General features: G+C 40.0%; 2 protein-coding genes, 1 non-coding gene and 1 pseudogene across 3 annotated transcripts in view; 2 read left to right on the top strand and 2 right to left on the bottom strand.

Moving 5' to 3' along the window:
- Positions 1-41,541: 41,541 nt before the first annotated feature.
- On the bottom strand, positions 41,542-41,613 carry trnap-cgg. Its single transcript has one exon. It is a non-coding gene; the product is annotated as a tRNA-Pro (tRNA).
- A 37,902-nt stretch (positions 41,614-79,515) lies between these two features.
- On the top strand, positions 79,516-115,182 carry LOC118232105 (snake venom 5'-nucleotidase-like). Its single transcript, XM_035426736.1, has 9 exons — positions 79,516-80,006; positions 82,793-83,015; positions 83,961-84,149; positions 87,644-87,841; positions 89,172-89,326; positions 90,827-90,935; positions 91,300-91,449; positions 91,637-91,837; positions 114,203-115,182. Exons 1-9 carry the CDS (start codon positions 79,677-79,679, stop codon positions 114,373-114,375), a joined length of 1,728 nt encoding a protein of 575 aa, XP_035282627.1. The 5' UTR covers positions 79,516-79,676; the 3' UTR covers positions 114,376-115,182.
- Positions 115,183-116,610: 1,428 nt separating this feature from the next.
- On the bottom strand, positions 116,611-135,257 carry LOC118210468 (annotated as a pseudogene).
- A 2,141-nt stretch (positions 135,258-137,398) lies between these two features.
- Positions 137,399-144,179, top strand: part of LOC118232112 — a 20,423-nt gene continuing 13,642 nt past the window's right edge. Inside the window, exon 1 of the mRNA XM_035426761.1 lies at positions 137,399-137,571. The gene's annotated coding sequence lies outside the window, so the exon portion shown is untranslated. The remainder of the gene's footprint in view (positions 137,572-144,179) is intronic.

The following is a 144,179-nucleotide window of genomic DNA, read 5'->3' as shown; positions in this document are numbered from 1 at the left end:
ATGGTGTTTTTAACAGGTTTTACCCGGTGAATCTCTCACCATTGAATGTGTCTACAGGGGAACGAGTGGCCTGTTACTGACAGGTGTCTCGTCCAGGGGATGATCTTCTCTTGCACCCTTGCCCTGACATGTTTGGATGTGGCTCGCTCACACCCTCTGTAGGATACCACAATTACTGCAAGGGAAAACTTTGGTCCCAACGGTCGCCACTTACATTCCTGGAAGGCCTTGTTCTTGATGGCTTAATACCCAAGCAATTAAGCTCCCACAGCAAGTAATGGCTATCTAAATTGCAGCATTTAAACCAGTCCTGCTACCATGAAGATTTATGCACATCGGTAGAGAGCTAGGAACCCTGCTATACAGCAGCCATTTAGGCCCACATTATAAATCCCTCTTCTGTATAAGCATTAAGCAAAAATGTGACACCATAGATGCAATATAGTTAACCTTTCTTTTGTTATTCAGCTGTTCACCAGTTTGCCAGCAGTGTCTCTACCCTTGGGGGCATCTTAGTGACCAAGGTAGTCACGTCAGACTGACTACCTACGCGCGTGCATACGTAAAAATAAGTCTATTTGGATAAAGCATAAACACACAGTGAGTGAAGAGCTGCCAGACTAATTGATTTAAAAGCTTGGTGTTAATTGTTTCAAAGGGTTGCCTTAGGAAGAGGGAATTTGGCTCCTTTGATGTGAAAACAGAAACTTGGGAATTAACTTGACAGATGTCTGTGCAAATCCTTTTGAGGGACACGAGTAAAGTTAGGTCACAACAGTGGATGAATAAACTTTTGGTAAATACGAGGATATACAGAGAAGACATATCATGCTAAGGGTTGAATTTCAGAAGGGTCGCACGGAACCCATCACACAAAACACAGTTGGAATGCCCATTGTACTGTATACGTAGGCCTGTACATCATCAGTTTTGGATGCCAGTGCAGCAAAACAATGTCGCTACAATGCTACAGAAACAAGCAGGCTCACTGCTCTAAACACCAAGCCAGCAGCCACTGAACGGAGTATCTTACACGCCATCCATTTAGACAGCTGGATATTTACTGTTGCAATTCAGTATTTTGCTCAAAGAGACAATGGCAGTGTCCTACCTGAGCACTAAACCGGAAACCTCTCAACTGCAAACCCAGTTGCTTCACCATTCTGCTGCTGCAGTCGGGTCGGATGAACAGAGATGGCAGGCGCTTGATAAACCAGATCAGCCCACTCGAATGCGATGAGATGGTGGTAATCCCGCCGACTGAAATCATTCCCTTCTGAGAGACAGTATGGTCGATTATGCACTGCCTTGCAGGCCTCCAGGCCTCAGTTAGCACTGAGCTGGGCTAAATTCAATGCCAGACTGCGAGGAGTATATGCACACTGGATCCTAGCGGCTTAGCAGGATAAACCACTCAATAGACCTGTGCATTTTATACATGTATGTAATGCTCACAGCATTGGAATAGTTTCTTTTCACTTTGGCTAATACATGCATCTGTCATCACTTATTATGAATATTTGTCTTAAGCTACTTGATCAAGAGGTAAGAAATAGGATGTGCACACCTGAAGACATATTATTCTAGTTCTTCATGTAGTGCACAGAAAGTAATAAAATGTGCTATATACTCCTTTTTTTAAATATGGATGGCACAAATGAATACCTTGCATTGCAAATCCTGATTTTCCCATGGCTGACATTTGAGAAAATTTCTTGGCCAGCAGAACCCCATTGGTCATTATTGGTTATCATGCTATTGTACCATATTCCTCCCATCTTGTGAAGTGCAACAGGTAATTAATTTAACAGCAAAACAATTTCTGAATACATATCATTATACATATTAGAACACGTAACAGTTACCATTCCTATTCATTTTGTGCTGTCCTTTAAAAATTATGTAATTTTAAGACGAGACCCTTCCCTTCTAGTGCCATAATTCAGAAGGTGTAGCAAAATCATAGGATTGACGTACTGAGAGGTTGAAAAATCTCTCTCTGTCCCTGTGGTGTAATGAAGTGATATACTGTATGGCCACAGCTATGGTTGAAAAAATGCTGCCATTGAAATTTTGGCACAGCTCTCTGATACTTGATCAATGCAACTGACCAGAGCTGGAGAAATTACTCCCCATTGCTAACTGGTACCATCACTTGTGCACCGGCCAAAGGGCATGAGTTGGCTGTTTGTGAAAGTCAAAGTATTACAACTCCTGAGGTTTTTTTTTAAAATATCATTTTTGATTATTGCATCTCTGCCTTTTGAATTGGATACTATTGGATAGTTTATCTTACACTGCTGGGGAAAAAGTGAGCTTTGATGTTCTTTTACCACATGTCCACTTTACCTTGATATGCTATTTAGAAATATTGCTTTTTGATAAAACAAGAACCTTAAAGCAATTTTGTACAGAATATGTGTTTATTAATATAGTTTCACACACAGATGACTGGAGCTCCCTGTCTCTGTTTTCAAAATATCACGATATTTAACTGTTCCACTGAGCTGCATGCTGTCTTTTCCATGTGGAAATAAGACTACTTGCAAAGTGGATTGCGGTTTTCAGTTTATATTCATTGTTCCACTGCTCCACTATGAAAAGGCTACTAAAATGTATGCTATTTGCTATCACGTAAATGTTTACTATAAAATATCCAGCTGCAGGTGTCAAATAAAATATGTGAGCATCCATTTGGGGTATTACTTTTAAAAGCTTTCTTTTTTTTTGTACATTTTAAAGACATTAAATTTTAAAGAAGTAAACCTTCAATATGTATATATTTGTTAGTCTTTTTGCTGGGGATACCTTACTGTTTTGCCACATATTTTCCTAGTTTGGGGTGTTTCTAAAGTGTTTTCAGTTTTTGTTGACGTGGCAAGAATAGTTAATCTGACTTACCAATTAGAGGTTCATGTATGCATGTACTGTAGTTAGTACTGTTTTTTTACCCTTGATGCATATCACTTGGTCTCAAAATATTAAATTATATTGAAATAGCAGTACACTCCATTCACACTAACCTGAGCTGTGCAAAAACAGAAGCAGATAGGCTGCACCTCCTGTTTTGGCTTCTGTCAGAGTTTCCTGCTAACTCCCACACCCTGAGAGGCCTCGGGCCTAAAAGAGCAAAGACAGCAGCAGCTACAGGTGTGCACAGCTGAGGCTGATTGGTAATCAGCCCAGGTTTCCCCGGTTTCCTAAATGAGGGCTGTGCCTTGGGGGACAGATACTTTTGATGGAGACATTTTGTATGTCTCTACTACAACTGTCCTTTGTGTTGAGCTGGGTTTTGTTTTAGTTATATGTATAGAGCTTGAGTTTATGTTTTGCTTTACCTTTAGAAAGGTATAATAAGGTAAAGCCTTTTTCTGCGTTCCCCTTATCGACTCACCACATGGCTCAGTGGATACGCCTAATACTGTACTGCACTGCACCAACTTTCTGTAAAACCTGTATTGCCTCTGATGGCTATGCATTCAGAGTGATATTATTCCCATCCCTACTTTTTTCACACGAGCAGCAGGTATAATTCAATTCAGGCCAACTGTTCTGTTTTCTCTACAACTAAAGTGGAGGGTGCCAACAGAGTAGTTTAGCAGTCAGGGACTGTGACTGGAAGTCTTCATGTTTAAATCCTGTGCAGAAACCCTGCTGTCTCACCCTTGAGCCAAAGGTGTGACTGTTCCTCTTCAGTGAACCCCCTGGCCATATAAATTAATAAAAATGAATTCCACTTTTTCTGCAGCCTCAGCAACAAAATGTTCTCATACTCAACCAATCACATGCACACATTGCTACAATTTCTCAAACTCAACCAATCACTTGCACACATCACTACATTTTCTCAAACTCAACCAATCACTTGCACACATCACTACAAATTCAGAAAAATTAACGAATCAAATACACACTTTACTAATGGAGCGCTTTTTCAAACCGACAGTCAGACCTCTCAGGTGCTGCTCATTGCCTGCACTGCTTTTTGCATACTACACTTGCTGCAGCTCACAGAATTGCACTCACCCTCTACCACCACAACTCTCACCTATTGTTTGGATATGCTTGTTGGTACAGAGGAAGAGGGGAGGGGGGGCTTGGTATTTCTCCCATTTTGTGGGGGGTATGTATTGTGATCTCTGTTTGATAGGTTAGTACATGCTGGTGCGAGCACAGACATACCTAAAGCAGATCTATTCAGCGCCAAACCAAAACAATTTACATATCCAATAATATATTTAATCTGAACATGTGAGCTGTCCTCACCGAAAGGTAAATGATAATAGAATTTTCTGCACGACCACCTCCAAACTTTGGTTGGACAAGGGTGTCAAATTCTTAACCCTGAATTAGAACATGGTAGGAATTTTTTAAAAGTATTCATTAAATAAATATATTCAGTACGAAAGATCATCCATTCTGTGGGCTCCCATGTTTCTCAGTTGAGAAGGGCAAGAAAGAACAATTCCCCAGAAATTATTTCAGGCTCCCCAGTGTAGTTTAACAGCTGCATAACAAAGGCAGCATTTTGACCAGGTAGGTCATTGGCAGGTGTTGGAAGGTGACCTCCCTGTTTGAAACTTTGTCTTTAGTCTGCACCAGAGAAAAGTCCACTCGGGAGTATTCAGCTGTGCATGAGAATATTCATTCTATGATTCAGCTCTTGCCTGGCCGCAGTATTGTGCATTTGCATATTACATTTTCTTTTATTGTTCAGCTGGTAAAAAGCAACCACCGCAATTGCAAGTTGAGCCATATAGCTCAGTGCCACTAGCTGGCTATGATCATGCTGGAAACGATACATCAAGGCTTCCAATGTATATGATTTTACAACTGCAGTTGCTAGAAGAGTGGATGAATCCACCCTTCTCTGTTTTGTTCTTACAAAGATAAGAAAATCAAAAATTACATGTCAACAATCTAGTAATTTCTGATCCCACGTTGTTGATAAACAGCTTGCTTTGCTTAAATGATGAGGCAAGCAACTTGTGAAAGAAATTAAACTTTATTTGTATTTGGGTTAATAAGCAGAACATTGCCTGAGCCTGAACAAAGTCACTTTTCCGCAGTGTGTTATTGTAGCCTGTTCTGCAAAATAGATGACTGTATCTTCTTCAGGAAGCTGTTACTGTAATGCTATCTACTTAAACCAGGTGCAAGCTACAGTATATATATGATGCCAGCTAAAATGATGGGCTCTCATCATTCAAAGCATCAGAATACAGAATGCTACCAAATACCTGAATTATTCATTTACTGTGAGAAATAAAATTTCCAAATTACAGTTTAATGGTAAATTATACTGTGAACAGTTGGAAAAACATTTATTCTTAACAGCTTATATAACTTGCTAATGTTTGCTTCCCTCCATTTAATTTCATTACATAAAAACAATACATACCATATGGTCCTTATATTAGAGCCAAAAGTGGGAAATTACTGCATTGTTTAATTGTTTCATCCATTTAAAATGGTGCATGAAACAATTCAATAAATAATTTTTAAACTTTAAAATTATTGCATAAAAACAGCAAAGACTGTAAAAAGGGAGAGAAAGTCCTTGCAGTTTGTGAGCTCATGAGCTCTAAAAATGAGCTCATGCAGCACAATTTTCAGGTCACACCTTTTCCTTTTTTTTTCGGGGGTGGGGGGGGTGGGAGAGAGCAGGGGGATTTTTAAATTAAACTCTCATCACGTTTAAATGTTCTTTGATTGAAGATTGAATTGCATTAAACTAGCTAAGTGCTTTTTTAAAAATTAAATCCTGGGTATTGGGAATGGAGATTTTAAGGAATTTTGAAATGTTCATAACTTTGAAAGTGATGTTAAAATACAGCAGTATTAGGAACTTTAAACCTTCCTTAATTGGAATTGTAGTCTTATTTCCAGACTACTCATTTTTTGGCTGGACTGCAACAGCGGGGCCAGCCTTACAGGCATGAATGTCTGTGGCTGAGTGACTGAGTGAGTACACCGTTGGTCGGCCGGTCCAGCCATATACTAGGTTTTGACCTGGTCTTGTTACATTTTACATTTTCTGACTACATACTTTTGTGTAGGTTAAAAGTAATAGTGTATGTAATAGTAACTGGGTTCTGATTTTGTTCTGTCCTTTTCCGTATTGTATTCTTTAGTAACAATGTCCCATTTTATTGCCATTTCTATTTTTTATGGATGGAAAATATGACTTGTTTCTGCTTAATGTTTGCCCTTTTTGCACCAGTGATAATGAGGGGCTTGATAAAGCATAATTGCATATTTTGCTTCCAGTTTCATATCCTGTTATAATTGTTCAGTCCATAATCCAGGATTCATATCTCCGAGGTGCTACTGCACTGGAAATGGACTCCCTGACAAAGTGCTCCGGTTGAATTTATGTACCATGCACACTAAGGGTCCAATTAAATTTCGCAGCATGTGAGCAACAATCAAGACTGTAGTACAGCTCAACAATTGAATTGTAATGTTGGTAACCACTGGCAGAATTCAGTCTTTTAGGCCTGGATGTAGTTCAATACAGCCTTCTATAGAAGGCTTGTGACTACAAAATCATCTCTGAATTGTAGAATTCACATACATTTTAATATTTCTTCACATACACCTGACAATTTTAATTCAAAGTCTCTTTCTTCAAAGAAATGCATTAGATGCAATTTAAACAGATATTATTTAATCTGGAAAGTGAAAGTTATTTTTTATTATTTATTAAGCACAGCTGGCTGGAACTATGAAACTACATGAATGCTATCCAAACACACATATTCCATAAAACAGTTCCTTTATGTTGCTCAAAACCATGATATCACTATAACAAAGAACTATGTTGCTCAACAAGTCTTGAAGTGGGTCCATGGATATGTCCCTGGGCACTGAATTGATGTACTTGTTTGGCAAAAATGATTACAGAATAAAAATAAAAATAGCAACTACACCGTGAACGTTGTACTGTAGATAACATTGAATATTAAAGCAACTTTCATTCATCATTTATAAATCCAGAAAAAAGTGTTCCCTTTTAGTGTGTATCTCACAATCTTATGCATATTTAAATGCATCTAAATCTATGTTTCTGTGACTTTTTAACAGCGTCTCTGCCAAAAAACCGCCCAGAGAGTTTCAGTTATCCAAGGTGATGTCGCACAGCAACTGTGGCATATTTGTCACGCAAATCAATACTTTTCATTTTGATTTATTTCTCTGAGTAAATTTATAATTTGTCTGCTTACTAAATGTTTTTTTTTACTGACAGAATCTGGAGCACTTTAAATGAGGACAGGAGACGGGAGGATGGAGAGAGCGAACACGAGGAGCTGATTGGAGATCAGGTGTTTTTCGCCCGTCTGATTGAGATAATGGGTTCCGCCGTTGTGCGGCCTGTCTGTGCTCGCAGCCTCATTTGATCGCTCTCCAGGTCTCGCTCTGATCAAGGGCATTGATTGGGCGATTATCTCAAACAAGCGCCTCTTGAGAATTTTAATTTGAAGAGCGTTCGCGGCTCCGAAGAGGCGCGCGTGGGTCAGGCTCCCGCAAATCATCAGGTGACGGCGGTTAAAAAGAAAGCGGGATGCCTCAGCAAAAGTTCTGACTCACGGCCCTGCACTGAGATCGAAGCCTCACCATCAATATGAGCATCATCCCGTGATCTAGTAAGTGTGGTCGGATTGGAATTAAACCTCAGTGAAATGATCAGCTGTGGGACACAGGAGGAAAGCATGAGATTGTTGGGCTCCTGTGACAAATGCTCAGGATGGCGAAGGTGACAGCTAAAATCTGGCACTCACACCAGACATCGATTTTTAAAAAGCTTCGAAGCCGCAAGGGACGCCCAGCCATAGTTAGCACTGACATAAACAGAATTTTATTAATGAAATATGCATCTTCTTTAAATATGTCAGAGCAAGGTGGTAAGATTTCATCTATTTTCAAGGACATTGCTGTGTAGAAAAAAGAAAAAGAGACATAATTTATTTGTTGAATGATTTATGCTCTGAACAGTCTTTTCTATGGTTTCTTAAAAAGTTCACTTTTTTAAACACATTTGATACATACTTTGCCATATTATCATTTTAATTACATGTGTTCATTTGGCAACTTTTGTCCAAAGCAATGTACTTTTATGCCACCATGGCAAATAAAAGTGAATGCAAATTGCAACTACAGTATAAGGACCAGAAGAAAGTAGACTAGAATTCTACCAATACTAAGTACAAAGCTGAGAGAGCTCAACCACTGCAGAAGTGCTTGAAATGTATTCATATTACACATACAAATAGCTGAAAAAAATGTTCAATTAGTGCATGAAATGAAAGCATATTATACATATTTTGCAGTAATTTTAATTCAGTAATTAAACTTTAACAGAAAATTAAGACATTTTGCAATAAACTGAAAAAAGTTAGTAAAGAAAGAATACTTTATACATTTGTACATGAACACTTAACAGAATGTTCTTAAAAAGAGGGTTTTCAATAAAGATGAAAATTCAATTGAGTATGTATCTTCTATTGGTGCAATATACAAATTTGAAGTCCTAGGAATGGTATACTCACAGTTAGGTTTAGATTCTTGCAGCACTCCTCATCATATGGGGGAGGGAGTTTTTTTGGGAGGGGGGATAGGGGGGACTTGGGCACTGATGCATATATTGGCCTTAAATTATATTCAGGTTGGCTGTATCCCAGTCAATTGGTGTTTCAGTTCCAATCACGCTGTAGCTAATGAAATTTATCACCCTGCTTGCAGCTTGCAAAATTGTGCTGATCCCCTCATTCCGGTAGAATTGCGAACAATGAATGTGATTAACATGATATACAAAACTAATTATGATATGATGACCCTCATATTTCCAGCCTAGGCAGGTCATTAGATGAAAGTACCCTAATGTCCCATAGACAGAGGAACACAAGGTCCCCTGTACTTTACATGCTATGTTTGAAACTTTAATTAACTCAATGAATACATCCGTGACAGACGAATGTGTCTGTATATTCATGGCTCTTATTTAAATGGGTCTGGAGGACTAATAAAACAAGACAGTGGCTCTCTAACCCTACGTTCACGCAGTGAGAGATTCAGTTGATGGGTCGCTCAAGTGTACTAGGCTGATTGAAGGGCAACAGCTTGCTGTTGTTTCCTCTTACTGGTCTTATGCAGCTACAAATTTCTGAAGAGAAATAACAGAATTATGCAGTTTATCAAAGACATATATTTGCCATATAGCCTGTCCTTTATTTTCTATAGTTATATAATCACACTGATAATGATTATTTGTTACTGCTAGTTCACTGGCTAGCTAATTATGCATAGCAATTTCTCTATATCACTCACAATTTTACTATTCATCTCTCCAGCCATCACAAAACTAGGCTAAGTAGGCAGGCTTCCACACCTTGCTTGTTTGTGCTGAAGAAATGCCTGATGTTACCTTATGATTGATTTCACAGGGTTGAAAGCTATTTTCACTTCACTGGGGTACCTGCCAAATAAACATAAAAAGTGTTGCAGTGTAGTACCCATCCAAAGAATTAAAACCTCATGTTGTCCTAGGACAAATGTAGGACTTGCACCCTTTTTATACATACTGCATTTTAATGGTACCAAAAGTAATTGAACAAATTAACAATCTTAAACAGAGTTGTCACTTTTAGTACTTGGTTGCAAATTGTTACATGTTCTGCAGTGGATGGATGACACTGAATTGATATTACGCACAGGTTTATTTATATGTTGATGGGAAAGAAGGCACAAAAAACACAAAGTATGAAACAAAACCCAAAGTTCATCAGTGCATCTCTCTCTCTCTCTCTCTCTCTCTCTCTCTCTCTTCCCTTGTGATGCTCTGCCAGGGCTACACTGCAGCCATCTTCAGTTACTGCTTGTTTCAGGAGCTAGTTCCCTTATGATTTCTTTTCAGCAAGTAAAACGCATGACCGATTGGATTCAGGTCAGGTGTTTGACTTGACCAGTCAAGACCATTCCACTTTTTGGCCCTGAAAAACTCCTTGGTTTCTTTAGTATGTATAGGGTCATTGACCTGCTGCGAGCACTGTCCAATAGGTTTTGAGGCATTTGGTTGGATCTGAGCAGATGAGGTGTTTCTTCCTTCAGAATTCATCATACTGGTGTTGTCAGCAGTGACATCATCAATAAAGACAAGTGAGCCAGTTACAGTGGCAGCCATACATGCCCAAGCCATTACATTACCTCCAGTAAGTTTCACAGATGAGATGGTATCAAAACTTAAATACAGTATATGGTTGATTTTCACTGATTATTCATCAGTGAAAAAAGTTATCAATATGGTGGCAAATGACCTTGTGACACATTTGTAGGTATGGTCACCATGTCAGGTAGTGATTGCATTGATGTAACCACGAGACAGTGGATGAATTGGCCATTTTATTCTCCTCTCTTCAGGAGATCACAAAAGAATAACCTCCAGGCATGCCACGCTGTGCATTTATGAAGGGCCTAACAAAGTCAATGGGCAAAACCTGAGCTGATTGCTGATTAGCCTTGGGTGAGCGTGCCAAACTGCTGTCCAAATCATGAAGGTTTTTCAGGCTGTGAGGGGGAAGAGGAACAACTGATAGCTTGCAGATTTGGAGGAACAGTCTTTTCTCATCCAAACCCACCCTGTCATCACAGACTTCAACGACATATTTTACCACGAGGATGAAAGAAGTTGCTCAGTATAGATATACGTATGTAATGCTGGATTCAGTGTTAAATGCAAGATTCATTACCATTATTCACTTCTATTGGTTTATTTCCTGTTCGAAGTAACTAGTTACATAAATTTGCAGGTTCTCTTTGGTCCAAATGTTGTGACTACATTCTTGTGCAAGCCCTATTTGATAAAGAAAAAAAACAATGTTTTTTGTGAATCATTACATCAATAAAGGGAATCATCTTGGCTGTGCCTTTCAAATTCAAAACACATGGGGATGTTATTGCACCGTGGTATGAATGCTACTATTACTATTATTACTGCTGCTACTAATAATGAATATTGCCATCATAAGCATAATAATCATCGTAATAATAAATCATCATCATCATCATCATCATGGGCTCACATTAGCTTGCTTGTTTGGCTAAGACACTCATGCTAAAGTGAAATCCAGAATCATATTTCCATGGTGACCGCGGGGCCTGGCAGTCTAATTAGAGCCATGGCATCGCCCAGGGAGTGAGGCATTCCAACTTGCCCACCTCCGAACTCACTAGTGAATTATCTGACTGGTGAGGTGCCGGTGGTCTGCTTGCAACAATAGTACAAGCTATGCAGTCTGCCTATGGATGCAGGGGCAGTTTGCTAATTGCAGAGAGATAATACACTGACCGTGTGATGATGGGACAGGCTTGCAATTGGACTGAGCACACGAAGATGGGATCATGAAAAATAAAAATAACTGAAAAAAGAATCATGTCTCTTTTTAGTGGGACAACAAACAATTCTTAACTTCCTGAAGGAAATATCCTCACCATTTTGTGTGCATTTCCCTGCGGAAAGGACGTTAGTTTCCCAACTTTAAACACCAGACATTGACAGATGGAGCATGCCAGAAGCTTGTGAAATGACAGCACATAGAAAATCCCCAACGCACATATTCAGATGATCTCGTGTTCCCGCAGAGACAAGAATTCAAACAAAATGCATGTTCAGCACAATGATTTAAAGGACAGGCAACCTTTTCAGGTACTAAAAATAAATGCATGTTGTATATCTGTCATGCCTGTCGCCTCAAGGAGAAGCCTGGGACAGACAAGCCTCTTTATACAGCCTCAGCTTCTGAACAGCCATCAGCAGATCGTGTCACATGAATCAAATCGTGAAATTGGATTTTACTGATTTTAGATAAGATATGGCAAAAAATCATAAAAATGTTGAACATGTTTAGATTTAAATATTTGTCCACAATGAATCCCCCACAAAGTACTGTATGTTTAAGGTTGAAAGGGGCCTGTGCGCATTTACACTCAGACAGTTTGGATTGGGGTCATTTTCAGAACTGCAATTTGAATCGTGAATTGTGTTATATATGTGTAATAGCGTTAAAGAATTTTTCCAATTAATTCATGTAATTTTAATTGAGTTCTCAAATTCACTGAATCTAAAAGAAATTCAGACCAAGGTACCTAGGTACCTAGAAAGGTACCTAGGTCAATAAATCCAAATGTCTCAAAACATGTGTGAGTTTCTTGCGTATAACAGTTAATATCCACTTTTAAAGAAACTTTTGCTGAGCACATATGCTCCTACTATGGTCCAGAGTAGGACCATATGTGCTCTATTAAAGTTGAATTAACACTGAACATTGTACTGTGTAGCTTCTCACTTTTATAGAAACCATGAAGTTTCTTAAATATTACTGTATTCAAATCAACGCTTTGACAAATTAACGCTTAGATTAACAATTATAATAAGGTTGCGTTTTATATTTAATCTATTGGTTGTTGTATCTTGTGCCTATGTTCTTGTTGTTCTAGTCTTATAAATTTTTTTTTTCTTTTTGCCATTTTTATGCTTGTTTTTGGGTTTATCTCCTCTTTTGGTTAGTGCAGGTGTGCAGGCACCTCTAAAATAGTGTATTTTCAACCAACCAGGACTTCTTGCCTCTTTGAACAAACTTGGCCACAGCTGCTGGAGATATTATTGACTTTAAACCCGACTATGTGGGGCATAACACAGCCTCTGGATGTGCTTCTAGAATTATTCCACAGTTTGTTGACACCTTCTCTCATCTGTCAGATCCTCTTCACAAATGGACCCTCTCCCTACCTACCCCGCAGGAGAGTTGTAGGTGTGGAATGTGAAGCTACAACAGGGGCCATGTTCTGCATTCCACATAGGAGCACAAAAGTTTGTGGCTTATCCTGTCAAATTATTTTGGCCATCTTTATCAATGTGGTGTTAGTTTTGTGCATGCAGCTGTCAGACTGTCACTCCTGTACTGCTGTGTTCTGCACATGGACACTCCTCATGTCTCACTCATGAAAGCGGACTTTCACTATCCTTGCCCATATTTATATGAACACTGCATTTTCCACATGTAGCCTTTACCGGCAGTGTTCAGACATGCCCCTTTGTTCAATTTTGGAGAATATCTAGTGTTTTTTATTAATGGATTTTTTTTCCGAACTTGCCTTTCTCATCAGTAATAAAGGAAGCGGTTCTATTATGAACATTTTTATAAAGTGCAGTTATGCATGACAGATCTGGTATCAGTCATTCCATATTTCTGAGATTCCACTGTAGCCATTTCCTGTCGTGTTTCCCCCACATTTGTGAAATGTGGCTTTCCCTACAGGGAGAAAGCTGAAAACTTTCCTTTGCCAGGCTGAGGGTACTCAGGTTCGGGCAGCGGTGTAGTATAATGGGTAAGGAGTTGGTCTTCCAGTCACCTCAAGGACACTGGCATTGTACCTATGAGCAAGGTACTTAACCTGCGTTGCTTCAGTATATATCCAGCTGTATAAATGGATGCCATGTAAAAGTTGTTTAAGTCGCTGTGGATAAGGCTAAATGCCTGTAATACACTCAAATATTCAGGAAGCACCATTGTATTTTAGCTGCACTGTACGCATTGTGACTAGTTTGGTGTGTGCTAGTTTGCCATTGTGAAGTACTGAATTGACAACAAGCTTATGATCTTTAATGCATTGATAGGTATGGGCATATATGTGGACTTTTGAACAGGATGTACCTGCATTAGAGTAAAGCTTGAACACATAGACATAGTTTTGGGGGCTTGGGACCAAAATGCACTAAAATATTATTTTTGCTCACTCAACCCATGGCAGTGTAGTAACTTCAGGGAGGCACCGATGTGCAGAGAAAGCAGAGAGTAACTGCAGAGAGCCTGAAGTGTGGTCATACAGCTATGAGCAGCGTATTGTTCTACAGGGAGCTGATTTCCATTTCAAATGCATGCGCCGGCTAGGGATTGCACAATACCTTACATTCTTTCATTTTACTGCTTTTAATGTGCAACCCGGTGGGTTATAGGCTCAGATCCCACAGGGGTCCTTAATTTTTTCATTCAATATGTCTGAAGTGCTTTCAGATTAAATAAACATTGCAGTGCAATGTATATTTGCACTGTATTTGTGAAAAAGGCACACTTGCATACTTTATTGCATTTATATTATTAAATCTAAATTAAGGACTGATAATTTAATATGGCTCCATGTTTAAGTCACATCTGTAATCTAGGTACATCTCACATCATCTTTAACTTTAGGGATCACAAATGTTGCATTTATTGTCAGTGGCATAAACAAAAAATATTATTGAAAGTAGATAAATAAACACTCATTTAAATCTGTTACTCAGGCATTCAGAAGTAAGTGTATTAAATGTGCATGATACTTAGCCTAAATGATAAGAGACAGAAACGAAGCATAAAACTTTGAAGGGGCAGACAACAGCGGCACTCTCACTGGCTTGAAAAGGTGACAAGGTTTTTACAAAGTAAAAGGTGACAGTCAGAAATGAGAGGCCAAGAGGCATTTATTAATCTTTAAAGAAAAAAAAAACTCTTAAATTACATTTTTTGGGAAGGGAACTTCTTAAAAATAAACACATCATGCTGTCTGCTTCTTTTGTGGAGTTATAGCTGTGCACGTGGACATACTTCATTCTGTGCCTGAGAACATAGGTTGAGCTTCAGACACTCTCGACTTCATCAACCTTGGTGCAGCATTCCAGAGCGAGCCAGAATTTTGAGAAGGCCTTATTCATTTCATATGCTGCCGAGGGGCTGAATATGGAACTTGTGAAGAGGCCGAAACCCCCTATGTGTTCATCATATTCCAGTTCTAAACTTCAGATAAAAGACTTGCTGCTTCAGAAAGTACTCCAGAGAGAGACTCCCTGTTTTTTCCCCCCCCCCGTGGTTGAGAAATGTAAAAAAAAACTGTTTATTGAAAATCATTTTCCAGTGTAGTCTTTACCAGCAGTGTGCATATTTGCACTTTTTTAAAATCCTTTTTTATAAGCAAGACTTTTACAAGTCATATCCTGAGTGACTCGTGATTGTCCATGTACACAACGTTATATTTGCTTAAACCAATAAAGAAGTACTTTTTTCATGGGTGCAAGAGCACAGTCAGTTTGATGCTAAATGTTTTGCTTCTCTGACACCACGCCATGCGTCCCGTAAAAAAGGAGGCTTAGGTGCTGAGGTTTGATTGTACACGCCCCCAAACACGTGTCACTAAACCCCAGGGGGAGGAAGATAAAAGTAATTGAAATGAGAAGCAATCAGCGGCAGCATGGATGTGACAGCATCCATTGCCTGCTGGAAGATATATAGAGCCAATTTACCACAGAATAGATTTAGGGTCACTGAATATTAAACACGTTAACCGGCCGCGTTAGCGGAGAGACAAGGAGAACTCGCCCTTCCGGCGTGCGAAGGGGAGAGCTTTTAGAGTATGACAGCCACGCTGGGAGGTAAGGCACAGGGCGACGCCCGCTGAGGGAATTCCCCTGGCCGTAAAAAATGAGGCGCCGGCAACAACGCAGCGGGACGCGCGCGGAATGAGAATGACGCTCTCCATCCGGACGTGCTTCGCGCCCCTCCCCGGAGACGAGCGCCGAGCGTGCGAACAGGAAACGGTTTCCTCGCCGACTCGGGTTTCTTCAGCCTGCGGCGAAACCTCGCTTCCTGTGCGAACGTGAGGAGTTCATTTCATCTACATGGAAACGGGGAAAAGGGAGGGGGGGAACCATCAAAGCAAAAGCCAATCAGGACAATCTTAATGTAATCAAAACTGCCTTTTACTATTAATTCGGCATACCCGTGTGCAGAGCCAACTTTTCAGAATGGGTAATGTGTCATTTTCACATCAATTTGCAATGGAGAGGGAGCCTTTATTTTGTAAAGATAAAGTGCAGAAATGCAAATGGCATGACAGCAGCTAAAAGTAGCCGCAACCAAATGAAATCAATTAAGCATTAAATCCATAAAAAAGAATTTCTCTATCGATACAGCAAAAACTGAAATGTGATACAAAGCAATGCATTTAATGTAATTCCTACATGTTCTTCACAACCCATGTCCTCTTGGTCAAACATGTGTCTCAGACGAGGTGGGAGAAGGTTTGTTTATCACCCTCCCCATAACCTGTCAGCAGATGGTGACATTAAAGTGGAGATAAAATGGCACCTTTTAATGGGCAACAGTAATTCCACCCAGAAATGCATGAATCCACTCATATATGTCTTTGGATGCCTGTGCACACAGTACGGAAAATTTTTATATGTCAATATATCTACAAAAACACCACTTCTGAAGTACCATTCGAAAAAGGTGATCATGGTATGTCAGCTATAAATTGGAAAAAAAGTTGACAAGCCTAGCAGTCTCCAGACAGCATATTTTAGGTGACTTTAAGTACTTTAAGTTTTAGATGACCAATGCATATGAAATTAATTTTAAGTATAGTTTTGTAATTACAAAACTACAGTTTAAAGAAAAAGTGCAAATATTGCAGCTGAAATGTCTGTGTACTTTGCACTGAGACAACATTTTCCATCTCTGTCATTAAGTCTTACTGCTTTTTTTTTTTTTTCTTCATAAAAGTGAATACAGGTGTATAGTTGCTATGGTGCTATGGGCAATATTTAACATCAGGCACTAATTGTTTTATTTACATAATAATCCCATCAATTTGTAACTGGTGACTGTTTCTGTCAGGTTACACCCACTGTACCCCTCAACTTACACAAGGGACACTGCGGCTATGCATAATAAATTCAGGAGCTAGTGATTATTTTCCACAGTAAAGGTCACACAGTAATATAGGAGAGATACTGGTGGGTGGAGGGCAGGTGTGTCTCTAAGACATAAATTAAGAGCTTGTGGTTGCCTGGCATACATTGTTGGGATGAACTAATGCAGTGGTAACCGGAGGAAGAACGTCCAATTTACCTACCGTATAGCAGGGTAACGTGAATTGCGTCTCAACACTTCAGACTCCTGGTCAAAGTTGGGTAATGACACAGTAGAAGGCTTGAACCTGGGATGTTAAGGAACTCATGTAATTGTAAATCCAAAAATTGGAAAAATGTTAAGGAACTGGTGGAATTGGAAATCTAAGAATTGGGAAATGTCAGAGTGTGAAAATATATCCACCTTCATTCCTCAAAGGCAAATAGCCCAAATTGGATTCTACACAGCACTTCCACTCCTCCATTTTGTTTAGAAAGCATGTAGGTCTTTGTATACCCCTCTTAATCGAAAAACTCCTTCTTCTGTAATTATTGCAAAGTAAAAACAATTTTACTTTATGGCTCCCTGTAACAATTGATAATGTAATAACACTGGATAATGTAATGATTTGCCATAATGTAATCACTTTTGCATTTTATAATGCTTAAAAACCAGATCACGTAATAACTTTTTTCCTTGATAATATAATAACCTATCACATTATCCAGTGGTTTTTACAGGTGGGTAATGCATTTCAATTAATATTGTCATAACGTCAGTGAGCAATGTAATTATGTATTGACTAATTCACTTTACGTGTCCCACAGACACACACACATACACACACAAGAACATAAACGCACACACACACAAAGATCCTAGCGTTTTAGAGAGGAGCCAAGTTTATCACATACACTGCACAAAGTGTACACTCTATAAAGCTTTTACAAAAAAAACAAAAATCCCCAAAATCTGTGTACAAATTAATGATATCAGAAAGAGGCTGGTTACAAATAAACTTGCATTATATATTTCGCATAAACAATCTATATTTTTAAGCAATGCTACCAATGTTTTCTTACATTCAAATAACTTGACCCTGTGTTTCTTCATCCATCCACCACTATGTGAATGTTAGCTTAATGCGTGTGACCAGTATATAAAATCTGGTCACATACATGACATGTCAGCAAAAAGTTAAGTATGCTTATGTATGCTTAACATATGCTACAACTAATCTATTATAATGTACCAATTTCAGGTTATATTCTTTGTCAGTTTGTTTCAACGCACAAGAATCAACTCACCCTTTTGTTCTCACAAAGCATGTTTACAGGTAGTGACCAAAAAGGTAGTAAGACTTAAGGGACACAATATGTCAGAAGAAGGTACTTCCATGCATGTATTATTTCTGAGTTCATGAAACAATTACCATGCATGTGTAAAAAATGCTGGGCAGGCCTGCTGCCTGTTATGGTGAGCATGACAAGAAAAGAGACCTCAGTGACTTTGAAAGAAGGGCGATTGTTGGGAAACGTTGGGCAAGAGCAGCAGCGATGAAAACAGCTCAAATTGCCGATGTTTCCAGAGGAACAGAGTCTAAGGTGATTTTGGCATGGAACTCTGTGGGAAAGGTATCATCAGTGAAGGACAGCTGTGGTTGAAAGCAGCTCCTGCAGAAGCGGACTCCTGGATCATGCAGAGAGTGGATTTAACTCCCGGCGCAAGGCTAAACAGACAACTCTAAATCAACCAACTGAAAATTTCATTCTACGGTTCAAGGAGGCGGTTTCATCAAGCACAGTTCACTGAGAGCTCTGCAGAGCAGGGTGCAATATTCAGGTTGCAGTGTACAAATCAGTCATTCTGCCTGGCAATACATGATTGTAGGAAGATTGGTGAAAAGAACATGGACTAGCAAGCAGCGAGGAAGTGATACAGTTATAAGAATCATCCTTCACCATGTTCACAGCAAAGGGAAAAGAGACAATGTGGCCCATGCATTAAAGAAGCCTACAGGCCTGTTGGTTCCATCGGTAAAGGATTCGGGTAGTTCTGTAAACTTCTGGAGTACATTTTCCCACCGTGTTTTGGGCTCACTCAGGCAAGGTCAAATATAATCACTGCTTAGTGATTCTGAGTGATCGCCTTCATTCTATGTTGTGGAATTTCTTTCCTGTCAGGAGGAGTCTCTTCCTTGACAAAGCCCCTATCCACAGGTAATGTGCGGTCTCCCGGTGGTTTGATAAGCATGAACATAGTGTTAATCGTGTGTCATGACCTTCCCCGTTAACAGAGGTCTGAGACAGCATCTTCCACCTCCATCAAGAAGGCCTGAGGTGATTGCCTTTGTCATGGCAGGGTGGTGTCCTCTCCCTCCTGCAGAATTCCCAACGCTGGTAGATTCTATACTGTGGGGGATAAAAACCATTCCAGTTGTCCCTGGTGGCCCATTGCCCTATTAGTTATTGATGTTTTTTTTTTATCCGGGCTCAGTGGGGTACATCAACACAGAGAGCCAGAGCTTTAGCTGGCTGTCCCACCAAGGAGACCCCTGGAGACGTACGTAAGGGACGGGACTGCGGCTCTCCAGCAGCAGTGTTGCCCACCACAGGTGCACGGTACTCATTTGTATGCCTGGCTTCTCATTTCTCCTACACCTCGGGGAGAAGAAAGGCACCGCTGTGCTGTTTAACCCTAGGGGCTACCGTTTCCTTGTTTAGCATACTTCTGCTTTATGGGGGCTGCAGCTCTGTCGAAATGCAACGCGGTGACTTGTTTCACTGAAGTCATTTTGCGCTTGCAGCTCAGGAGTTTTACTGCAGGTCACAGCTCCGTCTGCGTCCCTGGAGATATGTAAATCCACAAAGAGGGACTAAGGAGGGGTGCTTTTTCATTGAAGCAGAAACAGCCTATGGGCGGAAGGAGGAATACTGATGCAAAGCAAAAGGCTGGACTGAATTGATGCTCCCCCTGGGTGTGATTTCCAAGCGTGATACGGTTCACTGGTTAGAGCACGTGGATCTGAGACTGATGGTCATGCGGTCAAATCTTGGGTGGCATATTGCAGCAGTACACCGAAGCATGGGGCTTTGAACCTGATGGGTACAGGTGTGTTAGTGCTGTTGTGCCCTTGACTGTGGTGTATTACCTCAGCTGTAACTATCCAACTGTATAAATTGCCTTTTGAATGTGTGAGGTATGAAATTGGACACATTCACACCCTTTGGATAAATAAAAAAAATTACATGAAGTGGAACTTGCCAAGACTGAGTGAAGGCATAACAATGAATGGGTAAAATACTGCAGTCCAATGTATTGTTGGACTTGCAGACTGGTTGATAGCAGAAGCACTGAGAATTGGCAGACCATTGAAATCGCAGTTGTCTATTCTCAGGGGCATGACATTCTTAATAGTATGAAAGGGAAAACTGATGTTGAATCAATCAAAAAAAAATCTAATGGCCAATCTGTAATACAATAAACTGCTCTGGAGTCTGAGCTTAAACAAAGTGAGGAAAAATATGATCCAGTGAGTCAGGGCTTAAGTGGAGCTCACAAAGCAGAATCAAAAGCAAGTAAAAAGAAAGAGCTCTACTTACAGTACAGAACAATGCCCTCTAATGTGAATCATTATAAATAAGGATGCACACAGGCTTGTGTTTTATCTTGGCCTGCATTTCACATCCTTGCAATCCTTACAGCTTATACCGTCTGCTTGGACTGGTGAAAACTCATGAAAATCGGTAGAACTGTTAAGACGTATGTTCCCTATATTGTGTATTACAATTCCACCACTTGACCACACATTGACCACTTGGTGGCGCTATAGTGATTAATCAAATATTCAATATTGAAATGGTTATAATGTTTGAACCAATTATTTTAGAAAGACTAAATTCTATTGTTATTCTTCCCTAAAATGGAATGGGTAGCAAAAACCGTAAATCATAGCGCTATGAAACTTGTCAGGTATGTTCCTATGCCCCTCATCCCTCACTACTCAGGTTATTGTAAGGAAACCTTGTGGTTGGATAGTGGCACTGTAACGCAACCATTTTATTTTTGCGCAATAACCCATGAACCATGTGGTTTAGAATAAAAAACCCTTTTCTCCGTGCCAAAAAAAACTTATTTTTGTGATATAATTTGCACTCGCCAAAATTTGCCGTCATTTCAAAGTGTTTGCAAAACTATTGTGAACTAGTCTGGCGCTATTTAGTCCATTGTCATCAAATTAGGCTAGAAAGAATCTCTGGAGACTGAGCCTCAATAATTATGAACAAAATTTTGACTTAAAAACAATACGGCCGCCACACATCAATAAAATGTTGTGGATGCGGCCATTTTCACAGCTGTAACTCATGAATGCTGAATCATCACAGCCACTTCCCCTCTCTCTCTTAACCTCTCTCTTATCCTGACCTTTTTCTGTAAGTCTTGCCATTTCTGTCTTTCTTTCCCCCCCTCTCTCACATGCTCTCTTCCTCCCTCCCTCTCGCTCTCTCTCTCTCTTTCACATTCTCTCTCTCTCTCTCTCTCTCTCTCTCTCTCTCTCAGAGTAGCAATCAGAAGGTTTTAGGAGTTTTTATGACGGTTGCCTGGCGTTTAGCATTCCTCTGAGCACGTGGTAACAGATTGAGATCTCATGTGCGTGTGGCCTGTCGTGCGTTTATTGGTTTTGCTGACATTAATCAGGTCTCCCGTAACAGTGCCTGTTGAGGGTCCGCAGGGCATGTGACTCAGCAGCATAAATATGAAAAATTCACCGCTTGGCTCCCCGAGCACTGAGGCAGAGAAATGATGGAGGGGAATCTGTTATAATATTAGTATCATGCCACAACCTGAGAGAGCTTGTGATATAGAGAAGCGAACCACTGCAAGAAATAAGTCACCGGATCCCCAGTGCAGCCAACCATTTTAGGGACTTACTGAAAGCTTATCCTGACTTAAAGTATCTTCGGGCTAAGAGTCCTCTGACTCAGAACCCTCAGGCAAAATTGGTTATCCAATGATGTCGACTTGCGACATCAGCATTTGTGATGTCATCATGAAGTCATAATGTCACCAGAGCCTATTTTTTTGGGGGCTGTATGTATAAAGCTTCACAGAGGGAAAATGTACTTATCTTTAAATAAGTATAAATTCAATTTAGCCTTAAAGACTGTGCTGTATTGCATAAAATACCCTTCTTACAATACATCAAAGGCAAGCCATCCTTTTTTGGGCACATTATAATCATTAAATTGTTTTTGCTGGTGACAGTGGATAAAACTAGTTTCTTTTATGAATTGCTGGTGTCAGTACATGTGCTACCTGACATGGGTGATTCAAAACAGGTATAAACCAGGAAGCTAACTACCAAAGCAGTACCTATGTCAGGTACAATTGCTGCATAGCCTACTAGTTGGTGTGCAGATAACCAACCAACCAACCTTTAATAGATTTGATTTGTTATACATTTGTATTTTTCTTTACTCAGGAGTAAGATGTAATTTGTGTACTTATGAAATAAGTAACAATTTCTTTATTGATGTTGTTTATTATATTTATATCACAAAGTTACTCAATGCAAGGGTGGCACTGTCGCCTCGAATCCGGGCCTGGGTCTTTCTTCTTGGAATTTGCATGTTCCCCCGCTGTCCTCGTGGGTTCCTCTGGGTACACCAGTTTCCTCCCCCAGTCCAAAGATATGCAGGTAGGCTAATTGGAGACTCTAAATTCCTGCCTCTCACCCAGGGCATGCTGGGTTAGGCTCCAGCACACCCCATGACCCTGACCAGGATAAGCGGGTATAGATAATGGATGGATGGATGGGCCTAAATGCAAGACAGCCATTAAAATGTATTCATTGAAAGGTTTTGTGGATGTTCCAGATCCTCATATCTCTTCCCTCTCAATTTAGTTTGTACTTAATTCTCCAGCACACACTGGTCTTCAGGCTATTTTCTGAGCGGCCTTACTCTTCCCTCTCACAGCCAGGCCTACGTTAGCCCTCATGATCTTTCAGAACCTTGGCAAACAGACTGCTGCCTTTAAACATTATTCCACGAAGAACAAACACAAAATTGGTCAGTATTTCAGATATTACATGCACCCAACAGAATACACACATAACAGAGATACAGATTACATTTTTTAGTATGTGGTTCAGGGAGTATTAACACAGTTGATATAATGTTTGAAGTACATGGTGAACTTTAAATGGCTGTAGCAGAACACATCATTGGTGCAATTAACCATAGGAAATTTCCCTTCCTCTCTTATTTATTCAAACCAAATAATTTACATAATTTTTACAAAATATACTTTTATTTTGAAGGGGCAAAACAACCAAAGCTTTAAACAGGAAGCGCACAAATGGCTAGTGCAAAAAAATTGAAATGACAAAATCAATGCATTTTCATCAGCAACCCGAATGTGCTGTTCTACTGCTTATCTTATGTTGTCCAAAAGCCGTTGTTGTGCTCGCTGAGAACGAATGCATCTGGGAAATCAAACAGGCTGGGCACAACAGTTTAAAGTTTGCCTCAAACTTCCTGCATTTCTAGCTCTCAAACTGCGGAGGCTCCCCTTCTTTTCACTTCTAGGCGACATCATTTGATCAGCAATCTGTTGTGTATTTTCAAATCCCCCTGCCCGCTTCGCATCTGATGGGAACATTGCTGCCTTCATTTTTTAGAGGATTCCGTTTCATGCTTTTTCTGCTCAGAGATTATGGTAATAAAAAGGCTTGTTCTTCAGTGGCTCTGCCGCTTATTGAAATACTGCCGCGCTCCACTGGTACATAAGGGACAAAAGGGGTGCACCTGCAGTGATGCAACAATGCAATTTACATCAGCTCAAAATGTATCCAGGGTTTTGGGAGGAAATGTATGTGCACAAACACTTACCCATGCTGCAGTCAGCCAAAAACATAGTTAGTTAGACATTCTGCAAAACTGCGTTGCCGCAGGTCCGCATCTGGTGCGAACTGCACTTGCTTCTGGTATAAACAACCTCATCCACTGCCATTACTCGGGGCATGGTTCCCTGATGGACGTTTGGAGCTTCCTGCAACAGATTAACCTTTACTGAGACAATGAATATACTTGCACGCACACACACAATTATTTCATTATATTTATCTTAGCCTTCCCCAGTTTTGATTAGTATGCATGCTTTGTATATTTTTATGTTTGTTAAAAAATAATCTCATTAAATGTTTGATTTGTGTTGCTTAAATCCAAGACTTCAGATTATCCAGTAAATCATTGATTACATTTTCACTACTGGATAAAAGTTGTATGTTTGATTTAATTATTATATTTGATCATTAGATTATAAAGACAACTTTAAGTAAATGTATTTTTTACCCATCCTCCCTACATAGGGAAGACCTCTCCACCAATCAAAGAGTGTGTTGGTAACAAACAAAGCCGTTGTTGTTATGCATGAAAGAATGGGCAGTGATACTCACTGGAAAATACTGGAGATACGGCTGTAGTTTTGGGTCATTCAATACACAGAGCTTTGATTTCATCAATGCATCTAAGATAACAAGCTTTGGGCCGGATTTCTGACTGGAGGAACCAGGAGGAGGAAGTGCTTTTTACACACTCCCAGCTAAATGAGACTTGTGTACATCTGAGATAAGTGAATCTTCAGTTGAGATGCTCAGTTGGTTCAGTACAAAATGGGTGGTTTGAGCTGAGCTGCGCTTAATATAATTAAATTATATCTTCAAGCCAGCAGATGGTGAATTTGCCCAGAGTTCCCATTACATGGATTTCCCTTTATTAAAATCCATTAGTCAGTGCTTACAACACATGGGTGACTTATAAAATAGTCAGCGATATATATATATATATATATATATATATATTGTGGCGCCCCGATCCCTTATCAGTGCTCCCCACGAGACCACCAGGACGGCCGAGCCCATCGACACCGTCGGCCGCTAGGAAAAGTCGTGAGTGGGCGTTACCTGCCAAACCACAGTCTAGAAACATTCAGGACCCTGGACAGCACCAGGCAGACCAACTGAGGTGACTTCGGGCAGCACCATGAACAGGGCTGCAGCAGAGGGAAGGTAGGTGGAATTTTCCACTCTGCAGCACACCTGAAGCTGCTTGATGGATTGGCTGCCGCCGCCCACCTGAAGCTGCTTGCACTGATGAGCACGCAGGCTTTTTAGACCAGCACAAACACAGGAATGGCAGAGTTGCTGGGGCTTCCTACGGAGCTACGCCGGGCGACTCTCTACACCTGAGACTGTAAGCGGCCGTGGGCCAACTCTCTGAAAGTGGATGCCTAATTGTGACAAACTGGAAACTGTAAAGTATAAAGGATAACTGTGACTCAAGTGGACCGGGTGACAGGGGGCACAGACAGGAACAGCTCAGAACTTGAGCTGGGGAAGGATTGGAGGATTGTGTCTGAATATATATATTCATTTCTTTAACTGAATCATTTGGGTGATTCACATAAAGAAATGAAACTTTCACTTATTTATATATATATGAAGTGACAGTTTCATTTCTTTATCTGAATCACCCAAATGCCCAAATGAAAGTGTAGCTTCTGAAAAAACAATAGAACTCTTTATTCCCTGTCAGCTCTCCAACTGCAAGATGACATCAGAGCGACTCAGCACCATAGACAGCCACTGCGACCTAGAGTAAAACAGCACCATGACAAGCCACTGCAACCTAGAGTGGCCCAGCACCATGGACAGCCACCACAACCCAGTGCAGCCCAGCACCATGGACAGCCACCACAACCTAGAGTAGCCCAGCACCATGAACATCCACCACAACCCAAAGCATGGAAAGCCACTGCAACCTGCATGGAAAGCCACTGCAAGGACCATTTACAGCCACCACAACCGAGACAGACCCAGCACCTTGGATAGTGCCAACATTGCCAGAATCATTCAGCTGGCAATTGCTGCCTCTGGCTGCTCGATAAGACTTCACTCTCTACTCAAACTAACCAGTCAACGTTTTTGACACAGACAGACACAGACAGGTGTAGAGGAGGCTACCCTCCTTCTCCACTGACCACCTGTTCTTCTCTATCTATCCCTATCCAGCCTCTGATCTAAGAGTCTATGTGCATAACAGTCTAATGATGCCTAACAGCCTATTTATTACCAGGTACTTTGCAGGGGAAATGTACTTGGTAATCCAATGTGAGGAGGAAGGCACATTAATTAATACAAAAAAATACTACAGAATCTACAGTCTTCATAATTTTGATATTATTATTATTATTATTATTATTATTATTATTATCAGGGCAACGATATGGCTGTTGTCAAATGGTTCTTAAAACAGTAAGTAGCCTATAGGTTTTGTAACTTATGGCACCTCACAAATTCATCTAAAAGTTGCTCTTAAAAATTAATCTGGCTCCTTGCTAAAAGTTGCTTTGAGCAGCACTATAATTTCTCTTATGTGCAACTTCATATTTTTTAGGCTTAAAAGCTCTCTTAAGGTGATTCCCAGAGGCTTTTTACATACAGCCCCTGGTATTAGCCGCATATTAAACCGGAAATAGCTCATCATTTTAAAGGGGAATTGAATACGTTTTACATTGTTTTAATATTCTGCCCTTTACCTTATTACAGTAAGAATGTATCAATATATACTATTTTTGAAGATATTAGAATATTTTTGCCAGACTCAACCAAAGATAACAAAAACTATTCAGCTGACTTACCTTTAGTTAGTATATGTAATTTATGATGTATTTATATTCAGTTTAGGTAGTGACAGATTACATGCAATCTCGATTACATAAACACATTACAAAAATAAAGCAACTGTAATCAGCAAATAAATACTCAAATATGATTACGGTTACTTTTGTAAAGTATATTTTGAATTACTTCAATGGACAATGTACATGATGCACATACATCACATGTACATGTATTCAAGCACACACAGAATATACACCACATGTACACACACAAACTCCACACACAGCATGTAATCACACACAAATACACACACACACACGTACACCTACACAGGACACGTGTACACCTACACAGGATGAGTGTATGTACTGTAGCTATACACTATTTTAAAAAAAGAAACTACAGAAATATGCAGTGTATTAATTCTAGAATTTATAATAAACTCCTCAGCCAGAGGGTGAGCCCTTGAGTTTGGGAACCCCGGCTATAAGCGGTGGAAACATGTTGGAATTATTTCAGTTTGGCTGAAATCACGTTTGGCTCCTCTGAGTTTTGTTGAGGCTCGTTACAGAGCTGCACTGCACATTGACACAAAGCAAAAGGCCTCACGACCATGGATCAATTGCAGTCTCACAGCGTGTGTATATTGGAAATCTGTGGTTAGATGAAGATGTCTCAGGCTTTGTTTCGACAGCAAGGCCTGTTAGTATTCTCAGAACTTTTGTGTCCACTAAAAAGGAGTTTGCAGTTTTCTTTTTGCGTATTTAGAAAAACATTTTTATTTAAAGCCAATCTCTTTTCCTTACAAGGCTGAATTAAATCAAAAATAAATAGCTCTTAACAAATCATGTCCTAAATAGGTAGTACACCTTAAACCCGCCTCGGAAATTTCAACCGATTCTTCACAAACGCACCCATATCGGTGAATTTGTCATGTTACAGCGATTAATTTTATGAACTCAGGAAGAGTATATTTTTATGTTCTTTTAATGTATACAGCTGGAATCTTGCAACAGAAATTCAGTCTTAGTATCTTGGTTTCACAGTCCAGCTGCCTGGTTACAAGACCAGCTTTGGAAATTCACCATATCACTCAACAGCAACAACCCGCATGAGGAAATATTATAAGAAGAGGAATATGTCTGTACCCTTTAAAGACACTGACACAGCCAATTCATTATTTATATACAGTATTTGCCAATCAAACCATCATTGCTACACCTACAAAGTGATGCCATGCGTGAAGATTATAAAGAATGCTATACAGTATAAAACCGGTCATGGTTTGGACAAAGTCCTCCTCATTTTAAAGTGAAAATTGAACATTCTATTCAGAAGTTATAGCCATTTTATCAGAAAGGCAGAAGAGGAGAAAATCTGCAGGGTGCCTGGGCTTGTAAAAAAAAAAAAAAAAGAACTAAAAAAGGAAAGGAAATAACTTGTTTCCAAGGATCCAATAAGAGGAAAACCACTCTGGCTTCTTGTCTGTTTCTGGGAAATGAGTGCTTGGTCATGCTTATTTCTTGGCTTATTTCTGTATTTCCTCTGGATCCAAACTTATCGTTTACTGTGGGGTTTCTGTGAGCTGTGAGCTTGCTGTAGTTTGAGATGTTGAGACGCTAGTTAATTGTTTGTTCTCGGTTGAATCATGAGCTCTCTTGGATTCCCTTGCCTTAGTGCGTGTGGAGTCTTAACTTGGACCCTAGCCATTTGGACCACACGATGGGACCCAGTGAATAATGGGCTTTATGAGTTTTTGTTTATAGCCTCTGTGATTTTTTTTTTTTTTAATAACATCTCGAGCTGGTAGGTTGTTTTTTTTATGATTTGTAATTATTTGTGAATTCAGAGGACGGCATATTCATCGGAAAAAATACTCGTCCTTTAATTTGTCAGCTCTGCCCCCCGTGCAGGACTTGCCACTGTCTCCTATAATCACATGTAAGCTAATTACGGATTCTTGACAACTGTGCAACTCCTTTGAACATCACTTACATTCTGATTGCAGTCCTCAGAGCTAATTTCCAAGCTCCCACCAATCACAAAATGACAGTGGCTACTTGGTAGTGATCGTTTTCTGATTTACAGGGAATTTTTTTTTTTGCTGCGTTGACATGTCGTGTCCCATCCCTACCTTTTCCGTTGTCGGTGCAATTAAACACAAGTCACGCGCCACGACTAATTGCATTCGATTATCAGGGAGATGGTGAGTGCCACAAATCTTAAATCTTAACCACAGCAAAGCAATCAATGTGACCGATCAGTTGAGTCATTGAAAATGCCAACAGATTGAAAAAATTTTAATTGCGGGAACATTGATGTTCAATAGACAATAGATAGAGATGGTTTTGTAGGGAAGTCAAACGATCAACAAAAACTTTGTCAAGCTAGTGTTCTATAAAGGGGTTTTTAAAAACTTGTGCAAAATCGACCATGTGACGTCAACTTTATTTAACTCACCGATTAATAAAATCTGGCTCATCAAATTTGGAAAATTTCAGTTGCATGGTGCTCAACAGCAAATTGAATAAAGAAATAAGAAAGAAGAAGTAACTTAGTCCTGCAAAAAAATTGATTATTGTTTTTTTTCTTTTTTTCTTGAAAAGTTCTCAAATATTAAACACTGAGTACAGATATAAACTCAACAATATTCAACTTATTCTGTGTTTACTTTTTTGAGTAATTTTGTCAGTGTCCTCCACCAACTAGATATTGTAATAGCCTCTTAGGCAAGCCCCTTCTCAAACAATTTTCCCATTTGCACCACCCATGTGGCCAAATCCTGGCTCCGTTTTTGGTGCTCACTTCCAACTCTTGTTGAGAGACTAACACCAGTGTGGTTGGCTCCTCTCCAGGTGTTTCAGCCACCCATTTCAATGTAAGTCAATGGTAACAATATGGTCAAAATAAGGTTAATATGTTTTTCCCCACAAGAAGATGTAGTCTCAATGGTAGTTTTTTCTTTATCTAATGTCTCAGATAAAGAAATGGCACAGACGATGATTGACAGTGTTGCTTATAAGCGACACTCACATGTTAAATTCAGTTCAATTACTTACTGCTGTGGACATTCTGTAGTATTTATGTGTGCATTCTAGGTTTTGTTAGAAGCAGTGGGAAATGCCCACATTAAAAATGAGAGCAGTTATATAACATTTAACTTGCATAAAAAAATGTTTAATAAAACAATTAATTCATGATTCAAATTATTAACTAACCATGGTCTTCAATCAAAACTTTTAGCAGAATCAGTAGTCTTAGTGTTGGACAAAAACAAAAACCTGCACCCACACCAGCCCTTTTAAAATAAGATTGGACACTCCTTCTTTATATTTTTTACTGCGGCAATACTTAATCATGGTCCTGGAGAAGCATATAGCCAGCTGGTTTTTTTAATTTTTATTGTGACTGATTCAGACCCAAGAAACCAGGTGACCTGAGTTAACTGTTATCAACTGCTTTAACTGATCAGTTGCTGTGCTATTCAAGTGCTGAGTGACAACAAAAGCTAGCAGACCCTGCAGCTCTCCAGGACCAGGAGTGAAGACCACAGGCTGACATGCTTTTTGTAGCATTTAAACTTCCATCCATGTTCACTTTCCTTCCTGACTCTTTCCATATTAGATCCACTAATTGTTTTTTATAAATGTCTTAATTAGAAACTCAATTTTATGATTAGCCACTTGTTGTTGGAGTGCCTATTGGGACCCCAGGAGGATAACCATTGAAAGTTTAAATCCCTGCAGGTCACATGATCGAGACAAACTGGTGGCCCTACTAATAAGAAATCACAGCTTTTGCATCTCCAAAGAATCAAGAATCTAACTTTTTCATTCTATATTTTGAGAAAAAAAAAAAAAAAACTACTTTAAAATGTTTTTATGAACTCAGGAAGAGTATATTACATATTTATTTCGAGGGAATTACATATTACAAGAAAGTTAAAGTTTCTGCTTTCTGTTAGTTTGCATCAGTCAGAAGGAAGATGCAAACTGAAATATGTTTCAAAAATGACTGAATGAAACAAACACTGTTTTCTCAAAGCCTTCACAAAGCTACTATACTGTAATGCCTTCATTAACATGAACTAACCGTTTTATGAATCATTCATAGGGAAATCCAGTGCTTTGTGTTTTGCATCGCACATTTCAGGAAAATGTTGCTCTTAAATATGGTATAATGCATAAATTCCAACACTGTTTCAATCAACAAGTCCTGCACAAATTACTCTGAAATGTGTTATGCTGCAATTATTAATAAACTATGCCTGCTTCGTGTAGGCTTAAAGAATATATGTGTCATTCAGTGTGATTGTGTGCAGAGTGATCATAAAATAAAAGTATACTGAACAGAACAACCTGCTATAATGAGAATTTATTACTTTAAAAAACATGGGTGACAGAAATAAATGGCACCGGTAGCTCAAACTGACAGTTTGCCAGTCCAATCCATCACCAGTGTTTAAATGGACAGGGAAGTGCTTTCTTTTTTTTCTGGGTCTATTGCCACTGCAATGGCAATGGTGTTAGATGATGAGTCATGATCCGGTTGTGTTTATCGCTGATATCCATCACTCTCTGCCCCCCCCCCCCCCCCCTCCCCACCCACCCATCTCGCCATTTTTTTCCTCTTCATCCTTTCTCTCATCTTTCATTTCCTGTGTGGAGAACAGGCAAAAATAAAATAAATAAATAAATAAATAAATTACTAGACATCAAATGTGTGAGGGAATGAGTTCACTGTCCTGATGTGACTCCCAAGACTCCCTTGCAGCACGTTAGCCGGAATAAATGGTGCGGGTGCAATGCCTTCAGTGACTTTTAATCAGATGAGAAGTCCCAGAGCCGTTATGGGCCGCTGTTTACATGCAAATGTTCCTCCCCACACAATTTTATAAGTCCTTTTAATGTAGCCCATGGGTGTACCAAACAATGCCTTTATGAAGTAGACTGTCTTCATAAAAAAATTTTCTGTCATTTTTGTACCCAGTTTGGATTGTGACTCTGATTTGGGCTAATCATAGCTAGCAACCGACAAGGTACCACTAGCCTAAATGTTCACAACCATCGGTATCCTTTGGCAAATTCCTCGCTGTCACTGAGCCAGACACAGCTGTGATTGATTCATATTGTTACATAATATGGTAATTGCTTTGATTGGTTCATATCTCTCAGTAATTGACAGCACCTCTGCACCTCCGGGGCTTATGAAGCTACACTTTCCTTTATTTACTACATTTTTTAAGCCCGCTACATGGCTGGCCCAGCCCACAGTTTTATCTTCCTTAACTCCTGAAAGAAAAACTGCCCTTTGATCAGTAAGCATTTTGTGGTTTGTGGTGCAGAACTCGTGGAAGACCTGCTGTGGAAGGTAAAACAAATGTCATTACCTGTTTATTGCTTGGGCTGGACTGGGGCCAGACAGTTGATTTAGGGCGGTCCAAGCAAATACCTCAGACGGCACAGATCGTCCTCCTTTGAAACCGAGAGAAGGAGGAAGGTCAAGCCTCGCTTTCAGTTCCATTGCGCCCTTAAAGTTTCCCCAAGGATATTTAATAACTTCTTGTGCCCATGATTTCATATTTAAGATTTCTTGCAGGATCTGTTCCTAAAGGAGACATCTTCTTAAAATCATTTTAGCACAGGTGCTGCCAAATCTGAAAATCCATTTTATAGCACTATCACAGATGAGTGGTATCCTTTTTAAACATTAATAATATTACATTAATTTTATATATCTTTCATATTAGAAATAATGTTTAAAAATGTAGTTTTACTTATTAATGGGACCTTACTATTATGGCACAGAATAACTCTTCCGCAGATGGACATTAGTTTCCTGTTCGGCCAAGAGGAAACACTGCCCCCTAGTGGCTCATCCACACCACCGCCAGCTGCAGCTTGGTTGTCCTGGATGGCTTAGTCCAAATCAAGTATGAATCATGCCAAGACTTACTTCAGCCTTCAGACAGGGAAAATTTGCATAGTGGTAAATCCAATGTGGATAGTGTGCACTAATGCAAGCTATTCATCTTTAAGTGAAATCCATGTGGCATATGATACTGTAACAACTGGCCTTCTCCTGACAATGCAGTCTATTTGACCTGATATTAATATGGGGAATGTCAGAGAGAAATGGTTCAGGGACGTCACAATGAAGCATTTGCTTGCAGTACATACTGCATTTCCCACAAACCCATCTTTGTTCCGTTTTAAATGACAGCCCCTGTTGGAAAAACTGATTCATGAACTCTGAAGGTTAGTCAAAGTGAGTGCACCTCACTTGACCCTCGGTACAGAGCAAGTTGCTGCCAGTAGCGACACAGTGGTTGTTCACATTTTGGTGTTCATCCATCTCCGTGTGCTCGATAAGGACTAATGAACTGAATTGAGATTTATGAGGTATCAGACTGTTACAGTCAGAGGCTGCCTCGAAGTCAGTGCATTTCCCACAGAATGCAATCACATGTTCTAGCAAGTGTGAAGAACCTGTGCTAAAAGGTCCAAAGCCTCTGGGTGTGTAGAACAAAACAAATAAACCACCTTGTTTTTGAATGCTCATGTTTGTTTCAGTGTTCTGTATTGAAGTAAATCCTTGAGATGACAAAGCATATTTTACTATAATATTTAAGTGGAAAACATTATTATCCATCCATCCAGTATCTATACCCGCTTATCCTGAGCAGGGTCACGAGGGGGGGGGGGGGGGGCTGGAGCCTATCGCAGTGTGCAAGAGGCAGGAATAAACCCTGAACAGGCCGCCAATTTATCGCAGGGCACACACACCATTCACTCACACACTCAAACTTATGAGCAATGTAGAGTCTCCAATCAGCCTACATGCATGTCTTTGGACTGTGGGAGGAAATCAGAGTACCTGGAGGAAACCTACACGGACACGGTGAGAACATGCAAACTCCACACTGAAAGGCCCCAAGCCGAGATTCGAACCGACGTCCTTCTTGCTGTGAGGTGACAGTGCTACCCACTACACCACCATGCCGCCCAAAACATTATTATTTTTATTATTATTATTATTATTATTGTGAATTATATTAATAATATTACCAATAATAATAATTAATATTACTACTGTTGTTGTTATTATTACAACTTTCATATAATTATTATTAAGTGCTTCACAGAAAGCACAAAATTATATTGTATCATCTCACCATATCCATCTCACCAGTGTCAATAAAAAAGTGATGGTTCCATGATGTTTTCATTAAATGTAAGTATATCTCAAGTGTCATGAATGTGGCATTTGAACCCTGACCTATGATTTCATGGTCAGAACTGATAATCTCATGAATTTAAAGGTGGGTTATATTTGCTGTTTGAAATAATGTCCATATCGGTGTAACTGAATTGTAATTAATGTCCAATTGAATGTCTGGTATCAGTGTCAAATTTCCTTCCCCAACCCATTCCCCCACATAGAAAACACTGTTAACAAAACTATGACACCTTGTCAAACCTTGAGAATTTTGAGTATATGGCCTTGGTCAATCTCTGTTTTTCAGTGCTGCAACATTGATGGTGTTTGTTATGAAGGCATTTTCTAGTTAGTATGTTCAAATGTGATCTTGTCTACTTATGCTGTTGAATACTGATGACTGAATAATATGGCAGAGAAAAGAGGTGAATAAAGCAGTCAGTATGGAAACAGTAATGGAGTCAGGATGACACAGCGTTGCAGTGTTGCAACGCTGAGCAAGCCCAGCAGTAATATGCTGGCGGACTGAAGGTGAAAATGTTTGACAACGGGTGGTTCATTTCTGGTGTGATTGTTAAGAGAGAGAAAAAGAAGCCTCTGTCCTATCTGTTTGATCAGTTTTTGAGGACAGTCATATTTCAGTGTTGTAAGGTCCACAGAGCAGTCTTATCAGTCCAATTCACAAGGTCCAGTTGCTTTTTGTTCCACTTAAAAAAAAAAAAGATTCCACATTCAGATCCATACAGGCAAACTATAATTTAAAGACTACCTTTAAAAGTTTCACCTTACCCGGTGTAAACTCTCATCTGAAACAAAGACAGCGTTATGCTCATCTGAAAGTGATTAGGTCTTTCATTTTTGTTTGAGAGAGGATGAAGTAAAGAACATGTTAATTATCTACAGTCAGAACATTCAAGAGAAAAAGCAGCTTTGACACTATTTAAATGACGGAGGTGGAGGGGTAGTTAAATTGACTGGAATTTTATCTACATTATGTTTTTAAAACCACATATAGCCTAATACCATTGGCTTGCAGTGTAAGTAAAAGTGTCACTGGTGCAAAAGCATCTGCCATACAGATCATCCTGAACCAGGGGATGTATTTTTGTAAATTCTGTTTTTTGTGTTATTTTTCCTCTTTTATGTGTGTTGCTTGACTACCACTGTAAATATGATCTCCACAGCCCATTTTTCTTCACTCTCATCGACATTAAACAGTCCCACCAGCACCCAGTCTTGGGTTTCATTTGCTTCTCTCTTTCGCCATACAAATTTATGTATGAGATCCAGCCTGCTGCAAATAGCATGGTTCACCACATAGGGACTGCTTGAAGTCCCTTCAAAAATGTAGCTGACTCGATGCTGAAATGGTAGAATAAAGAACAGAATGTTCAAATTGTTAAGGTACATGATGAAATTAAACTATACACGTTTACTTGTATCTCAGCCAGGTCTCTCTTAAATGAGATAAATGAGATGATTTGTAACATTTAATATTTTAATAAGTATGCTGGGGGGGTTTACTTACCATTGTTGCCTTATGACCCTTATTGAGAATTGAATAATTTCAGAGTTACTGATACCTTGCTATACATGATTACAAACTAATATATATATATATAAATATATATATATATGTAATATTTTACTTTATTTGTCTATCTTGCAATTCAGAAAATGTTTTTGTACAGTCCAGAGGTAAAAAAAAATAAATAAATAAACAATAATAAATAAAAAAAACACATTTTGATAGAAGTAAACAAATGACAAATAAAATAACTACTGCACAGATCAAAACAAATATGGATTAATACCGTTCGTTATTGTTATTTCTTTGTTAATATCCAAAGGGGGATCAGTGATTCAGCATGGTAAAGTAAATCTTATCTTATTTAGCCCCCACATGTGGGACTTGTTCCCAGTGAAATTTGAGAATAGAGCAATATTCAAGACCCAGGCTGAAAATTGCAAATTATCTGCCCACAGCTAAAAGAGGAAAAAAATCCATAGTTCATTAATCAGTGTAAATAGAACTTCTCAAAACAGATAGGACAGCACAAACAAATCTGTTGATAGAGTGCTGCTTTCAGCTACACATTCTAACATTTTTGTAATATGATTTGAGCCTGATAATGACACAGATGCTGATGCTGGTTTTTTTTAACAATAAAATTAACTTACTCATCCAATGGGACGCAGTTCTCTCGTTTTAACCAGGTCAGCAAACATTTTTGCCTCGTACAGTTCTGCAGGTTCTCCGTAGCAACAAATGGCTGCTCATCTGTGACATTTCTTCCACCTTTTGTACTTCCTTCCTGTGAGAGTGTCCAGTCGGTGTGCTAATTTTCTGGTGCTGTATTAATATATGAATATTCATTAAGAGGTATGTACCTGATATAACATCCATTGCCATCTGTTTTGCCATGATCCTTCTTGAATATTCACAAGAAGAAAATCTGCTTTAACAATAACAGACATAACCTTCAATATTAAATTATACAAAATATTAAGGTACAGGCCAAAAAGGTAAGGTAAGGTAAGGTAAGGCCACCTTTGGTTTCTTTTAAAAAAATCCTTTTCAATGTATACCTGCAATAACACATAAGTTTTACTTAAAAATAATATCTCTTCAAAATAGTCTCCTTTGGCTATAATTACAGTATAACAAATGATTGAAAGTTTATCCACACATTTAGGAAATGGGGGGAGGGAGGGAGGTGGAGGGGTAGTTAAATTGACTGAAATCTTATCTACATTATGTTTTTAAAACCACATATAGACTAATACCATTGGCTTGTAGTGTAAGTAAAATAGACCCTACGGCTGCAAGAAATATGGCAAAGTAAAAGATGTTAGGCTTAGATGGGTAAGGCCAAATAAACATATTGTGCATAAGATTTCCAGGTTCAGTGTTCAGTACACACTCGGAAGGGTCCAGCTGATCGGCAGTAATGTTAACAGGAGAGGTTCAAGAAGATCAAGAGTAAGTAGACAAATATCTTCCTGTGTCTATCAAAAGAAAGAATTGTAAATCATTGCACCACAACTTCAGGAAGAACTCAATGCAAGAGAGAAACCAGTCCCCATGACTACAGTGAAACGGCAACTATAATCTGCTGGTCTAAAACGATGTGCCTAAGACAGGTGGCCTAATACATCTGGCCTGTACAGTACATATTTTTTTATATCATTAATTCAGAAGATCAATGACTCAGTTCAGAGCACAGTAATACTTATTAGAGACCAGGCACTTCAAATTCGCTCAAAAAAGAAGTCTCAAATTCTGTCACCGAAGGGTACATGTGTTAACACATCAGATAAAATAACTGCATGTCCGCTCTTGATTTTTCACTTGATAATGATTCATTCACAGCTCTTATAATACATCTGTGTACACATCTGTGTGTTAGATATGGTCTGTTTCCCACTGCTATTTGTAAGTTGCCACAAAAATATGGCGATAGCATAATGTATTTTTTAATGGTGCACTTTTAAAATGAATAACAGCAATAGCAGTTATTCCCCTTGCAAGTTGGCGGCGTAATTGCAATTCAAAATAATGAACTGCTTGTGACAGCTATGCAGGCTCAGACATGATCATATCATTATCTTTCAGATGAAATTCTAATATTATATTTCTCTCACTTTCACTTACTCTAAAAATGTGGGGCTTAGCAATGCTTTCAAGCTCCAGGCAAAAAATATACAGGTAGGATTTATTTGTGTTTACTGTTCTATGAATTATGAATTACAGTCACAACTGATTTTCCAGTGCCTGTTTATAGTAGCTGGTATAGCTGTTTATAGCTGGTAGGCTACCAGTTAATAGTCTGCTTACAGTAATAAAAACAATAATAACAATAAAAAGTATTTATTATTATTATTATTATTATTATTATTATTATTATCGATAACAATAAAAATATTAATAATAATAGCCACAAGTGGTTTTTCAGGCAATTATCAAGGTCCAAGTAGCATTAGGCCAATGGAGCACAATTGCATAGATAGTCTTAACGAATGACACAAAACACCTGACTCTGATGAGAGAAGGATAATTGATCTATTATCCTCCAAAGTCAGTTTGTGCTTTAAAACTATTAATTTCCGCGAGGTCGTGAAAATGAATGGGAGTGAATTAGGAACCGGACAACCAGGAGGAACAGTGGTGCCATTAACGGCCAGTAGAGACAGCTGGTGTTGCTAGTATTCATGCTATAGAAATACAATGAGGTTATTACTGTGTTACCAAAGTGAAATATCACTTTAAGAACTTTATCTCTTAAACAAGACTAAACAAAGGAAATAAAATGAAGTATTAAACAGCATTTAATACAAAAAAAATTGTTTGAAAGTGTCTTTGAAATTGACTTGACCGAGGATCTGAGACATCTTCTGGACACATAAAGGGTCAACAACCCAATATATATAATATCAGAATATCAGAATTTTAAAATGAATTTCGGATATCCCTGGGTGCCAATGAGTGGTATGGACTACTTGACTCACATTTGTTAAAATGCAGAAGCCATGTTTTGAATCTGCTGAGGATGGTAGATATGGCATGAAGGGGAAAAAAAGCTACTATAATTGTCTGGCCTTGATAAGATAAAAGAACAAACCACTATTTCTATGTTCTTATAAGATTTAAAAAATGATCTTAGCCGTTTCTAAACTGATAATAACAAAATGCACCAAATTTTTTTTCATATGTCTGACAATGTCTATCTAACCAATTAAAGTATATGAGAACTTTTTTCATTTGTCATCCGAGGCATAGTTAGTCAATGGCAGCTTGGTTCAAACCAGCCTGGGCTTTCGGTCCAAGCCTGCAAAAATCATGTTGACTTTCCTTGAGGGCTCCCTGTTTGAAAGCTGAATGGTGGTCTATTCAGATGAAGAGAGGGAGTCCATGCTGATGTGATATCATGGGGGAAAATGATTAGATTTATGATTGCATGGATGTGTTATTTCTGCTCAAAGCAAATGTACTTTAGGTGATGATGCACTACTAACTCAGCAACCATTGTCAGAAAATTGCCTTCACTCCAGTATCAAATTTGTATTAACAATAAATCAAGGCTCCTCTTTGCAAATGAATACTTTATCTGTATATACCAATTTTTCAGCCAGCTACTTCAGAAACAGAATAACGGCCTTGGATGTTGTCCAGAGGTTTGTATTCTCCATCAAAAAGAATCGACTGATGAAAGTAAGATGCATTTTCTGGATCGAATAGTTGCACAAATTGCAAAGCAGCAATGACATTGAAGGTAACACTGAATGGGAAACAGGACACAAATGAGTTCTATTAATGTGTGAATGTCTATTGTTGCGGCTGCTAATGATGCGTTCATTCTACCATAATGAACAAATCATCTGAATGTACATTATTTCCTGTGAAGTAAATGCATTGAACTTCTGAAAATGTGTTCCTTCAAATTTTGAGGGTTTGAAACTTTCAATTTCTGAATATGTATCTCAAACTTTTGACAGATATCTGAGGAAATTAGTGTTATTGGATGATAATGTTACTGAATAAGTGTTTTGCATGCTTGAATGAATTAGAAAAATGTACTCACAAAAAGAGCTCTTCTCTTAAGTTAGAAAAATCTATCTTTATTCAAGATATTAGAGGTAAAGTATTCCCTACTAGGGGTTCTTGGTTTGATGGGGGAAAATTGTCCTTCTGCATAATTGGTTGAAAATATTCTTTAATCGGATACAACTTGAAATCTGAGTTACTAGGGAGAGGGCTGTAAAAGTGATATTTTACTCTCCATGTGTCTAATTTAGAGCGATAATCTCAAACTGCAGTCGAGTGTCTTGTGAATGCTTGAGCTCCATTACAGGGTGGCCTTTACTGATGATCTGAGACTTCCTACGCATTTACAGTATTTAGTCAAAGTGCAAACTCGAGTCAGTCATTTAAGTCAAAGGATTTGCAACCAACTACTAAATAAGACAATGCTATTTAAGATTATATTATCCTGGTTCTAGACTGCTCTGCTCTATTTGGGGGGGGGGGGGGTGCGGGGGGGATCAGAGTGGGCCAATTTTTATTCTCATACAGTTTACAGGCTTTTTATCATCCTTTTTATGCTACCGCATGTATCATATACACTCATCGCCACTTTATAAGGTACACCTGCTCGTTAATGAAAATTAACCTGCTCCGCCAAGCAACAAATCATGTATCTGCAAATCAATATAAAAAGCACGCAGACATGGTGAAGAGGTAGAATTTTTTTCCACAGCATAACTAAGCACTATTGCTGACCATTAGTTTCCCTTTATGATCAGCCTACCCTTTATCAAATACTTCCAGCAGGGTAATGTGCTATATCACAGAGTGCACTGTCATCTCAAGCTGGTTCCACGAACATGACAGTTGACTGCAGACCCCAAATCTCAATCCAATAGAGCACCTTTGGGATGAGGAGGAATGGGAGGTTCAAAGCATTAATGAGTGGCTGATAAATCTGCAGGTACTACGCGATGCTAGCAAGTCAACATGGATCAAAATCCTCAAAATTTCCAGCTCCTTGTTGAATCCATGCCCCAATGAAAAGCAGGCTGTTCTGGAGGCAAAAAGGGGTCCTACTTAGTACTAGATAGGTGTACCTTAGATAAGTGGCCTTTGAGTGTATATTATTTTCTCTTTTCTCAAGTTGTACTTCATTTTTCTTAACAATGAATTAACTGTATATGCTTGCATTGCTTAGCTATTCCATTCAATTTTATACACATTAGATTAATATCAGACTGCTGACACTACTTTTGTGGTTCATTTTCCCTGCCCTTTCCTCTGTTTGGTGAGTATTGCTAATGATGAGCTTCAGTATATACACATGTATAACTATGTCAAATTCTAATTATGAACTATACACTGTACAGCTTGCAACTGCCTACAGGGTTTCCTTCAGCAATGTATAGTCAAGGCAGCCCATCCTAATTAAAGAAAGGTATCAACTTGAGTATCCACTAGTAACATGGAAAATTTCCAGTAATTGTCTACACTGAGAATGATAAGTGATAACACAAAATCACAGAACACAACTTCATATTCCTGGCAAATAATAAGAAAAGTCAACAATTCCAAATATATTTTGTGTAAGTTCTCCCCTCAGAGTAGTATTGGGAAGTAGCATAAATGAGCAGGGCAGTCTCTTGTTGCTAAAATTATAATGATGTACTGTAGCAGTATTTCTCTCTAATACTACCCTCTTCTCTCAAAAAGATTACATGAACCATAGACCACAACTTCATATTAAAGGAAAATAATAACAAAATTGTAGATTTCATTAAAAACTTCACCTTTTTTCACCTTTATTATTCTTTTTATTTTTGATATGATTATTCTTTTTATTAATATTATTTCTATTTTTTTTTATTTTGCTGTGAATTAGCATTAGACAGGCAGGCTGTGACAAATGTGGAGTGACAGCAGATCCTGGCCTGTCTCCAGTTTTTTTGTTGCCCAACCAACCAATCAGAAATCAGATCACCTACTGTAGTTCAATAATTTCATTTATTTTGAACAGTCTTTTTATTACATTACATTACAGGCATTTAGCAGACGCTCTTATCCAGAGCGACGTACAACAAGTGCATCAGTTCAAGGTGCAGAGGTGCAGAAAAAACACACTAGAGTGAAGTAAAGATCGTAGTGCCAGAAGTGACCACATAAATGGTAAATGGACTGCATTTATATAGCACTTTACAATTGATGCCTCTCATTCGCCAGAGCAGTTAGGGGTTAGGTGTCTCGCTCAAGGACACTTTGACATGCCCAGGGCGGGGTTTGAACCGACAACCCTCCGACTGCCAGACAATCGGTCTTACCTCCTGAGCTATATCACCCCTTCATAATGCTGGATCCCTGGCAAAGGGTACAGGACGGACACACGTCGCCAAGGGCTCGTCCGGGATTTGAACCCGGGACCTCTCGCACCCGAAGCGAGAATCATACCCCTAGACCAACGAGCCACATACATAGAGCAGGACTCCAACCCTGTAGGGTAACCTGTTCAGCAAACAAACAAACAATCCTGCCAAGTACAAAACTAGCACTGAAATCACATTTGCCTAATCAGAATCAGACAAAACAATCCTTTTTATGATTGGCTAAGCCTCCTGAGCAGAAAATAAGTTGAGTGGGAAATAAGTTGAGAAATATTTACTTTAAAAAGTGTCACATTTTTTTCCAGGGGAGGATCAAAAAAATACATTATTCAAAGTCGAAGTTCAAAAAAGTGCTATGGGAGGACAATTTACAAAAAGGGCTGTAATTCCAACATGGTTCACCAAATACACCACATGACCAAAAGTAGCCGTACACTCCTTGGTTTGGAGCTGTTTTTCATGGTTTGGGCTAGGCCCCTTAGTTCCAGTGAAGGCCAATCTTCATGATGCAGCATACAGTATATACCCTCAAATCAAAGCAAATTAAAGTGTGTGTGTGCGTGCGTGCGTGCGTGTGTGTGTTTGTGTGTATTTTAGAAGGAAATATAGTATGCCATAATGAAATAAAGCCTTTATCCAATATGTATTATATCAATACATTTTTCATATGGATGTCTGAAAAGGATTAATGGCAAAAAGTCTCAGGCAAAAAACTGAGGCAATGATAAAAATCGAGAAGCAATATATAGATTTTTTTTTTGACTGGGAACAGATTGTGACCAATGAGAAAAGACAAATGACGAATTCTCTTCTGCTCTGAGACTGTCCTGAGGCACCAGGAGATGAGAGTGAATGCAAATAACACTTGATGCCCACAAACCAAACGCCAGTCTGGCTGTGTTTATCACAATCTCAGTGTCACTCTCCAAGGATCATCCTTAATTTTTTCTCTCCTATAAAAAGCGAATGACTCTAAGTCTTAAAAGTATATCGTATGCAGTTCCTGCCATGTTGAGTGTTAGCTGTCTGGGGGGAAGCGGGGGGTGGGGGTTGGGGGATTGATTCTCAACCCTAGCACCCCTGAGAGTGTCCATTGCTTTATGAGAGACAAAGAAATATGGCTGGTCCATGATTGAGATAATCCATGTGCTCACACAACTGGTCTCCAGTGAAATTTTTTTAGAATTCATAGTGGAAAACTTGTGTGTAAAAAATTATTATGCACAGCTAAAAATAAATAAATAAATAAATAAATAAATAAATAAATAAATAAATACATATTTATTTTTATAAACCTGCAGTAAAACTTAATAAAACATTACTATTCTGTAATAGTCTAGCCAACAAGCAAACATATGTGGCCTTACTAGTAGAGTGAACAGTCCGTTAGCACAAAAGCACTTCTCACCAATTAACCAGGCAAAATTACAAATACACAACCCCTAACACTTTAGCTGGAATATTTATTTGGAGAAAGGGAGAGAATAAAGAACCACACATAAAAAATAAAAAAGACTCTCAAAATCCGAATGCTTTCAGAAACGCTGTTTATTTTGATCAAGACCATCAAAATCAGGCCGTATTTCTCTCACAATGAATCTCTTGTTGACTGTTTTGGTATAATCACATGAAATAATGCATTCTTATGTATTTTCTGCCAGCTTACGGTGTGTGTTTGTGAGATAAAGCTTTCTCTATTTATCTCTTTGTTTTTTTGCTGTTGGTATAAACATGTTTTAAATAATTCCTTTGTATTCATTTGATCAGCTCAGTGACCTGGGAGATTGTGGATAGCAGTGGATGATAGAGAAATGCAATGGTGTCCTATGGGAGAACATCTGTACATGAGTAATTTCTGGTAATAGTTGTGGGTGGCAGTGTAATGGGGGTGGGGGGCAGTGCAGTACAATAAAGTGACAGTGCACTGTTATACAAAGCTGTCTAAGTCCCCTTTTATAAAAAGCATCACTCCTTGGTATCCGCTGTTCTATCATGGCATTAGTGCAGCCTTAGTTGCTTTAGGAGGGTGACTGTACAGTGATATTAGTAACAAGATTCAATTTTCAAGGTTCAGCAATGACTAAAATCAACTCTGAAAACTTTGAAGAAAAAAATGATCAATTGAACAATACACATTTAAGTTAAAGACAGATGTTGATTAATGGAATAAGCACCTCAAACATAAAGACTGTATTTCATTTTTTGTGTGTTCTTGGACAAATAATTAAAAGTAAGAAGAATTTTTCGGAAAACATAAAACTGGCCAAACTGAATTTTTGAAGAAAAAGTGTAATGCTTGTTTTTACTTGTGCGTCAAAGTTGTGGACAAACGGTGAGCAAATATCTTCGGCCTGCATTCTGCTAAATGTCCAAATGTATACAGGTCAATGGCATTATGTGAGATATCTGTTCCACCTGCATTTAGAATTCAGTGTTTTCACTCAGGTAAAAAGTTTTCTCTGTGGTAAAAGTGTTTCAAGAGGAGATTATGAGGAGACCGCACAGGTTTATTCCTTCAAGGGAATGGAATGTTTTGGAGGTTCTTGTGTTATTTTAATTCATACACATAATAACCAGAACTGACAATAAAAGATAAGGTAAAACTTTCACGAGAGCTGGCAGAGGCAATGGCAAGAGGAATATGGATACAAGGCTTCAGCAACAAAAAGTTTTGCTTTCTTTATGAATGACAAAAATGTTCCTCCTAGTCCTCAGGCTGCTTTTATAAAAATGTTCTTAGATTTAAACCAAAACACAATCTTAAGGTCTTTTCCCAAGTTGTGCTTATGCTTGATTTGTAAAGAAAAATAAAAAAATAACTGAGACCAAAAAAGTTGCTTACTCTGGTTTAAAGTGGTATGTCTGCATCTTACACACATGTATAAATCTCACATGCTATATAACTCACATGAACATGCATTACCAGTACCCCTTCTTGTGAATGAGGTCAATAATAGCCATTTTTCTGTAAATAAGGTTACATTTTAACATTTCTTGTGATCTTCAGGTCTAAAATTGATTATCAATTAAATGTTATTAAAGTGCAAAAACAGCCCAATTTGGAAATTAACTTACTAAATTAGTCATGTATAAACTTTATGTGCAGATCTGTTCATATACATATCAAAATGTGTGTGAGGGGGCAGCGTGGTTGTGGTGCCGGCTGCAGGCGGAGAGATGGGGGAGTGGTTTAGCTGGCCGGCAGTCGCGGCTGTGGGCAGTTACGTGATTAGTGCTAACCTTGTTATGTGCTGCCTGCAGTGAGACTGGGAGACCACAGATGCACACGGCCAAGTACAGGAGCCACAACAGCAACAGCTACAGTGACGACAACAACAACAACAACAATGATGATGACAACTACAACAACAGTGACAACAACTGCAACAATGGTGACAGTGACAGTGACACTGTTGTGGCTCACTAAACCCCCAATAAACGTGTGGTTCTGTGGACCTGTTACAGTGTGATTTCTAAAGAACTATTTAGTCATGTTTTTCTGTGTAAAATGACAACCTTGCTCAGAGTTTTTTTGTCAGCATATCAACTACTATTCACAGAAAACAGACACAAACGTTTTATTTGAAAGAAATGAAAGACAATCGGATTGTTTAGGACCATTCTCTCAGTGATGTAAACCTGAGGGCAGTGGACTGCAAAAACAGGTTTTAGGGGTAGTGAAATGTTACAGATAAGGGCAGAACATGAGTTTTGCCAGAAAATGCAACACATAGCTTGTTTGAAATACACACCCACACACGCACGAATATGCACGCACACACACACACACTGCCTTCATGCATATTACATTACATTACATTTATTCACCAGACGATTTGATCCAAAGTGACACAAATTCAGTGCATATACAGTAGAAGGTCACTGGAACAACTACAGAACACAGGTCTGATAATGTACAATTCTCATTAAGTATCAGTTATCCATAGCCACAAACAGTGCATGCAGTAAGTAAAGGCTAATTCAGTAAAGTTATGGCAAAGTCTAGTCAAACTAGAGGTAAGGCATGATTATAAAAGACATAACAGAGAGCTACATCAAGATGACAGTAAAAGTGCAACACAAATTTGCTAGGTGAAGATACATGTGTAACATGAAAGTGTTAGAACATCAAGATAAAATGATAAAAGTGATATAAGACAGTTGTTGTGGTCGTAATGCATAGTCTGTCAGGTTTGCCAGAAGGGTTCTAATCTAGACGCAGTGAAATCTACATGAGAGATTACATGGCCTGGACCAGTAACTGAGTGGAGTACGTGGTCAGTTATGATCAAATCCTGGACCCCAGGAAGATTAGCTGTGCTTTAGGGCACAGCTAATGGGGATCCTAACAAATAAATAAAAATAAATAAATAAATCCTCCTGATGCTGTAAAGGAGGAACCTGCAGGACTGTGATGTTGACACGATGTGCTCCTTGAAGTCCAGCTGGTCTCCAGGACCACCCCCAGGTTTTTTACAGATTGTCAGACAGCCACTATGGTACCATCGACAGTGATGGAGAGCTCTGGTAGTAGTCTTGTGAGGGATGAAGAGCTGCTCCGTCTTGTTGACAAGGATATATACACACTCACTGACTCTGTAGGCATTACACTCTCTAGGCCACATTATGAGGTACACCTGGTACCTCTAGTACTAGGTAGGACCCCCTTTTGCCTCCAGAACAACCTGAATTCTTCACGGCATAGATTCAGCAAAGTGCTGGAGACATTCCTGAGGGATTTTGGTCTATGCTGACTCATTAGCATCATGCAGTTCCTGCATATTTTTTTGCCACACATTCATGCTGTGAACCTCCCACTCAACCTCATCCCAAAGGTACTCTATTAGATTGAGATCTGGGGACTGTGCAGGCCATTTGAGTAAACTGAAGTCACTGTCATGTTCATGAAATCAGCTTGAGATAATGGATGTATTGTAACATGGTACATTATCCGATGGGACATATCCTTTTGGAAAAAAGTGTAGACTGTGGCCATAAAGGGATGCACATGATCAGCAACAATGCCTACATATGCTGTAGCATCCAAATAATTCTCAATTGGTATTCCGGGCCCCTAATGTGTGGCAAGAAAACATTGCCCACACCATTACACCACCAGCAGCAGCCTGTACCATTGACACAAGGTAGGATTGATCCATGGATACTTTTTATGTCAAAATCTGACTCTACGATTTGCATGCCATAGCAGAAATTGAGATGAGACAGACTAGGTAAATTTTCCCAATCTTCAGTCATCCAGTTTTGGTGACCATGTGCCCAATATAGCCTCATCTTCCTGTTCTTAGCTGACAGGACTGGAACCCAGCTTCTAGTTCTGCTGTCGTCCATCAGCTTCAAGGTTTGCTGCATTGTGCATTTAGAGATGCTCTTCTGCAGACCAGTGTTGTACTTTTTTTTATTTTTAGCATTAGTGGCTTGAAAGAGCCTGCCCATTCTCTGTTGACCTCTTGGATTAACAAGGTACTATCATCCACATAGAACTGCCACTCAGATTATTCGTCTTAGACATTCTAATGTTTGATCAAAAAACAACTGAATGTCTTCACCATGTCTGCAGGCTTTATATACTGAGTTGCAGCCATATGTTTCGCCGTTTGGAGGAGCTGGCTGAGTGCACATTCAACATTTTACAGTGAGCAATAGCTGTAACATTCTAGTTCTTGCTACAGATTGTAAATATGTTCTTAACAAATTTTAGAATGAATAAAGCCCTTATTGCAACCATCTTCATTAAATACATGCCCGGGAATTGCGTTTCTTGATGCTTTAGTACCCTAATGGCACAACGTTGCCCTGAAGCAACAAAAACATTTTTTGGAGGGAGTGGGGGCTGATGGCTGAAAGTAAAATAAATTATCATTGATACATTAACAGAGGTGCAAAATACTCCAAAAAATAGAGTAGAATTTTGGTTTTCAATGTAAAATCAAAATGTGTGCAGTAGAGGGTTAAATCTCCAACGTACACAGAAGTCAGACTTGCAATGTGATATCAAAAACATCAGGTTGCATTGAATCATTTTTGATTATGCCAGAGAGTACATATTTTTAAGAGACTGGAGATGTCTTTAAATCTGGAAAAAAAAACAATATTTTTGGGTTTCTAAAATAAAATAATTTTATGTTATGTCTACATATGTATACAGAGCTGTCACATTAAGTGCAGAAAACACACTCTCCATAACAGAAAATTGGGCAAAGATTCTGGTTCTAGATGGCTATTGAATAAAACGTTCTGCTCCCATATTTGGCCCTGAATTAGTGGATTTCCTGTTCTGGAAGGTCGCACTTAATTCGAGCCATTGTGGAAGTAGGAACAGATCCAGCTTTCTCATCAATAATTCAAACTGATGAAGCACTGTTGCACTGATGCGATAGATCCATCTGCTATTAAAGTGTTTAAAGCTTCTGCACTTCTTTGATGATAAGCCACTGGAACTGGTCCAGCGGTGAACTACACGTGCCCTGAATATAATAAGTGGCAGTAATCCGTGTGTGTGTGTATGTGTTGTGTGTTGTGTGTGTGTGTGCTCATGGGGGGTGGGGTGTTTCACGTTAAAACAGGACAAGCAGTGTTGTTCACAGTGGGAGGAGTGTTGTTCACAGTGGGAGGCAGGGTTCTTTTACAGCAACCTTTTTATTATGGTACTAATTCAAGTGATGTCAATTAATTTCTCTCTGCTTAAACACAAGTCACTGGAGTCACATAATTTGGAAAACTTGCAACTTTAAAGAGTTTGCTTATACACAACTACGCATTGGACACCAGTTACCAATTTCACAGTGAATAAAAAGGCAGAAAAAAAGGCAGAACGCAAGCAGAATTAAATAAACAATTAAAAAAGAAAACACATAGGTTCATGCACACACATACAAACACATTATATCTCAGTTTCCTGCTGACGAACATTTTTGCAGGATATTAACTTTCAGAGCTAGATATATGTACTGAAGCAATTCAGCAACCTTGCCCAAGGTTATAATGGCAGGGGTCCAGCTGGGAGTTGAATCTGCTGATTATCTGTTGAAATCTTCTGATTAGTGGTTGCATGCCAACACAGAGGATAGCAAAAATGCTCTTGAGCATATTGAGCTATTGTTTTGTTTCGTATTTATCCGTGACTAAAATAAGATCACCATCAGATTGCCCTGAGACGTGAAAATGAGAAAAATTCTGTTTCTCGGATATTCTCTTGAGAAATATGTAGTCGAAATCTCAATTTCAGCTGATCTTATTATGAGTTCTTTGCAGTGTCAATTACACTTTGCCTAATATGGCGTTGGCTCACCTCTTTGTCCACTGTGATACTAGGAAGGGAGAGTTAGGGAGGAGCAGTGAGGACTGTTGCTTTTTTGTAGCCACTGCCAGAGGTTTCTTCTGTCTTCCAAAGGCTGGGATGTCGGATGTCATCAGGGTAGCCTTCGCCTCATAATTTTTTTTTTTTTAACTCAAGAGCATTGACTCAATCTTTTCCTTTTAATTTTATGCACGTGCCCAATTATGTGCTTGTGGTCAAGAGGTTAATATCAGATTCAGAGGTCAGGATTCTGCATTTTTTACACAGAGCCAAAAAACCCTGGGAAAAAATACAATGCGTTCTATAAATGCAGATATTGGTCTGACATTTGTGTTGTTTATTGATCATAATATTTGTATTTAATAGTTGGTAGAAAGAGAAAGTGCTTCATTTGAATGCAAAGTGGAAAACGACATGTTGCGCTCTCTGGCCAGCTTTTTTAAGAAAATGCATTTGATTTGTTTTCCTGCGTGTCATCATTGTACTGTGGCCAATTACAACTCTGGAACATTGGGGAGAAAAAGTTACTGAGCGTGGTATAGAAAGAAGGCTAGTAGCAATGGTGGATGCTAGTTATGACAGGCCCCGGTGCAAGATTTTTTGACGAGCCCCCTATCGCCCTCAGAAGCATGCAAACCCATGCACACACTGCTCCATTAGGGCATCCGACGAGCCTTCAATTACAAAATCATCAATCATCATCATCAAATTAAGCTCCCGGGCTCAGATGCTCTTGACAGAAAGTAGCTTGTAGCCAGTCCATGCAGTCTCTCCTGCCCAATGTTGCTCCACAGGTAGTTCTTGATTAATTTAAATTCTTAAAATGATTAATTAATTTAAACAGACCTGCCTGACATGCGATGTCATAACAACCACAGTAGCCTACACACCTCACCAAAGGTTATCAGATGATATTTCATAATAAGCATTTTCACAAGTCAGGAGACTGGGGTGTGTGTTGATGATTTCAGTTTTAAAACAGACTGAATGACAGCAGTTAAGCAGGGAAGGCTGTTGATATATCCATATCCATCCAACTCTGACTACCTTTCTCTCCTGATCATTTTCTCTTCTAGGAAAAACTTTATGTTCATAAGGTATTTTGATACACTTTGTTAGAGCTAGGACTCCAATTTGCTGTCCTACTAGCTAGCTGGCAAAAATTCACTGCCAAAACTAGCAAACAATTATTGGGAAGGCAGTTATGCCATTCTACCAAGTTACACCTTGGCAGGGCGGCATGCCTCGTACCTATACAGCAACGAGAGTGTGGTACTCTGCAAACTCACAAACAACTTCACACGTCCACACAATAAAGCCCCAATTTTTTTCTGCTGATTACATCATCACAAATGCTCCAGGCCCACAAAGAATGTCTCCCCATTGGACATTTAGGTACATCAGCTAATAAAAGCATTGGATACACATGCAAAATGGACACAAGTAGCTCACTGGGTTGTGTGTCCACTTTTGATGTTTTCGAACGAGTGAAAGGCCAGGGTTCAAATCCCCCGTCGGATTCAAGCAAACCTCTCACTCATTACGCTGCCTTGCTGGGTAAGTAAAATTAAAACATTTAAACTGTTGCTTTTGCATCTGCATAATCTTTGTGGGAAACTCATTTATATCTCTGAAATAAAAATAAAATCAAAGTGTAAACATATCCTTTCTGAAGGAATATCCTTTCTTTAGGTATTGACCTGCAGTTTCACGAACATGCATGAACTCACTTTTTTCACATAGGGCTAGTTGTCCGTGAAGTTTAGATCTAGATCTGGCCTGCCTACTACTCCTACGAGGCCTTGCTATCAAGACTAGACGAGAGGAGTGTGTCAGGAGAGTGTTTAGGAGCTGAGGTATGCAGTGTGGTGGGTTGGTGGCAGTTTTTGTTTGGTTTTTGGAATTTAATTGCCTTCAAGTTGTTTGGTTTGGATTGGCCTTTTTGTGTTTTGAAGATTTATATTAATTTAGTGTTTTTGACTAATAAAAGGTGGAAAGCCAAACACTTCTTTTTATGTTTTTTCTTGTTTGTTCAGCATGTGAGCAGTGACCATCAGCCCTGCCTCACAATGGTGGATAATGTGGACACAGTGCCCCTGTCTGTCTACCAGGGGCTGATGTAATTTTTTTTGTAATTTTCCCCGCCCCCAAATGTAAAAATAAGATTTTTCTTAAAAAAAAAAAATCACGCCACGTAAGAGGCACCACGGGCAGAAAACACGGTGGGCCGCCACTCCTCCCAGCCTGCCCTACAAGCTGACAGGGCCCTTTCCCTGGGAGAATATAGAGGCCTGCCCACTGGACTACCTGGGGTACCTCCTGACCCTGGTTGCTGAAGCCTGCTGAAGGATGGACCTGAGTGCAAGGGCCATGGAGGACCTGGGTCCCTGCCTGGGTAAAAACTGGTGCACTCTGGATGAGTAAGAGGAGGAAGAGGTCTGAGATGATCTGGAAGGGTCCTGGTGGTGCGAGTGGTATGGGAACCCTCGCCACCTTGGCGACTGTGCCTTCCCCGAGGACCTGGCAGAAGCCGCTGTCCTGCTGGCCTGTCTCGAGTTGCCGCCAGAGGCCTCCGGCCTGTCACTTAGCCAAAAGAGCTCTTCAGAAAAGGCTCCCCCACAGACAGACCCCAGGATGAGAGGCCTTCGCCACCTGCCGCAGTAGGCCCTTCTAATGATACCTCATCACATCCCGCGGCCATGAACCTGCCCGAGGCTCTGTGTCTGCTGTCCTTCCAATAGCAGCAACTTCAAACCACCACCACCACACCAACCGGCCTAGTGGCCCCAGCAGAGGGGCCTTCGTCGTCACCTGCAGCAGAGGGCCCTCCACCAGGGGGCTTCTTGTTGTCACCTGCTGCAGCTGCAGGCCAAATGCCTGCTGTGGTCTGTCAAAGGTCTGTGTCTGATCCACCACTGCCAGGAATTCTGGGGGTTGCCCTGAGAACTCACAGGATCACCTTCCTGGCTCAATATTATCACTCCAAGAGCTCAAAATGGGTGGGGGGGGGGGGGGGGGTATTGTGATGCCAGGAAGGGAGTTGGGATTTAGGAGCCCACCAGGGGGCAGCACCGACCCTACAGACTGGTATGGCCACAGCTGTGGTTCATTGCAATCACATCAGCTGTCACCCATTGTCTAATTATAGAGGAAAATAAGAATCTATAAGAGGCCTAGCTTCCAAGCCTAGAGGAGAGGGCGGTAGGAGAGTGTTTGGGAGCTGGGCTATGCACAGTGTAGTGGGTTGGTGTCAGGTTTTGTTTGGGTTGGCCTTTTTGTGTTTTGACGAATCAAATTGATTTTGCGTTTTAGAGTAATAAATGACTTCAAGCCGACACTTTGTTTTCTGTCTGTTCACCATGTGAGCAGTGGCCACTCCCAGCCCTGCCTCACCATAGACACCGTTTTATAAAATGTCATAGCACTCAAACCCATGGTATGTCATGAATATTGGCACAGCCGGGTGGGTTTGATGGCACTCTGCTTTGCATCTAACAACATCCCTTAGCTGTACCAATATTCATGATACACAGGTTTGTGCGCCTTATCGCTTTAAAATACCATGATATTAAAAACCTGTTATTCTAATGAGATTTTTAATGGGTTTTTAATCCTGTAAGAAAAAAAAGTTATTTTTCTGCACACTGATGGATCTTTTGAAGACCTTGTTTCTGACATCATTAACAATGCCTCTTGCATAAGGCATTAAATGAATATGCTAATATACCTGCTTATCACTACTCAGACCTAGATAACTTGCTTCTCAGACAGCAAACGCCATCCTTTCTGATTCACCCAACTGACTGAAAATCTTAGGGGCAGCAGCGGTGATGTTCCAACTTCTTGTATTGACTAGCATTGTCTTCTATGTGTATTGCCGAATTGCTCCGTTTGCACCACTGGTTTGGTTTTTTATTTGTGATTTATCTCATAATTGGTGCCATTTTCTTTATAGCCCTCCATGTTGTAGTATGTGCCACAATTTTTGATAGAAGGCCCACTAAACTAACATTCACAAATAAATTAAAAAGGAATGCTCATTCTCAGACCTTCTACTTTCCTGTTTAAAAACATTTCATTTTATACTATTTTCCTGTATACATTTGGAAAAGTATACATCTTTAATGAACACTTTAAAAGTAAAAACAACTGATTTCACAGGATGATGAAGTCCTTAACTTTAAAAACAAGCCCATCTGTGGCCCCATGGGACATGTAGTTTATACTGCTGGGGACATCATTAAACAAAGAATGACGGACTCAGTTGGTTTCCAGCATCCTCACAGAAGGACAACAGTTTTGCCTGATAGACTTCTATTGTCTGCCATTTTGTTTGACCAATTTATATCTCCATTCAGCATTGGTTTATTATACCAATGCTTATAAGTAAACAAAACAAGACTGTTCTTCCGATCTGTAGACTGTCCTGGGGTTTTCAGGCGAACATAGAATCTAACCCCATATGAGCTTGCTGCTATTATAAATTAATGTGTAGTTATTGTAGTGGAGAGCAAAGAAAAAAAAAACTTCACTGAACCATAGCTAAATTGGTTAAATAAAAAAGAAATAATTACGCCATGTTTTTGGATTATATTGTGGCTTTTTGTTGTGTTTGAGAACCTTTTCATTGTCTCATATTGAGATGATTTGTTCATTCAACAAGATACAAGCCTATTTCAGTGCACCAGGATGCCTTGTGTTTACAATAGAAGCTTTTTTTTTTTTTTATGAAAGAACCCCATGTAAAATCAATCACCATGAGAAGTTGTTTTTTTTGTACATCAAAGTCTTCAGAAAATGGCAGTTGAAGTGTATTCGTTTTTAAGATAACAAAAAAAACACTTTGAAGTTCATGGAATAGAAAGAACAGCAAATTAAAGTTGGAGACAAACTCATATCCTCTTTTACCATGATCCAGCCATTTTCAAGGCCCCACAAATCAAATGGCATGAGTTCCAGGGACGATAAGACAAGACAAGACAAAATGAAATGATAAAATGAGACAGAACGCAGGGCAGTTCCATTAGGCCCTGTAATGCGGCACAAAACTTTTTATCAAAGCTGTGAAATTGGTGAACGAGAGAACAAAAAAAGCTTAAACATGCCCTTCGATGCGTATAAGATTGTCAGAGCCGAGCTCATTTTTGGCTGTTGGAAAGGGATGGGATTTCGATACCCGAGAAGCAGTTGAAGCACTTTATTGGCTTTGACATTTAGAGAGAAGATTAAAGCAGCTTTGTTTTTATCGTGGGAAGGGAAAGGGGAATCTAAGAACTCCCTTTGCGAACCGAGGAATGCCGCTGGAGTCAACAGTCAACATGGAGATGCACTCCACATGCCGAGGAGTGGTCACAGGTGACACGGATTCATTGAAATTCCATCGATTTGCTGCCTGCCTGCGATCTTTTAAAAATCCAGGCAAGCCGGTAAGCATGTCCAGAGACAGACTGTTCAAAACAGTGTGTGAGCAGCCGCAGAAATATTTGAAATGAATTAGAACAGCACAAAAGCAAGGTTGCCTCAATGTGTACATGAAGGTTCAATGAGTGTGAATGCAGAGACTCCTTTTGCATATAGGGCCCTCAGCAGACAAATGACTTATGCTGCATTGGAATCAAGGTTGAAAAGGCTGCATTTAAAGATGTTCCTTTCTATCCTTTGAGTATGATTCCATGGCTCGAAGAATAATTTCCCTTTAGAAAATGATGCACTCTGTAAAATATATTGTGCAGGTGATATTGCACTTGTGTGGAATGGCCCCTATCATATTTCTGCTTGTGGTATTTTGGACCACTTTGCTTAGTTAATACACTTTATATTTACTTTGTTCTCAGGCACACCTGTTGTATTTGAAGTATGTGTGTGTGTGTGTGTGTGTGTGTGTGTGTGCGTGAGATGTGACTTAAAATTAAAATTAAAAAATGATTTCCCTATTGGTCGCATGATGTGGTCTTCGCTCCTCAGTCTCGATTAGGATACTTGAAGGTGGAAGAAATTCTGATTAGTATATTGCTTCCAGTGCACTGTGCTAGATCTGAATTGATTTTGATGAACATGGGCATAATTATTGAGTTATTATTGTGAGTAATATCACAGTCATCTTTGTGCCCAAAAGATGATGAGTGTTAACATAGTTCATGGCTATTGGATTTGGCATTAGGTTCTACTAAACTTTTCTCACCCAGAAGACAGTACAAAAAGGACATAGTGTTTTCACTATACATGACTAAACCATTTACAATTATGCACATTCTAGCACATTCTAATTTGAGTAGATGGCAGCATATTGGAGACATGATCTGTTTAAAGTTGTTTGAGGTCACACTAGCTTCAGGACTTCTTAAAGATCTTCCTGTTGGCCTTGGGCATTCTGAAACAGCAGTCTGAAATCATTTTCATAGCTGCTAGTTGTGAGTTTGTGGAGTATCATTAATGATGGTTTGTTCAAACAAATGGATGGATATAAATCACATAATTGTTAGTTCTGTTTTCCATTCTTGTGCACAATATTGGACAGTATGTTTTTGCTATTATGATTTCCTGTTTCCTACAATTTACGGTATCCTGATTTGTGCTGATTTCCTGTGAAATTGGTATGCATGCTTCCTGAAAATGAGTTGTTAAGGTCATATTTACCTGTTAAATATTCCCACCTTTGCACTTGTCCCTCTCTATTGCAGGTTGTAGCCTACCCTTATGTATGATGGTTCTCATTTAAACTGAGCACTTAATTAACTAGGCTTGATTTAGCCTTTAATTAAATACTGATCTGGGTTAATATCATTATACAGTTGTAATGGAAACAGAATACATTTTGGCAGGCTAATACACTCTTAATTATATACTAGGGTCCTGCAAGTTATTCAAAACAAATTAGGATTGCCCATTTTCAAATGGCTCATTAGATGACATCGCAATCACTTATAAAGTTATCACAAAAGGAAATCCAAAAACTAAAAAAGAAGATAGCTAAACTTTTACATTGTATCCATTTATACAGCTGGATATATACTGAAGCAATTCAGGTTAAGTACCTTGCTCAAGGGTACAACAGCAGTGTCCAACCAAAGCATCGAACCAATGACCTTTTGGTTACAAGCCCAGTTCCTTACCCACTGTGCTACACTGCTGCCCCAATGTGGGGTGAGAGGCCAGACACCCAGAGGTAGCAGAATGGAGACGTCTGGCTGGTGTGTAGGGTCTCAGAATCTTTAGAAGATATAAGAGAGCCATGTCTGCCCACTACCTTAGCAACAAGGTTTCGTATTTGGTGTGAGCCGATATACTGTAGGTAGCAGGTGGAAGGCGATGAGAACTGTGACATGGCTGGGCCCAGGGAGGTTGTAGATCCACATTCAAAACATATTTTGCAAGGGATGCCTTGCTTATCGTGAGGTCAGCAAACATTCATTTTGAGAAATTTAACAGCGCAAGTACTTCACCTCCGAGTTGGTTTGGAGCGATGAAAGCAGTCTCAATAAAAGGGAAACTGCCCGGGGAAAAAAAAAAACTGCAATTGTCACAACGTGAGCTGGAGAGAAGCTGGCATTTATGGGAGCTTTATATTACTTCCCAAACCCCCAATGGGAGCTGTGTGCGTGATCAGACAGGCAACAGCAGCTCTGATCAGGTTTAGTGCTCCAGTTGAAAAACGGCTTGTTGCAGCGTGGAGCTGCAACAAGGCTTATGGCCGAAGTTTTCCTCACAGCCTGCTGGAGTACTGGAGAGTATGCTAAAAGAAGTTTCTATATATATATATATATATATATATATATATATATATATATATTTATATATATATATATCCGTCATTCATGATTTTTTTATAAAGCAGAGAGGGTAACAGATAGACACGGGATCGTAGCTGAGAAAGTGCCATGTCAAGGATCAAACTGCCGACGGAATGCGCCACACGTCTAGCCAGGAAGTTCATATTTGCTCTCTTCCTTTCTTCTTCAGCTTGTATTGATCCTGCTAAACCATCCGGTTAGTGCTTTTTTCCACTGAAAAACTTGCTCCTCCAAGTGCTTTCAAAGGGTTTGCTACACTTGTATGTATTTGCGTCATGTAGACATCTGTTAATTTCCATAAAAAACAACCCTGTTCGGGATTAATGTTTCTTAATGTGTCTCATTGCAATTTCTTGAATTGTTTTTTTTTTTTTGCTTAACTCATTGTCACAATTCCAATTTCATATCTCAGATCAGCATCTCCATCTGTACAACCAAAAATAAAATAGCCCCCAGTGAACACTTGTGCACAACTGGAGCATTTAGAAAATAAATTTGGCATTTACTATTCACAGTCATAATTCAAAACTGTAACGGATCAGATCACAAAGAATGATTATTGTCTACATATTTGATGAATGGAGGCTAATTACTCAATAACTTGGCAGCATTTAGCATTACATCATTACTGTTAGGGGAAAACACTTGAGGGAGTGATTAAGTCATATCCCATTTTATTTGTGATATAGAGGGAGGGAAAGACAGTGTGGCACATTCTAATGCAAATTCCTTGCTGTAACTGAGCCACAGACCCAGGGGGCGTGTGCGTGTAAAACACACACACACACACACACACACATACACACACACGCACACAGGCACACACACACACAGAGGCAAAGGGGAAATCTAATAGGAGTCGTGCATGGTGAATAATGTACGCATGCTGAGCAGATCCCTCGGTCAGACTGTTGTCACAGGGTACTATTGACAAAGTTCCCTCGACTGGAGTAGAGCTTTTGAAGTCTGCATTTCTTTCTCCTCCTTGCCTGCCAGTCATTTCCCGATGGACTCTCCCATTAATAAACACGCTGTAAAACACCTTCCTGATCGAGGTGGCACGGGCCAGGAGAATCGATGGGAGTTCACTTGAGGACGACGTCTATCTGTGACCTGGACCCCGCAATTAAATTGGGATGCACAGCAATGCAGTTGTTAAATATCAATGTAAATGATAGGGACACCCAGCTAAAACACCTGTGTTTTTTACAGGCAATGTGCTTTTATGGCAAGCTAATGCATAAAAGGAATTTTGTGTGATGCATAATTGGATGTAGCATCTGTCTAGTCGGGAGGGTTTTACACAAGACTATTCCATTCCCCATTCTCTCTACTGGATGCCACCCCATACTGGTGTTTGGTTGTGCCATACTGCCATTCCATACTGGTGTTTGGGTGTGGCATACTGCCATTGCGTACTGGTGTTTGGGTGTTCTATACTGCCATTCCATACTGGTGTTTGGCTGTGCCATACTGCCATTCCATACCGGTGTTTGGGTGTGCCATACTACCATTACATACTGGTATTTAGGTGTGCCATACTTCCATTCCATACTGGTGTTTGGCTGTGCCATACTGCCGTTCCATACTGGTGTTTGTGTGTGCCATACTGCCATTACATACTGGTATTTAGATGTGCCATACTTCCATTCCATACTGGTGTTTGGCTGTGCCATACTGCCATTCCATACTGGTGTTTGGGTGTTCCATACTGCCATTCCATACTGGTGTTTGGGCGTGCCATACTGCCATTGCATACTGGTGTTTGGGTGTTCTATACTGCCATTCCATACTGGTGTTTGGCTGTGCCATACTGCCATTCCATTCTGGTGTTTGTGTGTGCTATACTGCCATTCCATACTGGTGTTTGTGTGTGCCAACTGCCATTCCATACTGGTGTTTGGGTGTTCCATACTGTCATTCCATGCTGGTGTTTGGGTGTTCCATATAGCTACTGCCATTCTATGCTGGTGTTTGGGTGTTACATACTGCCATTCCATACTGCTGTTTGGGTGTTCCATACTGCCATTCCATACTGGTGTTTGGGTGTACCATACTGCCATTCCATACTGGTGTTTGGCTGTGCCATACTGCCGTTCCATACTGGTGTTTGGGTGTGCCATACTGCCATTACATACTGGTGTTTAGGTGTGCCATACTTCCATTCTATACTGCCATTCTATACTGGTGTTTGGCTGTGCCATACTGCTATTCCATACTGGTGTTTGGGTGTTCCATACTGCCATTCCATGCTGGTGTTTGGGTGTGCCATATAGCTACTGCCATTCCATGCTGGTGTTTGGGTGTTACATACTGCCATTCCATACTGGTGTTTGGGTGTTTCATACTGCCATTCCATACTGGTGTTTGAGTGTTTCATACTGCCATTCCATACTGGTGGTTTGGTGTCCCATACTGCCATTCCATACTGGTGTTTGGGTGTGCCATACTGCCATTCCATACTGGTGTTTGAGTGTTTCATACTGCCATTCCATACTGGTGTTTGAGTGTGCCATACTGCCATTGCATACTGGGGTTTGTGTGTGCTCTGAGTACAAAGTGAACAGTGAAAAAAAAAAAAAATTAATTAAAAAAAAAAAACATCCAGTGAATCATGACTCAATGCTGTTAGTTCACCTTACATTGAAATCTCAGAAGTACATTAGGCTGCAAGTTTTTACTTGAAATGTGATATACATTAAAAGCATATCTCTCACACAAACCAAATTATAAACCAAGCACTTTACTGTTTGTTGGTTACTTTCATCCCTCTGAAGGGCTTTTCTGTCTCCTTCAATAAGACCAGCCTGGCAGGTGGAATGGATATTTTTAGTTATTACAGTGTACCAATGTGAGCAGAGGTTGAAACGACAGTCTTCTTTTAGCCTGAGATATAGCAGTTACACCTCTTGTGATTGGATGAATGCCTATGTGAGAGGAACTGATAAAACTACCCGTACAGTATAATCCTTAAAACTCTTGCCTCATTAGCAAGTTAGATAATTAACAGTCCTGCTGGATTAGAAGGATTAATCCCCTGTCCATGAAGCAGAGGAATTGGATGAGGGATTAGAAATGGCTTATCTACAGTAGTTAGATTATCCCTGCCAAAAAAGGTATAAAGGGTTTGTAAGCAACCTTCTGTTGGGGAAAAAAATTGTGAATGGATGGGTGTGTGTGTGTGTGTGTGCATGCATGCGTACACGAGTGGTTTTATACGTGTGAGTGCTCCAGCAGTCTAGTAAGAACACAGTGAAGTTCTGTTTTCACAAGGTCAGTTTAAAGTCTACTGTCCAGATAAGCCTCTGTTTGGTACATTTGACAAATGTACAAAGATCTGTATCTCAAAAAGTGCAAAAAAAGATATTTATTCCAAACTGTAACACCACAGAATCGTGTTGAATCTTTTTTCAAATTATGGTGTAAATCTACAAACAAAAGAAGAGGCATTTTAATCTTTAAGCAAAATGCCAATGTAAGAGTTTCTGTCCACTGGATTCTGTCCTAAAATACCGCCTAAAAGAGAGAAACTGGCTCCTCACTATACCTTGTAAAGGCGAGTCAAATGAGTCCATGCTTATATCTCAATCACTCCTACTATCTAAAACAGTATTAGGTGGTTGAATTTTGATAAGACAGGTGCTTGTTTTTATCAATATAAATCAATTAGTTAATTAAGATATGCTCATTTTAGTTCTTAGTTAACATGAATAGATTTTATAAATTCATTTAATAGGGAAACTGACCGAAAATTAGTTTAGTTTCTTGTGGCTTTCAAACACAGGTTAGGCAGGGTTCAGTCCTTCACAAAACATTAATAACACATACCTGTCAAGTATTGTCAATTCCAAATTGATCAGAATTAAGTAAATGAGAGCTGGAATTAAAATTGTGCTTGCAGGGCCAGGAACTGGAAACACAGCTCTACAGATTACCGCAAAGTCAACACGGTTACTAAAGCTGACTCCTATCCACTTCCTTGCATGGAAGATTGTGTGGACCCGGTTGGCTCAGCAAAGTTCGCAAGTAAATTTGACCTCCTAAAAGGGTACTGGCAAGTCCCTTTAACCCCACAGGCACAAGAGATTGCTGCATTCATCACTCCTTCAGGACTGTATTCTTACACTGTTATGCCGTTTGGTTTACGGAATGCGCCAGCGTCATTCCAGCGTCTTATGAATAAGGTAGTATCTGGGTTTGGAAGGATGTGCAGTATATTTAGATGACATAGTAATCTATAGTGACACTCGGGAAGATCATTTGCAGCGTCTTCAGGCTCTGTTCAGCCGCTTAGCCTGGGCGTGTCTCACCGTCAATGTGGCCAAGTGCGAATTCGCCAAGGCAACGGTGACATACCTGGGTAAGGTGGTTGGCCAGGGTCAGGTACACCCTGTAAGAGCAAAAGTGTTGGCTATTGATCAGTTTCCCCCTCCATCCACCAAGAAAGAGCTTGCAAGGTTCTTGAGTATGGTCGGGTATTACTGCAGCTTCTGTGAAAACTTCTCCACAGTGGTGGTGCCCCTTACTAACCTCCTCAGCTCAAAGGTCAGGTTTGATTGGTCCCCCAGATGTCAGAGAGCGTTTGAGGATGTGAAGGCTCTGCTCTGCTTGGCAACTGTGTTGGCTGCTGCACAGATAGGTCAGCCTTTTAAGAAGTATGTGGACACCAGCAAGGTGGGAGCAGGGGCTGTGCTTTTACGAGCTGGTCCCGATGGCATTGAGCGTCCTGTTAGCTTCTACTCAAAAAAGTTTAATTCTTACCAGTTGAACTATTCTGTAGTAGAGAAAAGGCATTAGCATTGATCTGGGCACTGCAGCATTTTGAGGTCTATGTTGGGACAGGTCCTTTGGTGGTCTATACCAACCACAACCCCGTTACCTTTTTACACTCGCTGCAGAACCCAAATCAGCGTCTTATAAGATGGAGTCTGTTCTTGCAGCCTTATCATCTTGATGTCCGGCACGTGAAAGGCTCAGATAATGTCATGGCAGTTGCGCTGTCCTGTGCACTTTCGCCATGAGTGTTCCTGTTCTTCTCACCCATGTCTGTCTCCTTCCCATTCTAATTTATTCAATCCTTTTCTCTTACAGTGCTTCTCTAAGGCGCCTGAGTTGCTGAGTCTGGGGCTTGAGCTGGCTGGATAAGGAGTTGACAGGCACATCTGTTGTGAGTGAGACAACTAGTCAGGTACAGTTGAGTGGGGTTAGTGAAAAAAGTGGAAAAATTAAGCCGGTAGTATACCTGTAGATCAGATGGGTCAAATGTTAATAAATGTTAATGTATTGTGATTATTTAAAATTGTAGTAAAAGAACATTTTCTTGAAGGGAAATTTATTTCTTTTATTGTTATTGATTGTTTACTTGAGTTAGTGGTCAATATTTTGGTTTTGAGGAGAGGTTGTCCCAGTGACCCTAGGGTCCCTGTTTTATGGGAGGGGGTGTGACGACCCTCCCCAACACTGCTTGCTTTGCTTGTTGCTGGTTCCTTGTCTCTGTGTTGCAGGATTGGTGGGCAGAGCTGGCAGGGTGGAGCTGGGGAGGGTCATCAGTGCAAATGGGGCACACCTGGGCCCTGTGTGCTCCAGGTCTTAAAGTTCTATGCCCCCTCCAGTCTGGTCTTCCTCTCTCCACCTGGTTGTTCTTTGGTTTGGAAGCCTTTCTTTGTTTTACACCTTACAAGATTAATGCTGCACATCCATGCACTGCTACTGATACTCATCCGTATTGGTTGGTCTGTTTGTTCTTTTGTACTTAGCATAATCTTTAAAAAATATCTATTTTGTTATTCCTTCAATTGTGCCTGTGTCTCCCTTTTGTTGCAAGCCTGAGCCAGTTTGTAACACAAGGGATTTCATGAGAATGCTGCATTGCTCAAGGGAGAAGGTGATTCAAAGCATCATCCACTCTCACCCAGCTCCGACCTGCACATGCTCTTTATGTCATCCAGTGTCCAGTAGGATATTTAATGCCATTTCCTATTATATCCCTGGAGGGTAAGACAGTAATAGGCCACATGGAGTCAAAACATGAATCTTTCTATTTGTTATCCTGGTTCTCTAACCGCTAGCCCACACTGCCTCCCCACCTCTGAGCCCTTTTCCCAATCGTCTTTCCTGTCCATATTTGGCAGGCTCTCCTGAACCGTAGTCATCATGGGGGGAATGGCTCAGCACATTCTCTGTCAGCAGTCTAGATATATTATCAATGAAGGACGTCATTCAACAGAATGAAAAATCTGCATTCTGGCTTGATTGTCTCTCCCCCCCCCCCCTTCAAATTCATAAAACAAATTTTTTCATTTAGGACAATATTGACAATAATGGAGCATTGCGTAGTTCTGGCAGGTCACGAGAGTCAAGCGCTCCGGCCGAATCAACTGATGGCTCAGCTGAGTGATGTTCGCCTATCACAGTACATTCACTAACAGGGCGGTCTACTTAAACAGCCTCCCTCTACTCATTCGGCTGCTCCTCCTGCATGCAAGCGCTGCACGTTTCTTCGTAAATCCCCTCCACCACCCCAGCTCCATCCCCATGCGTCAAGAATTTGCATTCTCCATTCCTATGTGTTAAGAAATTGCATTGCTCCATCCATATGTGCTAAAAACTGCTTTGCTGCTTGATCTGTTCTGTGTGTACCCCTCTAGGGGGGTTTGGCTGCTGGCCTCCCGGCCTTATCCACGCGGGCTGCGTGGTTGGCGGGAGAGCTCCAGAACAGAGCCATACCGCCAAACATAACTGTATTGCCTTTATTGTCAATAAAGTTCTACTTGATGACAGTGGTCCTGACAGAATTAGATAGTTGCGGTCAAGTGATTCCCTTTCTTTCCAAAGCTTTTTTTTATGGTGAATTGAAAAAGACGGAGTTGTGGTGACCTAATAAGCTCAGCTGTTTCTGCATTAGTCTTTTTGAGCAGTAGCCACACATTGAGAAGATAAGACCAGAAGAGGTTAACAGCCACCATTTTAATTTTGATTCCAGAGGAATCAAAATTATGCAATATAAACATGTCATGGTTGTCAATATATAACTATTTGTGTTTTTCATTTTAAATGAGAGAATTAAAGATCATAACTACTATTAAGTGATCAAATGTTATTTTCTTTAAATTGTCATTACAGTTTTTTACGATTGCCTTGACTCATTTTTCACAACAGAGTTTCAATGTACAAAACTCTTAACACAGAATGCTACACTGCTCATTTTGGGTTCAAAATGTAATATAGAATGCAAAAAAATACCAGTGTCAAATCAGAGAATATTACATTTTTTTTCGATTGCTAAGACGCATTTTATGAAACAATTCCCCTTTTTCTCAAAACTATTACCACAATCCCAAAACTACACATCAATCAGTACAAACCTCAAACATCCATGCCAAACTCAAATCCTCTTCTCAAATTATACTCTTCCATCAAAATTAAACTTTGACTTCATATGGCACACTCAAGCCATCAAAATCACAGACAATGTAGATTACCCATAACATACCAGTGAGTTAAATTCAAAGCACTACTGCAAAAACCTTTTATAGCAGTCAGGAGTTACTTTCCAGATATTTTATTTGCAGTACTGAAAAGTGAAAATTACTGTACAGTACACAACACAGTTGAGTAATTTCAAAAGAGAGTAGCATTCAAAAAAGGAACTCAAAAAAGTATGTGCAGCATACAGTTTTTTTTTATTGCCAAGACACATTTCTTGAAATTGTGCTCCATTTCCCAAAACTCTAAACACAAATGCATAACTGCACACTCATCTTCACAAACTTCAAACTTCCATGTCAAAACCAAACTTTCCACTCAAAACCATGTAATCTTACATCTAAACCACACTTTGCCTTCAGACATCACACAAAAGCCATCAAATACACATACACTACAAAATAGCCATTACACACTGGTGAGATCAATTCAAAACACTACCGTAAAAACCTGTTACTGCAATGAATAATGGCGCTTATGGTTTTCCCCCAGAACAACCTCTTTACATGATGCACGCAATATAAAGACACAACACATGTATAAATTTGCAAATTTTTAAATTCCTCAATGTACTGTAGTAAAATAAACTGAAATTGAGTGAAAAAGTAAATGTTCTGTAAAAATATGCAACTGATACATAAAGAACGTAGAATACAGTAAAATAATTTCCATGTATTTACCAATATAAACCAATGAAAAAAAACTGTTTGTACATAAAGAAAGAAATCACATTTATTCTGCCTCAGCATCCCGTCTCTGGTCTGGGTTAGGCCAGAGATTCTCATCAACGTCACAGACAATATTAGCCCCAGCCAGGCAGCAGGGGGAAAAAACCCCTTGCATGCCTTATCCGCCCCTGGCAAGCCTCAACTGTAATATCTAAACAAGCCTCCTCCATGGCCTGGAGGAGTTGAACACGGATGTAGGGGTCTCAGTCATAGACGTTCCACCGCAATGCCGAAAAAAAATCCTCTATGGGGTTTAGGAAGGGAGAATATGCAGGTAGAAAGATGTTGCTGAATCTTGGGCTGTTCGTGAACCAGTCACGAACTAGAACAGCCCGGTGGAAACTGACATTGTCCCAAATGACAACGTAGCATGGCTGCTCTGGTTGTGCTGGTTCCCTCTGATCTAGTTGGTATACATGATCTCGCAGACCATCGAGGAAAGACAGCAGATGCATGGTGTTGTATGGACCAAGGGTAGCATGGCGGTGGAGGATCCCTCGGTGGCTGATGGTGGCACACATGCTCACATTCACTCCTTGCTGGCCAGGGACATTCACAATGGCCCGGTGGCCAATTATGTTCCTCCCCCTTCTCCTCCTTTTGGTAAGATTACTGTAAATCCTGCTTCATCAACAAAGATGAGTTCATGAGGAGTGTCTCTGGCATCAATATCAAAAATTCTCTACAAAAGAGATGAAACTCAGTACAGTGATGACTACTCTGAAACATATTGCTATAGTACACAAAAGTAGGCCATCATATAGCCTGTACTACAGTATATACTGCTGTAATACATAACTTTATTCAAATACTTGATACAGTAAAGAAATTTCATTCACATCACACATGATGTTAGCTCTTGCAAGGCAGCGTGGGAAATATGCCCTGGTATGCCTGATTCACCCTTGGATGGATTGAAGCGCAACATCTCCACAGGCCTCCTCCATGGCCTGCATGAAATTTCCCCGCACATAAGGGTTTTGATCGTACACCTTCCACCGCCATGCAGAGAAAAATTCCTCAATAGGGTTGAGGAATGGTGAATATGCAGGCAGAAATAACACAGAAAATCTAGGGTGGTCAGTGAACCAGGCACGAACCAGAGCAGCACGATGGAAACTGACGTTGTCCCAAATGACAACATAGTGGGACTGCTCTGGCTGCCATGGCTCCCCTTCTTCCTGTTGATGTATGTTGTTTTCCATGTTATTTAGGAATGCAATGAGGTGTGCCGTGTTGTAAGGCCCCAGGGTAGCATGGTGGTGGAGGACGCCCCGCTGGCTGATAGCGGCACATAGGGTCACGCTGCCTCCTCATTGTCCTGGCACGTCAACAATGGCGCGCTGATCAATGATATTTCTTCCTCTTCTCCGCCTTTTCGTCAGGTTACTGTAAACCCCGCCTCATCAACAAAGACGTATTCGTGGGGTTCGGCCAGAACATCAAGCTCAAAAATTCTCTACAAAAAACATTGTATATATATTGGAAATACAGTAAGGTATGTACTAGAGTATGCAGTGTACACACACTTTACCACAATGAAAAATATGCCTTGTATACAGTAATTTACAGTAAGGCACTACAGTACACACATTACATTACCATACAGTACTGTTGTACTGGAGAGGTAGACCATCATAGTATGCGCTACAAATATAGTACTGTACATGTACCTAAAGATAGTGTACTATATTGGGCTTACATGCACATATTGAAACCGTTGGTTCTTCACCCTGATTGCATTTCTTTCAAAAGGTACTCTGTAAACTTGCTTCATCCTCAGCCTATTGCGGTGAAGTATGCACTGTATGGTTGATATGGCAATACGGTCAATCCCTCCAAAAATGCCCTGATCTTGAATGATCTTCATCTGAATTTTACGCAGGCGAATGGTATTGTTTGCAATGACCATGTTCACTACTGCCGTCTCTTGTTCATCTGACAATAGCCGTTGCCTGCCTCCAGCCGGTGGCCGCCGCTCAGTTCTGCAAAAACACAATGTGAGCAAACAATTACCGATGATTACTGAGTCATCCATATAGTCTGTAAATACACTTCAACATTACATAGACAGCATATCCTCTCACAGTAGTACAGCAGATACAATATGTAACAGTACAGTAAATTACAGTATCTGTTTTCTTGTCTGAAAGTACGGACAATGGATGCCACTGTGAAACGGTTCAAGTTCGGCTGAACTCTCTGTCCAGCTTTCCTCATCGTCATACCATGCACCAGCAAATGGTCAATCAAGGTGGCACGTATTTTGTCTGGGACAAATTGTCTCCTGCTTCTTCCTCTTTGTCTTCCTGTCATCCTTTGTCGTCCATTTTGAGGATCCATTGTTCAAAAGCACACAGATGTAAACTGTGGCCCTATTTATTGATCCTGAGATTGTGACTGGTGTGTTAAGAATTTTGCTGCCAAGTGTTTGCACCTAGAGAAAGGTGTGTTAACTGAGTTTAGGTTGTGATGACTTGAGTTAAATGTTTTGACTGCTAGTGTTTGTTCCATGAGCACAGTGTGTAACCAGTGATTCATGAGGGCATTTGTTTGTAGAGATTTTCAGAAAAAGTTTGACAATTTGCAGCATGTGTTAAAACAAGTGAAACATGTTTTTAGTTTTGAGAGTTGTGTTGGTCCTCTGACAGCTGAAGTAATCATTTGGGAGTTTGCTAAAAGAACCAGTTTTAGTGTGCTAGAAATCAAGAAAAACTGTATATGCAAACGTTTATCACAGCACCAGAACATTAGATATTTCAAACAATGAAGTTAAATCATTGCTGCATTTTCAATATACAACAGTCATCATCAAATAATGCTGCCAAACACAAAATCCTTCTGATCAAAAAAGAGTTTGAGTGTTCTTTGGGCATAACGCAAAATGCTATACTCCTAATCTTGGGCTCAAAATAATATATAGCATGCACAATAGAAACAACTGAACCAAATTAGATTGTATTTCATGCTAAGGTTTATTATAGTGTCAGAACAGTGGATATGTTCATCGTTGAAGTTTAATTATTGGTGCATTTTCAAATACAACGGCCATTATCAAATAATGCGGTCAAACACAAAATACTTGTTAGCAAAAAAGACTATGCAATGGTCATTTCCTCATAAATACTTGAAATTATGTACAGCAAGCATCCCCTGTGATAGACTGCAGTATAGTGCTTGTGTTTTTATGAAAGACAAAATATTAGATCAGATTATATGAAGTTTAATCATTAAAGAAAAATCATACAGTAATGCAGTACTGTAAACTCAACTGTATTGTACAGTAAAAACAAAAACAACAGTAAAAGCAAAAACAGTTACAGTAACAACAAACTTCACTGTAAAGTAAAAAAAAAATTGCTTTTCGGTGCTTAAGCAGCATTTTGCCTCTCCGCTGTATTTACATTACATTACATTACAGGCATTTGGCAGACGCTCTTATCCAGAGCGACGTACAATAAAGTGTATAACTATAACCAGGAACAAGTATGACGAAACCCCTAGAGAGAAGTGCCGGTCCAAGTGCAGGGAACAACTGCATAGTTCAACTTGGACCCTGAAGGTTAAACTGATTAACACTAACACAACGAGAACGGCAACAACGCAGTCTATGGAAAAAATACAAGCAGTAGTTAAGACAGTTAATGCACCTAAGTCAGCTATTTGGCCACAGAATTTCATCGACGTCGCATTTGATGTCTTTGTTGGCAAGACAGCGCTGGTAAAATCTTTTAGAGTGCCTTATCCACCCTTGACACTGCTGGGCTGTAATGTCATTGCATGCCTCATCCATGGCCTGATGGAGCGTTGCCTGCTCATATGGACGCCTATCGTATACCTTCCACCTCCAGGCCGAGAAAAACTCCTTGATGGGGTTCAGAAAGGGGGAGTGAGATGGAAGTTATTTTGATCAGAACTCTGGATGGGCTGTAAACCAGTCTCGCACAGCCAATGCACGATGGAAGTTTACATAGTCCCAGACAATGATAAACACCGTCTGAGCATTTGGCTGTCACGAGACGGTTGTACAGCCCATCCAGAAAATGTATGAGGCGCACAGAGTTGTATGCCCCCAGCAGAGGGTCACGAGCCTCAACTCCATTGCGGGAATGGCAGCACACATTGAGATGTTGGCTCCACGCTGTCCCGGAACATCAACAGTGGCCCTCTGCCCGACGCCGGCGCTAGCAGAGATTAAATCCCGCTTCATCCACGTATATGATCTCATGCTGCTCTGCTCCAGCACCAATGTCCATCATGCTCTGAAATATAAAACACATGAGCATTACCAAGATAAACATAGACCAATGCTTTACTGTATGTACAATATGCAAAACAAGATTATTTCTATGCACCATATTGTAGCGCTTTCCAAATATCAATAAACTTGAATAGGCTACATTACAATGGATTAAGCCCAGGTGCTTTTCCTCATTGAATATGTTTGTTTCCCACAGGCTGACCAATCAGGGATGGATGTGTGTGGGCCTACCCATTGGTCTCAGGGCCGGGTCTAGGCAAACTAGGCATGTACAGCACCTATTACCTATATACTGTATATTTGTGCTGAATAGACCCCCTGGCGAAATTGGACCCTAGCCACATGACTAGTTTTCCTAGATCCAGCCCTTGAGACTAATGGGCAGGCCCACACACATACGTACATAATCCTAATGTGATGTCTAGGAGGGATGTATCCGAATCCAAATATCGTATTCGGGAAAGCATGAATAATGCGATGGAAACAGATATTTCTTCTACCCGAAGTTGCTCGTTATTATTCGGATTTGGGGGGGGGAAAGTCAGCTCCATGATGAGTTCTCATAGCCTCTATCTAACGTTACACGAGCAGAGCGAGAGAGAGAGATAGATAGAGAGAGAGAGAGAGAGAGAGAGAGAGGGGGCGGCACCAGTTACACACACCAACAAACTTTGAGCCACTGCGTTGCAAAACGTTTAATAAATAAGTTCTATACGTCAGCCATTATGTTTTTCAAATCGATTCATATCATTCTGGATGGCCATTAGATAAAAATGCCCATTCTGTTTGCAACAGGACTTTGATTTCACTAACTAGTCGTTTCATTTACTACACATTATTGAAAAGTAATTGCTATATTCTGTAGTCACCCCCACCGAGTCAGCGCACAGCAGGCAGCGGGCAGCGGGCTGACTGTTCCCGGGTATCACTCAGGGAAACTTTCGCATCGAGGAGGAGGTGCGGGAGCTAGCGAGACACAAGCCTGGTGTTCTACCTTGTATTTCAGTCAATATTCATCTGTTTAAGATGTAACATGCTGTAGGCCGATGTATCAGTATAGGTCTTGGCTATAAGGAACACGAAATCCATTCATGGTAACAGTTGAGACCAAGGGAAAATATGAGCACATCAGATGGTTTGCAGTCTATCCAAACTTAGTTCAGTAGAGGAAAATAAATAAAAATAAAACAGGCAAAAAAGTTCATGTAGGCTATTACTGTTATGTAATTAGGCTACTGTTGTAAAGTAGTAGGCCTAATTCACGTTTCCCTAGCGAACTGCCGTAACGTCAACACATCAAGAACCGCGAACGCAGCATCATTGAAATTTAAGATTATTCCCTTCAACTGAAAGATATGTTTCTATATATCTTTACTGTAAATTGTTTCTATTTCCAATGCAAAACAGAATCTTTTGATTTATAAAACATTTTTTTTCTGTTTCTGATTGTTCAATGTACCCCAGTTAAAGGGGGGGGGGGGGGGGGGGGGGGGGGGGGCAGACAGTTCATAAAACTTAGTTTAGTTAAAAATAAAAAGAGAGAGAGAGAGATGAAAAGTACAGTATGAGGATTTGGAAATATATTTCATAATTAATTATATGCCATTGCATTGCCAATGGTTAGAAAATACAACGTTTGCCTGATTTAACGTGACTTCCGGTATAAACCACGCCCACTTCCTGTCTTCTATCCGAATACAGATAATTTTGTTGGTTGAACAGATACAGATACAGATAATGACGTCTCTGCACACCCCTAATGTCTAGGGCATAATGTCAACCAGTCTACACATTTATGGAGGATGGGTTGCTAAAGTATTTGCTACTGTAGTATTGCAACATTGCTATACACATACCTGAACATATTCCAGCCTCAAAGCCTTCACTCTGTCTTCGTTCCTTTAGAAAGGCACCAAGTAAATTTGTTTCATTGTGATTTGGTGATTTTTCAAAATTCGCCCAATTGTTGTTAGGCTGATTAAGTGGATGTTTTGAAGACTCCGTTATCTGCCAGTTTTTTTGGATTTCCTTGATCCGTATGTCATTTCTTTGAACCGCCATGTCTACTAGTGCCCTCTCCTGCTGGGCAGAGAGAAGACGGCCATGTCCTCCACCTGGTGGTGCTTTTTCAGTTATAAAGTACAGTAAAAATAAAATTACAACAAAGATAATTCACACCCACACTTTAGTATTTATGAAATATACTGTAACACAGACAGCAATATCAATTGTACAATTACTGTAATTTCAATATACAGTGCCTGTACAGTAAATTACACATATTGACTTACCGATTATCTCTCTTAAAAATTCTTGTTATGGATGCCACAGTTGACCTTTTCAGGTTTGGCTGCACAACCCTCCCAGCTTGAGCCAGTGTTAGACTTCTGTTTACATCATCGACAATAGTGGCTCTAATTTCATTTGACACAACTGCTCTTGTGCCTCCTTGGCCACGACCGCGAGCCCGTCCACAGGTCTGTCCTTCGTTACCAACCTCAACCTCACCGACCTGTTCCATGTTGCCAGAAACTGGGGCTGATTGGCACAAGTGCACAACTTGACTTTAATCGTGAATAAAATCATTTTAAGAATCATTTGTGAACATTAAATGCATGTTTTTTAGCTGAGATCTTAATCTTTCAATTAGTACTGGTTAGACTATTTTAACATATGGCACGTCTGAGAACTATGGCAGAGTGAAAAGTGTGCCAACCAACCCCGATTTCCTCTACTTCTGTCTCATATTCATCGTTTGATTTCAAATCCAAATGCCTTAAGTATACAGAAAAATTAATAAAATTCACTCTACCGTTCCCATACTTCCCATACTCCCATGGAGGGCACTGTGCACACACACGTACACACACACACACTATTATTTGTCCACAGACACCTTAGGTCTAATTCTTGATTAGGTTTGATTGGGATTGAGCCGCGAGCATCAGGATCCACTCACCCGGACTATGTCTCATACTCTTATGCTCTGTTAGCTTCAGAGTAAGGACCCACACGCAGACCAGGGAAATCCAAGAAAACGTTGTCTTTATTCCGTGCGAAGTTCGAAGCCAGGTGATCAGAGGATAGTGCGGTACAGAACGAGTTTCAGAAGAAAAGATAAAAAGACAGGCAAAAAGTCAAAACCAGGAGATCAGAGATAGCGAAGTACAACAGGGGCAGGCAAAAAGAGAAGTCAAGAAAAGCGAAGGTCGAACCAGATCAAACAAAACCAAAGGGGCAGCAAACTCGAAGTCGGGCAAGGGGTGTCGCAAGAATATCAAAATACAAAGGCTTACAAATAATCGGCACAATGAATCGATCAACGTTCTGACAAGAAACAAGTGGAAAAGACTGGACATTATACACTGTGGGAAGATAACAATCAAGGAGGGGTTAAGTGAGTGAGGGCGGAGTAACAAACAACATCCAGGTGAAGAACATTAGGATAACTAATTAAATGACAGGGGACTGACAAAACGCGGACTGGAATCACATAGACAACAATGATAACAGACGGCCTGGGTTTAGCAGGTAAAACACGTGCAGAGAGAGAGAGGTGCAGTTAGAGCAAGAGACAGGTGCAGGCAATTGCAGAACTCAGCGTTAGAGCAGGCTAGAAAGAAAAGGGGCGGAGCTACAGCGCAGCATGGAAAAGGGGAGACTGGTTAATGTATTAGTATAGTGATCTAAACTATCAAAAACCCAAAACTAGTGTGTGTTAGTCCATTAGTAATATTCACATGTTAGTATATTAGTGAGGTTAGTACTTTACAATCTATAAGTTAGTAGGGATTAGTAGAAATTAGTAAAACTAGAAATCAGCAGGAAGAAAGTAAAGCGAGACTGGAAAGAAGGGGGGAACCACGAAAACCCGGAACCACCCGAATAGTGAAATCACACAAGTACAGGGGAGTGAAGCAGCTCAGGGAACACAGACACAGAGACAGTACTGGGGAGACAAGTGACCGGAAATACAGACTACAACAGTACCCCCCCCCCTAGGAAACGCCTCTTGGCGTTTTCACCGGTGGCACAGGGTGTTTAACATGAAAGTCCTTAACAATCTGCTTATCCAAAATGAAGCGAGAGGGGATCCAGCTTCTTTCCTCGGGGCCGTAGCCTTCCCAGTCCACCAGGTACTGAAGGCCGCGACCCCGACGACGAACATCCAGCAGTTTGTTCACGGTGTAGGCATCACCACCATCAATGAGTCGGGGGGGGGGGGGGGCTCAGGGGCAGGGCAGAGGGGATGGGTAACAACGGGTTTTAAGCGGGAAACATGAAAAGTGGGGTGAATTCTGCGCATGGTGGAGGGTAACTTTAATATAACAGCAGTGGGGCTGAGGATTTTAACAATAGGAAAGGGGCCAATAAAACGAGGAGCTAATTTCTGGGACTCAACATGTAGGGGAATGTCTCTGGTGGTGAGCCAAACACGCTGTCCAACTCTGTAGGAGGGGGCTTTAGAGCGGCGGCGATCGGCCGTCACCTTCATCCTGGCGCTGGCGCGAAGCAAGTTGAAGCGAGCGGTCTTCCATGTCCTTCTGCAGCGCCGGATGAAGGCTTCCGCTGAGGGGACCCCCACCTCCTCCTCCTGACTAGGGAACAGAGGCGGCTGGTACCCTAGGCAGCACTCGAATGGAGAAAGTTTGGAAGAGGAGGTGTGAGAGTTTATGGCATACTCTGCCCAGGGTAGCTGATAAAACCATGAGGAGGGATTCTTGGAGCAGAGGCATCTAAGGACGGTTTCAATAACTTGATTGGCCCGCTCGGTCTGGCCATTGGTCTGGGGGTGAAATCCTGAGGATAGACTAATGGAGGAACCCAACAGTGAGCAGAAAGCTTTCCAGAAACGTGCAGTGAACTGGGGGCCTCTATCGGAAACTATGTTAGTGGGGATGCCGTGTAGTCTAATAACGTGATGAATGAGTAAGTTGGCGGTTTCTTTAGCAGAGGGAAGCTTGGTGAGGGGAACGAAGTGAACAGCTTTAGAGAACCTATCAACTATGGTGAGGATAGTGGTGAAAGTGTTGGATGGGGGTAGGCCTGTGATGAAATCTAACGCTATGTGAGACCAGGGGCGGTGTGGGATGGGGAGGGGTTGTAACAGACCTGAGGGTGGGTGGTGAGAGGGTTTGTCTGGGCACAGACCAAGCAGGCAGCCACAAAGTCCAAGATCTCTTGTTTCATGGAGGGCCACCAAAAGCGTCTCTGAATAAAGGTCCTGGTTCTGGTGGCCCCCGGGTGGCATGAAAGTTGCGAAGCGTGGCCCCAAAGGAGAACTTGAGAGCGGACTTGGGCAGGAACGTAGAGACGATCCGCTGGGCAATTACTAGGACCAGCCTCATCCTCCTGGGCCTTACGAACCCTCTCCTCGATGTCCAAGTGGATGGCATTGATGAAACAGCTCCGCGGGAGGATGGTGTCAGGTGAGGGATCCTTGGTGGGTGGTTCAAACCGGCGGGAGAGGGCGTCAGGTTTGGTATTCTTCGACCCAGGGCGGTAAGCAAGGGTAAAGTCAAATCTGGAGAAGAAGAGTGCCCATCGGGCCTGGCGAGAGTTGAGGCGTTTGGCTGTGTGAAGGTACTCCAGGTTCTTGTGATCAGTCCACACCAGAAAAGGTGTTTGAGAGCCCTCCAGCCAGTGGCGCCACTCTCCCAAAGCCATCCTCACCGCCAACAGCTCACGGTTCCCAATGTCGTAGTTCTGTTCCGTGGGTGTCAGGCGGTGAGAAAAGTAGGCACAGGGATGGATCTTATTGTCTCTGGGTGAACGCTGAGAAAGAACGGCTCCCACCCCAATGTTGGAGGCATCAACCTCTACGATGAACTGGGCAGCAGAGTCAGGATGAACAAGGATGGGTGCAGAGGTGAAGTGGTTCTTGAGGGCTCGGAAGGCTGTTTCAGCCTGGGCGTTCCACTGGAATCGGGTCTTAATGGATGTGAGGGCGGTGAGTGGGGCTGCCAGAGAACTGTAATTACGGATGAAACGACGGTAGAAATTGGCGAAGCCCAGGAAACGTTGCAGTTCCCGACGACAGTCTGGCTGAGGCCATTCCACAACCGCCCGGATCTTCTGGGGGTCCATCTGAATGCTGCCGGCGGAGATGATGTACCCCAGGAAAGAAGTGGTGTTACAGCTAAACTCACATTTCTCCGCCTTGACGAATAAGCGGTTCTCCAAAAGTCTCTGGAGCACCTTGCGGACCTGGATGATATGTTCCTCCTTAGTTTTGGAAAAGATCAGGATATCATCCAGGTATACGAAAACAAACTTATTTATCCAATCCCTCAGAACATCATTGACCAGTGTCTGGAAAACAGCTGGTGCGTTTGTGAGCCCGAAGGGCATCACCAGATACTCCCAGTGTCCGGTAGGGGTGTTGAAGGCTGTCTTCCATTCGTCGCCCTCTCGAATGCGCACCAGGTGATAGGCGTTGCGCAGGTCCAGCTTGGTGAATATCGTGGCTCCTTGCAGGAGTTCGAAGGCGGAAGCCATGAGGGAAGTGGGTAACGGTGTCTTGACCGTAATGTCATTGAGGGCACGGTAGTCGACGCACGGCCGGAGTGAGCCATCCTTCTTCCCCACGAAGAAGAATCCGGCCCCCGCTGGTGAGGATGAAGGACGGATGATGCCGGCAGTCACGGACTCCTGGAGGTATTTGTTCATTGCTTCCGTCTCCGGCCGAGACAGGGAGAACAATCGACCTCTGGTGGGAGTGGTGCCGGGCTTCAGGTCAATGGCGCAGTCGTAGGGGCGGTGAGGAGGCAGAGAGGTGGCTCGGGATTTGCTGAAGACCTCTTTAAGGTCCAGGTACTCGGGAGGAACCGCCGACAGATCCGTCGGCTTCTCGGGATGAGGTGACTCGGGAACAGAAGAATGGGCCTCTCGCAGACAAGATGCTAAACAGAATGGGCTCCAGCCCAAAATCTTGTGCGAGTTCCATTCCAAGGTGGGGTTGTGCTTCTCAAGCCAGGGGTGCCCGAGAATGATGGGTGAGTGGGGAGATTCAATGATGTGGAGCCGAAGCTCTTCTTGATGGTTACCGGAGAGCCGAACCTTGAGTGGAACGCTGGTGTGGGTGATGTTTGCCAACTTCTGACCATTGAGCGAGTTGGCCACTAGGGGGCATGATACCTTCTCCAAGGGGATTCCCCATCTCTCGGCGGCCCCAGCGTCCAGGAAGTTCTCCTCGGCCCCGGAGTCGATGAGAGCGGTGGTCCCTTTGGTTCGTCCCCCCCACTCAATGGTGACAGGCAGGCAAGTCCGGTGTTTTGAGGAGGATTCAGTCGGAATCATGCCCACTAGTGCTCCTCGATACACTAGCGGGCGTTGTCTTTTAACGGGCAGGCTGCGACATAGTGACCTGGTTTCCCACAGTAGAGGCAGGACCTGGTGTGCATCCTTCTATCCCTCTCCTCCTGGGTCAGGCGGGCACGGTTGACTTGCATGGGTTCCGGGTCCGGCATCATGACTGGAGGAGGTTTGGGGTTGGTAGGGGATGCAGCAGTGGTCCTGGACCTCTCAGTGACTGCTCGGTTGTAGACACCTTGACTGCGAGCCCGTTGGCGCTCCTGGATGCGTGAATCCACACGGATAGCCAGGGCAATGAGATCGTTGAAGTCCTCGGGTAGGTCCCGGGTCAGCAGCTCGTCCTTCACGCGCTCAGACAGGCCATTGAGGAATGTGTCGTATTGAGCCTTCTTCTCCCAGCCACTGGCGGTAGCCAGAGTACGAAAATCGATGGCGAAGTCCGACACCGTCATACCACCTTGGCGCATGTGCAGGAGTTCTTGCGCCGCATCGTGGCCGTGCTTGGAGCGGTCAAAGACCCGTTTCATCTCTTCTGCGAGCAGCGTGGAGGTCTGCACGCAGGGAAGCCCCTCCTCCCAGGCAGCCGTTCCCCACTTCCTAGCTCGCCCGGTGAGCTGCGTGATTATGTAGGCAACTCGGGCCTGCTCAGTGGGGAAGGTAGCTGGCTGTAGCTGGAAGATCAGCCGGCACTGGGTAAGGAATGGGCGGCAGCCACCAGGTTCTCCGTCGTACTTCTCCGGAGGAGGAAGGTGGGGTTCACGAGCACGTGCAGGTGGGATGTCAGGCGTAGCGGGAGCCGCAGGTTGCTGGGGAGCGAAGCCAGGCGAGGAGGCCCGGAGTGCAGATGTCAGCTCTGCCACGCAGGAGGTTAGAGTCTGCAGCTGGTGAGAGACCGACTCCAAGTGGGACTGGTGGCGTCCCAACATGGCTCCCTGCTGCCCAAGTACAAATTGTACCTGGGCAGGGTCCGCTGGGTCCATCCTGGTCAGAACGTACTGTTACGTTCAGAGTAAGGACCCACACGCAGACCAGGGAAATCCAAGAAAACGTTGTCTTTATTCCGTGCGAAGTTCGAAGCCAGGTGATCAGAGATAGTGCGGTACAGAATCGAGTTTCCAGAAGAAAAGTAAAAAGACAGGCAAAAAGTCAAAAACCAGGAGATCAGAGATAGCGAGGGTACAAAGGGGCAGGCAAAAGAGAAGTCAAAGAAAAGCGAAGGTCGAACCAGATCAACAAAACCAAAAGGGGCAGGCAAACTCGAAGTCGGGCAAAGGGGTGTCGCAAGAATCTCAAAATACAAAGGCTTACAAATAATCGGCACAATGAATCTGATCAACGTTCTGACAAGAAACAAGTGGAAAAGACTGACATTTATACACTGGGGAAGATAACAATCAAGGAGGGGTTAAGTGAGTGAGGGCGGAGTAACAAACAACATCCAGGTGAAGAACATTAGGATAACTAATTAAATGACAGGGACTGACAAAACGCGGACTGGAATCACATAGACAACAATGATAACAGACGGCCTGGGTTTAGCAGGTAAAACACGTGCAGAGAGAGAGAGGTGCAGTTAGAGCAAGAGACAGGTGCAGGCAATTGCAGAACTCAGCGTTAGAGCAGGCTAGAAAGAAAAGGGGCGGAGCTACAGCGCAGCATGGAAAAGGGGAGACTGGTTAATGTATTAGTATAGTGATCTAAACTATCAAAAACCCAAAACTAGTGTGTGTTAGTCCATTAGTAATATTCACATGTTAGTATATTAGTGAGGTTAGTACTTTACAATCTATAAGTTAGTAGGGATTAGTAGAAATTAGTAAAACTAGAAATCAGCAGGAAGAAAGTAAAGCGAGACTGGAAAGAAGGGGGGAAAACCACGAAAACCCGGAACCACCCGAATAGTGAAATCACACAAGTACAGGGGAGTGAAGCAGCTCAGGGAACACAGACACAGAGACAGTACTGGGGAGACAAGTGACCGGAAATACAGACTACAACATGCTCAGACTCAATAATCTTATAGAAAAAGAGTGTTTTCCTTATCTAATTTGTGTTTATCTTCAAAATCAGATTGTTTTACTGGCTAATCCAGCAAATTAGTCACCCGCACCACACAAATGCACAGAATTTCACTCACAGTGGTATTCTTTACGACATCTTTCTCTTGAAAAACTAGATTTTGGCCTAGTCTACACAGGAATTGAAACTCTTTTAGCAGATATCTTCTGCCACCTGGCGACTTTGTTGTGATACTGCAACTAAACGTCGATTCTCACTGCTGGGAAGAAAAATCTTTATCATATACCCACATCGGTATGTCTTTTGCCTTGAATGTTCAGCTAGGGATTTCAGTGAATTGGCTTTCTCTCTCTCTTACAAAACATTACAAATTGGTTAAATGAATGGCAAAAACAAAATCACTCTGGCACAGGATTATTAGTTTTGAACTAGCAAAAGTACACTCTGCGATTGTAAGAAAATAAACGAGAATGAGAGTAATTGTTTTCTGGTTCAGTGTAACTGCTCAGTTGGGGGGGAAATTACTCATTTTGTAGGTTTCCTTTTCAGACGATTTTCAGGAGTTGGGTGGGTGTTCAATTGCATCCAGGACTACGGCTACGCAACTTTATTATAATCCGGATAAATAATAAAATAACAAAAGTATACGTTCGTTCGGGGATGAAAATATGGGGCCATGTGTCAGACCACAAAGTAGGCTATACTCGACTGCAGTTTTGAAACACAAATCAAAGCCTGGGAGACATTGCATTCCTTCAATGTCATCGGATCACGTGCATTTATAAGATTACTCATTATACACTTAATTTACTGGCACCCGTGAACGTTGACCGAATGAACTTCAGCACCATAATCTCACCATCACCGCAAAAGTAACGAATAACGTCACAGATAGCCTGTGTACAGGCCACGAAGAACATATAAATGTAATCAAAAAATAAATTATAACTGTTTGTGTTGTACAACATGGAATTGTGTTGATTTTCCTTAGGGTCTCCATTACTTGGGAATTTCCTGAGAACCAAAAATAGTTCACTTGGAAACGCCTGAAATCATTCTTCATAAGGAAGCAGTGGGTAGTGCATCAATCACTACCATGTTATCGATGTTCCAAACTCTCTGCCGCCTGTGACACCACACTTTTCGAGACCTCGCTTGTTAAGCGTAGGCTACTGTTGAACTTTACGACCTTTTTAACTGTTTGCCCAGTGAAGCAGGTCGAATATAGCTAAATGGGGAGATTTATCAAACCGCAGTTTTCGATTTTTCTTTTCCTCATTAGTAATTATTTTTGTGTGTCGGGATTAGAGCTCACACTGCTCCACACCAACGATGTCCACGCACGAATAGAGGAGACTAGCGTGGATTCAGGGAAATGTACTAAAGGAGTGTGCTTCGCCGGAGTTGCGAGGAGGTATACGAAAATAAGAGAAATTCGGAACATCGAGAAGAACGTGTTGCTGCTTGATGCAGGTGACCAATTTCAGGGAACAGTCTGGTTCAACCACTACAAGGGTGCTGAAGCTGCGTATTTTATGAACAAACTAGGATATGATGCGATGGTAAGAGTTTGGAAGAAACTTTACAAATAATAGAAATGTCAATTCTACATTTTAAGTGAAAAGTGCATACACGGGGACGTGTCTTCCTTCCTGAATCATAATTTTGTAGTAATACTGCGCGATTATTATTTTATTTTATTTTTTCTTAACACATGATTTACCCCGCTGTGACCAACATTAACCGAAGGATTTGGAATTTGGATTTGGAAAGCATGCATAGAGGTGATCCTCAAAGCAAGCCATGTAGGTATTTATCTCAAATTAAATTGGGACGGGTAGGCTAAAATATATATAGAATATAGAATATAAGGCGTTAAATTGCAATTCGGTAGGTTACAGTCATCTTAAATCACTGTTTGGAAAATAAATATCTGATGAAAAAGTTTTCAACGTAGCCCACTAAAAGGCCAAGTTACACATACAAAACGCTGTCTATAAGTCTTTCATTCAAACTGGCAAAATCCAGGCCTGCCATTAAAAGTAGCCTATTCAAAATTACGGCATCAATGTATCGAAGTTACTGAACAAGAAACAATATTGGCTATCTTACCTCACACAAATTAAACAAGCTGTATTCCAAAGCAATGCTACCCAATGTTTCCTAAATTAATAACTTATAGACCGTGCTTTGTATGTGTGAGTAACTTGGTATTGTTGTACGTTGAAAATGTGTTTTCATCAGATATCATTTCTTTTTGTACTGTGTTTGTTATGAGTGACTGATGATATAATTCATATATAAATGTAGGCTATGACAGACATGCATACACATAAATGCATGCAAACACACAAAGACCTAGGCCTACATTCTGAAAGAAATAGGCATGGATTGGATCATTTTTCCTTTACCATGAATGTCAAATAAATGAAAGTGTAATATTTTTAAACTGAAGTGTTTTAATGGGCTGTTGTACACAACAGACCAACTAATTGTTTGTTTGTCAGTAGAGGATCTATAGGGCTAGCTAACATTAATTAGAAATGCGGTGTTGCTGGGTAGCTACAGAAGCCTAGTTAGAAAGTAGTTATAAGTACAGGTGCAGTGATACATGTGAATGAATTGTTTTCACTTAAAGAAAAGCGATATAGGTTACCTGGCGCGAAGAAGTCATTGTCTTGCACCAGTTTCTGTACGACCAGTAACTTTAGCATAAAAACCGGACACAGATGTTGGAGCTAAATTTCGGAGGTGTCTGTATGTGCTAATGTTATACACTCGGTCTGTCGTCTTGTTAGTAGCTAATGTTAAACTCGGTGAAAATGCTGAAAGCGGAACTGTCTAAAGTGTGGGTGTATTTATTTGGATTTCAGAAATATAAATGAGTTTCCGATGAAGATTTTACTGATGCAAAACCAATAGTTTAAATGTTTCATTTTTAGTTAACCAGGACGCCAGTGTAATGAGGTAGAGGTTTGCTTGAGTCTGAGGGGGGATTTAGCCAAATCTAGCTTCAATACACAAGCCTCCTTCACTGTATATATCATGGCGGTGATTTGCTGTGTATCTATTACAGTCTCCTTGCCACACCATTTTGTATGCCACTTTGGTTTTTAGATGCTCCAAACCAAATACCGTTGATCAGATTAACCTACTGGGTCCAAGTTAAACTACGCGGTCGCTCCCTGCACTTGGAACTGTACTTCCCTATAGGGTTTTCAACACACTTGTTCCTGGTTATGGTTATACACTTTGTTGTACGTCGCTCTGGATGAGAGCGTCTGCCAAATGCCTGTAATGTAATGTAATGTAAATATTTTAAAATATATTTTCAAAAACACTGCAGCGTACATCACAGAATTATTAATTTTATTACATTAGAGCCATTTAGCAACACTCTTATCCAGAGTGATTTGAAAGCTTTGCAATTGTATATTGCATCCATTTATCCAGCTGGATATATACTGAAACAATTCATGTTAAGTACCTTGCTCAAGGGTACAATGGTACCTGGGTATCGAACCTGTGGCCTTTAGGTTACTCAACTCAGTAAGTAAGAATTAATATCAGTTACATTCTACTAGCCTGATGTTCATTGTGCAAATTTTGTTTTGGGAAATTTTTGTGTTGCACAAGGCTTGTATGCCTCCAATGGTGACTTCTGGGTTTGTTTGTTTTTATTCATCAGTTTTTATTACTTTTCTGTCCCAGTATACCTCACAGAATGTTAGCTCTTTCTAAGATAGTTGTGTCCACACATGGTTCCACTCTTACCACATTTTGTAAAGTGTGAAGGTTATGTTGAACCTAGTCTTGTGGAATTTTCTTGCAGTGTATTTGTTTTTCGTGTAACCACACTTTATTCCCCCAGACTCAGTTATCTCTTTGTTCAGTAATGAGCAGTACAATTCAGTAATGAGTTATTTACAATGTGGAAAACCTTGTTGAGTTGTTGAAGGAAAAAACACTGGATTTCCACTTCCAAGGGATATATCACAGTGCTGCCAGAGAAAGAGGTTCACATTACAGAGCTGAGTTCTCACACCTCCAATGCTGTTTTGCCTTTACATTGTGAAAGTGCATATTTTAAATATTACAAATGACTGAACACATTAATGTCATGGTACCTTGTGTTTTTCACTTGAGAAGATGAAACTCCTGAGACAGTACAGAATTGGGTGTGGTGGTCGGCATTTCACAAAGCCCAATCAAGACCTACTTTACATACATTTTGCCAAATGTTAGCTGGTTGACTATAATCCAACTCTACCATGTTTTGGTGGGATTTGTTGTTTTTTGTTTTATTTATTTATTTATTTATTTAAAAAAATTCTTTTCATGATTGTAGGCATTTGGAAACCATGAATTTGACAATGGAGTGGAGGGATTGCTGAAGCCCTTTCTCCAGCAGGTCAACTTCACAGTTCTCAGCGCTAACATCAAGCCAGATCAAACTGTGGTGCCAGAACTGAGTCGCTCTTACTTTCCCTATAAGATATTTGCCGTTGGCTCTGACAGAGTGGCCGTGGTGGGCTACACATCAAAAGAAACACCAGATTTGTCAGTGCCAGGTAAGAACACTTTCTGTGGTTCTTGGATTTATTTTTTGATTAGTCACTTGTTACTTTCACGGTTTACCGGTTTAATATTTAGCTTTAGGTATGCCCACAGCACACCCCATTTCCTCCTTAGAGTCAGCGTCACAACTTCCTGTTATTATTTTTGATAGATCAGTTGCTTAACCATGAGCTGTAAACTGAGGCCCTGGCATCTGATCCATTGGAATCAGACAGCTGAAAATGAACCAATGATTATCCACTTCAATCAAGGGGTATTTCCTTTTAGAAATCATTGTATGACTCCATTGTACTTGGGTACTTGGTGATGTTATGTGATGTTAGCCATTACTGTAGTAGTTTGCTTTTTGTTGTACATGAAAGTACCAGTACAGAATTTCAGCTTATTTAAAAGGAGATACTTGTTCATTTCTGCTGGTCTTTGTCAGATCAGCCACAGGTTGAAAGGTGAACCCATAACCAAAGCAAGAAGAGTTGTAATGGTTAACTTATGTGACAATTGATTCGCCTACATGATACCCACCAGGGAAGTGGCTGTAAACTACTGTCATATTGGGCAGCGGTCTTCAATCCAATTCCTGAATAGCCACAGGATCTACATAAAGAGCACTCAATCGATCAGTTAAATAAATGAAAACAGTTGATTGTATAGTTAACTAACCTCATCTGGTGTTTCCGATCTGAATTGGAAGCAAAAAAAAGAGCAGACATTGTGGATCTGAAGGATCTGGGTTAACCACTTCTGAATTTGGGGGTTTCTAGTCTGCAGATTCATGCTCATCCAAACCAGGAAATCCAGAAACTGCTTGATGTCAAAATATAATTTTTAGTATTCTTTTTCCTTGGCCCGCTAACTCTACTAAATCTGTAGGTGCAAATATCTCTCTCTCGCCCTCTTTCTCTCTGTCTCTCACTCTCTTGTGCTCTCACTCTGTATAGGTCCGTACTTGGCATTTGAGGATGAGGTCAGTGCTCTGCAGGTCCAGGTGAACAAGCTGGCCACTCTTGGCATCAATAAAATCATTGGCCTCGGTCACTCTGGCTTTGAGGTTGATAAAGAGATTGCCAAGAAGGTGCGAGGGATTGATGTGGTCATCGGTGGACACACAAACACATTCTTGTATACAGGTACAGGACTTCATACTCTAAACCATATTAAATTCTATTTATATTTTACTCAGGGTATCAGTTACATATTTTGTGCTTTCTGCACTTTATGTAAGAAGTCCTTATGTTTGAAATCAAATTCCCACTCATATTGGTGTAATGATGCTATGCTAGCTGTGAAACTGACTCATATAAACAAATCAAGACTTTCCACTTCAGGGCTCCAAGATTGATTTAAATCTGAGTCACCGGTAACCTGTTTTCAAGTATGTGTATATGAGATTAGCATGGCTCGATTATGGACCGGGCCAGTGGGGCCAGTGGGGCCAGTGCCCCGGGGCCTTGGACTGCCAGGGGGCCTCCAAGCCTCAGGCCATGCGCGGTGCGTGGCCCAAGACTTCCGAAAGAAGCTGAACGCCAGGGCCCTCATTGTGCACAGCGCAAGCTGACCACCCCTGGGTGCTTATAGCGTGAGCTCACCACTAGGGCCCCCCAGACCCCTCAGTGCTTACAGTGTGAGGGCCACCAGACCCCTTGGTGTTTAAAACGAGAGCTGACCACGACTGCCTCCAGACCCTTGTGTGAGGGCCACCAGACCCCTCCACGCTTAAAGCATGAGCTGGCCACTAGGGCCCCTGGGCCCCACAGCGCTTACAATGTGAGGCCCCTCGGCGCTTAAAGCGTGAGCTGACCGCTAGGGCCCCTGGGCCCCTGGGCCCCTGGGTGCTTACAGTGTGAGTTGACCACTAGGGCCCCCAAGCCCCTCGGTGCATACATCGAGTGCAACACCTGGGCCCCTTGGGACATACAGTGCTTAAAACAAGAGCCTCTCAGAGAGTACAGTGCTGTACAACTGAGCCACTGGTTGGCACACTACAATATGCTGTGGCATCATACAATATTCACCAACAAGTCAGCGTCATATTATGGCAAGCCGTTCGTTATTTGACTTACCGTAACTAGCTATCCCTTTATTTTAGCTAGCTGCCCGTTTTCTCTAGCTAACTGCCCATATCATTCAGCTTGTTAACAGAAATTATTTAGCTCATAGGCGCAGATTTCGGGGGGGACCCAGGGGATACCTCCCCCTCAATATTTAGAACATGTGCACTTGTCCCCCCCAATAAAAACATAAATTGATGCAGAAAAGTCACACATTGGTGCATAAAAATTCACCAGAATGCAGGAAATGCAAAAAATGAAATTTTTGATGCTCAAAATTTCCTGGGGGAGGACCGCCAGACCCCCCACTTAATGTGTCCCCCCAATGTTCAAACAGAACCTATGCCACTGAGTTAGCTACCTGCAATTTTTGCCAGCTAGCTGCCCTTACAACCAAATTAGCTGCACTAAAAGCCAGCTAGTTCACTAACTATCAGCCTAAAACTTAGCTAACTAGTTAGGTGGCACACAACTTAACTAGTTAGTTAGGTGGCATTTTTTCGCGGGTCATCTGTGTGAAAGGGGTATAAGATAAAGGGGTAGCTAGCAACAGTGGGTTGAATAAATGTTAAAACAGCATTCCAGTCATGATGCTTAAATCAAAGCTACTAGCTAGCTAACTATTAGTGCTATTAGTTCAAAACTATTATTTGTTCAAAACATGGGATGCTGTGGCCGTGGGACTAAAAACCTTATTGAGAGCTTATTAGCTAGCCCAAATGAACAAGTATGCTAAATGCACATTATGGTGTTGTTACACACTAGCACACTGTTTAGTGGTTATCATTTAATATTGTTGTTGGGGGCGGGGTGGGGGGTCTCCAAAAGACATGTGCCCAGGAGCCTCACGGGACCATGATCCGGCCCTGGAGATTAGTCATTATTTAGTTCACTATGCTTGGAATAAAATTGTGTGCAGTGTTTCCCCCAGCCCCAGGCTTTTTTTTTTATAGGTGAGGTGGTACAGCTTGGCCTCAGATTTAAATCTGGCCACTCCTTGGTCTGGGGCTGTTTTTCCTGTTTTCTGGGCTAGGCCCATTAGTTCCAGTGAAGGCAAATCTTAATGATACAGCATACAATCACACTCTGGAAGATTCTGTGCTTACCTAAGAGTTTGGGGAAGGCCCTTTCCTGTTTCTTTTGGCCATACAGTGCATATTATTAAGCTTTCAATAAATACAATGCATTGTATAGACTATTATTGTACAACAAAGAAATATAAAACCACAATAAGAAGATGCATAAAAAGGTTAGCCACAGGCAAGAACATAATTACTGTGATCCAGTTATTCAGTAACTGAAATAGATTTCAGAAATAGAAAACCTGCTGGTCGTGTCTCAATATTTAGGAGTGTTTTATTCATTGATCTACCATGCTCTAAAGTTGTGTATTATAAAAAAATTTTTTCCTGTGTAAACTTCTTAAATAACTCTAACTCGCATAACCAAAGCCTTTATTCACTCAAAGCTTGTCCTGAATAATGAATACTTGGTGCTCATTGAATTGTGAACTTTTATGTTTGACAAAGTGGTATTGGATGATTGCGCATTGTAGGCCAATGCCATAGTTTCGTAACAGTAGAAGCTTAACCAAAATTAATACTCTTGGACTGTAAATGCACAGGAGAGGTCCTCTGTGTGGTGGCAGAGCTGAGAGACACTGAATTATAAACCACTGCTTTAACCCAGAAGTTCTTCATTACAGACCACTTTCAGACATTCCATTTCTATCCAAAATACTTGTAAGAATTGTAGCAAATTAACTTTAATTTCTTATACAATAGCATTGTTTTTTTATCGGTTTCAGTCTGGCTTCAGGTCTCATCACAGCAGCACTGAAATAGCTCTGGCTAGTGGCTTTTCAACTGCTGTTGATTCTGATTCATCCTCAGTATCATTACTGGAACTAAATGCAGTCTTTGCCTCTGTGGATCATAAAATTCCTTTGGAATGTTTAGAGAATTATATTGGAGTCCAAGGGTTAGGACTGACATGGTTATGCTCCTATTTACTAGATATGACTTAACATGTGGTCTATATCAATGTAGTTTATGACTTCTACAGTAAAATGTGGTATACCACAGGGAGTTCTAGGTCCCTTATTATTTTCTATTTAAATGGTACCTCTCTGGGATGTTGTCCCCTACTGGTAAATCAGGCACACACAGTCTGTTCACTCAAGCTAAACACAATATATCTTCCAGCAGTTCTTTGCTTAGCTTGTGGACTGTGGTGTGAAAAGAACATGCAGCTCAACATCATGTGTCAGAAGAAATGATGTACTTTCTGTGCTTTCTAAATTGATAGTAATGGTGGCAGCAATAACTGGTAGCTGGATGAATACAATTCAGCATTTCAAAACTGGAAGAAAAGAGGGAAAATGTACTGAATTAAAAATCGTCCCTTGTGCTAATTTCCAATGCTTATAAATCGACAATAAAACAGGCATGTTAATTAAATACAGGTTATTGTTGATAACATTGATTAATAACATTGATTAATTGGTAACGCGTAAAATGTTATTCATGAGTAGGTGAGCTGACTACTGTGCTGGACTGACTCTGTTTCTGAAGGGCCCAGGCCATCTTCAGAGGTCCCAGCAGGCCCATACCCGTTCATGGTGTCCTCCGAGGATGGGCGGAAAGTCCCTGTTGTCCAGGCCTACGCCTTCGGGAAATACCTGGGCTATCTGAAGGTGACCTTCGATGATGCTGGGAATGTGGTGAGGTCAGAGGGGAACCCCATCCTGCTGGACAACAGTGTGGCACAAGGTGAGGCTTTTGATCGCAAATGCACCCATTTTGTTGTGCTATTCAGCACAATCTCACATGTCCTGTTTTAAACGTATGTGATGTGGAAGGAATGTTTTTATGTAAATTACTGTAACTAATAGTATTGTTAATCTAGCTAATCAGAGGCTTAGAGCTTATGGGTCATTAGTAACCAACAGTGCCATCACCAGCTGGTTCCACCTAGTCATCAATTAAGATTTCCATCTTCTATTTTTTGTTGTCTTTGTTGAAGTACTGAAGACACTGATACATTCAATCTGGATAAATATTACTTTGAAATCATCTAAAATATGTGTGTTATTTATGTTTACATCATTCTATGTTAAGGCAACGCATGGGATTATGGAAAGTACACAGGAAGAGAAAATGCTAAAAAGAGAGAAGAATGCATTCCATGTATCTCAAGTGTCATTTTGACATATGCCTCAGGGGCAGCACACATTCAGTTCAATTCAACTTTATTTGTATTGTGCTTTTTACAGTGAGAACATCACAAAGAAGCTTTGCAGTGGAAATACATATTGCTCCATCCTATCAGCAGTAGGGCGGTTTAAGTCAGCCGGGGTTCATTGGGTCACTTCTTTATTAGTTCCACCCAATAAAGCACAGTCCACAGTTTACCAGCTGTCATCAGTTTGAGATGCCTGTCCACTACCAGCTCTCACTGTGTAGCTTGCAGTACATACATTTGTTGTGGAAAGTGTAGTGCATGGGTGGAGGCTGTACAGCAAGTTTTGATTTTCATTTCATTTAGTTTCAGTTTTGTTGGTCAGAGCACAACAAGAAAATAAACTCACCACTGAAAGGTAAGAGGGGCTGGTCCGGTGGGCCAACTATGAATGGTGAGCTGAAAGGCTGGCGCGCAGTTTTGCTTTCTTTTGTCTTTCTAATTTTAGTTTATTGCTTTAGTTTATTGTTTTTGCCTGGAACCCATGAGGGGAAAGGGTGAAGGTGTATGTTTATTTAATTTCCTGTTTGTGTGGGTGCGCTCTCTCTCTCTCTCCATTTGGCAACCAACAGTGTTTCCTGGAACTGCTGCATCATGCTGACGTGACTAACCTTTTCTGTACTTATTTAGTATTTACTGTAAACTACCAAAATAAAGAAGGTTAATAAAGTTATACTTGTGTATGTTTGTATGCTTCCCTCTGCGGATGGCACATCAGTAATGCAAGAGAACAGCAAAGATTAAATTGCTGTTAGGAAAGTGGGCGAATGAGTGAGGGAAAACACCGTAGTTCCTGCAGTAATGATGTATGAATACAGTAGGACCTGTTCAGCTGTTTGTTTCCATTTTCTTTGTCATCAGATCCAGGTGTGCTTAAGGATGTGGAGGAATGGAAGAAAAGCCTGGCAAATTACTCCTCTCAGTACGTGGGGAAGACCATGGTCTACCTCAACGGAACCTTCGAGGAGTGTCGATTCCGGGAGTGCAACCTGGGAAACTTGATCTGTGATGCAATGGTAAGCTTGTATGAATGGATTATGTAGGTCCAGTAGACACCCAAGATGTGATAGGCAACATAGCTCAGGAGATAAGAGCATTTGTCTGGCAGTCGGAAGATTGCCGGTTCGATCCCCACTCTGGGTGTGTCGAAGTATCCCTGAGCAAAACACCTAACCCCTAATTGCTTCCAACGAGCTGATTGGTACCTTGCATGGCAGCCTTACACCGTTGGTGTGTGAGTGTGTGTGTGAATGAGTGAATGAGAGGCATCAATTGTAAAGCGCTTTCTATAAAAGCGCTATATAAATGCAGTCCATTTACCATTTGATTCTGTTAGCAAATCACATATCATCCAGTTACCCCAATTGCACCAACTCTATCTACATTGAAAGAGTAATTACCACTAAGTAAGCACAGATGGTACGCAGGTCCTAAAAGGGCAAGGGTGTGAAAAAAAAAAAAAACATTTGCAAGAGCTTTCAAAACTTTGGCATTCACTTTTCGCTAGCTAGCTAGCGAGATAGATCACTAGCTAGTGGGAGAGATAAATATATTGCGAACTGGCTAGCGAGAGAGCTAGATGGATCACTAGCTAGTTATTTATCTTTCTCACGAGCTAGCTAGTGAAAAGAGAATGCAAAAGCTAGCTAGTTATCTATTCAGGTAGCTAGCGAGAGAGACCGATAGATCGATAGGTAGACCTAGTCAGCTATCTCGTGTTGCAAGCTAGCTATATCTTTTGCTAGCTTTATGTATCTTTTGCTTTAGCTACACTAAATAAATACATATTTCTTTCTTCTGTCAGAGTTGGCAGGGTTGGTGGTGGCTGTATAGAGTTGCCAGGTGTCTGGTTTTCGACTGGAATGTCCGGTTTTCAAATTGGTTGTACATGTCTGGTTTGTGGTCCTGACCGGACTATATAATGTCTGGCCTGAGTAATTGATGGAATAAATATACTGGGAGTTTGAATTTGCATTTCAATCACCCCCCTGGTCTAATAGAACCACCCCCATTCCCTTCCCCTGCAGTATCCCATCGGTTCCGTCTTTCTGAAAGACATGCTTTTCATAGTGTGTACGTTTGATGTTCATTTGTGTCCACTTTTCTTTATTTCATTCTCCCTGTATAAGGTCACCTAATTGACCTTAGAAACATCACAAAAAACCATTGAATTGTATAATTATTCACTTGACTGTGCTGTTCAAGTGCTTCAGGGGACACCTGGAGGATAATGGTTGAAATGCCAGTTTGAATCCCTGTCAATCGTGTTATTTAGATAAACTGATGGCCCTTCTCTCAATACAGGAGCTTGCCAGTGTGTTTCAGTGTTCTCTATAGCAGCACTCCCTGTTTGGACATAATCCATTGGCCATAACTGAGCTGAGGAAACGTGTCGCAGATGCCAGGTTGACTTCCTTGGCAGATGTTCACACGCATGACAGAATTCCATTACCCCTGACTTAGGCTTCACTGTGTGCCTGTGACAAGCCATTCAGAGAACATGTCCTTTCTTGCAGGTTCACCATAACCTTAAATACGCAGATGAGGTGCAATGGAACCACGTCAGCTCCTGCATTCTCAACAGTGGGGCCATACGCTCATCTATAGACGAGCAAAGCAAGAATGGTGGGTACCAATCAGAACCTCCCAAGGTGCACAGGTATGCCGTAATCACATGTGAAGCCGTGAAAATGTACATGCCTGACACGCCTCTGCGAGAGGCTGTATTTCAGTAACAGTTTTGCCCCAGTCAACATTAATATTCTCAATGAAAATTTGTGTGCTTTGTTTATGAACCTTACCATTGCTAATAATTGCACCAGTGAATGCACAGTTGGGTGTCACGTGTTTGTCTGTGGTAAGATCTGCACATCTTATGCTCACAAAACAAGCCCAGGGAAGACTATCCTTATGCGAGGGCAGAGACATTTTCTGGTATGAGAAATAGAAAGGAGGTTACAAGCTCATCAGATGTAATATGTCGCTTTAGGCTCAATCACCATGGAGGAACTCCTGTCTGTATTGCCATTTGGTGGGACCTTTGATTTGGTGCAGCTGAAGGGATCAACACTCAGGGATGCATTCGAGCATTCTGTCCGAAGATACGGATTGAACACCGGGGAGTTCCTGCAGGTGGCAGGTATCTTTATATACAAGATGTTTTTTTGGGGGGGGGGGGGGCTTCCTTAAAGGGTTATTGAACTTACTTTCACCCAGACAGGTCTCCAACAGTAAAAGTAACTTATTAATAGCTGTTCAGAAAAATAAAATAAAAAACTATTTAATTAGTGGTTTCTTCAACCCACTCACCCATTTATCTGTTCCAGGGATTCGGGTGGAGTTGGACCTTTCAAAGCCCTCTGGTAAACGTGTGATGTCCCTGCACCTCCTCTGCACAAAGTGCCGGGTCCCAAAGTACGAGCCAGTGGTCCTGGACCAGGTTTACAAGCTGGTTCTCCCATCTTACATGGTCAACGGAGGAGATGGTTTCTCCATGATCAAAGAGGAGATGCTGAAGCACGACAGCGGTAGGTTCTGATAAGGCTATGCTGACTTTTGCGGAGTCAAGGTTAAAAACTATTGGGTCGGTGCCATCTCGGTCAATGCCCCTCACCTCTGGAACAGGCTTCCCATGGCAGTCTGTTTGTCCTTGTCTGTTATTGTTTAGGTTTGTTTTAACTCACTTTGTGATGCACCTTGTGCTCAGGGAGGTGCTAGGGAGGTGCTATACACATAAAAATAATATTTCAGTTTTACTTTCCATATGATTCATGCATTCATTCAAGAAAGTGGGTAACGATTTTGGCATATTACTGGTGTGTTTGCCCTTATATGATTCCCTGGAGAATGTAAAACTTCTTGTACCTTGACTGAAGGTGTAAACCACTAAATTGTGTTTGATGAACTTTGCTCATGATGTGAGTGTCATTGCAGCAACATTCCCCCTCCCTTTCAAATGGGAGGTAATTGAATGGTTAAAACATTGTACATTTACCACTGCCTGTGCTGTGCGTGTGTTCAGCCATTTAAGTGTATTATTAACTGGATACCACCTCCCTATTATTTACGGTGAGTGCTGTTGAACACGTGAACACAGGAAGTCTTTATATTTGCACAACCTGCTGAAGTGTAGATTGTCTGCCTCTAATGACTGAGGACAGAAAGGATTTGCCCTGGTAAGATGTGCGGTGAAGTCTATATGAAGGCCGACTCTCAAGCCATGATTCCCATCGCATCAATCGGGGTTTGATTTCCTACCATGGCTCCTTCTGAGCTGTGATCCCTTCTCTTTCTCCTCTCCTCTCTGCTTTGTACTTGTCTGAATAAAGCAAAAATACACGGAGCAGATGGGCTGTCTGCTTTCCTTTGAAAAAAAAATAATATTGTTGCCGCATTGAAACCCAATATAAAATGTAGTTTTGAATGGACAAATAATTAAATACTAATAACAGTTTTATTTTTAATATGTTGACACCATGAGTTCATTTGTTTTTATAGCCATCAGGCAAAATGGTTGGCCTTTCGATATAATCCACATAAAAACTGATCTGAGGTCAAGTGCATGTGTGTGTAGTAGAATCATAACCTTACTTCACAAATGATTCGTACATGGAAGTACAAATTTATATTTCTGTATTCAAATACGATTGCATGTATGACAATTCCACTGACGCAAACTGTAAACTTAATTTTCCTGCCTATTAGATGGGTGTATAAAGTAGAGCCAGAAGTGGTGCCTGAGAGTTCTTGTCATTCTTGACTCTGATATGGCCTGACGTCATGCATTATCAATATCTTATCTCTTTTAGTTTCAATAGTAAACAATTTCAGGGTATAGCAAATGTTTTGATTATCAATAGCTCATCTTTGTGTTTCAACTAAATTGATTGTAGAAAGGATTAAACATTAAAAGAATGAATTACTGAATCATTGTTTACGTAACAAAACAAAGCGAATGCTATTTTAGAAACAAAATTAACTTTTGAGAAAGTGTGTGAAAAGCAAATTATTTCTAAAAAGTCTGATATACACAATAAATGTTTAACACAAATTATGTAAAAGATGTAGAAGTGTTTTAATCTATAAAGCAAACTCAAGCAAAGATAAACACAACCATTAGATCAAAACTCAGTGACCACTGCATTCAAAACAAAAGTTTTCAGAAACAGAGAGAGTGAAAAACAAAACATATTGGTTCTTTGTCAGTTGGGTTCTGCATGCTGTGTATGTGATGTTATGCTAAGTCCTTGTTGAAAAAATGCTAGCACAGTAGTCATGGCTGTCTGCAATGCAAATGGAGGCTTGATGATGTAACAAAACAAAATAATGGTAACAAATAGTATTTAACAATCAATGTCCTATACATTATATAACAGGCTTCTATAACACTGAGGTAAAGAAACGGTCAAATCATGTTTCAAACATAGGCAAAATACTTTTAAACATTTTACTCATGTTTACTGTGAACTGCATAGTACAAAGTGCATGAACCCCATCACCACCCTACCTGAGGGACTCTGAAGTCAATTATAAACTGAAAAATCTAAATCTTTTATAATCTAAAAAATTGTTCCTCAACTTCATTATACACTACTGTATGCAATGAGCCCCTAATGAAAAACTACTGAATGTTAGGGTAAAATGTTTTGTTTTTTGTTTGTTAAGACCTTTTCTTACCTCTTTGTTGAAGCCCCACTGTCCCTGTATGTTTGATTTGCATAAGCTTAGGTAAATTAAGGAAAAAAGTGAAAAGCTTCCCTGGGTGGAATTCATATTCAGCTATTATGCGTTACTCAAACTTCCCCAAGCTGTATTTTGTAAAGACAAGCTTCTGCACATGAGCTGGGAGCAGTCTAGAGCAATGGGGAGACAACATCTCTTGCTGTACTGAAAGGTTGCTTGAAACACTCGTTGGGGATCAGGTCAAATATTTTAGAGCCACATGAGCCAGTGCTGGGTGTGTCATTAGCCAACAACCTGTATCTGTAATATTTTAACTCTAGAAAGGGAGTGTTTTTTTACTACGTACTACCACTGTGCTGATGGCCAGTGGCCTCAGACTTATCTAACATTACAGCATCGATTTTTGCACCAGCAGCTAATTTCATAAAGATTACAAAACCATATACTAGAAAACCATTTTCTTGAAATAAAGGATACAACTGAATCAATTTCAACGTTTGTATTTCTAAATTACAGCGGTTTTGCTATAAGGGCTAAGGGAAAACGTATTGAGGCATAGCTGTTACAGGAACATTACATTACATTTATTTGGCAGACGTTTTATCCAAACTTACAACTTACAAAAAGTGCATACCGAAGGTCACTGAAACTACTACCACACACAGGTCCGATAAAGTATAATACTGATTATGTGACATTTATCCATAGCCATGAACACATTAAATCAAGTTCACACAGTAAGCATGGGCTAGAAACGCTGAAAAAAGCACAAAAATGTGCTTGACGAAGCACAAAATGGAAAAGTAGTTAAAGTGCATCTTTTAGGTTGGCATACCCAGTGATGTAATATGTAATATGTAATAAAATGTAGCAAAGGGATTTTGAACTAAAAAAAAAACAAAAAAACCGCTTAGAATTACATCTGTGCTTTCTTTTGTAATGCGGTCAGCCACACCCGCCTCAAACCTGGGGAAATTGAATGTGACGTAATATAGCGGAGTCAGAACAGAGCGAGAGCTACAATCAATGTTAAAGTAATGCCTGTTTTATACTTTGTCGTACAACCCTTTCGACAAGTGTCATGCGACAAAAATGGAAGTGTCGCACATTTTGCATTTATACTCTGGCAAAGGGCTGTGGAGAAGGTTCTGTTGTCTGTGGTAACGAGATGCCAAACTGTTGATTACATCTGTGAAAACGGCCTTATAATGTTGAGCCTGCAAGGTGCCCAAGGGACCGAGCACAGGCAAAGATTAATGAATGTCCATAAATTTGACCTTTGCATCCAGTGTAATTGATCAAAGATAAATTGCATTGCTGTGGTACATTTTGTTATAGAAATGAATGTGTTTTATGATTTTGTAAGTATATTGGGTTCTGTGTTTGTGTTAGTGATGGATCTGATGGGTATTGCAAATTGTGGCTTTGACATATTTTATTGTGGTATGGCAGTGCTTTTTCTGCAAGCTGATTTTGGAAGAAATATTTTTGTTGGACATTATTGCGCAGAATACCATACATAGATGCTGAAAAATCTGTAGTCTTATCTGTGCTTGTGTTTCATCTGCAAACCGTACATACAGAATCAGATTCTGCCTTAAAGCATTTAATATTAATAATGCCAACAAAACGCGATTTAAGGACTGCAAAAGTCTGGCCTGTGTCTTCATTCAAGAACAGTGTTCAATGACTGCCACGATGTACAATATACGGTCTTGAAAATACATTTGAAAGATATCGCTGCAGAGTGTACTGAGGTTGCTCATGCCGGGTGGGTGTTCTTCAGAAACAGGAATATGCTGTTATACATCACCTTATTACTCCAATCATCCACAATAACATGTGGATGACATGTTATTGCACAGAAGGAAATGACAGAGTGTTGAATCATTTGCCCATCAGAAAATTCATAAGAAATTCTGTCTGAAGGTGGAAACCACTAAATTCTATGGAATGAACTTTGCTCATGAGTGAACAACATTCTCCCTTTCAAATGGTTGAACATTGAAAGGGTATAAAACTATAAATCTTCCCCCTCTTGTACTATACGCTATGTACTATGCTAAGTCTTTATATTGGCAAATCCTGCAGAAGTGTAGACTGTCTGTCTCTGATGACTGAGGACAGAAAGACTTTTGTCATGGTGAGATGTGCAGTGCAGTCTGTAGGGAGGCCGAGTCTCAGGCCATGACTCCCACCACATCGATAGGGGATCAGTCTCCTGCCACTGCTCCTTCTGAGCTCTGATCCCTTCTCTATCTGCTATCCTCTCTGCTTCATACTTGTCTGAATAAAGCAACAATACAAATGGAGGGTAGACTGTCCACTTTCCTTTAAGAAAATGTAGGTTTGAATGAACAAGTAATCAAATGCAAATCACATTTTATTGTACATAGCCTATATTAATGTATTTCATGAATTTCATTCGTTTTCAAAGCCATCGGGCAATATGTTTGGCCTTTCTCTATAATCCACATGAAAGCTGATCTGAAGTCAGCTTTTTTGAGCCACTGGAGTGCATGTGTGTGCAGGAAAATCAACATGACTCAGTCAACAATCATGGTGTTACAGAATGTGAAGAGGAGAATACCATTGATTTGCTGAAAAGCATAACAGTTCATTTCAATTGTAAATAGTCAGCTAAAATGTAAATAAGTGTTCAAAATGAACTGCCACTTAGTATTCAGGTGAACTGCCAGGGTTACTGCAAGGAATATAAAATCACTTTTATTTTCAAATGTTAAACTTAATATTGTCATGATAGGCATATTGATAGTTTCAGTTTACATATGGGCAAATATGGAAATGTTGTGGCCAACTAGGAGTAAAATTTTAAATATGTTTTCCCATTCTGGAGTCACATTTTATTAAGTGTGTAGTAAACTAGAATTTGTTGGGCTGCTCTCTGCAGCCTGAAGTTCCTAACAGCTCAGGTGAATTGGCCATAAATGGGTGGATGAGGTTGCATTTCTGTATTTGAACATATTGTAATGACTACTTGCGGAAACACTGATAGTCCCACAGGTGCAGCCAGGCAACCTGCCAACGCCTCTCTTTCCTGTTAGGTGAGTGTATAATTTATAGATAAAAGTGTCTCAACCGTTCTTGAGAGAGAGATTCTTGACTGTGATGCCCAAATGCTATGCATCGGCAATGTCCTATCTTCTTTCATTTCAAAGTAAACAATTTTAGGGTTACCAAATTTGTTGATTACATGAAAACAGTTTGTATACAAATTTGACAACACAACTGGTTCAAAGTGTCAAAGTTTTTATTATTGCATTGAAACACAAGGAGAGAGAACTAATAATTTGGTTTCTGCTAAAATGATGAATTTTCAGTTATTTCCCCCAGGTGCCAAGTTGTCGTTCAGGTTGTTGGTGACCTGAGACCTTTGTGTTACTTGTTGGTATGTTGCCAGCCATGTCTCTTTCTAGGGTGAAAAATGTTTCAGGAAGAAGTTAAATAAATAAATAAATAAATAAATAAATAAATAAATAAATAAATTCTTATTAGGATTAAAATATTTTTGTTGTTTTTCAGATTTCACTGTATAAGCATGTGCAAAGATGAGTGTTGTTGAGTGACTTAAAACATTTAATTTAGAAATTTGTCCAGGTAAGAGACATTGACATTTGAAGAACAGAAGAAAAAACAACAACATTTGAAACTATGAATTATGTAACACTGTTAAAGTTTTAAAAGAAAGACAGTGCTACTTTAATTAGAAACAAAAATACTTTTGAAAAATCAAATTAAAAGCCAAACTCGTATTGTTTCTAAGTCCAACAAGTGTGTTTAGTCTACTTTTTCAACAAATTGTTATACATATATATATATATGCAATCACACATGGTACAAGTTGTAAAATATGCATATGTTTAATGTATGAAGCAACAGAGCAAATGCTACATTAGAGAAAATATTTTTGAGAAAACGGGAGTGAGAAGCTAAATACTTATTCGATTGAAGTTAGATGAATTCTGCATGAATTCTTTTGTAAGAAGAAAAAGGCTGTTGTTCCTTGCAGAAGCTGAAATGTTATGTTAAGTCCTCATCAAAAATGCTAGTACAGGAGCAGGCCACACCCCCAGAACAGCCCACAGCCCTTGTCATAGCTATTCTGCAACCAGTCAACAGGAAGCCTGCTAGGCCAATAACAGGTGTTTCTGATGAGATAATTCAGATCCTAAGAGTTGGGAACTTTGTCAACCGCAAAACTGCAAAGCATTTTGCCATGTTGTGTGTCTTTTAAAAATATGTAATGACATTTGCTTAAGAAATACCCACCGTATGATAGCATTGTTTCTTAAAAATATAGAAAACCCCAAAGTCAGGTACTTGCTCAAAACAGCATTTTTTTTAGGTAACAATGCAAGTACAAAGCATTTATATGAGGTGTCTATGGGGAGCTTTAAATGTAATCACATCCTTGTTTAAAATGGGAACTACAGTAAAATTAAAATAAATATTTAAAATGTGGAACCCTTTGAAATTAACACAGCATTTTATTTTTCTGATGATGATATATGGTTCAGAAATTACCCAACCAAGCTTGCAAAGCCATACAGTTAATCAGACATTACATAAATGTGTATACACAGACCATTGTTTCTTCTACATAGTCAAAGACACCCAAAAAACTTTAACCTAATTGCTGATTGTGTCAGCAGTAAGACTACCAGACTGAAAGGCCATGGCATAAACCTTCATTCACAGGTTATCATTTCTTCTTCAGAGGCAATAGCCTCCAATAAATTTAGCATAATGGCTTTCTGAGAACAGGGTGAACAGAAAATCAGCAAGGCCAGGGTTTTCAGTAAGGGCGAATAAGAATTGTTAAAATATAATTAGAATTGATATGAGCACGTTTCAAGCCTGCAAGGCCATTATAGTTTTGTCTTCCATCCCCCACCCACCCTTCAGTAGTTGTACACATAGAAACACAGTAACAGAAATGTATCGAATCAAAAAGCAGATGCTATTGCTTGCTTACATGTTAAATTATTCATAGTTGCTTATTTTCTTGCATGCACTCAGGTTTATTTAAGGGACAGCCTGTTTCACAGCATTAGGGACTTTCATTTCACAGTTAGGCTTCTTTGGAAGCCGCATTTCTGAGGACACCAGGATTCAGCTCAAAGAGCAAACAGTCTGGGTCAGAGCACCAGTCCACGTGTCAGCAGACCCTGTGCCACTGGAAACAACATCCAGCTCCAATTCACCAAACCAGGTTAAGAGGCGTTTAACTTTGTTGATATGTTAAACATCTGTGTGTAAGCCTTTGATTTAAATACTTACAGATAGATCTAAATGTGTGCTGTCCATCTATAAATTCAACAAGTGGATTTAGAAGCTGCTAAAGGCCTAAACATTATCCCCCTGAATGATTTCCTATACATTCTACATGGCATTCTACAAATGTTTTACATTGTAGGCTTTGTGTAAATATTATTACTGCATACAGAATAAATCACACTGACCTAAAAGCTACAGTAGAGCCATAAACCTGTATTGGCTTGGAATGGATCTGGTAAGTGTGCCAATTAGTAGTAACAGCAGTATCCGTAATTTGTGTGTATTCAAACCTAAAAGGTGTTTTACAGCATTAAAATGCTCTTTTTATCAAGGTTAATAGTGACTCCTTAGCCAATACGGACCTGCTGGCCATATAGACCTTTCACGACATGATGATGCACAAAAACACAAGCAGTAGTTCAACAGAACCAGTGAGTAGGACACTGAACCACATCTCCAGAGATCATAAACAAATTGTCAATTGAAATTGAGAAATTAGTATTAAAAAAAATAAAAAGAATAGAGATAATAATCTAAATTATTGAGAAAGGCAAAGATCCTAAGAAAATTTGCAAACAAGGAAAGAATTGCAAGAACAGCAAGGATGGAAAAAGAAAATGGAGAAATAACAACCAGCAAGCAATAAATGCTAGAATTGTGTGCAGACTAATGAAACTATATACAAATCTGCCTTACCAAAACCAAAGCTTTTAAGACCACATAGTTGTGACGCAGAAAATGCCCCACCGATTGCAACAATTTAAGTAGAAAAAGCAATGAAAATAAAGAAGAAAAATGAAGCCCCATGAAAGGATGACATCAAAATAGATATGGAACAACAGCAATAGGTTTTACTACAGAATTGTCCAATTAAATCATTAAAAGTCTAAAGGTATCTATAAGCTGGAAGGAAGCAACATATGTAAGAAAGGAGAGCCCAAAAAACATAAATAATTATTGCCCCATTAGTCTACTATCTCATCTCTACAAACTCAAGAATCCTGCAAAACAGACTTGGAAAGATCCTGGATGAAAAGCAGCCATGATAGCATGCAGGATTCAGGAAAATATATTTGACAACAGATCATATAAGTGCTATGAATGAACTCTTGTTGAAAAATGAAACAAATGAAACCTACCACTAAAACCTGCCAAAACTATATGCCCAATTTCCAATCAACCTTTGTCATACGACTAGAACATATTTTACATGAACGATAAAACAAAAGAAGAAGTAGTAGATATAGGTAGATACAAGAATAAAATAACGCTGATAGTCTTTCAAAAAAGTCCTCACTCAGTGTGCCTTACCAACAATGAAATACAGATACCAAAAATAGGCCTATTCAAAAATGGTACTAAAGACGCTAAGGATGCCACAAAGAGGCAAATATTTAAAATAAAATTGAAAGACAAAATAAGATGCACAGATATTAGGGATATGACCAAAATGCAAAATATAGGCCACATTATGAAAGGGAACATCAACTGATGGACAAAGAAAACTACAGAACGGCGACCATGAGAAGGAAAAAGATCAAAAGGAAGAAAGAAGCAGATATGGAGAAATATGTGTCTAAAACACAAAGAGAGCATAACATGGCCATGGAAAGCAAAATAGAAACAACTGGAGAAATTTGGGAGAAGGCTTGTCCTGTAGTGGGCAGACAGCCAAGAGGATAAAATGTTTGAAAACATGCAATAATTATGGCTTTATACTGTTTCTAAGAACTACACTCACAAGATCCATTCTCAGCCAATACTGCTTCTGTTTCTACCATTTGTGTTTACAGCATCGCAACATAAAGGAATTAATCTTTACACATATCCTGCAGTTTAAAAGATTTTTAGCTGCTTTAATTAATATAAATAAAAATATGTATATTTAAAGATTGCCAGGCTGTATCTTTTTCAGATGCTTAGGCCTTTAGTAGTTTGAAAATTTGCTGGGTGTCCCTGTATATTTACACTGCACATACAGTTAAATGCAATGAAACTGGGACAGGGACACAATTTTTGTTAATTTGGCTGTACTCCAGTGTATTGGTTTTGAAATAAAACAATGTGTAGAAGGTTAAAGTGCAGTCTTTCAGCTTAACTTGAATAGTATTTATATCCATATTGAGTGATCCATTAAGGAATTTAAGCCCTTTTTATATGTAGTGCCCCTCATTTTGGGCGAGAAAATGTAATTGGACAATTGGCTACCCAGCAGTGTGTTGTAGCATCATTAATTTATGCACAAGAAAGGTAACAAAAGGTCTAGACCAGATTCTAGATGTGGAATCTGCATTTGAGTATGTTGCTGTTGTCAAAATGGGGACCAAATAAGTGTCAGTGCCAGTAAAGCATGCCATCATGTGGCTGAAAAATCGATCGGAGAGATGGAGAAAACATTGGGTGTGTCAAAATCAATTGTTTGCATTGTTAGGAAGCAAGAAAGCACTGATGAGCGCAGCATAAGCAGACAACCTGATGGACCACTGAAGACCACTGTAAGGAATGACCAAAGAATATGTTCAATTGTGAAGAAAAACCCCTTTTCAATTATCAAACTGATCAATCTCCAAGGTATAAGCATAGATGCAAAAGAAAGGCTATTGAGGGAAGACTACATCAGCATAACCACAGAGTTCTGGATCAAAGTATTGTTGTGGACAGATGCGATGAGTATTAGCTTGTGCAAAAATGATGGAAGGAGGAAAGTGTAGAGAAAGGAACTTCTCATGACCCAAAGCACCCCCATTCCCCCTGCCTGAAACATGGTAGAGGTAGTCTCACAACTTTGGCATGAATGGCTGCCACTGGAATTCTCTTCATTGATGGCATCAAAAGCTGGATGAATTTCGAAGTGTACAGAAATATCTTATCTCCTCAGATTCAACCAAACATAGAAATGGAATGTCCTTGATGGGCCAAGTCAGTCACCCGTTCTGAATTCAATCAAACATGCGTTTCACTTAATGAAGACAAGACTGAAGGAAAAATTCCCCAGAAACAAAGAGAAACTGAATATGGCTTCAGTACAGGCCTGACACTTTGGCACCAAGCAGTAAGTGTGACTGTTTCAGATTATGTTATTTTATCCAATTACTTTTGCTCCCCCAAAATAGGGTGACTATGTATTAAAAGGGCTGAAATTCCTACACAGATCACCAGATATGGATGTAAATACTTCGTAATTAAAGTTGTCTACACTTCAACCGCATATTCAGTGTTTTATTTTAAATCCAATATGCTGGAGTACAGAGCCAAAAATTTGTATTTCCGCATTAACTGTATCAGTAAATTTAAGTCACATAAAGTTACAGGCTTACATATAAATGTGAAACATATTGACAAAGTTAAAAGCCTCTTACGCTGGTTTGGTGAGTCAGGGCAGGATGTTGCCTCCAGTGGCATAAGATTTGCTGACACGTGGACTTGTGCTTGGACCCTTGATGTATGCTCATTAGGGTGAATCTGGGTGTCCTGTAACCGCGCTTCCAAAGAAACCTACAACTGTGAAAGAAAAGTGAAAACCCTCTGCATGCATATACATATTTATATACTCTCATGAATTTGGCGGTGGGGGGTGGGGGGTGGATAAAACCATCAAGGCCTTTGAGTGGCCTTGCCCAGTGCTCAGATCAATTTTTATTAATTACCAATCTTATTCCATAAGATGAAAACCCTAGCCTTGCTGACTTCCTGTTCAAGATTTTATCAGCCCTTAGGAAAACATTTTTTGGGCCTCTGAAGAAGAAACAATTTTTGTGTAACAAGGTTTACTTCATGGCTTATAACTCCAGTACTCTTCCTGTGATGCTATCGCTGGCTATTTGGCAATAACTTCTTGGGCATTGGTCTATTCAGAAGAAACAATGGTGTGTGATTGCAGGTTTCTGTAATGTCTCGTTGACCATATGGCCTTTCAAGCCTGAACTGTGTTGGATCAATTATTTGGAAATCTTATCAACAGAATAAATATCTGTGACAAGGGATGAGGGTTGTTCTGGGGGTGTGGCCTGCTTCTGTGCTAGCATTTTTAATGAGAACTTAGCATAACTGCTCATCGTCTGTACGGAATAACAGCTGTAGCCCTTTTTTTCTGGATGAAAGCCATGCAGAATTCATCCAAGTTACATAACGAGTGAGCATTTCAATCATTCTTTCTTTCTCAATAAGTATTTTTGTCTGTAAGGGTGCATCATTGCTTTTAACTAATATTGGTAAAGCTTGCTTCATGCATTTAAATACACAAATCCTTTATACCTTTTGTTTAAAACCTCCGTCCTTTGCTACTTGTTTCATGTTTTTATTTTTATTTTGCTCACTCTGAACACATTTCTTCTCTAAATTTGTATTTGCATTATACTCAAACCTTACACATAACCATCATCTTTTAGTAACAAATTGTTTTGTAATCCTTTCTTTTTCATTTTAGTTCTTTCTGCCCTCTTTTAGCAAGGTCCTGTGTTACTTCTTCCAAATGTTTTCTTCTCAAATATAATTTTCTGCAATATATCTTGTACATCTCAAAATTTCTAAATACAATAGCACAAGTCACTAAAAACGAATTCTTGTACATGCTTATACACTAACATTTAAAAATCACCAATAGAGCTTAAAAAGCTTAAACAATATATATTTTTTTAAATCCTTAAAGTATTTCTAAAATTTTAACTCCCTTTTCCCCTTAGTCTGTTTAAAATGATAATTAGACGGCAGTTTCTAATTTCAATGTCCATTGGGGTTATATGAACTTTCCTTATGAAACATTTACCACCGCGGAAAGAGACATGGCTGGAAACACACCCCTGAAAAAGGTCTAAGATCACCAACCGCCTAAACGGAATACTGGTCACTGGCACCGGGCCAGTTGGGGGTAATCAGAAACATCCATAATTTTTTCAGAAGCCAAATTATTTACCTCTATTCTAGATCATGTTTTACTACCATTTTTCTGTGGGATACTTAGAACATTAATATTAATAATTATTACATTAATTAGTAATCATATTTTCTATCATAAAAATATTTTTGTGTTGCTCTACGGGCTCTGGAGGCTGGCTGTCTCTCATGTCGCTGCCTTGAGTCCTGATCCACATCCTTTCAATTGAAGAAAAAGAAGAATTCATTTTAGTTTTTGATCAAAGAAATGAATTAAGGATAAAAAATTAAACATTTTACAAATGCTCGTTGTCAGACCAGGCCAATAATTGGCTAATTCAAACATGAACAAAACTATTAAAATAAGCATGTTGATGCAAATTATCTCAGCACCAGCAATTAAGATGCACCAGCAATTATGAGTAATGAAATGAATGCATCACAGTGCTATGCGTAGATACTGAGATAAAGTCAGAAAACTCACCGATCTTCTTGAAGTGAACTGACAATGACTCTGAGCAACGTCATCTAGAAGTGACAGATAAAAACAAATGACCAGGGAAAGGACAATGTAAGAAATGCAAATCAAATGATAAATGAATCTTAAATTAAAATTTCATGAAAAGTATCAAATCAAAGTATAAGGGACAGACTTGTGACAGGTGTCAGACTGCACCCGCCTGATCAACAACAGTTGCTTGCTTACTATAATACCAGGACTACCCTGCAAACTGACACCTTCCCTGGGTGCCATTTTGGACAGTTTTGTGCTATCGTGGATATCCCAGAACATGGGGTGCCTTCACATTGGAACACGGCATCCTAGCAGGATGAGCTACTCAGTTGGGCCCAGAACTCACCTTTCCCATAAGAGGGTGCCTGAGATGTCTGAGACAGCTTTTCATTCAGCTCATCCAGCCTGAGAACCAATAAAAGCACAGGCATTCAGATGACCTCAAGTCTACCCTACACGAACGTTTAGCCATTTAGCTCAGCAAAAAGTATAAACCAAGTTTGAGTTTAGAGTTGAGGACCATCCTGTCAATGGCGATAACCAGCTTCTCACTAATTTAATAATTCATCCATTGTCAGTTTTCGTCTCAGCATTTGTCACAAACTCGTTTCTAAAGAATTCTGTGGTGACTAAACCCACCTCCTCTGTAGGTTGACCGTCTTTTGCCTTTCCCTGGTCAGCTTTTGGGCACTGTCACGGTAAGCCATCTGGAGGCAAAGGGAGAGGAATTAGCATTCAGCTGTGGTCAGATACATTAAATTGCAAACCTGCTCTTAAAAATGTGATTGTGTTAGTCTTACCAGATTATCCTCTGCTCTGCGTTGATAGAGTTGTATCTGCAATAAAAACAAAAGAGTTTCAACACTGAACTTCCCTTGATGAATTTGAGTAATTTTTCAGGATCTGACTGATTGAATGTAAGTTTGAACAAAATCCATGAAGATGAATACGGAATATAAACTTAAGCACTTGCATAATGTAGTGGTTATGCCTGGATGAGAGATTTGCAGTGTATCTCCTGTTAATTAGCTCTCACAATGAAACACTGGGGAAATACATTTGCTGTAATTAGTAATTAAGTCTACAGACTTTTTATGTTAGATATGTATAGTACACTATGTTCGTGAAAATCCCTAAAGAAAGCCGCTTGAAATTGTTAAACCTAAATAAACTGCTACTGAGGACACTAGAATATGAAATAACACTATTCTATCATTATTATTAGTTCTGGAAAATTGGCTCACTTCATTCTTCAGATAACGCTGGCGCTCTTTGGTGACCGTCTTAATCTCCTCTCTATACTCTGCAAATTTCAAATTTGTTTGGGCTGTTCTGGCCTCCTCTTCAACCAGTTTCCTGTAACATAAGAATCCTTGGGATTCAGTACAACTTCTACTGCAGAACTCATTATTTTAGCCCATAATTCATGTTTCCTTCAAATACTGTATTATGTTTGATGAGACAAGATTTCTTCCACCAAGGCACTGTATTTACATATTGTCTCCAGCCAGTTATTGCTGTCTGCAACTACTGTAATGACTGGAGGTAGAAGTTTGGCACAGATGCTCAGATGACTGTCAGAATAAATAAATGCTGAGATTTCTTAAAACTGTTACTGCAGCTAAAGTTGCTAACTCACCAAAATCATGGGAAGGGCACGTTTGTGTGTGCAACAAGCTGACGCTCATCAAAACTGACCTACGTTCTCTAATGAAGAGTGATTTTTATTCCTACTTCCTCATGACATTTTTGCTTGAAACTCACTGCTGGAAAGTGGTCTCCTTCTCCTGCATCTGGATGGACATCATGTCAAGCTTGTTCCGGAGTGTGTTCATTTCATCTCGGTGTGCTTTACGCTCCTGCTCGACGCTCGACTTCAGCCCCATCATCTCCTCAGCCAAATTTGTTGTCATTACTTCGAAAGCCTTGCAAGACTCCTTTTTTGAATGTGAAATTGTGTAAACAGAGATTGATGCATGGTGAGCATTTTATTTATTCTTTCAGTCATGACAGATGATAACAATGCAGCATTATTGACAATGTTGGCACAGCTTCTTACCTTCAGCTCTTCTTTGTCTAATTGGGTTGTGTAAACCAATTTATCTGTGTTGGCCAAATGTTCTAGGAGTTCTTTGATCTAAATTGGACAGCAAAGGGGAACACTGATTACAATTGGTCGAAAACCTGTTTTATTGCAAGAAATCCAAAACATTAGGCAAGTGACAGAAGTACTACAGTAGCATTAGCCAGACTTGGTCACCTCAGCCTTGTGCGAATCTCCTATCTTTTCCCGCTCCATGCTCAATTTGTTTATGTCCAGCTCCAAAGCCTTAATCTTGGAGCTTAATTTAGTTTCTGTCTCTTGGTGAAGGGTCTGCTCCTGGTCCAGTTTCCTGAGAGACAGAGACCACAGGAGGCAGAGACCATGGGGCATTAAGACCTTGACTGCAAAACTCATTATTTTCTGATCACAACTGCTGTACTTTTTAAATGTCTTAAATTGTCCCAAAACTAAAAGATATCCTCCATGAAGTTTTGGGAAAAAATATGAATTTTCAGTAAAAAGATGCAGTTTCTGGAATGCTGAAATTTACCAGTTTATATTTTCCAGAACATTGGGTATCAATTATTTTAATCAATATCTTTACAAATAAAATAAAAAAATAAATAAATAAATAAGAACACCATTAGCATGGACTTGATTTTTATGCTAATGACCAAGTTCATTTTTATACAGGACAGTTTGCTCAATATTTACTGCTGTAAAGTGGTCTCCTTCTCTTGGGCCAGGCTGGTGATCATCTCCAGTTTGTTCTTGAGGGCTCTAATCTCATCTTGATGAGTTTTACGGTCCTGGTCTAGACACGTCTTTAGCCGAATCATCTCCTCATTTGAGATTGTGGTCTGTACTTGGAAAGTCTTGTGAGATTCCTGTTTTAAATATGAAATTGCGATTGTAGGAACTTCTGCATGGCAAACACTCGATTTTCAGTCAGGACTCACATGTACATCATGTAATCAAAGCATTATTGACAATGCTGGCGCTTGGGCCAAAGGCCCATTTCAGCTTCTTACCCTCAGCTTTTCACTTTCCAATTTGGCAGTGTTAAGCAGTCTTTCCATGTCTGAGGACTGTTCTCTGAGTTCCTTCATCTAAATTGGACAAGGAAAGGAAACTAAGTGATTACAGTTTTTCCCAAACCCTACACAGTATGCATACAAAGTCCATGACAAAAGAAATGTGATTTACGTAACAGGAAAAGTACAAATTGAATTAGCCGGACTTTATTACCTGGATCTTGTGTGCATTTTCTGTCTTTTCTCGCTCCATGGTCATTTGAATTATGTCCTGTTGGAAGGCCTTAAGCTTGGAGTTCAAGTTGGTCGCTGTCTCCTGGTGAAGAATCTGCTCCTGGGCCAGTTTCCTGAGAAACAGAGACCACTGGAGACTGAGACCATGGGGTGTTAAGACCTCAACTGCACAACTCATTGTTTTCTGATCACAACTGCTGTACTTTTAAAATATATTTATTATGTCCCATAACTGAATGTCTCCATCACCAAAAAAAAAAAAAAAAAATTACAGTACAAAGATACAGTTACTGTAATTATTCATAACTAATTTCATCCCTTCATGTATCTACCAATGTAATTATCATGTATTTACCAATGCCGTTGCAACTAAAATCATTATAAAACCGTTGCCCTGAACTTGATTGTTTTTGCTGTCACCTTAAATATTCCCTAAGCTTCAAACTTACTGCTGTAGACTGCTCTCCCTTCGCTGAAGCAGTTTGGCAGTCATCTTCAGCGTGTTGTTGATTATTTCTGCCTCTTTTTCTAAGTTTTTCACCTTCTGTTTTAGTCTGCGGTTCACCTTAGCCAATTTCAGAGTTGTATCTTCATAGGCCTTGCAAGAAGCCTTTTTGAAAAAGAAATTGTGTAAATAGGAATGCCCATAATTATTATTGTTATTATTGTTAATAATATTTTTGTTGTTAATTTTATTATTGATATTTCTTTTTTCTCTTGCCAATCACAATTCAGCCATGAATTACATGCAGACAGTTCAAGATATTTCAGATTAATATTTTGGTCTCGCACAATTGCACATTTTTGGCAATGTTCTCGCTTTACCTTAAGAAGCTTGTTGTCAGTTATTATGGTGGTCACAGTTCTTTTAATCCTCTTCAGATGGTCTTCAATGTCCTCTTTCTAAAATTGACAAGTATATAAAAAAGGTTAGTTGAAGTTATGCCCAAACCAACATATACAGTAAAGGGGTTTCCGAAACTTACTTTTTTATTCAGGTCCGAGATCTTGTTAAGAGCAGTATTTCTTTCTGCAGACAGTCGTTCCACTTTTTTCTTTGTCCCTAAACAAATTGAAAACCAGAGTAGGAACAAATGTTACACTGAAACAATAGGGCTGGAACGCAAGTAATCAGTCACCTAAGATGAAATATACCAATGTGCTCAATGAATTGTTTAAACTTACATTGGTGTATCCTGCTTTTAACCTGGGGGCAACAAGCAGGAGAATAGAGATGAAAAAATAATCAATAGTAAAAAACATAGTCAATGACAACACCTTCATTGCATGCAAAGGCACTGGTGAAAATTTTCTCAACAACCTGACAAGTTTTGATCATGCCATCACAGAGAAGAGCTATGAGACTATTTGCAGACAACAAACATAGTGAAAGAAGCTTACCGTCACTGCTGTCCTCCACACTATCAACACCCATGCTACGTTCAGCAGAAGTCTATTAATCTCTTCCCAGTTTGGGCCTGCTCTCCAGCCCTCTGGAAGCTGGGTGATGAGCTGAACAAGATTCACAAAACCTTCCCAGGTCAGAGGACTGCGCTTCAACTGGGTCAACTTGTACACATCTTATTACGGCAGTATTTTTTTCTTTGTCCATCAAACTGAATCAACTTTAATGACTTTATAATGCCTCAGTGTGGCACCACAATAGGTCAGTCTCCATCAGTTAAAATACACACTTCATTACTATGGTTTCTCAGGGAAGAAATCCCACCTTATCTAATGAAAATCTAATAAAATGGCAACATGGTGTGAATGCACAATTAACAATTGCTTTTTGTTCATATTAATGCATCAAATATCACCATGCTGTAATGAATTAATAAAGTCTTCAAAAAGTAGTATAAATTACCTTGTCAGACAACCAAAGAAATACTTCTTTGGAGAAGGTAGTGATTGTCAGGGAATTCAGCACTGGGAAAAGGAAAGAATTGTACTGATTACAGATGAAATATTGCTGAAATCACAATTCATTGATCAGCACCTTTTCTTTGTCTATAAATGCTGGCAAAACAATGTACTTTACATTCCCTTTTGGGAAATTGATATGTAGGCCAGGATATTTCAACCATACACACAACATAAAGCTTGTTATTATTAAGCTGGTTGGAAGGTACATTTCTTGAACCAATGTAGAAAGATGGCTATCTATAGGTAACTGTATTTCTTTGTAATAATAATAATAATAATAATAATAATTGAGTCACTATACTGCTAATCATTACCACTATATCACTGTGAATGTAAAGATGAACAAATAAAATAATCAATTGGAAGTCTGTGATAATAATGAACTTTTCTAATACAGTCAGCTAAAGGTCCATAAGGTCCATGTATCCTATATCTTGATATACAAATAATTTCCCATAATTAATTGTCTATTAGGCTAATCATTTCTTGATGATATCTAGCATAAGTAGCATCATATGGAATCATTTCAGCATTAGTTTGTTGTTCGGTGTTAATATCTGGCAGTTCTTTCAGGTTATACAAGGAATTCATATTTAAATGCTGATTATAACATAGAAGAAACCCCTCTGTTAAACCACAATACTTTCTAGAAACCAAATGTTGGCACACTAACTACACAGTTCAGCTAAATAACCAGGGCCAGCAGTTTTAAATTCAAATTAAACAAATGCACCCCTTTACTTACCAATGTTGGGAAATGCTGAATTTGCGAGGAAAAAGAAAATAAAAAGGGGAAAAGGGAAAATAAACAGCCACCAACGCGAAAACACGTTGGGTGGCATACTTACGTGCTACACTACGTATATAATTAGTAACAATTCTTGAAAAGAGCTCAAGTAAATTAATAAATTAAATCAGTAACCAATACGATCTGTAAGTTTGTGTTGAGAATAACAATGGTGAATAATTGAACTGCCGATTTGCATGTTGAGACGGACGTCCCTTGTGATGTCATAATACACAGAACTTTTAAAACATAATATTTTCATGGCTTTTAGAATTCTAGCTGACTTCCGCCTTGTGATGTCAGGCCTCATGGTTGTTGTAGCTGTATTTTTTTGAATATCATTTTAATTTGTTAATATTGGTAGGCCACAATAATTACAAATATTAGCTTTGTGTCTTTTCAGCTTTTGAACAGTGAAGGTAGCTAAGCTAAATTGCAAAAGGAATACAGAATACACAAAGTATTTTTCAATTCATATATTTTTCAAAAGGCCTACTGCTTCCTTGGTTGCCTAGACAACCATACACTCAGTATTCCATTAGCCACTTGGCTAGCACTGCTCTCCATGGTGCTGATCTTGAAAGCCAGCAACCATACTGATATGAATATTGTAGGCTCCCTGCTTGAAATTTTTACCAAAGAAATGCCTACAGTGGAAAAATAGAATACAACAGAACTTTATTTGCCCTTTCAAAGGAAATGTATCTTTCACATAAGTCCCAATGAAGATGTTTGTGCACACTTATGCAATCACAGAGTTACCGGGGTCAATTAAAGGCATGTTTGGAGCATGCATCCACATATCTCCAAAAGTGCTAATATAAAGATCAATAAATCTCTGTAAAGTGCTAAGTGTAAGATAAATTTGTCCTGTTACATGTGACAGGATAATTGTTATATTACAGTTGCATTCGCTCCCAAACATTCTGACCTTAGCCAATGTTACAGTGCATTTTCACTGTAGTGAAACATTTGTGTGTTTAATGATTTAAGAGGCATTGTGGGTTCTGCGCTTGCTTTAGCGATTGGGTCTAATGGCTATTACAAACTGTGGCTGTGGCATAGTAGTGCCATTTACAAGCTAATATATGATGATTTTGGATGAAAGATTTTTAGTGGCACAGAATACCACATATAGATACTTATTATTCTGTAGTCTTGCTTGTGCTTGTGTTTCATCTGATGTAAACACTAGAGGAGACACAATGTGGAACACTCCTGTGCTGTTTTGTACAATGTAGTCTTGAAGAACTATTTGGGTTTGCTTGGGAAATGAAACATCACTGCAGGGTCCACCGAGGTCACTCACGCTGGGTGAGGCGGATGGGAGGGATCACCTCTTAAAGCCCTTAATCTTAGAATAATGGGATTGGTGGGAAGGGTCAACCTTTTTTTCCCCTTGTTGAACCAGGACATAAAAATATCACGTTGCCTTTTTCCCACTGCTTATTTTCTTTACCCAGAGCTGGAAAGTCTCCTAACACTTTTCTTTTGTTCCAAAGTAGAAAAAAAAATTGACTTGAAGAAAATCAAAAATCAAACTACTTGAACACTGTTGCCTACAGGGTATATGCATGCTTTCATCCTATTATTATTATTATTATTATGTTATTTCAGTTATTTCAATGCATCCCTTTTATTCTACATATTTCTCTTTAATAAGGTTGAAATATAGGCCTGTCCATCGTAACATTTCTTTCAGCCTAAAATAATAGGCTGGTACTGATTCATATGCTTTTCTTAAAAATGCAGTTTTGTGTCAGGACTGTCAACTACAAAAAAATGTCAAAAGCTGCAAGGAGGAAGTGAAAAGTATCTCCATAACAGCCCTGTGATTCAAACCAAAAAATTAAATAACAAGTAATGAGTACAATTCAGATCAGTAACCCATTTTTGTGTCCCAGTTTTGGGGACAGTTTGGAGGGACACATTCTCTACACGTAAAAATATTCTTTATCTGCTTCACATTATGATTATTTTTTTGAATACATTTACTATTTAAATGGTAAGGAGGCAGTTCATAGTGTTACATACATTTACCGTTATTCAGGAAGTTGTTTTAGCCGTCACTTGGTTTTTATGCTTTCACCTGATGTGCTTGCCTTCTTTTCATGCTTAGTCAAAATCAAAAATAGTTTATCATGAAATCAGCTTGTCAGTCAACGTCATTGATGTTGGCTAGATAGCATTGTCTAATTTGTATGCATGTTGGTATTTAGGATAAGTTTACCAAGCCATTTTCCTCTCACAGACAACTGTACACCAGGATATTGCAATTTTTATATGTTTTGTGTAACAATGGACATCTAAAAACTGAATTTGATGTCACAACCAATTCAAAGTGCCTGTTCATCTCCTTTAGATTCATTTCACATTTTTCTATGTTGAAATCACAATATATATATGTGTATAGTAAAAGCGAGCAATTCTTAATGCAGTTTTCCTGAGTGACGACGACAAATTAACACCTGTGTTAATTTGAAGTCCACCTGCATTTGAAAGATGTTTGAATAAATGTCCCTGTCTTTGTGAGGTCTCAGAACTGGCAATCATAAAGATTCAATGACCCGTCTGTGGAAGTTTATAATTAACTTGTTTGGAAACGGAGCTAGGGAAGTGTAAACCTGACAACATTCGTAGGAGCACGATTAAGTCTGAGATAATTAAATGGAAACAAATATCGCATAACTACTAATACGTTAAATGTATTTAACTTAATGATAATTTCCATGTTTCGTTGAATAAAACAAAATTAATTGAAGCATCAGTCATTGTAAATGCAACAAGTTTTATTGGCTTCTTTTTTTCGTTTAGAAATGCTCTTGGCATTTGTAATGGCTCCATATGGAACCACAAAACCTAATTAATGTAGTAATGTCAAAATGCATCTTTCAGGCCCAGTTTCCCTCTAAACTGTCATTGCCACTGCAGTGGGTAGCACTCCCGCCTCACAGCAGAAAGGTCCTGGGTTCAAATCCGGCCTGGGCCTTGGCTAATTGGAGACTCTAAATTTCCCATAGCTATGAGTGTGTAAGTGAATGGTGTGTGTGATACATTGGCCAGGGTGTATTCCTGCCTCCCGCCCAATGCACGTTGGGATAGGCTCCAGCACCCCTCGGGACCCTGCCCGGGATAAGTGGGTATAGATAATGGTTGGAAGATTGGAAATGGGGATGGCCTCCAGCTGCAATTTCCTAATATCTTCACTATTTTATTTTCCACAGAATTACCTAAAGATATGTTAGCTAGCTAAGTGACTTCACATGAAAAGTTATTGAGCAACAACCATTCCTGCTGCCACATGTCTGCCTATTCCTCTCTTGACCCACAATACATGAGGCTGCACCGATGAGTCAACCTCGTGTACTAAGTTCAGTCCCGCAAACAGCATACACGCCACGCGGTGGAAGTTCTAAATCTTTCATTGCAAAGAAGTGTGTTACTGAGTGTTCTGCCCGCTTACTTCTCACCCCTGTCCAAACCCCCCTTCCTTACCCCCAGGTGACATGGACATCTCGGTCGTACAAAGCTACATTGAAGAGAGGAAGAAAGTCCACCCAGCCGTGGAGGGCCGGATCAAGATCGCCAACTCTGGGTCGACGACGGCGGCAGTCGCCCGCCCCCTCACCGTGCTGCTGCTCGGGTTGTTCTGGGTTCTGTCCGTGGGACTCTGAGACACCGGTAAACCATCCAGCGCACTTTGGAGCTGAACACTGCCTCAGCAATGCCATGCTGTCACGCAAAATATTAATCGTGAAAGACAACATGCTCCTGCTTTAATTGTGAGGCTTAGATATTTAAACGCTCCCTTGAGGGAATTTATTGATTGAATTCAACAAAAAACTGTCTTGAAAAAAGGCAGGCAGTGGAGATGATCAGTAAACTTTATTGAAACGAGTGTGAAGTCACATACAACTCTGTGGGCATGAACTTAGGCTTGGTTCTGGCAAAAAGACCATCTGGCCCAGTGTTTTTATTTGAAAAATTTGCAAAGTTGAAATTCAATGCTTGTCCAGTGCTAATTCAACTCTAACAGGGTACATGAGTCCAATAGGGAGCATATGTACTCTGTATGCATTGATCTAATATGGGACATTTTTACTGTGTTTGCCTTTAATCTGAAACATTTCCAAGTTAATTTCTGCTAATTGGCGTGCACATTTGAACCAAATAACTTTTCTGTAATTTGAGAGGTGGGTGTTTAGCGTATCTTCATTACAAATCTGAAAGACATGGACAGTAAATGGACATGCACATTCCATTAATGCAAACTGAAGCCAGAATTACAATAAAAAAGAAAAAGGATGTGAAAAAATTATTCAAGAGTAATGTTCTACCTCCGTGCAGCCAAAAATGTGTCTTTGTGTAAAATTTTGTTTAGTTCAATATAGTTTCTTTGAAGACTGTTTGACTGTACTTTGCAATTTTACATAAATGCATATGTAACTATAATAAAATTACCCACAATTTCTTAATATAAATCCATACTTTCTTGCTTAGTTTTGTTGTGGTGAGAATTTCTGCACCACAATATGCAGCGCTCGGCGAGGTATTAGTTTGTATCAGTCCTGCCATGACTGAACATTGCATTGTGGGAAGAGTAAATGGACATGCACTGGGTGCATTTTTGAAGCTGCACTATTCACTATATACACTATTCTGTGTATGTGCCCATGGTCTGGGGCCATGATCCACAGCCTCAAAAGCATGAAAGTACAGAAGTCTGTGACTGACTTGCAAAGTCCTGACAAAACTCAAGATACAGCAAGAGTGCACAGAAATTCCCTAATCTATTTTCACATATGAGAAATGTTACAGAATGTGTTTTAATGTGTTACATTATTAATTCATGCTAACAACTACGATAGTTAATGCAAATTCATGTGACTTTAAAGTGTTACCAAAAAGGCCAAATATTGAACAAAGAGCTTACGACCCAGAGTTTATATTTGAGATCTCCCATGACACCAAACCACAGGTCTATAAACAGGACCAGAAACACCACAACGATCTTAGACGATCACAAAGGCCTTATTCTCAGGCTTTTTCCTTTTTCTCAGCATGGGGAAAATTGGCCGGAAAACCAAGATAAGTTGAAAACAATTTCTTCAAGGTCACACTTGGAAAATGTGGAAGTTCCTCAAAATTTGTACACCACCTGGCAAAGCTCAGCTCAAAGGTATTATTTATTATTAAGGCAAAGACACCGATTTTATACTCTCACCTCCTTTTAGGTCACATTCCATTACTGAGCTCACTCCCACATCTGCTCACAGACTGAAGCAGGAGACATACACATCTGGAGGAGAGTAACACAGGAAGCTGGTTCTCAAATATATGTCCACCATAGCTATAGGGCTAATAATAAATAAATAAAATTCCAAATGCAAACTTCACAAAACGAGGTGAAACTAAATAACCAACTGTGTTTTAAAAGGAACAGTGATAGAAATAAAGGAAAATGAAAAAGAAAATTAAGAAATAAGGAAAGGAACATTGTTTTGAGGAGACTATTGACAAAGGAGAGGTTGGTGGACACAAAACATTTAATGAGAAAAGAACGAAAAAAAAAAAAATTAGAACAAAAAGAAGATAAAAAGTGAAAAGGAAAATATAAATTTCTCCAGACTGGAATGGCCAGTCTGTATGTCAATTCACTTCACTGCAAGCTCCTGTCAGTTTGGAGGGGCTTGCTAACAAAATACGTGAAGCGAAGCCATTGGTGCTCTTCACTCCATGGCTCACCAGTTAAGCTTGCGTCAACACTGATTTAGAAAAGGACACTTCCCCTGTACAGGCTGCCAGTTCCCGACAGACCAGCAGGAGTCGCTGGTGTGCGAAGAGGCACGCGGATGTCCCGCTGATTGAGACCCCCCCCCACCCCCCCACACCCTTCCCTGGGTGTTACGATTCCTTCATGCCATTTTTACAAAGTGTACTGCACACCCTTCCTGAATTCCTGTAGGGCTGCGTTTTCAGTTTCCTGTTTTTCCAGGAACTTACATTTTCCGAGTCAGCGCCCAAGCACTTCCTTCTCTTTTTTATCCATAACTTATACATCATATCTGAAGATTACACTTGTGCTCCGAACACAAACGATAATGTATGATGGAACATTTTTGAAAATGTAACCTGGGCGAAAATGTGGGGAAATTGGGATAATCTTTGAAGGAAGGAAGACTGGGTAACTGGCTTTGGCAAAACGCAGCACGTGCACACTCCAGCCCTCAGGGCACCCCGTGGATCTGGGGGGCCTGATTTCAGACAAGGAGAAGCCTGAAAAGTCCATCTGCTCTTCACATCCAAGGAGCCATGAGCGGAAACTCCTTCTGCATCTGCGGAAGAGAGGGCTTTGGCTTAGTACAAACAAAGCCTTTAAGGCAGGGCTACCTTAACATTAAGGGTTGTCTTAAACAAACATCTAGTACAGCAACACATTACAAGGGCAAATGTTAGCTAAGGCCCTCAATGATGCCAAGCAGCTCTGAAAACCTTTGTATGAGGAAAAAGGCAAATATATGTTAAGTGATCCACATTTACCTTGTTAAACTCAGGGAAAAGCTCCTGAATAGCAATATCCAGCAGGACATAGGTCAACTGTGGAGTAAAATACAACTCGAATTACTAACTATATTACCGCACCACTTTTCCAAAGTCTCTAAAACCTAAACATAAGGTTGACATATGATTTACCTCAACATGTCCGAAGTGACTTGCACAATTCCCATTCATACTGGTTAAAATTTCATTTAAATTGGACAGTGTGGTTATTATACGGCTACACTCCAAATCAGAGTTTAAGGTGCATAAAAAAAGAACAGAAGGTGCTATCAATGACTATCAATCAGGCATCTAATACTTACAAATCTGTTTGACAGACTCAATATCAAATTGGTACTCTATTAACCAGAAATCAGGCCAGTCTCCAACTTTGACCCACACCTGTCCCCTTTGCCTTGTCCTGTACATTTAATACACTGCCCAATTGTTTTTCAGCAATACTTGTTTTGTGCCACACATTCAAATGTGGTTACCATCACAGCACAATATAAAGCAAGTATGCGCTATTCCAAAGTCTCATAATACTGACCATTTAGTTTGTATAGTCAGTGACGACTGATCCAACATGGCAGGTGTGCTCCCTGCAATTCGCCTGTGTATTTTTCTTGCCCCCAAGCAGAACACTAAGCTCCATTGTTGAACAGCAAGGCCAACCATTCACATATTTTTGCTCTCAGGTCAGACAAGGCCTTGAGCCCTGGCAAAAGCATATCACCCCACATATAATGATTGACTTTAACCTTGTAAGAGCAGAAACAAAAGGCTAACGTTGTGATAGGAAATTCTGAACAGTGGACAGAAAAAAAAGGCATTAAAAGTAAAAAGAAAAAAAAATGTAAACAAATAACTGGCTAGTTACTGCCGGTTACCTACTTGTTGAGGACTGGCTGCTGCAGGCCGTCGAAGAGCAGCCGCACCCCCTCGTACTTGGCCTCTTCACCAATGCACTTCCCCAGGAAATCTGCAGGGGGAACACAGCAGTAGCTCAACATGCATGAAGTACTGTATGTGGGTGTGCGAATGGCACCCCCTGCAGGGAAGCAAGGACACTTCACTCATCAGGGAAAAAGTGATGCAGAACCCACCCTCTGCATCTCTGAGCTCCGTGCATGTTCATGGGCTTTTTGTAATCCTTATGCTTTCATCTAAAATACCTTTGATGCACCATGTTTGGGGAATATGCCACCAGCTAGACTGTTTACTCAATTTTTCCTCAAAGATGTGTTTTTTAAACTCATTATGTGGTAGGGTTACAGTGGCAAAATTATAATTTCAAGGGAATAAAATGTAATCTTAGCTCTTAAAAGTGTAGAGGTCCTGTCTGGGACTGGTTCTGGAATGAGGGTCTGTTTCTGGATCATTCCTCTAATGATGGGTCCCAGAAGCATTGGGTTTTTCCGTAAATTTTTTGGCCTGCACCATTACACGTGGCCTTGGCTCTCTTTGCTTGTCCTCGAATGAGCGGGGTTCACAGTTTTCGCAGAAAACTGCATCTGCAATGTTACATTTGCTATCAGAAAGTAGGGCAAGACACTGTCCAGTTTGTCCTCTAAATGTCCCCCACCCTGGTTTCCTCCTTCAGAGTGCTAAAAATATATCAATCCACACACAGTACAAGTGATGTAAATGTGTACTGGACCAAGGTTCCGTTTTTCCATGTCTGAGCAATGAATTATTGGAAAGCAAAGAATCTTCCACCATCTCTGCTATTTATTTTTGAATACATACTTCTGGAGAAATAAATTCTTCTGTTGTTTATTTGCTGCATAATTAAAGCCTTGCAGTGTACCACCATGTCCATTACAATCACACCTTTAGTGCAGGGGGTGATTCAAGACAACACAAAAAAAAATATTATCCAGAAAGGTCCAAAAGTATTGGAAGATAAAAAGTCCAAATACCAATGAGGTGAAAAGAATATTCTGCTCTTTGCTTAATTAATACTCAGTGATGTGAACATGCATGAAGAAATAATAATTTTTATGGAAATACATAATAATAATTCCACAGGTTCATACTTAGCCTGCTTAACTTCATTGAACAGTGCTACACTCCAATATAGTGTGTAGCACAGGGAGAGGTAATGATGAAAAGGACACGTACCACGGTTTCTGCCAGTGTATTGCAAGCCTGGCGGCCAGCCGGGCCTAAGCATTTTTATTTATTTTTTTAATGTATTTTTAAGATGTTTTTTTAAACTACAGTTACAGTGGGGCGGCTTGGTTGGAAAGCTCACCAGCGATATCTGTTGGTTAAAACGCACTATAGGAAAACAGCAGGTCTGAGATCAGTGTTCTTTACCCTCATTGTGCTTAGAGTGATGTTCAACACTTGACGCTTCCAACTATCACAAGCTAACCTTACCTAGCAAGCCACCATTTCTTATTTAGTAGGCTAACTAACCTTGTTACAAACTGCGTTATCACTTCATCGTCGGTAAGTACATTCTTTTTTTAACTTAAGCAGTGTGTAGGTAACGTTAAACTAGTAGCATGAATGTATCGTTCGATACATTGTAACATTACATGATTTATTAATCGCCATCGAAATAACGACTTCACTTGTTTATTAATAACGTTAGCTTGATGACATCGATGTGCACGACAACGTTGTCATAAAACTTTTCCCGACCGTGAAAACTGTCTGACTTGTTTACAGTTTGGACAGATGTGGCTCGTGAGTTAATCCATCGTTGTTTCCGTCGCAGCACTTTCGACACAAGTAATATCGGAAAAATAGAAAAAAATTCTTCTTACAGTGAAGAGTGCCTGACCAGCAACCGTAGAAATGTGTTAACACAGCGGCAAAATGTATCTAGAAATACCATCTTTGGGGAAAAAACGCTACGGTTGAGGGTCAGGCACTCTTCACGGTAAGAAGAAATTTCTGGATTTTTTCGATATTGCTTGTGACGAAAGTGCTGCGACGGAAACAATGATAGATTTACTACGGAGCCACATCTGTCCAAAATGTAAACAAGTCAGCCAGTTTTCACGTTCGGAAAAACTTTTATGACAACGTGGTCATTTAGCTAACTTAACTAGCTAGCTAAATGACTGTGTTCTGTATCTGTGTTACAAACATTCAGTAACACAGATACTTCCTTTGTGACATATAGGGATAATGCCAAGTAGGAAAGGTAAAAGCCAAAAAACCTTAGACGGTTTTTAAAATGTTTAAATGTGCTAGTTGTAAGATTCTGTAACCAATCAGGACTTGAATACAAGTTTTTTGTAGAGTGCAAAATTTATATTATTTATTTTAATTTAATTTCTTTTGTTGTTGTTGAAAATACAGCATTCCAAGGCCGTACATTATTGTCAGATTCTTTGTAAGACTCTGCTATGCTGTAAATAGTTGTTGATTTTTTTAAAATGTGTGTTGAATAAATGACTTATTTATAACAACATTCACATATTTTCAAATCTCCAGTCAGCTTTTAGCATTGACTTAACGTAGGGCCCTATGGAATCCGTGTTATAGCTTTTCTGAATTCACAATTCCGCAATTCTGTTGTTCTGTTATCACAGGAACTATAGGGCCCTACCTTAATGCTGCCATCAGTCTGTCGCTGGCCCGCGCCGGGCCGCTGTCAAAAAGATACTTGCCACTAACAACTTTTCTGGGGGAAACCCTGCATACTAGCCTGTAAGGCTGTCAAAAGTGCCATGAAATTGAGTTTGAATATTAGCTTTTGTAATTAGTTAGAGTTTGAATATATTCGAATATCATTTGCCTATAATTCACAAAAATAAGCTGCTTATCGTCGGGCCCAATATGCACGTGACGCTCCCTCTAAACTGACCTGCGCGTTATTTTCCACAAGCGGGCAGTAGAATAGAGGACATCGGTGAACTTTCATACTAGGTTACTACATCTGGGGCCTCATTTATAAAACTATTTTAGATCAACTGTGTGGCGCGTACGTAGAAAATCACGTCAAAGTAGTGATTTATAAAATTTCAACGTGACTCGATTTGACCGTGGAAACGGTTGTGGCTCTACATCAGGTCTTCACTGGCGTATGCACGCAAGTTCATTTTATAAGTGAGCTCCCTACAGATATAGCCTAATGCGCAAATGAATAAAGCACTTTCTCGTGGATGTAATTTGCCATAACTGGGCATTTATTAATCACAATAATAGGGAAATTATTGTTAATAGGTAATCCCTGTTTATTTCTTAACACAAAAACTATTCAAACAGCTAATACCTGTAGCCTAAAACAACATAAATTACTTACTCTGTTTAGTTTGTTTAACTTCTTTCATCATCCAATTTTATCAAAATCTTCAGAAGAGAAAGGAAACATAGCCTGCCATTGAAACATCATTTAGCCTAAATTGTTAGCTGACCAGATCTGTTTAACGAAGTGAAAAAGAGACTGGCTCGCGAGGCTAGCTGACCAGTAACGTTAGGTGTCCATGGAGCTGAAAGTATCACCGGAGGTTATTGGCAAGGAAAACCAACTTGCTCTGGATCCAAGGCAGAACGCTTTTTGTTGACAGAGGAAGTAACGTTAGCACAGGAAATTAACTTTGCATGCATGAACATGATTCGCCGCATGAAATTAAAGCCTGTATATTCATGTTAATTACAAAACGCGGGATCCAAAACTAATATTCGAATGCTCAAATTTAGGTTCGAACTTAAAAAAAAGAAAAAGATTTTCGAATAGTTTTCAAACTTCAAATATTTTTTGACAGCCCTACTTGTCATGGTTTTGGCAGATACCTCCATTTCTTTTCCTTTCTGCGCCTTTTCTTCAGTTATTACGGCCATTGAGTTGATTGAATTATACACGTGCAAATTTCTCTTTACAATTTGCACCTGTTGGCGTTCTATTTAAACCCCGAGCAAGCCTATAAGCTTTGCTTCAGTGTCACTTATGTTGCACGAGAGCCGGTAATCTGTTAAGCGAGGTAAAAAGGTAAAAAGGTAAAAAGGTAAAAAGGTAAAAAGGTAAAAAGGTAAAAAGGTAAAAAGGTAAAAAGGTAAAAAGGTAAAAAGGTGCGGTATTGGATTGTTGTGGCTATAAAATTAGCACAACAGTCTTTAGCTTATTGGCAACAAGTTAGTGCCACAATCTCAACTCAGAATTCTTTCTTTAGGGTGTTACCTTTTCAGCCTCGGTTCAAGGTCCGTTTTCTTTGAGTTGCCCCGTTTTCTGCTCTGGCAGTTTTATTTTCAGAGTTCATACTCCTTAAGCTTTAGTTTTCTTACCCAGTACGTGGGTTTTGTAGAGCTTTTCTTTGGGATACTCTCCCTAAGGAGTATTTTCATTTCCGTATTTTTCCGCTGTCCTTGTCTCTTGAGACTTTGTGGTTATTCTATCTCTGGTGAATAGCTTAAAGAACCCCCCTGTTCAGTCGTGGTTGGTCTCCCAAAACCCCCACTCCTTCACACTACTATCCTGTAGATGTGAAGACATGTTCCTATTCCTGAAATCGCATTTTCAAAAGAAGGGGGTTGTGTTCTTTCGTTAGCCAACAGGTTTTTTTCAGCCAAGACAGAAGTGGGTAAATCAAAATTATTTCTATTGGGGAACAAATTACATTAATGCAAGATCAGAACTATTTGTGTTTGTGCATCTTTAGAAAATCTTTGTATATACCAATGAATGTGGATCTTCATTCCCCAAATGATTACTCTACAGAGGACTTCCTGTGTCTAATCCATTGAGTGGCTGAGCCATAGATCTGAACAGAGGATTGAGAGACCACGTTGTGCTCATGGAAGAGCCATACTCTCAAGCAGTGTGAAGAGAGACCATGTGGTGCTCATGTAGAAACCATGCTTCCAAGAAGTTTGAGGAGAGGCCATGCAGTGCTCCTGTAGAAACTTCACCTGAGCAGTGAGACCACGCGGTGCTCCTGGAGGAGCTGGTCCAGCTTGTACTGCAGGCAGTGATCTGTGTACGCCTCGAGTGTTCTTCAGCAGTATCCGCCCAGCCATCAACAGGTGGTGCAGCCAATCAGGAATGTGGAACACCACGCGTCCTGTCAAAGACATTGCAGACAGTCAGAGCAGCTCCTCGCCGTGGTTGTCGACAACATTCAAGACCTCAAAATTCCAGCCCAGCCCCACAACTAGAGGATATGAACCCAAACTTTATAGCTTTTTTTTTTTTTTTTTTTTTTTTTTTTTTCCCCCCCCATTCTCAGAGTAATTCTGCTTGTAGCACAGGCTAAAGTTCTGAGACTAGGAACTCTGCTTTCATATTTTTTATAATGTGAAATAATTTTTACAATGTAATGCCCTGGTTGCCCTGAATAACATCTGCCACTTTACAAATGTAAAGGTATGTATTTGCTCTTATTTAATAGGGATAGATGGAAACTCACTGAAACATCTAATTAAAAATCATAATCGTACACAATATGGCACACCATAGCATGTTTAGCTTATGCTAACACCTGTCCATAGAACTGCTTATATAAATGCACCTGCTGCATATCTGCTGGCTACCTGCTCTCAGGGAATATGCAGTATGTCCGTTATACTGCGGAAGCACCAGGGATTTTGAAAATCTCACATTGGGCCATTTTCTCTAATTTAGTCGTTATACCAATTCCCTGTGTGTATTACACAGTCCTGGTCGATGCGCTATCTTCTGTCAGTCTGGGGAGGGTGTCGACTACCACATGCCTCTTCTGATATGTGGAGTCGCCGGCCGCTTCTTTTAAGGTTCACGCTATCTCCCCCAGATCCCCTCTCTGCTGAACAGGCTAATGGTACCAACCAGTAGGAGTCGCTAATGCAACAATCAGGACTCATACCCTCACCGGCTTCCCACCCGCGAACACTGCCAATTGTGTTCATGGGAAAGTCTGACCAAGCCAGAAGTACCGCTGCCGGGGATTGAACCCCGATCTCTGCGGTACAGCACAACTTTGAGGGCCCCTGTCAGTTAGGACCCTTGGAAGTTTCCAACCCATACGGAACCGCTGCCCCTACACCTTTTATTTTTTTATTTTTTTTTATTTTTAACTTGTGTACAAATTATCATTGTACCATTTAAATATTTAAGAAATGCTAGCGCAGTACGTTATTCAAGGGTAAAACGGGTACGCCCAAACTCAAACCAACAACCCTCTTTGGTTGTTGAGTCCAGCGTCGGATCCACTGCACTGCCCTGCCCTCTTGTCCACGTACCCATGTACATTAGGTAGTCGTAGACCCCCTCCACCGTGATCATCTCCATGAAATAGTTCTGGTTGTGCTTCTTCTCAGCTGCCTCGGATCGGTTGGCGTTGTTTTTGAACAGCTCGTTGTAAAGCTGCTCAGAGGAAGAGGAGAGATCAGCACTGACAGAACTGGCTTGGGGGCATTGATGAGAACACCACACCTTATAAGATTTCTTATGAAAATATATTCTAATTCCACACAGTAATACTACAGCCAAACGTGCATTATATTTACCTATTCAATCAGAAGATGGCCACAACCGGGGTCACAAGCATAGCTTATTTCAGACTAACTACTGAAAACAGGGAGTCACTAATAAAACGTGACCTCCAATCATTCTGGGACTTCGCTCCAATTCTCCCATTGCTAATTATTGGTTCCAGGCTCCAAGCCTGCGGAATACGGAGGTAATAACATCAGGGAAGTGAGGATTCAGTAAAATATGTTCTGAAGCCAACAGTCTAATATGCTCTGAAGCCAGCAGTTTCAAGAGCTAACACACTCGTTTAACATGCTAATACCCACGTTTAACATTTGGCAATCTGAATCCCGAACCCAAGTGCATTAAAATGCCTCTCTTATCGACGATATAATATATATGTATGACTTCATTTGATAATTATTATAAAAAATATAAATTCTAAATTAAATCATCCAATTTGTTGATAGGCAGAGCAACCGGTTGGATCAACCTTTAACAACATGGACAATTCACAACCAGATTACTTGTAATTTAAGTAATTCCTTCATTTTAATCAACTCTAATTTAATCTAATCTAAACTTCAACTACCTTAAACAACAAATGTTACAGACATGGACAGGTTACAGACACAAAATAAATGAATGAAGGACAATACCAAACTACAGCTTGTTTCTACCTAGTTAGTCCCAAGAAAACCAAGAATTTCAAAAACCACAAGAGAGCAGAATTTTCCAAAAAGCCAAGGATAAAATGTAAAATTGCCAGATGAGTTGTAAGACGAAGAATGTCAGAACCTGTGCACACAAAACACAGAGAAAAAGGCCAGCCCCAGATGAAAGGTTCAGATTCCCCAGGTACCACCAGCAAATATCAACCCCCAATATCCACTGAGAGATGTTACCTAGCATACGTTAACTCGCTGATGTCAAGCCACCTCCAAGTGTAGAAAAGTCCACATTTTATATAGTTGAAAAAGGGGGAGGGACACACCCTCTTCTCCTGGCCCATGCATACTTAATTACTATGTGGGTGTGGAGGGGTGAGGGAGGGAGGGGTCAGACAAGGACTTAATTGGAAAGCTGACAAATGTACTTACTAAAATTTGCCTAAGAATGTTGGAAGCGGGGCTAGGCACTATGATATTATCATCAAAAGATTCTAAGTTTTAGCCTCTTTATTACAAGTCCAAACATTAATATGCTGCGAGGTAATCCAGCTCAGATATTGAATACCTCTACAGAAATTAAATTTCCTTCTGCTTCCAACAACAGAGGTGATAGCTGTAGGCAAATAATTGTTAATCTCCACCTTCAGGCCAATGCACCACGTTGATTTCCACTTAAATCTGGATCTGTTTCTGAAAAATGTAAATTCGAACTGGTAGGCCTCAACAAACAGTATCTATACAGACATTAATATTTTCAATTAATGATTTTTAATTAAATGCCACAGATTGGCATTCAAAAAAGAAACCATGATCCCTGTGGCCACGCTGGGTCTCTGACCCCCACATAGTTTTGGTTTCCCCAAGAAAGCAATACAACTTTCAAGAAAAAAACTCCAGGACACCCCAGGTTTGTATACAGAGATAAGACCTGCAGCATGCCTTTTAATAGCCCCAATGATGTTTCCTGATGTTTGTGGAAGAGAGAGCACAGCGAGAGAGAGCACTCCTATGGTGAAATGGCACAAGATACTCAATCACAAGTGACATTGCTGGACTATGAGCAAGTATGCTAGATAAACTTCTATTGTCTGTCTCTGAAAGGCGGAAAGCACAGCCGACCTTCTTGTCGTTCTCGGAGGTGGGGTTCAGAACGGTGAGCTCTGGGCGGCTGGGTTTGGCCTTGGGCGACTCGCAAGAGTTGAAAGGACTGGATGAAGGGTTCCACGTGCTGGCCTTTCTGGAGGGAACAAAAAACCTACACAGGTAATTCTGAGAGGTTTAGAGATATTGCATCTAGATGACATCAAAATTAAAGTGAACGGTATATCTAACTGCCGTGGATACAACCTTAATCGTTACAGCCAGTCCAGGATGGAAATCCTGTCCATACCAGAACTAAATATGCATGCAAAGTATGGTGCCTGAAAGCACTTGGCTGGACAATAACTAGCATTTCTCAATTTGGCCAAAAATGGAGGGTCATCTGAGTTTGGCTTTGTTCTTGGTATGTCCAACTAAATATCTTCCCCGGAATGATTTTTAACTAATTGACTTGATCCAGGAAACACAAAAGCTACTCCCTGTTCCAGTTAGATATGCTAGACCTATGTTAGCTAATCAGTGAGGTAAACTACTGATAAGTACTTTAAGTAGAACCTATTGTTATGAAAAGGCTGCCCGGGCTACACACAGCCTGGTGAGTTTAGACTAAATTTGTCTGCCACAAGTGGCATTTATTCACATTTAGCAGCAGCAACGCATAGAGGAAGCTCCAGTGCTTCCTCTATGCGTTTCCTACACCTGACAGAAAATCCGCATCACCCACCTCCTTGATCAATTTCCGGGGACCGATTTGATGATTTTCCCTTTTTAAGAGAAAACAAAAAAACATAAGCAAACCATAAAAGCTAATCAAACTGCTCTTGGCAGAAGACAGTGATATCAGTGTGGACAGGTTCTGACCTAGACTGACATCTGGTAACATCTTGTCTAAGAACTGGGACTCCAAGCTGTGGGGGGACAGGAAGTCTGCCAGCAGCTGGCTGTTGCTGAGTTCAGGGTGCTGCAACAGTTTGGGGGGGGGGAATAATTATTAATTAAAAATCATTCATTATGGCCAGCGAGGCAGATCGTATTAAGATATGTAACAGTGTGTAGCTGGGCCCCACGGTCTGGTTGAAACTCAGATGGTCTCAGGGGGAGCTGCGGCAAATTAGCCCCAGAGGGCAGCGCTTAACTTCGCCATAGCACCGCCAAAGGAGTGGTGACTGTAGACCATCTCATCACACACCAGTGACCACTTCTGGTCAACTGGGCACCTGCAGTCTGATTACCCATTACATTACAGGCATTTGGCAGATGCTCTTATCCAGAGCGACGTACAACAAAGTGTATAACCATAACCAGGAACAAGTGTCGAAAACCTTAGAGAGAAGTACCGTTCCAAGTGCAGGGAACAACGGCATAGTTCAACTTGGACCCTGAGGGATAAACTGATTAATACTAACACAAACGAGAACAGCAACAACGCAGTCTATGCAAAAATACAAGCAGTATTATAAGACGATATAGACGAGTGCATTAACTAAGTCACCTACGAAACAGCTACCTAGTTACAACCCTAAGCTTACAGTTAATTTAGAGATTACAGGGAGGTAGGGAGGGCTGGGGAGAGGTACAGTCTGAAGAGGTGAGTCTTCAGTTGTCCCTTGAAGTGGGTCAGTGTCTCCGCTGTTCTGACCTCCACGGGAAGGTCATTCCACCATTCCGCCCGTGAGGTAGCGGAACGGAGGGGTCTGGCTGGCATGTAGGGTTTGAAGATCTTGTGGAGGTATGCTGGGGCTGATCCCTTGACTGCCTGGTATGCTAGGACCAATGTTTTAAATTTGATGCAAGCCATAACAGGCAGCCAGTGGAGGGTAGTGAGCAGGGGAGTGATGTGGGAGTGTCTGGGGAGGTTGAAGACCAAGCTGCTCATGTGCAATATTTAACAACCAAAACTGTTGTAAGATCTAGGAAACTGAAATCTGTCAACTATTTGCTGATGTGTTTTAGTAGCCTACGTTTTTAGCTTTCACAAATGGACGTGAATATTAATGAGCGCAGGGTACATGCCAACCCGGTCCTTATTTGTTAGGTGATAACCTAATAGTCTTATAATGGTTATAAAAACTTGAAAGAAATATTAAGTATTAAATATTAATATTAATAATAAGACAATTGTCACACTTCTGGGGAATATAACCACTTTTTGAATCCAGTTTACCAGACCTTTAATTGGTCTTCAAAAGGAACCTTTGTTCTGGGACAAAACATTTATTTTATAAAATACTGTATCAATCATTCCCTTGTTTCAAACATCTTAACACTTTTCCTGGATCTGCCTTTTAAGTATTCATTTTCAATTAAAAAAATCAAATTTTATTTCACATCTAAAGAATATGCTTTCAAGGACTATGATCAAAAACTTAACTGACAAGCCAAATGCTAACACTTCCAAATCCTGTAACAAACAAGGGAAGAAGAAGCATAAACATTGCTTTTATTTGCTGCTAAGTTAATACCTATAGATATTATTGGAACTCCTCTCGCTTGGGCATTAGAAACACGTAGTTCTTTGGTCCGGTTCTTTTGGAAGGAAGTTGTGCGTCTGGGAAGGAGCCTTTGAATGCAGAAATGCAATGTGCTGAGTGAAATACTTAAATTCATCAAAGGGTATTGCCATTTAATTCTTATCTGCCTGGAACTTGTAATTCATTTCAATTTTCAATTTCATCCTTGAAAAGGTCAATGAATATTTGATAATATTTGATTGGAAAAACCAAACCACACACCAAAATCATTGATTTTATGTGGTGGGCAATCCGACCAAATATTTATCATGGGTTTCTCACAGTGCACACTTTGCACCTGTGAAATGGACCTTAAATTATTCAATTCAAAAATTCAACACCAAATTGTCTTGCTCTTCTCCTCTAGTTCCAAGTTCTTTCAACCTAGACAAAACCACTAAAACAGCATAAAAAGTACCACCTGCCAACAACATTCACACTGCTTCAAAGGAGGAAATTACCCTTATCAATCCCACCAACAAAAAAAGTTGCAGTTGTTCAATTTAAGTTGTTGCATCTTACTTGCTTGTTCTGCATCTAAAACATACCTCTTAGACTCTGTGCCACCACTACACTGCCTGCAATTCATTTCAGTTTTGTTAGGCTTTGATTGGGCTTCAGTGGACAGGGTGCATGGAATGACTCGATAAATCAAAAATATCTATAAACTAGACTTTGCAGTTAGCTACATATCATGTTAGCTAGTGACTAGCTAGCTGCATAACATTCTCTGTTCACTTGATAGAAAGCCATTAGAAATTTTTGTGACTGGTGATCTGTGGTGTGTCTTCAGACTCCGCTTCGGACAGTAACTGCTGCTCACAGCTTTAGCAGTTGCATGCTGTAACTGCCTTTCATGTTCTTGCAGTTTCATGTTGGTGTACTTGGACCTGAAACAATAGGGAGTGATATCCTCATCTAAATCATTACTTCCTATACTTCTTTGAAGTCACCTGTTTCCATTGAACTGGTTGCACTAGCCATGGTTCACCTTACAATGTTGGGTAACCAAGCTGTCTAGTCAAGCAGAGCATCTCGTTTGGTTCAATACCCCTCTGGGTGGGGGGTCAGGAGACTACGTGTGCAGACAAACATTGTAATTCCCCACCCATTCAATGCTCTGATTGAAAATTACACTTTGAGAGTTACTAGCTCTTCGGAGTGGGTGTGGCTGCCTTGGTGACATTAAACGTGACCCTAGATTTTTCCAGGATGTGAAATGGAGGACAGACCAATTTATCATTAAATATTTGTTTTAGGGTGAGGTTCCGTATTAAAAAAAGACTATGGCTGAAGAAAACAGTGGCCCTCCGCACTTCTGCAGGAACGGACCTTCTGCAGGAACGGAACCTGGGCGGAGGAAGGTTCTGTCACAGGCTCTGGCTGATGCGCGCGCGCGCACACACACACAAAATAAGTTATGTTTTTCGCCATTGCTGCTACATTCAATAAAAGCATCCCTCTGAAATTCAACAACTCATGCACTTACTGGTATGTTATCAATAAATATAAGCAGCAAATGGTTCACAGCATCCTGTAACAAACAAACAAAAACATATTTATATGTTTGTATTGTCTATGTACACTATATACATACATTATACCCATTTAAACTATACAAAACTTGCCCATTAAAAAACAACTTATTGTATTTACAGACTCTGAGAACCTCAAGTTAAGCTTGCTTGCTTACTCACTGAATGACTTCAATCAATGACTGACTTTTGAACTGACTTGAATTTGGATCACCCGTGAAAGTGCATCCTACTGCATTAACCACATCATCCACTAGAGGGCATACAAAGTATCTGTCGAGAATGTTCAAACCATACTGTACAGAAATAACTGTATAGCAGCAGCATTGCAATACACACAGGGTCAGCCAAGACGTCCATGGATGGGAGGAAGACAGACCCTGCCAACAGATCCCGAATGAGGAGAGTGAGGGATCTGGGAACCCAAGAAACGGTTTAACAACCAAACCTCCTAGAAACACCATTAAATAACCAACAGAAATCACAGTGCTGTATTGGGCAGTTGCCATTTTATGCTAGGACACTCACCACAGGTAGAGAGAGGGATTGTTAAACCAGTCAAATCAAAGCATACTCGCTTGCAGTCAGATGCCATGGGAGGCAGGATATAAGGGAAAAGCATCTCCGTCAGCTTCCTATGGTACAGGCGCTCATCCCTTCAGCTCTGCAGGGCCACATGGAGATCAGGTCCATACTCCTCCAGTGCCACCTGCTGCAGGTACTCAGAGTTCTTCACTGTGGGACAGCAGGACAGCTCCTTAGACACAAGCATCTCAATATACCATAATATATAACATTCATAATGTCTCCAAGGTCTGTAGACTTGGTTTTATTTAATCTACAATATTAGAAGATTTAATCACAGATGTCTTGAATGTACACATTAATAATTGGGGAGAATGAAAACTCCCCAATTATCTTCATTCCTCTGTGGTCCCCTTCACACATGGGACTTATTTCTTTAATTAATTTTCTCATGAACTAGTATAATGTAATTTAACATTACATGAAATGGAAATAATGGCAATAATATGTTTAACACCAAAGCTATTTTGTTGCACAAATATATCTATTGTAATCCATATATAACACTGCTTTCTATTTCTTTATTTATCCCTAATGAACCAGCCTACCTTTTTGACGAGCTTTCACAATGATTTCAATGTGTTTCATGGCAACTTTCAGGAGCTTCAGTGTTATAAGAGACAGAATATCAACCTACAAGAAAAAAGGATCAAAAGTATTCAGCTGGCCAAGGCATGCCGAAGCACCAACAGCCAATCAGATAAGGTCCCATCACTGATATCACTACAGGGTTGTAAAATTCATCCAGATAGATCATTTCACAGAAGCAGCAAATCCAGATTTATTCCTTAGATTTAACCACCAATTCCATATCCATTTGTGCAGGTGTCCAACTAATCCAATCATTCGTAACTGGGTGAAAAAAGTCTACTCCAAGGAAAGCTAAAATATACTACTAATACCACTTCCTGGAAATTAAAAGAAAGGGGGCCATAGCACAATAATCTTTAACAATTTACAGCCCTGACCATAGAAATAACAAGAGGGTCTAATGAGCAATGTACATACTTCCCATATTTTATAACTATTTAATTTAATTGATTCCATTTGAAAATTGTTGCAATTGCCTGCATCTGATACAGGTCTCTGACATCAGCAGTCGCACAGCCAAAATCAGAGCCATGGGTCTGAAAAGCCAGGGCTCAAAAGCACTGAAGCACTTTTCACATGGGTGCGACTCGTATGAACTGGGGGCCCTAAATGAGTGAGTTTGGCAAGCATGGAACCGTCGCTGTGGGCCTTCTCCCGGCTTCACGCGGCTTCCCTCGACCCGTGTCCTCACTTTCTGGGCCCACCAGACCAGCACGGCAGCAAAAAAACGCAGGGTCACCCTCAGCTCATCTACAAACACTTCATCATCTGTAATGTCCCTGCAGAAGAAAAATCGTTCCAAATTTCGTTCCACGGCAAGCTCAATTCATATTAACAAAACTACAGTTGCTGGTAGAGTGTAGAACTTATCGTAACTTCATTACATTGTTCAATGTACATAGTTTAAAGTACATTGTACATTACGCATAAAATGATTTACTCTTACTTAAAGAAGTTTGCCACTGTGCCAGCCACACCCCGAAAAAGCTGCCTCGCACTGATAACTGCCAGCATGTGGATTCTTGGTGCATCATAGCAAGATGCTAATATAGATGTCAACAGTGTGACCCTGGCTGGCTTAAATGCCCAACCCCTAGCAGGACCTTGCCAAGTGTGCCCTGCTACTGTGGATTCCAAGTCATTTAAGTTCCAATGTGGATTCCAATGTCAGTAAATGACACATGCAAAGATCAAAACCATAACTACAGGTGTGGTTGTGACAAGTGTTTCTACCAACCGAACCTTCCGGGAGCCCCATATTAATTTCACATTAATGTAGTTTTAAAATATGACAACATACCTGTACCAAGGGTACACAAAATTTTCCAGGACCAATTCCAGGATCTGAGAACCAATCATATGATATTGCATTTCAACAGCCAAAGCAAATGGAGCTCTTGAAGACAAAAATGGAATGAGGAGAGCTATTCATTTTACCTCTGAAAGATGCGTCCACTTTAGAGTGCACTTTCAAATCCAGCCATGGCTGATAGTTTGCCAGCAGTAGCATTGGTCTGTTATGGGATATTAAAATGCAGTAGCAGTAACCCTTAAAGGTGTAAGATCATAAATATGTGATCAGAACGTTCTTCACTGAACATCCTAATGCTGCGGTAACAATCACTACGGGTAATTGAAAGCAATGGAGTTCTAGAACACCTATTCAGAATTTTGAAAAAACATTCCAAAAAACCTACTCTACAAAGGGTCCAGTACTTAGCCCATTGGTGTCTTTCAGTTAACTGTCCAAAACAGCTGGTTTAATTGTAATAAGTGATTATATACCCAAAGAGACAGATAACAAAATTAGGATCTTGGTTGTGATACTCCAAAACAGTGTTTATTAAGCTATGATCAGGACCCAAAATGGGTAAGTTTATTTTTAGTTTGACCTTTCTGGCACCTATCCAGTCCTCTTTTATTTAGCTGGCTTGAAGCACGTTGGGCATTTTCCTTTTGTATTGGGTCACGGGAGTGTATAAGCTGGGTCCCGAAATGAGTCTGTAGTCCACTATGCCACGCTAGTATGTGTAATGGAAGGGTCCCTGAAAGGCACTAAATTCCTAATTTGGGTCCTGACCTTAAAAAGTATGTCTAATTGGGCTCCTAATATTGAGTGTAAGACCCAGTCCTTTAAAACTCCAACTGCAGAGTTATATTAAGAGTACCTTCATTTTCCACATTTACATTACATGCCTTCATCTAAATTGGATCTTTCATCCACTGAAAGGTGCCGAGCAAGTATTAACGCAAACCCATGGCGTACTGTATGCACATGATAACAAAACCAGTTGTCTGCTTTCACACTAGCTAAAGTGTGTGGCTGCTTTTTACTTTATTCCACAAATATGGTTCTCTTCCCATAATTTGTTCAGATCCCACTGACATCAATTTGACCTTGCAACCTTTTTATTCATTTCTTTATATGTGGATACAAAACATTGCCTGACTTACGTAGGGCAAAATGCAGGCACTACTAAAATAAGTGCAATAAGTAGTTTGGTCTGGAAGTAACAGACTACGATTCGCCAAGTGAAAAAGAATCAGTAGTGACGGTCTAAAGGGTCCTCACTAAAACTCAAGTCAAGTAAATGAAATCAACACTAGCCACAGATATTAAATCTAAAGTAGATTTTAGGCCAAATTATAACATAATTCAGTCCAAAAGCATTCCCATAATAGATTAAAAAATCAACTATAACTATCCCATTAATTTAACTCAACTGGTCCCTGAAGAATGAGCAGCAGTGATACCTCATACATCTATTTTTCAGATAGCCTTTTATAGACTGTCACTGTTCTAAACAGACTTATCAGTCTGCAAGTCCATTAACAAGACTTTGGCAATAACCTGTAACTGCAGTACATGCCTAATGGCACCATTTAAGTATGCATGCTTTTAGGTAATCTATTAGTGATAGTGAACAGCACATACATTACCCTGTATGTCATTCCACATTTGTCTTAAATGGAGAAACAGACTGGCCAACATCATAGTATAGCCACACTGTTCTAAAACAGTAAAAATACAGAATACAAGTCTTTTTTGTCTTCAGTGGAGTCATTTTACCCTGAAATGGAAAGCAGAACACCCCCAAACATTAAACTTTTATTGGTAAACGGCCATACCTGTGTCGCTTACATCTGATCTTGCCACAAACAGCACAACAGTGACCCAAGGGAAATAGCTCCTGCTGGTCCTGCCATGAAGACAAAAACAAACCTTTACAAATAAATACCTCACAACAACAGATGAAATGCCAGACAATCTTCAGCACTAAGTGGAAAAACATTGTTGCATTTTAGACAACAAAACTACAGAAATAAAACCATCTCAGCATATGGACATGATATATACTCATAAGGTAATTTAAGTAAACTAGAAATTTTTTTATGAACAAGAAATGTGTCTCCACCTTGGAGACAACAAATTAAACATTACTGCGCTTTTACAACTAATTCATATTTGAGTGATGCTCTGTTTTACCTTGTATTTTGGCTTTATTTCTTTATTGTGAACAAGATGTTGGGCAGTAGGGTCTCTGGTTCCAGTGAGCAATAGAAAGTGATGACACCAGCCAAAAATGACCAGTAAAGCATAAGAATGTGAAGGTATCTGAGGAGAAAGCGGGTAGTCCCTGTTGTCCAGGCCTACGCCTTTGGGAAATACCTGGGCTGCGTCCGAATAGTCTTTTTTGCTTAGGAAGGTTCCTAACTGAGTGAAATGACCTGGAAGTATCTAAGTGGCAGCCATGATAAGAGCTGTTCGAATTCTCTAAATGCTAATATATAAGGAAAGGTGCTTCAATGCTTCCTATCTTATCTCCTATAGCATAGGGCACACTGGACCGTCCTTTATGAAAGGAAAGGAGATAATGCCGTCCCACAATTCCTTACGGCAGCAACATTTAAAGAGAAGCACCATTCGGCCGTTCACGAAAACAAACGATCAACATGACTGAGTTGTGTGGTGGTTCTTAAGCTATTATATGCATAGGCATATAATCAGATCATAATCAGCATATTAACCATAACACAGAAGTCTGTCTTTTAAGAAAAATGGATATGAGATGTTTTTAGCCAGATTGTTTTTAATTCAACATGTTTGAAACTTATGAATGATGATATGAACAGTAGTAAATTTGTAGGCCTAACATGTTATGCCTATCTTGCATTAAATTTAATGAATTATTTTCATACAATCATACTAATTGGGATTTGTGTCGATAAATATGAGTGGACAGGAGGGTGAACGTGAGCAACCATTCTCAATGTGACAACCATTTCGTAGCACTTTTGGGACTGATAGCCTATATTCCTTTTTTATTTCAATTCCAACCTTGGTAATGAAGTAATACTTTTCATCCAGGTTGTCCACGTTTATATAGCCAGCATGAAACAACACGGTAAGAACGCGTGGGGCGAAGTATCTAAGACAAGCTTTTAGTAGTCCATCTTCAGAACATTGTAGTTTTACCACGGCAGACCCACGTCAATAATATCCGCCGTCGCATAATTACGTAGCTTAGTGTAAGTGCAGTCGGATTCTCTTAGCACCGCAGTTGTCTTTGCCTAAGTCCTTTTGAATTCTCCTTCACATCTTTCCTTAACCTCATGACGTTTTCCATCGAGGTCAAGGAAAAGTGGTTAGGAAAAAGATGTAATTATTTTGACTATTCGGACGCAGCCACGGTCTATCTGAAGGTGACTTCCGATGATGCTGGGAATGTGGTGAGGTCAGAGCGGAATCCCATCCTGCTGGACAACAGTGTGGCACAAGGTGAGGCTTTTGAGTGCAAATGCACCCATTTTGTTGTGCTATTCAGCACAATCTCACATGTCCTGTTTTAAACGTATGTGATATGGAAGTAATGTTTTTATGTAAATTACTGTAACTAATATTATTGTTAATCTAGCTAATCAGAGGTTTAGAGTTTATGGGTCATTAGTAACCAACAGTGCCATCACCAGCTGGTGCCACCAATTCATCGATTAAGATCGCCATCTTCTATTTTTTGTTGTCTTCATTCAAGTACTGAAGACACACTGATACATTCAATCTGGATAAATATTAATTTGAAATTATCTGAAATATGTGTATTATTTATGTTGACATCATTCTATATTAAGGCAGTGCATGGGATTATGGAAAGTACAAAGGAAGAGAAAATGCTAAAAAGAGATAAGCATGCATTCTTTTATTCTAAAATGTCCTTTTGACATCTGCCTCAGGGGCAGCACACACTCAGTTCAATTCAAATGTATTTGTATCGTGCATTTTACAGAGACTCAAATAAGCTTTGCAGTGGAAATGCATATTACTGCATCCCATCAGCAGTGGAGCGGTTTAAGTCAGTAGGGGTTCAAAGGGTTACTTCTTCATTAGTTCCACCCAATAAAGCACAGTCCACAGTTTACCAGTTGTCATCAGTTTGAGATGCCTGTCCACTACCAGCTCTCACTGTGTAGCTTGTAAATTTGTTGTGAGAAGTGTAGTGCATGGGTGGAGGCTGTACAGAGGTGTAAATCATAGCACTTTCATGAAATTGTAGCCAGGTAGTCTGAGCAGTCATCATGAAAACAATGTCACCAAACAGGTATGACAATATTAGAACAACTACTTCTTTCGGTTATTATGGTCCACTGGCGCGTCCTAGTGGTGTAATTGAGAGAGGGAAGTGAGAATTAATTTGACGCGTTTTCCCAGAATGCACTTAGCGAGTCCTCCTTATTCTGGAGAGAGACAGACACGAGCACAATAGTAGCGCCAGCGGGTAGCTCTTGTGCAGAAAGTTGGAACAGTCTAACCCTTTGATTAAATCAGAAAACTAGCAACGATAAATAAGGAGAGATTCTTGAAAGCTTAAAATTATACAACAGCCACGCAGCTGCCTACCCCATCCAAACGGCGTGCGTATTGAACATTCCGGTGAGTTAGCCGCTAGCTAACAGCGAATTAGTACTCTGGTTGTTGCGAACTTTGTTACTTGATTATATAAGGGAGGGCAAAGTGGAGCTTTAGAATGTCGCCAGCAGTATATGCACGTGAACTCGACAATACATTTCTCACAGAAAATGTAGTTTGTCCACTTTTTTTACTTCACTATAGTGGTGATAAAACTAACAAGTATTAAGTGCTAGAGTGATATTATCCTTTACTGATCGTCGAGTGAGGCTAGTATGTTGTAGCTAGCATGATGTAATATCACTAACCCACAAAAAAATGTACTTTAACGGTTAAGTCGAACATTGAATTTGGAAGCATTCGATTATAGCCAGCGGCACCGAAATATTTCAGTCGTACCGTCAATAAAATCAAAAAGTCCCAGTAGAAGATCGAATTAAATGTTTAAAAATTATATATTTTCTGATTATCAATTCCTCTTGGCCGCTTTGAGTGAACTAACGGTGCATGTCCACTGCATCGTCGAAAGCAGCGCGATTTGACGCCTCCCAGTCTTTTCCTACCGGACAACCGTCAATCTGCCCCACAATGCATTCTGTTAGCTGCGCGCTGAAGCGACGGGTAGCAGCGTGACGAAAAGGTTGAGCAGAGCTCAACTTTATGCAAATTAATCAGTCGAGCGCGTTCCATTGAGCCAATCAGGTGAAGGCTGTGCTGCTGTTTCTTCAGCCGGCTAGCCAAAATCTTGTTAGGTAAAAAAAGTTCCGCGCATTTTGAGGATGGAGGAAAAACGGATAATTTGTGTAGCTGCATTTCCGGTGTTACACGAGGTAGAAAGCAGGTATTACTAGCTTCTTGTTGCGGTCCATGGCGGGTTTGCGATATATTGTGATGTTATCTGGATTTGCAATCGGTTGCGAATTATTGGGTTTGATATATGATAGATAGCTAGCTTGTTAACTTGGCACTAACTCTCCGCTAGCCCTAACCCCAAAACTTAATGTTAATTTTATTCTGGTTATTCCACTATTTGCAAGCTTATTAGACAAAGTATATTGTGATGCTCCTATATTTAAACACGTAGCATGAATGGGAACACCGGCAGGACTTGGTAACACCCACCAGCGCCCCCCACATTTTTTTTACACGCCCCCAAGCAGCCAGGCGACGTGAAGCAACGCGTCAACATGCGATGTTTGATGCCGCAGTAGACATGCACCGTAAGCGATCTGAACATACAGTTGCTATGTAAATTACATCAGAAGGATTTAGCATTGTTATTTGCTACCTAAACTTTGCAGCACACTCAAAACCGTCAATATGATTGGAGCCTGAGAGATGTCTATTTTAAAAATCCTTTTAAACCATTCACCAGTCAGTTGGGACTTTTGAGTTAAAAAGTGTGGTATATCGAGTCGTCCAGCAACCTGTAGACCTGGACATCTGTCAGAATTCTAACAGTTCGAGCAAGCCAACTGCCGAGATGACCGCAAGACAGCAAGCTTCTGCACACAGACCCGCTGCCACAACTAGCCTTACAGCAAGGCCTACTGGTGAGGTGGAGCAACTATCATTTGGCAAATACTGTAAAGAATTAGGGATAACTCATGAAATTAATTATACAGTGTGTTCAAATAAATTACATATTAATTTATTGACATATGGAGCTGCATTTGAAATTTTGAAGTTTTCGCACGCTCAAATACCGAGGACTAGGCTCATTAGGAAAGTTATTTTTGACATATTAAATTTTAATTTTGACCTAGGTGAAATTAATGATAATAAAAATTGGTCCTTCAAAAGAAAATATCACAAAAAATCATGCGGCTGTACATCAAGCAACGGAGTTTTAAAAGTACTGAAAGTGAATCGTTTTGTCACCAGAAATGTCATCTGCCTTTGAGTTCACAAGTAGGCCTAGTTACTTCATTGCCTGACACGCAAACCAGTTTGCCCCAATACAGCGGCTCAGCCCATGAAATCAGTCTTGTACGTAAAACCAAAAAGTAATCATCAGGTTAGGAAATGAACTGGAAAATTATAAATGCGCACGAGAGGGCTGCACGGTAATGGACGATAAAATAGAAAGGTTAATATCAGAGCGTAAAGAAAAATGTAAAATGCTATTTAAGGCTCAGACTGAAATGAAATCTCTAAAAATTAAATTGGACAAAGCAACCGAGAAAATAAACACATTCACTGTAAGAAATGTAAAGGGCGCATCCCTCAATGCAAGGACTGAAAAATTAATGCCCTGGAAAAACTTGTGGAATGGGACACGCTGTTGATGTGCCACATGGATAGGGAAAAAAGGGAATTAAGTTCTGACAAAGAGCATTTAGAGAAAGACATTGATGTTCTCCGTCAAAAATTCCGCGAACTTGGATCTATCAACCCGACAAAAATCTAAAAACATAGCCGACACAAAAAGGAAATTTGCAAAATCCGATTTGCCTAGAAAAATTAAAGAATTAAACAAAGAGGTACAATTCTGGCAGTCGGAATGCACAGAACTGCGGGATGAAGTTGAGTCCCTCAAAAAAAGAAACGTAACTTTATTTGAAGACGGTAAGTATAATGACAAAACTCGTCAGACAATATTAGAATTAACTTCTGCATTATGGGTTAGTGTGTCCAAAGTGCCTGAGGTAGTATATTGCGTGTTGCGCACTGTTGGAGGTGGTAATGTGGATAGATTACCCAGCGAGTCATTTTGTAAATATGTTGTGTTAGAGGCAAGACGCCTTTCCTCGCAGCAAATTAAAGAAATACTGTTACAAGAAAGTGAAATCACTCTGACCACTGACGGTACTTCAAAATTAGGACACAAATGTGGAACTGCAGGTCTTTGCTTCAAAGATGGAAGTAGGCTGCATTTAGGACTTTGTGAGCAATCGTCTGGCTCTGCTCAGTGTAGGCTACATTCGACACAATTGCTGAAATGGTGCACAACGTTGTTAACAGCACTAGTGAGACAAGTAATAGGGTAAACGTCCCTATTAAGCCCACGTACCATATAAGCCCACTTGCAACTTCTGAGTCAAATCAAAAAAAACGACATCATTTTGTGCTGTGTGATGTTTTTTCAAATGAAGCTGCTTGTTACGTAAATTACACTTTTTATTGTAAGTCAATCACATTTGTTGATATTGAGTTATCAAAGCACATGTGCGGCATGTGCCTGCTGATCCCAGAAGAAGTTGCAAAAAAACTTAGGTGATTTTGGTACCCTCAGAAAATAACATTTTTTGTATATTTCTACTCCTGTTTTTGGAAAGTACTCACTTGTTATCAAAATTTAAGTGATTAGTGTTTTGAATGAGACATATGTTAGAATATTACCTGAATTAGAAATACTGTGTCTTTTGAAATCAAAATATGAGTTTTAGCATACTAGCAAACAGACCACATGCTGCATCAATACAGTAGCTACATAGTATTGTTCATTGCAATGACATAAAGCATGATAAGCATGTATAGTTTATATTTTTGTATGCAGTTTATATTATTATACTGTTAAATAGACAATAAATGTGTATGTTTATCTTTATTTATTTTTTAATGAACATTTTTACCTGGTGGGCTTAAAGGGGACTCTAGCAAAAAAATCACTGTCTAAGGTGGATGTAAATGATTATAGCTAATTACTTCTCTACATGATCAATTTATACTTTTCATATTATGTTAGTGCACCATATATAGATTTATTTCATATAGTTGTTTTTTTAATGTCATGTGAGTAGAATAAAATATTCTGTCTTTAACCATAAATTCACTGATGTTCCCTTTAAGCCCACCTGTTCCCATTAAGCCCACTTTACTGTGTTTCAATGGGGATTTTCTCCCTTTTGACCTTTAAACCATTTTCCTCCCTAATTTTGACCTCACCTGATGAATCAGCTCCATAATTCAGATAATTAATACCCATATTTAAATATCAGTGATATTGCATACGTCAATTCATTCTGGATAGGCCTGTGTTCTATCTTAACATTAGCAATAATTTTTTAATCTTTACTTTTCAGATGAGTTTTAGTTTAAGATGACTATAACACGAAAGAACTACAGTTCATGCCCACGCATGATAGAAGCGCAAGTTCATCCTCTGCAAAGCAGGGCTGTAGGGACCTGGACCATTCTATTTGCGCAATCATGAGGTCATTGAAAATCTACAAAAACAAGATGAAAGCCATGAAAGACTTGTTAGCGTAAGACAAAGACAACCACAGCGTGGGCAAAAGATTGAAACAAACAAATAAAATAAAGCTTAGACCACCCTATAACCTATGTTATGTTACACTACTAAGATGGAGCATGGAGCAAATGATAGCCTTACTAAAACGATACAATCACCTCAAAGAGCATAGGCCTACGTTTAGTCTAGGAGAAAGTAGAAATTGCAGAAATGTTGACATCTTTCTTGTTTATTTTGTTTAAGTTATAGGCTAATGATACATGAGCTTCAATATGTTATGACTGGTCTCCTCATAATGAACTGTATGTTTTAATGTTACTCCACAATGAACTAATTAGGTTTTAAAATGTGTTTTTACAATGTTTTCATACTACTATCCTTAATTAACATTTGAAAAGTTATTGTTTAATTGTAAATCCTGAAATTGACTCATGTACTATCCTTAGAACATTAGTATTCAACCTGAAATTGTTTTTCGTTCAGTCAGTCGGTCTTCAGAAATCTTCATAAAAACACCTGCACTTTCAACCAGCTGACTGGACCAGAAATTTTGGCCAATTTCAAATGCCAACAGCACACCATAGGATAGAGATACAGACAAAATGACAACACATATTGAAAGATGAAGTATTGAAGAGTAATTTCCACTATAGTTTTGATTTTGTTCGTAAATAGTTTTTTGGCTACATTCCAAAGAAGACATGTTGTAAGTTTAGCTTTTTCTGTGTTGACAAGACAGCAAAAAGGCTGGTCATGCCTATTTCAAATACCATTTACAGGCCATAGGATAGGAGTGGAGACAAAATGAAAATAGCTATTGAGAGCTAAGAGATTACAGATTTGAATATAACAAGTTTGTATTGTTAAGATTTTTTTAATATATATTTATTTATCAACAAATCATGAAGTGGGCTTATTTGGAACACCCATGGGCTTAAAGGGTACGTTAGGTACCCATTAAAGGAGTACCATGGTGGTTGAACGTGACACTTCCCAGTTGTCTTCAGGCAACAACAAAACAAATGTGCATAATTTTTTAATTCTTCAGTCATTTCAATGCACTTTAAAACGTATTTTTCTAAGCCTACATTTCCCACGATAAAAATTCACCCGAACCGTCTGGGCGTGGTAATGAGAACTGTCAGTTAGCTATGATTGACAGACCGTGCCCCGTTTCCATAGCTACCCTCATGATACGCGCTCTCTTTGGGAGACTGAATTTTCACAAGCTAGCTAGCTTAGTAGGGCTAGTATATCAAGTATCGGTAGATAGCTAAGGTAAGGACGTTGACTTATATCCAATTATAATTTTTGATATCTAGCTAGCCAAGTTAAGATAAAAGCACAACTATAACGTCCTCATAAAAGCAAACTAGCAAGCTAACGTTATCGATAACATTGTCTTATGAAAGCAAACCTCCTAGCTAGCTAACGTTAGCTAGCTAGCTAAATGAATATAACCAGAAATAATCTAAAGGCACTCTAATTTAAGTGAACCTAACGTTAGTCAAATATTTGCATTGTCTGAACAGCAGGACGGTGTGTGCTGTCAGATTTCTTTACGGGGCGTGGAAATGGGAGTAGTTACTGTATTAGTGACGTAGCAAAATGAGAACTTTCTCAACCGGTTGAAAATAGGACGATGAATTTAAAACGCATATTTCTCCAAAAATACAGAACGGACATATTTAATACTTTGCTCATTGTGTTTCTTCAATGCCTCTTGTGCAAATAGCACATAAAACCGAGAAAGTGTGAAAATCACCATGGTACTCCTTTAAGCCCATGCCAGACTTTTGACATATTTTGACAAATTAAACAATAAAAACATTAGAAATTGGTATAAATGAATTACTGACACTTCAAATGAGAGATTAGACTTTCATTTTAACTAAAATGTTCTCACTTAAATTGGGGCAGTATACATTAAAAATGTCTGAAAAGCGGATTTGGTGGGCTTAATAGGGACGTTTACCCTAAGCATTGCGAAAAAAAACATATTTTTAAAAATTAAAAATCTAGTCGATGATGGGGCCAGCACCGAGAAAAAATTTAATGAAATTCTGTCTCAATATAGAATGGAAATCCTGCCCGAATTAATTGACGGATATGAACAGTTCAGTGACGCTGAAAAAAGAAAGCTTTCTGTGGTCAATGAATTGTTCCGTGGTATGCATATAATCAATGGACTGGCCCATCAGGCGGTGTAACGTTACACGTTTGGGAATCAATGATTTTCAGAGATTAAAAAGTAGGCAGCTTGGCACAGAATCACGCACTCAAAACATCTGGAGAAAGCGGTGCAGTTAGGTTAATTAGAACAGTATGTATGGCTGTACAAGAACGCGGATGCGGAAAAAGTGGATAACTGGTACAATTCAGAACTTTTTTGCGTAACAGAAATGGTTCTGCTTTTGTACCTTTGGTTCCCTTTAGA

This window comes from Anguilla anguilla, chromosome 1 (assembly GCF_013347855.1).
Source record: "Anguilla anguilla isolate fAngAng1 chromosome 1, fAngAng1.pri, whole genome shotgun sequence".
In the NCBI taxonomy this organism is placed as follows: Eukaryota; Metazoa; Chordata; class Actinopteri; order Anguilliformes; family Anguillidae; genus Anguilla; species Anguilla anguilla.
Note: the sequence above shows the minus strand (reverse complement) of the source record. Positions and strands in the feature narration are given on the sequence as shown.

Coding starts and splice junctions, on each gene's coding strand:
- LOC118232105 (XM_035426736.1), top strand. CDS start 79,677: ATGGGGAGATTTATCAAACCGCAGTTTTCGATTTTTCTTTTCCTCATT. Junction 84,150..87,643: donor AAACACATTCTTGTATACAG/GTACAGGACTTC, acceptor CTGTTTCTGAAG/GGCCCAGGCCATCTTCAGAG. Junction 91,450..91,636: donor GGAGTTCCTGCAGGTGGCAG/GTATCTTTATAT, acceptor TATCTGTTCCAG/GGATTCGGGTGGAGTTGGAC.